Raw genomic sequence first — 130,863 nt, forward strand, 5'->3', positions numbered from 1 at the left:
TCGGGGGGGCACAATGGTTTTTCAACACAGGTTCCCTTTTATACGTTTCAGCTGGGACAGCGGCGCTGTGGCTTGCTTGGCGCTGCCCACGGTGCTGAACTAAACAGCAGAGAGGCAATTGAAAAATCAAATTTCTCTCTATCTTAAGAACTTTCACTTATACAAAAACAGACTGAACGGATATATATAACAGACCTGCTGGGGCAGCGGACTGAGAGCAGGGGACACAAACAGGCTGGATAAGATGGTCAAGAAGGCCAGTAGCGTGGTTGGGGTGGAGCTGGACTCTAGCGAGGCTGGCGGAGAGGAGGAACCTTGCTAAGCTCCAGGCCATCACGGAAAACCCCTCCCACCCACTATACACAGACTTGGCTGACAGGAGGAGCATGTTCAGTGCTAGGCTCACACTACCTAAATGCAGCACTGAACGGCACAGGAAGTCCTTCATTCCGACAGCTATCAGACTATACAACGCATCACTGTGCCTCACTGCATCACTGAGCACAGAGTGACAATTACCATCTTCCTGGACTCTTACTTTTTAAACAGCACTGTGCATTATTACACCTACTGTAGACTTCAGTATATTTTTACTGTATTTATTTACTGTATCTTTTATTCTATTTTTATTCTATTTCATTTTATTCTATTCTTAGGCCATTTGTTTTGTTATTCTTATTTGTGACTTGTTCTGTCTAAATGTTTAATGTTGAGTGATTTGCAGTGTCAAATTTCCCTCAGGATAATACATTTCTATTTTATTCTATTCTATATCTTTGAAAAGTCTGACAAACTGAACTGAACTGACAAAAATAAGGTGCATAAAAAAGCACACAAAATTCCTCCACAGGCTACTCACCATCATAAGTAGAGCGGCAAGCGGCGTTTGGGGACAGAGTGAAATCTTCTTAAAACACTGCCCCTCCACTCATTCCTGAACTTTTTTGTTAAGTCCTTCTCAAATGCCAACTGAATTAAATTGGCCTTAGTTGCGTCGATGAAGCATACTAAGGCGATGTTCTGTAAAGACGTTCTTGAGGGTAGAAAACTAATTCTCACAGAGTGCCGTGCTAGCTTCAGTAGTGTTGTTGTTGACATCAGTGCCCACTACGGCTGTCCCCGACTAAGGATTTGGATAGTTGACTTTGATTGAAAAAAATATCAAATAAAAAAAATCAAATATTTATTTATAATTTTTTACCAGGGTGGGCACAGCTGACTCAGTGGGCGGGCCCGGCTCCCTAATGCCCGCCCATGGCGCCGGGACTGGATGGATGGATTATAATCTCATCATTAACAATCATTAATGGTTTAAAGGCCCACTCAGTGATTGAAAGGTAAATAAACTAGCAGCCCCACCACCAAATATAAAAATAAATAGCAACAGACACCTGTTTTCATTCTCCAGTTAATTCTCTGAGCTCGTGATGATGAGGACTAACACTAGACAACAGGACTAACTGTGATGGATCACGGTTTATGTGGGTTTTATTTTAGTTTATTCTAAGGTGCTTTGGCTTTATTTCGTCTTTCTGTGAGGGACAGCTGTCTATTTCGTCTTTCTGTGAGGGACAGCTGTCAATCACTGGCCTCTGCAGTTAATTGCCATGCGACATGGCAGGTGTGTGGGCTTGATTGCCACCTGATTGGTGTCAGGTGTGAAGTGCCTTTAAGTAGGTTTGGTTGACTGTGTTCGGCTGCTTGTCCATTTCATGTTTTCCCTCAATAGTAGAGGAGTGTCCCAAGCTCATGCTTCTAGAGTTTTCTCTGTCTCGAGTGCTATTGTTTTTCTTGCTGTTTTCAACTGCTAGGCAGTGGTGGTTATTTTGGGATTTTTACCCAGTTATTTTATACTGGTGTTTTGTGTTTCCTACAGTTTTTATTTTTATTTATTTTATTCTTGTGTTTTGCCCCACCCTCTCTCATCGCTCAGCGATTCCAGTGGTTACCTCTGGGGTAACTTTAAGATTCCCCTTTTTGTGTTTGTCTGCATGTGTGTCCTACACCCCCCCCCCCCAATCCTGACACTAACACTAGACAACAGGACTGACACTACTACTAGACAACAGGACTAACACTAGACAACAGGACTAACACTAGAGACAACAGGACTGACACTACTACTAGACAACAGGACTAACACTAGACAACAGGACTAACACTAGAGACAACAGGACTGACACTACTACTAGACAACAGGACTAACACTAGACAACTGGACTAACATTAGAGACAACAGGACTGACACTACTACTAGACAACAGGACTAACACTAGACAACAGGACTGACACTACTACTAGACAACAGGACTAACACTAGACAACAGGACTAACACTAGACAACAGGACTGACACTAGACAACAGGACTAACACTAGACAACAGGACTAACACTAGACAACAGGACTAACACTAGACAACAGGACTAACACTAGACAACATGACTGACACTAGACAACAGGACTAACACTAGACAACATGACTAACACTAGACAACAGGACTAACACTAGACAACAGGACTAACACTAGAGACAACAGGACTGACACTAGACAACAGGACTAACACTAGACAACATGACTAACACTAGACAACAGAAATAACACTAGACAACAGGACTAACACTAGAGACAACAGGACTGACACTACTACTAGACAACAGGACTAACACTAGACAACAGGACTGACACTACTACTAGACAACAGGACTAACACTAGACAACAGGACTAACACTAGAGACAACAGGACTGACACTACTACTAGACAACAGGACTAACACTAGACAACAGGACTAACACTACTACTAGACAACAGGACTAACACTAGACAACAGGACTAACACTAGACAACAGGACTGACACTACTACTAGACAACAGGACTAACACTAGACAACAGGACTAACACTAGAGACAACAGGACTGACACTACTACTAGACAACAGGACTAACACTAGACGACAGGACTAACACTAGACAACAGGACTAATACTAGACAACAGGACTAACACTAGACAACAGGACTAACACTAGACAACAGGACTAACACTAGACAACAGGACTAACACTAGACAACAGGACTAACACTAGACAACAGGACTAACACTAGACAGCATGACTAACACTAGACAACAGGACTGACACTAGACAACAGGACTAACACTAGACAACAGGACCGACACTAGACAACAGGACTAACACTAGACAACAGGACCGACACTAGACAACAGGACTAACACTAGACAACAGGACCGACACTAGACAACAGGACTAACACTAGACAACAGGACCGACACTAGACAACAGGACTAACACTAGACAACAGGACTAACACTAGACAACAGGACCGACACTAGACAACAGGACTAACACTAGACAACAGGACTAACACTAGACAACAGGACTAACACTACTACTAGACAACAGGACCGACACTAGACAACAGGACTAACACTAGACAACAGGACTAACACTAGAGACAACATGACTGACACTAGACAACAGGACTAACACTAGACAACAGGACCGACACTAGACAACAGGACTAACACTAGACAACAGGACTAACACTAGACAACAGGACCGACACTAAACAGGACTAACACTACTACTAGACAACAGGACTAACACTAGACAACAGGACTAACACTACTACTAGACAACAGGACTAACACTAGACAACAGGACTGACACTAGACAACAGGACTAACACTAGACAACAGGACTAACACTAGACAACAGGACTAACACTAGAGACAACATGACTGACACTAGACAACAGGACTGACACTACTACTAGACAACAGGACTAACACTAGACAACATGACTAACACTAGACAACAGGACTAACACTAGACAACAGGACTGACACTAGACAACAGGACTAACAATAGACAACAGGACTGACACTAACACTAGACAACAGGACTGACACTAGACAACAGGACTGACACTAGACAACAGGACTAACACTAGAGACAACAGGACTAACACTAGACAACAGGACTAACACTAGACAACATGACTAACACTAGACAACAGGACTGACAATAGACAACAGGACTAACACTAGACAACAGGACTAACACTAGAGACAACAGGACTAACACTAGACAACAGGACTGACACTAGACAACAGGACTAACACTAGACAACAGGACTAACACTAGACAACAGGACTAACACTACTACTAGACAACAGGACTGACACTAGAGACAACAGAACTGACGGTAGACAACAGGACTAACACTAGACAACAGGACTAACACTAGACAACAGGACTAACACTAGACAACAGGACTGCCAATAGACAACAGGACTGACAATAGACAACAGGACTAACACTAGACAACAAGACTGACAATAGACAACAGGACTGACAGTAGACAACAGGACTGACAGTAAACAGGACTAACACTAGACAACAGGACTAACACTATACAACAGGACTAACACTAGACAACAGGACTAAGACTAGACAACAGGACTAACACTAATACTAGACAACAGGACTGACACTAGAGACAACATGACTGACACTAGACAACAGGACTAACACTAGACAACAGGACTAACACTACTACTAGACAACATGACTAACACTAGACAACAGGACTAACACTAGACAACAGGACTAACACTAGACAACAGGACTAACACTAGACAACAGGACTGACACTAGACAACAGGACTAACACTAGACAACAGGACTAACACTAGACAACAGGACTAACACTAGAGACAACAGGACTAACACTAGACAAACAGGACTAACACTAGAGACAACAGGACTAACACTAGACAAACAGGACTAACACTAGACAACAGGACTAACACTAGACAACAGGACTAACACTAGAGACAACAGGACTAACACTAGACAACAGGACTAACACTAGAGACAACAGGACTAACACTAGACAAACAGGACTAACACTAGACAAACAGGACTAACACTAGACAACAGGACTAACACTACTACTAGACAACAGGACTAACACTAGACAAACAGGACTGACACTAGACAACAGGACTGACAATAGACAACAGGACTAACACTAGACAACAGGACTAACACTAGACAACAGGACTAACACTAGACAACAGGACTAACACTAGACAACAGGACTAACACTAGACAACATGACTAACACTAGAGACAACAGGACTAACACTAGACAACAGGACTAACACTACTACTAGACAACAGGACTGACACTAGAGACAACAGGACTGACAGTAGACAACAGGACTGACAGTAGACAACAGGACTAACACTAGACAACAGGACTGACAATAGACAACAGGACTAACACTAGACAACAGGACTAACACTAGACAACAGGACTAACACTAGACAACATGACTGACACTAGACAACAGGACTAACACTAGACAACATGACTAACACTAGACAACAGGACTAACACTAGACAACATGACTAACACTAGACAACAGGACTGACACTAGACAACAGGACTAACACTAGACAACAGGACCGACACTAGACAACAGGACTAACACTAGACAACAGGACCGACACTAGACAACAGGACTAACACTAGACAACAGGACCGACACTAGACAACAGGACTAACACTACTACTAGACAACAGGACTAACACTAGACAACAGGACTAACACTACTACTAGACAACAGGACTAACACTAGACAACAGGACCGACACTAGACAACAGGACTAACACTAGACAACAGGACTGACACGACTACTAGACAACAGGACTAACACTAGACAACAGGACTAACACTAGACAACAGGACTAACACTAGAGACAACATGACTGACACTAGACAACAGGACTGACACTACTACTAGACAACAGGACTAACACTAGACAACATGACTAACACTAGACAACAGGACTAACACTAGAGACAACAGGACTGACACTAGACAACAGGACTAACAATAGACAACAGGACTGACACTAGACAACAGGACTGACACTAGACAACAGGACTAACACTAGAGACAACAGGACTAACACTAGACAACAGGACTAACACTAGACAACAGGACTAACACTAGACAACAGGACTGACAATAGACAACAGGACTAACACTAGACAACAGGACTAACACTAGAGACAACAGGACTAACACTAGACAACAGGACTGACACTAGACAACAGGACTAACACTAGACAACAGGACTAACACTACTACTAGACAACAGGACTGACACTAGAGACAACAGGACTGACAGTAGACAACAGGACTAACACTAGACAACAGGACTAACACTAGACAACAGGACTGCCAATAGACAACAGGACTGACAATAGACAACAGGACTAACACTAGACAACAAGACTGACAATAGACAACAGGACTGACAGTAGACAACAGGACTAACACTAATACTAGACAACAGGACTGACACTAGAGACAACATGACTGACACTAGACAACAGGACTAACACTAGACAACAGGACTAACACTAGACAACAGGACTAACACTAGACAACAGGACTGACACTAGACAACAGGACTAACACTAGACAAGAGGACTGACACTAGACAACAGGACTAACACTAGAGACAACAGGACTAACACTAGACAACAGGACTAACACTAGACAACAGGACTAACACTAGACAACAGGACTGACAATAGACAACAGGACTAACACTAGACAACAGGACTAACACTAGACAACAGGACTGACACTAGAGACAACAGGACTAACACTAGACAACATGACTGACACTAGACAACAGGACTAACACTACTACTAGACAACAGGACTGACACTAGAGACAACAGGACTGACAGTAGACAACAGGACTGACAGTAGACAACAGGACTAACACTAGACAACAGGACTGACAATAGACAACAGGACTAACACTAGACAACAGGACTGACAATAGACAACAGGACTGACAGTAAACAGGACTAACACTAGACAACAGGACTAACACTAGACAACAGGACTAACACTACTACTAGACAACAGGACTGACACTAGAGACAACATGACTGACACTAGACAACAGGACTAACACTAGACAACAGGACTAACACTAGACAACAGGACTGACACTAGACAACAGGCCTAACACTAGACAACAGGACTAACACTAGACAACAGGACTGACACTAGACAACAGGACTAACACTAGACGACAGGACTGACACTAGACAACAGGACTAACACTAGACAACAGGACTAACACTAGACAACAGGACTAACACTAGACAACAGGACTGACACTACTACTAGACAACAGGACTAACACTAGACAACAGGACTGACACTAGACAACAGGACTAACACTAGACAACAGGACTAACACTAGACAACAGGACTGACACTAGACAACAGGACTAACACTAGACAACAGGACTGACACTAGACAACAGGACTAACACTAGACAACAGGACTAACACTAGACAACAGGACTAACACTAGACAACAGGACTAACACTAGACAACAGGACTAACACTAGACAACAGGACTGACACTAGACAACAGGACTGACACTATACAACAGTACTAACACTAGACAACATGACTAACACTAGACAACAGGACTGACACTACTACCAGACAACAGGACTAACACTAGACAACAGGACTAACACTAGACAACAGGACTAACACTAGACAACAGGACTAACACTAGACAACAGGACTGACACTAGAGACAACAGGACTAACACTAGACAACAGGACTGACACTAGACAACAGGACTAACACTAGACAACAGGACTAACACTACTACTAGACAACAGGACTAACACTAGACAACAGGACTAACACTAGACAACAGGACTGCCAATAGACAACAGGACTGACAATAGACAACAGGACTAACACTAGACAACAGGACTGACAATAGACAACAGGACTGACAGTAGACAACAGGACTAACACTAGACAACAGGACTAACACTATACAACAGGACTAACACTAGACAACAGGACTAACACTAGACAACAGGACTAACACTAATACTAGACAACAGGACTAACACTAGAGACAACATGACTGACACTAGACAACAGGACTAACACTAGACAACAGGACTAACACTACTACTAGACAACAGGACTAACACTAGACAACAGGACTAACACTAGACAACAGGACTGACACTAGACAACAGGACTAACACTAGACAACAGGACTAACACTAGACAACAGGACTAACACTAGACAACAGGACTGACACTAGACAACAGGACTAACACTAGACAACAGGACTGACACTAGACAACAGGACTAACACTAGAGACAACAGGACTAACACTAGACAACAGGACTAACACTAGACAACAGGACTAACACTAGACAACAGGACTAACACTAGACAACAGGACTGACACTAGACAACAGGACTAACACTAGACAACAGGACTAACACTAGACAACAGGACTAACACTAGACAACATGACTAACACTAGACAACAGGACTAACACTAGACAACAGGACTGACACTAGAGACAACAGGACTAACACTAGACAACAGGACTGACACTAGACAACAGGACTAACACTAGACAACAGGACTAACACTACTACTAGACAACAGGACTGACACTAGAGACAACATGACTGACACTAGACAACAGGACTAACACTAGACAACAGGACTAACACTACTACTAGACAACAGGACTAACACTAGACAACAGGACTAACACTAGACAACAGGCCTAACACTAGACAACAGGACTGACACTAGACAACAGGACTAACACTAGACAACAGGACTGACACTAGACAACAGGACTAACACTAGACAACAGGACTAACACTAGACAACAGGACTGACACTAGACAACATGACTAACACTGGACAACAGGACTGACACTAGACAACAGGACTAACACTAGACAACAGGACTAACACTAGACAACAGGACTAACACTAGACAACAGGACTAACACTAGACAACAGGACTAACACTAGACAACAGGACTGACACTAGACAACAGGACTGACACTAGACAACAGGACTGACACTATACAACAGTACTAACACTAGACAACATGACTAACACTAGACAACAGGACTGACACTACTACTAGACAACAGGACTGACACTATACAACAGTACTAACACTAGACAACAGGACTAACACTAGACAACAGGACTAACACTAGACAACAGGACTAACACTAGACAACAGGACTGACACTAGAGACAACAGGACTAACACTAGACAACATGACTGACACTAGACAACAGGACTAACACTAGACAACAGGACTAACACTACTACTAGACAACAGGACTGACACTAGAGACAACAGGACTAACACTAGACAACAGGACTAACACTAGACAACAGGACTGCCAATAGACAACAGGACTGACAATAGACAACAGGACTAACACTAGACAACAGGACTGACAATAGACAACAGGACTGACAGTAGACAACAGGACTAACACTAGACAACAGGACTAACACTATACAACAGGACTAACACTAGACAACAGGACTAACACTAGACAACATGACTAACACTAATACTAGACAACAGGACTGACAGTAGAGACAACATGACTGACACTAGACAACAGGACTAACACTAGACAACAGGACTAACACTACTACTAGACAACAGGACTAACACTAAACAACAGGACTAACACTACTACTAGACAACAGGACTAACACTAGACAACAGGACTGACACTAGACAACATGACTAACACTAGACAACAGGACTAACACTAGACAACAGGACTAACACTAGACAACAGGACTGACACTAGACAACAGGACTAACACTAGACAACAGGACTGACACTAGACAACAGGACTAACACTAGAGACAACAGGACTAACATTAGACAACAGGACTAACACTAGACAACAGGACTAACACTAGACAACAGGACTAACACTAGACAACAGGACTAACACTAGACAACAGGACTAACACTAGACAACAGGACTGACAATAGACAACAGGACTAACACTAGACAACAGGACTAACACTAGACAACAGGACTAACACTAGACAACAGGACTGACACTAGAGACAACAGGACTAACACTAGACAACAGGACTGACACTAGACAACAGGACTAACACTAGACAACAGGACTAACACTACTACTAGACAACAGGACTGACACTAGAGACAACAGGACTGACAGTAGACAACAGGACTAACACTAGACAACAGGACTGACAATAGACAACAGGACTAACACTAGACAACTGGACTGACAATAGACAACAGGACTGACAGTAAACAGGACTAACACTAGACAACAGGACTAACACTAGACAACAGGACTAACACTAGACAACAGGACTAACACTACTACTAGACAACATGACTAACACTAGACAACATGACTGACACTAGACAACAGGACTAACACTAGACAACAGGACTAACACTACTACTAGACAACATGACTAACACTAGACAACATGACTGACACTAGAGACAACATGACTGACACTAGACAACAGGACTAACACTAGACAACATGACTGACACTAGACAACAGGACTAACACTAGACAACAGGACTAACACTAGACAACAGGACTGACACTAGACAACAGGACTGACACTAGACAACAGGACTAACACTAGACAACAGGACTGACACTAGACAACAGGACTAACACTAGACAACAGGACTGACACTAGACAACAGGACTAACACTAGACAACAGGACTGACACTAGACAACAGGACTAACACTAGACAACATGACTAACACTAGACAACAGGACTAACACTAGACAACAGGACTAACACTAGACAACAGGACTAACACTAGATAACAGGACTGACACTAGACAACAGGACTGACACTATACAACAGTACTAACACTAGACAACATGACTAACACTAGACAACAGAACTGACACTACTACTAGACAACAGGACTAACACTAGACAACAGGACTGACACTAGACAACAGGACTAACACTAGACAACAGGACTAACACTAGACAACAGGACTGACACTAGACAACAGGACTGACACTACTACTAGACAACAGGACTGACACTAGACAACAGGTAGATGTGTTTCTAATTGAATTCACTGTATTTTGTGGCTGTAAAGGTTTGTTTGCGTTGGGAATGGGCAGGGGAGGGGCTTTCTGGCTCCCAGCTGCTAGGAGGGGCTTTCTGGCAATATGTTTAATATATGATATGAGTTAAGCAGGTCATGTTATATGTTTTTACTTTTTAGATGTTAATTATGTTATATTATATTGTTACCATTCTTGTATTCATTGTTGTTTCTTAATTGTGCACTGTTGAGTCTGAGCTCGAAACACAAGAATTGCATTACCTGTGAAGGATATCAGTGTTTCCAGCCTCATCAACCCCTCATCTGCCATTACGTGAAGTCTGCGTTGTGTTTGTTATTTGTTGGTTGATGGCAATCTTACTGGCTGTCACACACTGTATCACCCCGTTTGATGCATCTGGGCAAAAGAATCAACTCGAAAACGTGATCTCTTTTCTTGGTGGGATGTTTATTTTCATAAACAAAAGGTCTCGTACAGAAACAAATTGAATGTCTTTAAAAGGTGAAGAAACTAGATTATAATTCTATCTCGTGGTTGTTGCGGCCTAGCTCACTACCCGAAGCCTGTCCTGGTAGCCAGTAGCTATCTGTTCTATTAGCCGAAGCTAGCTCTCCTCGTGGTCGAGGTTTTCCCTTCCCGCCTCCCAACCCTCGTCCAAGAGCTGGGAGCTCAGCTCCTGTCTCGCTTGCTATCCAACACACTTCGTCTGACTCAAACCAGAAGAACTCACAGCTATAGTCTTTTCCCTAGCAACGGCTGTTAGCCATAGCAACACTGCCCTATCTACTCTCGTCACTAAGCAACGGCGGCCGCTTGTCAAATCAAACGCTGTTATGGCTTAAAATGAACTCTCTCTCCATCTCTTGGAGTGACCTTGAGTCTCTCTCTCCCGTTTCTTATCTCTCCCACACTGTCTGTCTCTTACAGTCTCTAAGTTCAACACACACACCCAGAGGAGATTAAAGTTGAACACGTTTAAACTAATATCTATGTTATAACCAAATGAAAATCATTGATTTCCTTCACCTGCAAGGCCCATGTATTGTGTATTTGACAAATATAGAACTTGAACTAAGTAATATATTTGCTTTCATATTTTTACTAATATCTTTATTATTTATATATTACTTATGGGTATGTATGGCTATTTAATATACCTGCATACAATCCTTGTTATATATTCACTTTAACACTTTTAAACATTACACCGTACATTTTAGTTTTCTATATTGTATATTATTTGGTTTTCATAAAGCACAATCTCAGGAGGCTAATACAGAACCAAGCATTTCACTATAATGTACATGTACCTTATGTGACAAATAAAACAAAACTTGAAACTTAATTTAATTTCAAACCTTTATTTAAACTTGAAAGGCAACTGAGGTTATAGTATCGTGTAGCTCCGCTCTGCGTCATACTGTAATACTCTTCCATATCAGTATTAGCACTGAATACATTTCCACATGCACCTTTATAGTCAAGTTAGACCGCACTCTCAAATTCTGACACTGGGTGCTGTAGTCCCATAAAGTTGAGTATATCAAAAAGCAGGGTAGCCGGACCAGCACTCTCAGGTTCAATGTTTTTAATGGCAGCCTGAATAGGACAACACATGCACCTTTACACACCTCATCTGCCTGGCCACACCCCCATCCGCTCCTCTACATAAGCAGGGGTGTGGCCATACTAACAGCTCCTTCCTTGTTTTCACCACGGCAAGTGTCTGTATACACCACTTTGAGACTAGTGAAATGTTGAAGAGGAGCTACGATGAAGGAGCTGCGTTGACATTATATCTTTATTTTCTCTCTCACTATTTGAGGAAATACAGCGATAATGTCTTTGCCACCGGGGTGTCTAGAAGATGATGATCATTCTGACCTCCACCGGCATTTTCGTATTAGGGGCTCGCATCGCTGGCCTAATCCCCACCGGCATTCCTCCAGCTCTGCAGTTGGACAGGTATTACCTCCGCTCTGCAGTTGGACTTTGCTTGAGAGGCGCTCGGCTGTGTGAGGGCTAGCTGCCTCTCTGGGTGGGTGATGGTTTTGATATGCGGGCGCCAGTTGTGTTGCTATGGGGGGAATGGCTACACGACTTACGAAAGTCGGCTCCAGGCTGGTACCCTTTTTTGCTGCCTCTTAGCGGCGTGGAGAGGGTTCTGGTTTGACGCCCACGTTACATGAGCTCCTCATCGGGAGCTCTATTGCCTGGGACCGTATCCGAATCTGCGGTTCAATCCCCCGGATTTCTGGATAAACGGATACTCTCTGTCACCGTGCGGGCCCCACCTTTCAAGATGAAAGTTACCCGGCGCGAGGGAAGTGGGTTTGGTGTTTCATTATAAGAATACCTCCACGCTCAAGTCGGCTGCAGCCCATGAGGGAATTGTGCCGGCACCGCTGTGTCTGATAATCACCGTTCTGAAGACTGTGTTGACTTCTTTTCCTCTTCTCTCTTCGGATGAGGAGAGGGACAGACAGCGGCTGTCTGAAGTGTTGGCCTATATTGTGTTCTCTCGTTGTACAGTTTCGGTGATAGCTGCTTAGCTTGCGTCCTAGCTGGGTTGAGCTACCTGTTAGCCAGTTAGCTATTAGCTACGATGCTAGCTCTGTATGCTCGCTCGGCTGGGAACGTTAGCCTGATGCTACCAGTTAGCCTGGAGTTAGCTGTTAGCTTATGCTACACCGTTGAACATTAGCCGTGAGAATAGCAGGCCATAGCACTCTGACTACGACGTCATCTTTGACAGAGGATGTAGTCGGCCCTGCACCATGATCGGCTGTTGGAGGGGGGCGTCTCGCGGAGCCTCGCTCCGGCCTTAGCTTCTTTTGCCCCGCCAGCGAGGACCTTCGTCAACGTGGAGACCAGTGTTGCGGTCCTCTCAGCCTGCGTTCATTGGTGCAGGTAAGGGTCCATTGGACACTTCCCCCCTCTTCCTTCCTTCCCTTCTGAATGTTTTGTAATAACGATGTTTTTTCCAAAACGTATGTTGCTTCACTACATTTGGGGATGCGACATGTGTTGTGTGTGAATTGTCTTGATCGGCGTTGTTTTTTACGTGAGTAAAAATGAACTGGTTTTGTTGTATGATGAGAGGTTGTGTGTTCATGTAACGTTAGGCAACGTAGCTGAGCTCACAACTGGCTGGGTTAAAAACCCTGCAAAGCTATGCATAGTGGCATGTGATCGAGGGTTGAGTCCCTCTCTCAGCTTGCGATGACAATAAACAGGTGGCGAGTTTCACATATAAACAGGGCTGTACCTGTTCAAACGAGTCGTATCAGGGGTAAGGTGGTGAGGGGTGGTTTTTTTCCCCGGTTTTCCCCTGGCCCCCCCCCCCCTCCCCTCAAACATGATTTTGTTTACAATATATTGTTGTGGGGATATGGTGTAACCCCTCAGCTTCTGCTGGGGTTGTGCTCCTGCTTAGAGAGGCAATTTTTTTCTGAATATTTTTTGGTCGCTGTCATGTGGACTTAGGGCGCTTTCACATATAGTTTTGGTGGACTCTGTGCGGTTCGGGGGGTGAAGTTGCAACATTGTTGCATTCTTCATTTGGTTTGTCTGCATTCACACAGCAATTTGTCACACAACTGGGTTAGGTGTTGGCCTACAGTAGTTACATGTGTAAGCTCTTGTACCAGGGCCCTTAACACTTTGAATGCCCAGCAGGGGGCGCACATTTAGTGCTTGAATGCCCACCATCCGCTTCAATGTTAACGTTAATATCGCCTAATCTATGTTTTAAATTATGGCTATGTGTCTAATCTGCCCGTTTTATTATCAATGACCCATTTCCAGTCAACATTGTCGAAGCGGATTGTTTTTTTATCGGTTAATTTCCGTTTTATAGCATTTTGAAAAGCCCTCGTTTTCACAGAAAAAATAAGAGATTCCATGATAATCGCTCTGTACTGTAATATTCTAGAACGTTGTAATTTTTCGGCCTATTTATGAATCGTTTTAAAATAAACGCTAGATTATCGATAGTATATGTGTACGTGTGCACGCTGGTACCGCGCGCTGAAAATCGATTCTCTCAGTTCCTGATCGCTCTTACAGTCAAACAGCCATATCACATTATAGGGGAAAAGCTTATATCTCCGTGAAAACGGGTCTGATTATCCTAAAACTGGTAAAATAGATTCCTTACCTGAGATCAGATGGTATCCAAATGGATTATTCCAATTCCTGATAGCCATTCCAAAAATCTATCCTTTTATTGATCCCACGCGTATACTGTAAAACACAGTAACCACGCTGTGCTGAGGGTCCAGCATGAAGCTGATCGGCCCCGGTTACATGCGTGAGAAGTAAAATGTGGAGTCCGGGTTTTTTTAGGGGGCGCTTTTTTCACATCTGAGCGCCTGGGGTGGCTGATTTACCAACGGTATACTCGGTTGATGAAATATGAATTCAGATCGCTAATAAAAAATAAAAACGAGAAAAAAAGAATATTCTCGTTATGGGCATTCAACCCGCGGGGGGTAAACCCGAGAATATTCGTTATGGGCATTCAAAGTGTTAAAGGGGCCCTCTCTTGGTCTGTGTTTTTCTTCCTTTAGGAAAAGGTGTAAAAATTCAGGTGGCAGGTTCACGCATGAGCCTATGTGAAGCTGTTACCTTGACAGGTGTACATGCGCTTCATGTAACACGCTATGACTGGTGTCGTGGCTCTGCTTTGTCATTGCATCGTATCAGGGGTGAGGGGTCATGAGGGGGTGAACTGATAAAACCTCCCTCCCCTTTTTCTGATTGGTCAGGGGGTTGGGCCTCCTGTCCTTCGGGCTTCCTGTCACGTTGCTGGGTCAGCACGTCACAGGGTAGGGAGGGGGGGGGGGGGAGGGAGTTTCCTGGTCCCACGCCATATTGGGCGGTGCGCCACGGAATTCCCCCTGCCATAGAGTACGTCACTGGGCACGTTTCTATTGGTTGTGAGACTTTCGTGAGTTATTTTCAGGCTCCATGTTGTGGACCTCTGTTACAGGGAGTTTCAGAGCCTCCTCAGGGAGTTTCAGAGCCTCCTCTGTGAGTTTCAGAACCTCCCTCTCAGTGAGGGAGCCTCCTCAGAGTTTCAGAGCCTCCTCCTCAAATTGTCAAGATGAGTAGAACTTAAAAAGTTCTGCTCTGTTGTACGTGTATTGAGCTTGGTAGGTGATGCAATGCAGTAGAGACGATTTGTTCTTCTGCTCTGCTCCCTACTAGTAGTGTGTATATTGGGTCAGAGCCTCCTCCTCAGGGAGTTTCAGAGCCTCCTCTGTGAGTTCAGAGCCTCCCTCTCAGTGAGGGAGCCTCCTCAGAGTTTCAGAGCCTCCTCCTCAGAGAGTCCTAGTCCAATTGTTACATAGCTCAATGTTGCATATGTCTTTTCAATTTATTGCTCACGTGGGAAGTCTCTCTGGGGGTTCCCCATCCCCTCTTTTGTGGAGCAGGTTGACGGGGTGTTGTTTAGGGAGTTCCCTGACTCCTCGCCTGTAATGGTCGGTTGAGTCATGGGATTCCCCCCGTCATAGAGTACGTCACTCCCCGTCCCCTCTTTTATGGAGCAGGTTGACGGGGTGTTGTTTTCCCTCAGCCGCGTCGTATGGGACCCATGTCCGTATTTCTTTCTGTGAAAAAAGCGGCTTCTTGTAGTTCTCCCAGGCGGCTTGGAGGAACGGTATCTGGGTTCTTGTTAGAATGTCCATTGATATGTTTTGGGTCTCGACTTGTACATAGTGCTGGCCCTGGGTGCTTCTGATAGGAACCATGCATGGGCTTGCGCGCCTTGGTTGCTCATCATTGAAACAGCGTTTTTATGGGGCAACTGGGATGGAGTTTGTCTCTTCCGAGCGCCAGTGTACTAGGCTTGTCTCGACGAATTCTCGTTCATCTCTGGGGGATGTTAACAGAATAGATCAAAGCATTGGTAGATGGGTCTCACGCCCTTAGGGTGGGACACCGGGCGCGGTGCTTTGTGTTCTGACCGTCTGGGTGGCGCCCTCTATAATGTTTTGGATCGACACGCGTACCTACCCCCCTCCTGGGACTGGGGATGGCGGCATGATTAGGGCACGGGACTGGTTCTGGTCGCGCCGGACCAGGTCAGTTAACCCGTTGTCCGCCGGGGCGCAGATCTGCTGTTCTGGTACCCTGAGGGACTTGTGTTTATTCGGGGGGAAAATGCCGGGTCTGTCCGGGCGTTGCATGGTTTGACGTTATGGAGATGTTCGTGGTTATGTTACTACGTGTTATCCCTCACTGTTGCTTGGTCCATGTTGTGTTGTACCTTGCGCCGTACTGAAGGAGCCTGGTCCTTCTCCATTCTTTTTCACCCCTCTCTTCTCCTGCTTGGCGGGGCTGGGAGGGGGCTGTTGAGGTGGTTCTTGTAGAACTCCTCTGGCATCCCTGTGTACGTCCTGGTGCGCCGGGCCCGGGTTCGAAATAGTTTTCGTCAACCCGTTGGCCTGTGTTAACCCCTTCTTGAAAACTGGAACACTTGTACTGCTGTATAGCCAGTGTATACCCGCAGTTGTGTTTGAGTTTTTTCTTCTGGGGTTATAGGAACAACCGCCTCATGTTAGAACCATGGGGGTGGTTGGTTCCCTGGTGTGTTGGTAGCGGAGTCAACTCTCGGGGTAGGCCGGGTTTGGCCCCGTCTACCTGTAAGTGTGCCCCCGCACCTTTCATGACGTCTGCCAATCATGTCAGCCTTCTCTGCCTCTGCCCCTCTAGAGAGTCGAGTTTTTTTTTGTGGAGGCTGCGACATGGTGCACAGCATGCCAGCATACGCCCCTTCCGCCGGGGTGCTGTTTCAGCAGACCCCTTTGGCGCCTGTCTAGTCCGCAGTGCTCCAGGCTCAGGTCGAGTGGCCTGTTGCCTGGATTGAGGTATCAACCTCTTTTGGGGGTTGTCTCCCCAGTGCGCTGCCTGGTCCCGCTGTGGGTGTAGCCTCTTGAGTGCTTCGGGGCGGCGTGCTGTAGGGGGGAAGGGCCTGCTCTTGGATGGGCCCTGTCCGAATACGCTGGCGATGTGGGGGGTGGTGTCACTAGTGACCGCCTGGTGGGGTCTCGATGCTGCGGCGTCGTTGGCCTCACCAGGCCCCCTTTTCCGGGGGGTCCAGTCCCTTCCTGGGGCTGGGTCCTCCTTCACGCTCCGCTGCTACGGCCTTGCCACGGGGTTGGGTTTTTGCCCTTGACCCCATGATATTAGGGGTTGTAACGGGGGTTTTGTTTCTTCCCGTTCGTTCCCTAGTGGCATGTGGGTTGCGCGTTTGTGTAGTCGTGGGTTCTTCTGTGGAAGGTAAGTCCCACGGTCTGCTCACCCTGTGCGTTTGAGTTGCTAAACTCCTCTTCGCACAGTCGATCCGATACCCTCCCGTCCTCCATTAGGGGGGTCCGGGGGGCTCGGGTCTGATGGTTGTGGGGGGCCTCAGCGGGTACCTCTTGTCGAGCTTCCGCTCTGCTTAGCTCCTGTATTACAGTATGACACAGAGCGGAGCTACACGATACTATAACGTACGGTTATGTCTATAACCATAGTTATATGAGTGTAGTGACGCTCTGCGTCGGACTCACTGAGGACCCGTGGTCTTGCCTTTGTGGTGAAAGACTTGGGAAGGAGCTGTTAGTATGGCCACACCCCTGCTTATGTAGAGGAGCGGATGGGGGTGTGGCCAGGCAGATGAGGTGTGTAAAGGTGCATGTGAAAATGTATTCAGTGATAATACTGATATGGAAGAGTATTACAGTATGACGCAGAGCGTCACTACACTCGTATAACTATGGTTATAGACATAACCGTACGTTTTCCTCATTTAGTCACGTGAAACTTGATATCTGTATACATACTATATCTGTACATATCTGTAGATACTATATCTGTACATATCTGTAGATAGTACTATACCTATATCTGTACATATCCCTTACCTACTCTTACTAGTTATGCTGCTGGCCAGTATGACTTACTATGACTTATACCGGTATCACTGTATATATTAATACAACTCTGTACATACATCTGATTAGCACTATTGTATATTTATACCCAGTTTAATCACCTGTACATTGTATATTACTATTGCACTTTACAGTTACATTTGCACTCTGGTTGGATGTCAAACTTCTTTTTGTTGTACTGTACTTTTGCTGCATGATGACACTACATTTGAATTTAATCTAATAATAATCACCGCTGTGAGCGAGGTCGTATCGGTGCGTTTGACCTGTGATCTGAGCGTATCTGGTCCCCAAGTGATTGTCGTCTATTGTATACTGGTTTTATGTCTGCGCTTTATGCATAATTCTCTGCTCATTTTATGTCTATTCCTCCTGCTGTGAAGCACTTTGGGTTGCAGTTCAATCGCATGAAAGGTGCTAAACAAATAAAGTTTATCATTATTGTAATTATTATTATTATCTCATTCAAAACAAAACAGCGAGTGGAGACGGGCGTGACGTGTTTCACACTTTATTCATAGAAAAGCACTGAGATTCCAACACAAATCAATATAAAATGGTATTATTACATAAATAGTCATAAATTCTCGCTTTATAGACAGTAGCTCAAAGAGGTCGCACAAAAAATAAAATAAAATCAAAAGTGATGATGATGAGCGCTCATACTTCTGCGGTAACCAATACTGTAAATACCTTTAATATAATCAGTAGCACTAAGAGGCAACAAACACTTTCAAATGTTCCCTTCAATTAGAAATAATATAATATAATAATAATAATAATAATAATAATAATAATAATAATAATAATAATAATAATAATAATAATAATAATAATAATAATAATAATAATAAAAAATAAGGAACAAAATTTGAAACAGTAGGTGAACTAGTGAACAATCTCTACCAGCAAAATGTCTTCTGTCCTGCTAAAAAACCTAGACTGACTGGCTGATACACTCGTACACTTGTACACAGACACACAAGCACACAGAGAGAGAGAGAGAGAGAGAGAGAGAGAGAGAGAGAGAGAGAGAGAGAGAGATAAGGAGAGCTGAGCGGGGCAGAGAGAGAGAGTTGAGGGATGAAGATAATTAATGTGGAGTTCTGCCTCCACGTTGGCCGTGATGACGGTGAAAAGGTTTGTATGAATCAGTACGACGTCCAGCCAGTTTAATTCCACCACCGGCGGTTGGTGAAACAATAGATCAGTGGTTCTCAAACTATGGGTCCCGACCAAAATTGGGGTTGCGGGTAGGTGACAGGCGCATTGAAATTTTATTTTGATATTCCTTAATTCCATGTTGAAATTATGCGATGCATTAAGTGTGGGGTCCCCAAAATAAAATGAAAAAGTTTGGGAACCCCTGGAAGAATCACTAAGGGATAAGGATCTTCTAAACTGCAGTAGTACACACATTCTTGGTAGTAATGTAGTAGTATGCACACTCTTGGTAGTATTTTCATTCTGGTCTTTCTGCAGATATTCTATCAGTAGTTGTTCTAGGGCAGGGGTCAGGAACCTTTTTGACTGGGAGAGCCATAAAAGCCAAATATTTCTAAATATATTTCATTGAGAGCCATATAGTATTTTTAACGTATAATGAATTAAATATGTCTTACTTTTAATGCGACTTCTGGTGCTGCATGGTTTTGCTGATGGCCTTGTAATCTGGTTCATACGTGGTGAGGTTGAGCTTCATGCAGGCGTTGAGGCTTCCATCAGTTAAACGTGAGCGTAGGTTGGTCTTAATGTTCCTCATATGCAAGAATGACTGCCCACATGCATATGTAGAGCCAAACATGGTCAATATACGGCAATACTCACGCTGCATTGTGTGGTATGTCACAGGAAGCTCGTTCCAAGTTTTAAGAATCAGCTGGTCTTCAGGTTGAAGATTTTTTATTTCTGTCCACTTGTGTTCCCTCGCCAGCTCTGCTCGCTATATCTTCAGCTACAGATACTATTAGCTGTATCTTCAAAACTAATTTCTGTTTACTTTTAAATGACACAGTATTATTAAGAAATATCACAAGTATTAAAAGATTTTTTTTTTTTTACTCAAAGATTTCTGGGAGCCATATGCTGTCACCAGAAGAGCCATATATGGCTCGCGAGCCATAGGTTCCCGACCCCTGTTCTAGGGAGATGATGCGAACAGACTCCTGCACTCAGATGTCTCTCTCTACGCTGATGACATCACTCTGAACAGGGCTGGGGGGAAATATCAAGGGGAAGAAATCAATATAAAATGGTTTAATTTGAACGTCCCTAGTTCGTCTCGCAGTTGGGCCAAATTAAATCTTCTGACGCAGTTGGGCCAAATTAAATCTTCTGACGACAATGGCTGGTACGGCTGGTTCCCCTGAACCCAGATACCGTTTGATGTGCCCCAGAGTCAGAGTCCAACCGGTCACACTGTTGTGTAGAATCGACCAGTGGAGAAAACACTTTGGTTTTGTTTCTCAATCCCTGAGATTCAAGGTTTCCGTAAGAGTTTAGGACAGCACTGAGCGAACACGGAGATGAGTCGTTTGATCGACTGACACAACATCACTGAAGGCAGAAGTTCTCCTATATGGGGGGGGGGGGGATGAGTGAGGGAGTGAGGAAGTGAACGAGGCAACATTTAGGCCCAAAAGGAGGAATACAAAGGAGAGAGAGAGAAAGAGAGAGAGAAATAGAGAGAGAGGCAGAACTTAGCCAGCTTCATAATGGATACTAAGAGAACAAGAAACTGAACAGTCGGTTTGAAACACATGTCCTAATAGAAACAGCCGGACAGGGTTTGAAACACACAACAGGGCAACAGGATCAAACATGAGGTCGTAAGTCAACCACCTCCTGTGTTTAGAGCATGTTCTGTGTTGTCGTGGGTTGACTTCCTGACACGTGCGATAGCATTGTTCAGTCTCTCTAAAACGCTTGTCCCAGTGTCAGGACACTTGTTGTAAAACTCCAGAAGACACTAAAGGCTTGAGTCCCAATAACAATAAAAGAAAACAAAAAAACTACATTTTTTTCCTTTTTTTTTTTTTTTTACATTGATCGGTCAAAAAGGCATCTTCCACCGCTTTCTAAATGTCGGTTACGTACGCAGGAAATACAAGCATGCGGCGTCTCGTCTTAGTTTGTCCCCTCTTTAAATAGTGGTTGGGTTCCTCTCTCTCTTTAGTTCCCCCCCGCTGGGGTCTAGCGGAGGGAGTGGAGGGGTCTTTAAGAGGCATCATGACCGTCAAGTGGTTCTGCATAGTCAGGGGTTTCACTCCTTTTTACAAATGAATGCCTTTCTTTTTATTCGTCTTTTCTCAACGTCGAATAACATGCTTCCTTTTAGAAAACACACTTTTGCAAAGAACAAAAAAGTTAAATGACAAAAAAAAACAGAAGATATAATAATAGTTATAATAGCGAACAGAGAGAAATGTACACAGGAGCACCTGAGAAACGTTGTTAAGTTTTTCCTCGTAAAAAAAAAATCGTCACATTTCCCCTCCTGAAAAAACACAACCGCTTCAAGTATCCCGAACAAAACACAAAAACAAAAGAACAGACTTATTATAAATAATTATAACTTTACAATTTTCTGAAGTGACACTTTCATATTTACAATATCATTAAATGCTTAATGCTACTACTTTTTTTTGTTTCATTTCTTTAAGTGATTTCCCTGAGAACTGAGTCTAGCCTCTCTTTTCTCTTTCGTTCACCCCCCCCTCTTTTTATTCTTCTATCCATATTTTCTTCAAATCAAAAACAGGGCCCAGAGTTTGTTCTCCTGCATGAAGGTAGCTCTCTCTCCTGGGATGTACCGGCGAGGGTTTTCCAAAACAGCTTTTCTTAAAAACCCCAATGTGTCGAAAATGACTTTTCCCTCATCTATTAGTTCTACTCGTAATCTTTTTAAATACAGTACAATCCTGTTCCCCGTGCGTCTGCGAGTTCCTTCTGGAGCCACGTGGGCTGTTCTGTAAGAGGAGCATCCATAAACACATGCTGAGGGGGAGGAGGATGAAGAGGAAGAAGATGAGGAGCAGGAGGAGGAGGAGGAAGAGGAGAAGGAGGAAAGAGATGGAAGAGGAGGAGAAGAGAGAGGAGGAAGAAGAGGAGGAGATAGAGGTGGAAGATGGGTAGAAGGAGAAGGAAGAGGAGGATGGAGAGAGAGGAGAAGGAGGAAGGAGCGTTTGTCGAGGAGGTAATGTGTCTGAAGCGTACAGCAGTGACACGTTTAGTCCTAGCGCTAGAAGATTGAAGCTAGCTGTTGTTAAAACCGCGAGCCGCTGTTGAAACACGGAAGGAAGGAGGTGGAGAGAGTAAACCCTACGTCTGAGTGTCATTAAGAAACAGTCTAGTTCAAGCCTCTTCAGTATGCATGAATAATTCAACTGAGAGCTATGTTTTTTTGACAACTATGAATTCAACATTTCATAGTTGTACTGTGCATCTGTAGCATGCATGCGTGGGAGTGTGTGTCCGTGCGCGTGAGCGTGTGTCTGTGCGTGCGAGGGTGTGTCCGTACGTGTGAGCGTGTGTTCTGTACTAAGCGTGCGTGACTACGCGAGGAGTGAAGGATCGTGGGACTTTGTGAGTTCTTAATGGGACCGGCCGCATGTTCTGTCCCGCCCACGGCACCAGAACAGAAACCAGGGCAGAGGCACGGAACGTTCCCTCAGTGTGTGTGTGTACGTTCCCTCAGTGGTTTCATTTATTTCTTGGGGGAACGATGAGTCTCTCAGCTGACAGCGTTTCCTCGGCTCAAAGTAACTAAGTATCCCATAGAACAACATCATCAACAACAAAACATTTGGTTTTTAAATCCTCATGTGCAGATATTCTCTTCTGCTTTTCAATCACAATCTTCAGACCATTTCTACTAGATCCACCATCATGAGGAGGAAAAGAGGAAGACAATGAGGAATAGGAAGAGGAGGAGGAGAGGAAGAGGAGGGGCAGTAGGAGGAGAGGAAGAGAAAGAGGAGGAGCAGTAGGATGAGCAGTAGGAGGAGGAAGAGCAGTATGAGGAAGAGAGGAAGAGCAGTATGAGGAGGAGAGGAAGAGCAGTAGGAGGAGAGGAAGAGGAGGAGCAGTAGGAGGAGGAGAGGAATAGTAGGAGCAGTAGGAGGAGGAGAGGAAGAGGAGGAGCAGTAGGAGGAAGAGAGGAATAGGAGGAGGGTGCATCAAATGCTTCCTATTTATTAATTATCAAGCCCCCCTCATACTTTTTCAGTCCAAAGTAGAGCGACGTGTCGCAAACGCTTCCTGGTTCACGACTGAGAAACAAAACCGACAGACGAGACCAAAGGAAAAGACGACGCGAGAAACGAAACCGTGTGACAAAAGTAAAAGATAAAACAACTTATCGGAATAAAAAAAGAAAAGAAAAATTAAATAGAAACAAAAGAAGTCAAACTAGTTCCCTAGAAGAAGAAGAAGGTCCCTGTGCGGGGTGGGGGTCAAAGGTCCAAAGGTTCAGCCGAAGCGCTCCCTGACCAGCATCATCAGCTTCTTCTTGCCCTTGTAGATCTGCTTCAGGTTGTCTATGAACTGGGCGAACTGGATGTGTCCGTCCTGCGCCAGGAGGAAGGTCTCCCTGGCTTTGCTCAGGAACTCGATGAACTCCCCGTAGTGCCGCGGGCTGATGTGCGTCAGCCGCGAGTGCGTGGTGTTGATGTACGCCGAGACCGTGGCGTCCAGCAGCTGCCTGAGCGGCGCCTTGTCCGTCGACATCAGCTTCCCCGAGTTGCGCCTGCCGGGGATGCCGGCGAGGCCCGGCGCCGTCATGGTGCAGCGCCGCAGGATGTCCGACAGCACCGTGGCGCAGTGCACGCTCTTCACCACCAGGGGGATGATGGCCGCCAGCTCGTTCTTGCCCAGCGAGTGGCTGAGCGCGCACGCCCAGAGCACGTCGTTGATGGCCGGGTGCGTGTCCTGGTTGTACGCCAGGTTCAGGTGCGTCATGGCGAGCGACGCCAGCTTGAAGGCGCGCAGCGGGTACCCGCGGTGCTCCATGTAGCGGGCGATGGTGAACAGCTGCGAGTAGGTCATCCCTGTGGAGGCCGCGTCGATCACAATCTGGTACGCCGTCTCGAAGGCGATGTGGTCCTTCTCGCAGAGCGTGAGGGCGGACAGGGCGCAGTTCTGCGGGTCCTTCATGGCGCACTGGAGGGCGAGGGTGCGCGCGCAGCTGGCAAGCTCCTCCCTCTGGGGGTAGTCCAGGCTGAGGCGCAGGATGGTGGTGTGGGACATGACGGTCGCCGCCACGATGCTGGTGGCCTCGGTGGGCGTGAACAGGGTGTACCAGCTCTGCAGGATGCTCACCAACGCTCGCAGACCTGGGGGGAGAGGAGGAGGAGGAGCGGGAGGAGAGGAAGAGGAGGAGAGAGGAGAAGAGGGTAGAGGGGGGGATAGGGAGAGGAAGAGGAAAAGAGAGAGGAGGTGGTGAGGAGAGGGGAGAGGAGGTGGAGAGGAGAGGAGAGAGGAGGTGGAGAGGATAGGTGATAGGAGGTGGAGAGGAGAGGAGGTGGTGAGGGGAGAGGAGAGAGGAGGTGGAGAGGAGAGAGGTGGTGAGGGGAGAAGAGAGAGGAGGTGGTGAGGAGAGGAGGGAGGAGGTGGAGAAGAGAGAGGGGAAGGAAGGAGAGGAGAGAGAGAAGAATAACATGTTAACACCACATATCAGCAGGTAGAAGAGTCCATTTGAGAGATAATTAAAAGATCATTAAAAGAGTCTTTGCTACGTACCAACTTCTGTAGCGCAGGTCACCAGCCAGCGAACCATCTCCCTCCTCCTCCAGTTGAGAGTGGAAAGAGTCATCCTCATCACCTACACACAGATAAGCTAGCATAAGAAAACTGTATTTCCCAAACAGTGATGTCTGTCTTATCAAACACACTGATGTCTGTCTTATCACACAGTGATGTCCGACTTATCAAACACAGTGATGTCCGACTTATCAAACAGTGATGTCTGTCTTATCAAACACAGTGATGTCTGTCTTATCAAACACAGTGATGTCCGACTTATAGAACGCGGTGATGTCCGACTTATCGAACACGGTGATGTCTGTCTTATCCATATTTTCTTGTTATTATTTGATGGGCTGACAGACTCCTTGCTATACGTAGGTACCAGCCATTTCATGCTAGCTTAGATAACATTCAGCCACTAGATGTCGCACTAGAGCACCAGCACGTCATTATCCAATCAGGCTCATTCCACATGGGGAAATGGGAAGTAGGGAGGGGTTACATTCATTTAGAAAATGTTCAAAAAAAATTCAATGATAAATTCATTCATCAATATTTTTTTGGGGGGGGGGGGAGCAATACTTTTATTCTGCACCTTTCTAAAATGGTAAATGGTGCATTTATATAACAGCTTTTATCCAAAGCACTTTACAATTTGTTCCTCACATTTTACCCATTCACTCAGGTCATTCATTTGGTCATATTGCACAGGCACACCTGTGTTGTGATGTCATTTCCTGCCGTGTCAATTACCTGCCAGGTGTATTTAACCATCACCTTGAATGTATTTCCAGTGCTAGCCATACCACTGAAGAAGGACATTGTCCGAAACATGTCTGCTTTTTATTCAGGCTGCCATTAAAAAAACATTGAACCTGTGAGTGCTGGTCCGGCTACCCTGCTTTGATATACCCATTCACTCACACATTCACACACTGACGGCGGAGGCAACCATGCGAGGTGCCGACCTGCTCATCGGGAGCAGTTAGGGGTTAAGTGTCTTGCTCAAGGACACTTCGAAAAGCTCTGTGGATGTTTTTTAAATGTATTATATATATATATATTTTTTTTTAAATGATTACAATACATACACATTTTATCTATAGCATCTTTAAAATGATCTGTAATGTAGCAGATCCGTTATCCTGTCACCCCTCCCCCTGTCCCCCCCTGCCTACCTGCAGACCCAGCTCCAGCGCCACATTCAGCAGGGTGATGTCGGGGGGGCTGTCAGCGGGCGTGGCGATCTTGAAGGCGTCCTGGGCCAGTTTGAAGATGAGTGAGGAAGAGTGAATGTTCTTCTGGATGGCTTCTAGAACGGTCCGCAACCTCAGCATGTCTCCTGGAGCAGACCACACACACATTATAATAATAATAATAATAATAATAATAATAATAATAATAATGGATTGGATTTATATAGCGCTCTTCATGACACCCCAGTGACCCCAGAGCGCTTACAGAGTCCATTATTCGTTCATACTCCGTTTAAAACCCGAGTCTTTCTTCCTATTAGATGGTCATAAAGCACTTTAGTTTGAGGTTACTAACGAGGTCCGTTTTGATTGATTATGGTATTTTTGGAATTCTTGTATATTTCTTGTAAATAATGAGAGCGATGTATGTAGAACTTCTCCTGAGTGTGTGTTTATGTGCACAACTTTGCATAATGCATGCGTGAGAGGGAGGGAGTGTGTGCGTCTGTCTGTCTGGAGTGTGTGTACTTGTACTTTTGCATGTACATGCATGTGTATGCAGATTGAGTGGTAGTGAGTATGGTGGTGTGTGTGTGTGTGTGTGTGTGTGTGTGTGTGTGTGTGTGTGTGTGTGTGTGTGTGTGTGTGTGTGTGGCTACCTTTAGCTACAGTTAGCATGTGTGTGTGTCTGTGGCTACCTTTAGCTGCAGTTAGCATGGTGGATGTGTGTGTCTGTGGCTACCTTTAGCTGCAGTTAGCATGGTGGATGTGTGGCTACCTTTAGCTGCAGTTAGCATGGTGGATGTGTGTGTGTGGCTACCTTTAGCTGCATTTAGCATGGTGGATGTGTGGCTACCTTTAGATGCATTTAGCATGGTGGATATGTGTGTCTGTGGCTACCTTTAGCTGCAGTTAGCATGGTGGATGTGTGGCTACCTTTAGCTGCAGTTAGCATGGTGGATGTGTGTGTGTGGCTACCTTTAGCTGCAGTTAGCATGGTGGATATGTGTGTGTGTGTGTGGCTACCTTTAGCTGCAGTTAGCATGGTGGATATGTGTGTGTGTGGCTACCTTTAGCTGCAGTTAGCATGGTGGATATGTGTGTGTGTGGCTACCTTTAGCTGCATTTAGCATGGTGGATGTGTGGCTACCTTTAGCTGCAGTTAGCACGGTGGATGTGTGTGTGTGTGGCTACCTTTAGCTGCAGTTAGCATGGTGGATGTGTGGCTACCTTTAGCTGCAGTTAGCACGGTGGATGTATGTGTGTGGCTACCTTTAGCTGCAGTTAGCATGGTGGATGTGTGTGTGTGGCTACCTTTAGCTGCAGTTAGCACGGTGGATGTATGTGTGTGGCTACCTTTAGCTGCAGTTAGCATGGTGGATGTGCGTGTGTGTGGCTACCTTTAGCTGCAGTTAGCACGGTGGATGTATGTGTGTGGCTACCTTTAGCTGCAGTTAGCATGGTGGATGTGTGTGTGTGGCTACCTTTAGCTGCAGTTAGCACGGTGGATGTATGTGTGTGGCTACCTTTAGCTGCAGTTAGCATGGTGGATGTGTGTGTGTGGCTACCTTTAGCTGCAGTTAGCACGGTGGATGCGTGTGTGTGGCTACCTTTAGCTGCAGTTAGCATGGTGGATGTATGTGTGTGGCTACCTTTAGCTGCAGTTAGCATGGTGGATGTGTGTGTGTGTGGCTACCTTTAGCTGCAGTTAGCATGGTGGATGTGCGTGTGTGGCTACCTTTAGCTGCAGTTAGCATGGTGGATGTGTGTGTGTGGCTACCTTTAGCTGCAGTTAGCATGGTGGATGTGTGTGTGTGGCTACCTTTAGCTGCAGTTAGCATGGTGGATGTATGTGTGTGGCTACCTTTAGCTGCAGTTAGCACGGTGGATGTGTGTGTGTGGCTACCTTTAGCTGCAGTTAGCATGGTGGATGTATGTGTGTGGCTACCTTTAGCTGCAGTTAGCATGGTGGATGTGTGTGTGTGGCTACCTTTAGCTGCAGTTAGCATGGTGGATGTATGTGTGTGGCTACCTTTAGCTGCAGTTAGCATGGTGGATGTGTGTGTGTGGCTACCTTTAGCTGCAGTTAGCATGGTGGATGTGTGTGTGTGTGGCTACCTTTAGCTGCAGTTAGCATGGTGGATATGTGTGTGTGTGGCTACCTTTAGCTGCAGTTAGCATGGTGGATGTGTGTGTGTGGCTACCTTTAGCTGCAGTTAGCATGGTGGATATGTGTGTGTGGCTACCTTTAGCTGCAGTTAGCACGGTGGATGTGTGTGTGTGGCTACCTTTAGCTGCAGTTAGCACGGTGGATGTGTGTGTGTGGCTACCTTTAGCTGCAGTTAGCACGGTGGATGTGTGTGTGTGGCTACCTTTAGCTGCAGTTAGCATGGTGGATATGTGTGTGTGGCTACCTTTAGCTGCAGTTAGCATGGTGGATGTGTGTGTGTGGCTACCTTTAGCTGCAGTTAGCATGGTGGATATGTGTGTGTGGCTACCTTTAGCTGCAGTTAGCATGGTGGATGTGTGTGTGGCTACCTTTAGCTGCAGTTAGCACGGTGGATGTGTGTGTGTGGCTACCTTTAGCTGCAGTTAGCACGGTGGATGTGTGTGTGTGGCTACCTTTAGCTGCAGTTAGCATGGTGGATGTGTGTGTGTGGCTACCTTTAGCTGCAGTTAGCATGGTGGATGTGTGTGTGTGGCTACCTTTAGCTGCAGTTAGCACGGTGGATGTGTGTGTGTGTGGCTACCTTTAGCTGCAGTTAGCACGGTGGATGTGTGTGTCTGTGGCTACCTTTAGCTGCAGTTAGCACGGTGGATGTGTGTGTGTGTGGCTACCTTTAGCTGCAGTTAGCATGGTGGATGTGTGTGTCTGTGGCTACCTTTAGCTGCAGTTAGCATGGTGGATGCTAGCTCACACTGCTGAGACTCCAGGTGTCCCAGTGTGAACCAGCGAGGGTATCTACTGGGAACGATGGAGATTCCATGGTGAGGATGACCCACATCCCCTGAGCCTGCAGACGACTCTAACACTGGGAGCCTGAGAGAACACACACACATATATATATAAATATAAATATAATACACATATAAACATAAATATATAAATACACAATACACATACATAATATAAATATACACACATATAAACATACACAACACACATACATATACTGTATATACACATACATATACGTTTAGTTACTCTTTAAAATAATAAGAGATACAGCTTGTAGTATAATAGTATTGGTTGTAAACAGCGGGTAATGTGGTAGCAGTGAGCAGCAGCTGACCTACTTGTAGTATAATAGTATTGGTTGTAAACAGCAGGTAATGTGGTAGCAGTGAGTAGCACCTCACCTCATGGCACGCAGGGCCAGCTTGTACGCCAGGTCGGCGTCGTGGGGCAGCATGGCGGTGAACAGATACTTGGCGAAGGTGTGCATGGGAACACTCTCTCTATGGATGACCTCTCCCAGACCACTGAATGGACCAGCTGGAGAGAGAGAGGCAGAGAGAGAAAGAAAGAGGGACAGAGATAGGAGAGAGAGAGAGAGATGGAGGAGTCGATTAATTAATTTATTTTGTGTTTTTTTCAAATAAAAGTGGCATCGTCAGTGACACTGTGTATCTCATAATTCTTTGCATTTGTGCCCAACACTGTGATGTTGGACTGAGAAGTACAGAGTGTGTTGGTATCTTCTAATCTAGATTCAGAACAGTGGTTCCCAAACTGTGGTGCGCGCACCCCTTGTGGTGCGCGAGCGCCCTCTAGGTGGTGCGTGACATGAAAAGGCTAATGGTGGTAAAAAAAATAAAAAAGATATATTTTACAATAGAATTTCATAAAAATCTTAGTCAAACCTTTAGTATTATGGATATTAAACATGCTGGCAGAGTACATGCATCCATGTTGTCGTGAAAATTTTAATTAAATAAAGAAATTCCCTATCCATAGTCGCCGTGGGAAGAGATACAATAAAAAATAAAATCTGTGCACGGAGACCAGCAAAAAAAATTTCTAACAGAAACCCATTGGGGGGTGCGTCAGCTAGGTTGCGAGGTGACAGGGGGTGCACGGCCAAAAAAGTTTGGGAGCCGCTGTTCTAGAAGACTAGGTGTGTTGGTACCTTCTAGAAGACTATGTGTGTTGGTATCTAGAAGACTATGTGTGTTGGTATCGTCTAGAAGACTAGGTGTGTTGGTACCTTCTAGAAGACTATGTGTGTTGGTATCGTCTAGAAGACTAGGTGTGTTGGTATCTGTAACTGAGGGGTACAATTCCCTGACTGTATTAATAAGTATGGTATCATTAAACCACTACTGTCTTATGTACATTACTACTGGCCATACAGTACACAGGTATATGATATGAACGCCTCCACAATGACACGGTTCCACACAAATCTTGGTTAGAATAATATTTATTAGCAACGGTAGTAGTAAATTACATTACTTGGTCGCGCTTGTAAGGCGAAGAATGTGCGTGAGTAAATCAAGAGCGTAAGTCCATTAGAATAGTACGCAGGAGATAATAAATACCACCTGTATCTTAGGAATTATATCTATGGTACACTAGTGGGGCAGCGGGAGATACTAGTAGGGTCCCTCCGGTTGGAGGCCAGCAGGGGGAGGAAATGTTCGAATGCAAACTCTGGATCAACGGGGAATCAATAAGCTCCAGCTACGGGAGTCGGTACATTACTCCCTTGATCGGCAGACGAAAGCAGCAGCTGTAATCCAAGTATGCGTGCAGCATAGGTGAAAGCCGGCCAGCCTCTCCTGGAGACGGGCTCGAGTGATGTTCCTCACGGGTAAATCCCACACAGTAGTGGGGTGTAGACGATTCTCCTCCGCTCCAACAGCCACAGGACCAAAGCAATAATAATAATAATCCAGCTGGAAAAGGGCTCTGCATTCACCGGTGTAGATTCTCCGGTGCGCGGTACTTCACATTAACTAGGTCGAACTTGACGTTATTCCACTAAGCTCTGACACTTTACTGTCCTATTCGCACGCGGTTATAATTGCTCTATTTAGATGCACGGTTGCTCACTTCACTTGGTCATTGACTCGTGATGAAGGCTTTACGTTTGAGGGTAACACGTTTCTAGGTTAACTTGACTTTAGGCTAAGTGCTTCTGTATCCACCTGCGACGTATTTATACGTTAGGTGAACAAACTAGTACCAGCCTTATTCCTGTCTCGTATTCTTGCGCAGAGCCGGGCATGTCCAGGCAAGCCTTGGCGGTGACTTTGAACTAGACCTTGGGGGTATGGCAGTGGCGCCTAAGGGACCGCTGTCCAATAGGAGAACGAAATATTATGGTCTGTACTAGGTAAAGGGATATTCCGTGTATATGTACAAAGAATACACAAGGGATATCAGACGATATACAAATATTATGCAATATATATCAATTAGTAAATATATATATTCGGTTTAATCTGATCCTTCGTAACAGTATCTTCTAGAAGACTATGTGTGTTGGTATCGTCTAGAAGTCTAGGTGTGTTGGTATCTTCTAGAAGACTGTGTGTTGGTATCGTCTAGAAGACTAGGTGTGTTGGTATCTTCTAGAAGACTAGGGGTGTTGTGGTATCTTCTAGAAGACTAGGTGTGTTGGTATCTTCTAGAAGACTAGGGGTGTTGTGGTATCGACTAGAAGACTAGGTGTGTTGGTATCTTCTAGAAGACTAGGTGTGTTGGTACCTTCTAGAAGACTATGTGTGTTGGTATCGTCTAGAACAGTGGTTCCCAAAGTCGGGGTCGCGACCCAAAGGTGGGCCGCGAGCAGCCACGGGAGGGCCGCGAGATGATTTCAATTTTTTTTTTTTTATGTTTCTAGTTGTATTCTAAAATTCTATTCTATTGTATTCTAAAATGTGACTATATGGTTTTATATTAACTTAATAAATAAACAAAAACGAAAAATCGACTTCTTTCAACCAACATTTCAAACTAAATAACGGATTATGCACATAAAACGCTGAAAACAACCGAAGCAACAATAGTATTTTAATGAGGCTATTATTATTATCATTATTATTTTGCAACAAGTTAGCCCTCTCATACATAGCACATATAAATGAATAACTAACTTGAACTAACTTAATAGGATTGAAGTGATATTTGGCTTAAAAAATCGGCCGCCTGGCAAAAAAAAAAGAAAAAAAAGCCTGACTATGTGCATTGGGCTGCGGCTCTCTGACGCCTTATTTTCTGGGTCCCGGCCTGAAAAGTTTGGGAACCCCTGGTCTAGAAGACTAGGTGTGTTGGTATCTTCTAGAAGAATAGGGGTGTTGTGGTATCTTCTAGAAGACTAGGTGTGTTGGTATCTAGAAGACCAGGTGTGTTGTGGTACCTTCTAGAAGCTGGATGGCCTGCTTTCGAAGCGTCTGGACCAGAACATCATCCAGCTCCATCTCCTGTAGTTTAGCAACAATCTGCTCCTCGTTGCGACACACCTGCACAGAGGTTATGACATCATAATGATAATCAACTTTATTATTACTTTAATACAAGAATTGCAGCCCAAAGTGTTTCACAGCAGTAAAAATAGACGTAAAAATAGACAAAAAAAAGATGGCTGTTCCATAGCTTTGGTGCGTAGTTAGCAAAGGCTGCATCCCCAATTTTCTTTTGGCTGTTGCTGGGAACGTTCAATAAACCAGTAGTAGATGATCTGTGATGTCAGAGTACCTCTTTCAGACTTCGGTAGCAGCTCCAAAGAGGTACTCTGACCTCACAGATTGTGGCGGGGCAGCAGAATGACCATGGGGCGTACCTTGTCCTGAGCGTAGAGGCCCTCAGGCATCAGTCTCTGTTGGCCCATGCCCATTAGTGCCACCTCCAGGGCCAGAGCTAGGTACGACTCCCCGCCCTCCGCACTGCCCCACACCGGGACGTGGTGGTACACAGGAGGCCTGGGGTCTCCTTCTGGTAGAGGGGGAGGGAGAGAGAGAGAGAGGGGGGGGGGGGTGGAGAAAGTAGAGAGGGAATCAAAAAGAAAGAAAGACAGAAGTTAGTTGTTAGGATGTGATGTTCAGCTAGGCTAATGTCACTTTCTAGACACGATCTAGTGTGGAAAGCTAGCGAAGGCTAATGTGTCCCTTTCTAGACACTAGCTAGTGTGGACAGCTAGGCTAATATGTCCCTTTATAGACACTAGCTAGTGTGGACAGCTAGGCTAATATGTCCCTTTATAGACACTAGCTAGTGTGGACAGCTAGGCTAATATGTCCCTTTATAGACACTAGCTAGTGTGAACAGCTAGGCTAATATGTCCCTTTATAGACACTAGCTAGTGTGAACAGCTAGGCTAATATGTCCCTTTATAGACACTAGCTAGTGTGAACAGCTAGGCTAATAATAGTCCCTTTATCGACACTAGCTAGTGTGGACAGCTAGGCTAATATGTCCCTTTATAGACACTAGCTAGTGTGAACAGCTAGGCTAATATGTCCCTTTATAGACACTAGCTAGTGTGAACAGCTAGGCTAATAATAGTCCCTTTATCGACACTAGCTAGTGTGGACAGCTAGGCTAATATGTCCCTTTATAGACACTAGCTAGTGTGAACAGCTAGGCTAATATGTCCCTTTATAGACACTAGCTAGTGTGAACAGCTAGGCTAATATGTCCCTTTATAGACACTAGCTAGTGTGAACAGCTAGGCTAATATGTCCCTTTATAGACACTAGCTAGTGTGGACAGCTAGGCTAATATGTCCCTTTATAGTTTCAAGTTTCAAGTTCAAGTTTCTTTAATAGTTGTCATACAGAAGTACAGAATACTTTTATACAAAATGCTTCTTACTGTTGCGCTCTAGAGACTGTGCAAGACAAGATAAGTATGAATAAAATAACATAGTAAAATTAGAAGTAAAAAAAATGAGGTCACAGTGTTCAGTTTAGACATATGTACAATGTTCGATGCAGAATAGACGTAGTTACCATACAATATACAATACTGTGCAGTGTACTAATATACAATACTATATAGTGCAAGGCAGAAATGGAGAAATGGGACGAGGTGCAATTTAGGTACAATTCACAGTAGGTGTACGAGTTGTAGTGCAAATCCTTTATCAATAAATATAAAGTGTAAGTGTGTTTGTGTGATCTAAAGTGTGGAGAGTGGGTGCTACAGTGTGTTGTTTGTTTGAGTGAGTGTGTGCGTGTGGGTGTGTGTGCTGTGTGCATTTGATGGTTGTTGCATAGTGATTATTGTTCGTTTAGCAGCCTGATGGCCTGGGGATAGAAGCTTCTTCTGAGTCTTTCTGTGCTCGCCTTAAGACTCCGGTATCGCTTGCCTGACCGCAGCAGTTCAAAGAGGCAGTTGTTCGGGTGACTCGAGTCCTTAATAATTCTCTTAGCCTTCCCCTTGCACCGCTTGTTGTAAATAGACACTAGCTAGTGTGAACAGCTAGGCTAATATGTCCCTTTGTAGACACTGTGTCACAGCGTCCTTGTTGTCTAGAAACATAAATTGAATAACAAACCATACCACGCATTCTAATAATCATTCACTAACTTAACAACATACTTTAAGCTTCTGGTCTGTTGTTTATTTCTGTTGTCTTTATTCGGTACTGGTGTTCATTCATTCCATTCACCATCGTGTTTTATTACAGAATAGAATAGAATAGAAATCCTTTATTTATCCCGAGGGAAATTCTGCACAGGGCTTTGTTACTCAATTCTGATTTGGTCAGCGCACGCATTCTGCTGTTTCTGAATGATGACTGTTGTGTTAAAAAAAAAAAAACGATAAATAAAATGAATGAATGAGCGGCTTCTCTCTCTTTCTTTTGTTTGTTCATTCTCTCTCCTTTGCTGTTGGTGTGGGTGCCCAGCTGTTGAGGTGTACGCACGCACACACACACACACCTGTTCTGACTGAAATCCCAGTGATGGTTCACTATACTTAACCCTCACACAGAGTCAGTACTAGTCCCGCCCTGTTGCTGGTCAGTCGCAGTCCCTATTGGCTCATTTGAACAGCCCGAGTGTGATGCAGAATGGTCAACTCTGAGCCCCTCTGCTCTCTCCTCCTCCTTTATCCTCTCTACTCCTCCTCCTTTCTCCTCTCTACTCCTCCTCCTTTCTCCTTTCTCCTTTCTCCTCTCTACTCCTCCTTCCTCCTCTCCTCCCGTTCACATTTCCCCTCAGGCAAAGAGACCTGGGTGACCAGGCCGGATCACACACACACGCACATGCACACACAATCCAATCATGGTCATTAACATTAACAGCAGTGGTACCAGTGGTCAGTATTGTTCAGAGACAATGGTTCTCAGTGGCTTAGTAACAATAGGCTGAGTAGAGGCTATTCTACTACTGACCCCCCCCCCCCCCCCCCCCCCCCCACACACACACACACTTTCTATCACTCGATCTGTGTGTGTGTTTCTAACACACACACACACACGCACACGCACAGTGTCCCTTTCTCCATCACTATTATTCCATCCATCTCTTTGTCTGTCTGTCAGTCACTTTCTCTCTGACACACTCTCTATGACCTGGGAGCTCCGGTCTCATTCATTCTGGGGTAATTTATGGCTGTCAGCAGCACAATGGGACTTGGCTTGTCTATATATTGTGTGGATGAAATATATGGGTTGCTGGTTAGGCATTGTGTTGTGTGCCACTCTATCTATCTATCTATCTATCTATCTATCTATCTATCTATCTATCTATCTATACTATTACAGCTACTACAACTACTACTACTACTACCACTATTACAGTTACTACGACGACAACTACTACTACTACTACTACTACCACCATGACTACTACCACCACTACCACTACTATTACTACTACTAATAATAATAATGAGTCAGTGCTGGTACCTCCAGTATCCATGGTGCTGTCGTCCTCGACACGGCAGGTCTCAGTGAGGGTGGCGAACAGACAGCCAATAGGGTCCAGGGGATGTCCCACCCAGCCCTCCAGGTTGGTGGTGGAGGTCACGCCTCTGTGAAGCAGCTCTGAGAAACAAACAGGCTGATAAATACACTGTAGAGAGAACTGTGTGATGCTTAGAACTGTGGGACACAGTATTCATGGAGATGAAAAAGAGAGAAAAAGAGAGAGGGGGCAGAGAGAGAGAGAGGCAGTGTGTGTGTGACACGTTTGTAACTAACTGTCTCTCGACATCTGATTGCATTATTAGTGTTTATGCCCTTGGCATACTTGTATTTATGTGGACAAATAAATCATTCAAATGTGTGTGTACTGTGCGAGTACACAACATTTGTTATAACCTGCCCAGAGACTACGGATGAAAATTAGATCATTAGCTCACTAGCCAACTCCAGCTCTCTAGCTAACTCCAGTTCACTAGCTAACTCCAGCTCACTAGCTAACTCCAGCTCAAACTCCAGCTCACTAGCTAACTCCAGCTAACTCAAGCTCACTAGCTAACTACAGCTCACTAGCTAACTCCAGCTCACTAGCTAACTCCAGCTAACTCCAGCTAACTCAAGCTCACTAGCTAACTCCAGCTCACTAGCTAACTCCAGCTAACTCCAGCTCACTAGCTAACTCCAGCTCACTAGCTAACTCCAGCTCACTAGCTAACTCCAGCTAACTCCAGCTAACTCCAGCTCACTAGCTAACTCCAGCTCACTAGCTAACTCCAGCTAACTCCAGCTAACTCCAGCTAACTAGCTAACTCCAGCTAACTAGCTAACTCCAGCTCACTAGCTAACTCCAGCTCACTAGCTAACTGTGTGTGTGTGTCTATGGTACCTTTCTTCTGATGCTTGTAGATGTCCATCTGTCTCTGTTGCTGGAGGCGGAGCGTGTTGATGATGGCGACGGCCAATCGCAGCGCTTCCCGGGGGTAACCGTGGGAACGCAAGGCGTCGACCCGGGCGCACGCGGTGGGGACGTGATCTGAGGGAGGAGGGGCAAAGGAGAGGAGGCGGGGTCAGGACCGGGATGTTGACACAATGCATTCGCCTTGTGTTGCTAGGCGACAAGGTCACAACTTCCTACAAGCTTGTGACATGATCTAGACAGATATATATTATTTAGAGTGAAAAACCGTCCTGGTTCCGTTTCTTTACAGATACCTTTGTTATGAGGATAATGAGCTAAACAGCCATGTGCTTATGGATGCATTACTTATTCATTTTGAGAATATCCACATATTAACACTAGCTAGCATCTTTCAACTACAGGATACAGGATAGACACGATGGCAGAAATGGGTGGGGCTTATGAGGTAAATAGAGATAGCATGTACAATTGCTAGGATAAAGGATAATTGCATGCCAATTAAAGACCTCTGAACAGGTCCTGCATTATTATACAATAATGCTGCATACTGTATATTTATTCTTACTGTATATATATCTAGCCACATCTGTATGTACATACCTGCATATAATCCTTTTTACATACTATATCTATATCTGTACATATCTCAGTCTTACCTACTCTTACCAGTTACACTGCTGGCCAGTATGACTTACTACCATAGTGTATTTATACCTGTATCACTGTACATATTAATACCATATGTCTGTACATACATCTGATTAGCGCTATTACTCAGTAGTACTAATGTATATTTTATACCCAGTTTAATCACCTGTACATTGTATATCACTATTGTACTTTACTGCTACATTTGCACTCTGGTTAAAATACATTTGAATCTAATCTAATCAAATGTAATTTTGTGATGATTGTATCAGAAGTCTGTCTAAAGACTCACTATAATAGACTGTCTCTGCTGCTAAATGTTATGCTTTAAATACACACACACACACACACACACACACACACACACACACACACACACACACACACACACACACACAGTCTCTCCCTTTTTCTTTCTCCCTTCAAGTTCAAGTTCCTTTTATTACCACACGGCCAGGCCGGTGGAATTCAAGCACGTGCAGGTGGTAGCTGCGACAATACACCACATAAAAGACACAACGGAACAGTACAGTACAGAATACACCACCTAAAAAAATATATATATACACAACGGAACAGTACAGTACGAAAAAATAGAAACATCAGGTGTAACTAGGGATGCTCGATATTGGCTTTTTTACCGATACCGATATTCCGATATTGTCCAACTCTTAATTTCCGATACCGATATCAACCGATACAGATATATGCAGGGTTTCCCCGTCCAAAAAACTGAATAATTTCAGGTAACTAATAATTTCACTGGATATATATATATAACAAATATTGTTATTGTTTTTCTTTGTTTTTAAACCGATACCGATATTTTCCGATATCACATTTTACTGCCGATATCGGCCGATAATATCGGTCGGCCGATAATATCGGACATCCCTAGGTGTAACGTAACAAAAAACCAGAGAACATAACAAGCATGGGGTGAATATTAGGAGGAGTTGAGCAGCTGTATGGCCTTGGGGAAGAAACTGTGGTTGAACCTCACAGTTCGACTGCCCAGTGACCTGAACCTCCTACCAGAGGGGAGGCGTTGGAATAGGTGGTGAGCTGGGTGCAGGGGGTCACTGATGATTTTGTTTGCACGTGTGATGGTATGGTGTTTGTGTATGGAGTCCAGAGTGGGGAGTTTACAGTTGATGATTTTGGATGCCCTTTTTATGACCCTATCCAGTCAATGTAGTGTGTGTTTGGGTGTGTTGCCGTACCATATAGTGATGGATAAGGACAGAATGTTTTGTATTATGGCTGTGTAAATAAATATATATATATATGTACACACACGGCGGTTCGGTCTCAGCAGAATGGCAGATAGAGGCTTAAGTTGTAGAATCTGACAGATCTGAGCCCAGAAGCTGCTTACTGCAGACACTGCTATCACCGTCAGCTGACCGAGAGCGAGCGAGCTGATAGGCTGGCGATCAGTGGAATTAGAGCAGGCTCAGAGAAACTTAACACGGGCCACCAGAGGAAGCCACCAGGCTGGTCTCACTGATCCAGTCTACTGCACACTTTAATTCATCCGCTTCTCTTCTATTCAGCACCGTTCTATTTTATTTAATATATTTTGTTCTATTATATTCTACTCTATTCTATTAATTTCTATTAGGTCATATTTTATTATATTATATTCAATTACATTTTATTTGATCATGTTTTGTTCTATTCTGTTCTATTGCATTTCATTTCATCATGTTTTGTTCTATTCTACTATGAAAATTTTATTTGCAAAAACCATTTTTAGTAATTTTCACAAATCACGTGTATATGTGTGTGTGTGTATATATATATATATATATATATATATATATATATATATATATATATATATATATATATGTGTTTGTGTATATATATATATATATATATATATGTGTATATATATATATGTGTATATATGTGTGTGTTTGTGTGTGTACATATATACGTATGTGTGTATATATACACACACGTGTGTGTGTTTGTACATGTGTGTGTGTGTTGTGTGTGTGTTTGTATATGTGTGTGTATATGCGTGTGTGTGTGTATATACATGTGTGTCTATGCGTGTGTGTGTCTCACCTAGCCACAGTGGGAGGCCCTGGGGGTTGAACAGGAGGCTCTCTCCTTCTCTCTGGTAGGAGGGAGACATGTAGTAGTCACTGCTGATGATCCTCTGCAGGTGGCTGTCCTGCCAGTGCAACTCACAGGCCTCCATCGCCCTGCTGAACACCGTGCGCCTGGGTCTGGAGAGAGAGTCTGGAGAGAGAGGTGTTCTGTTATCTAGTGGGGAGAGAGAGGTGTTCTGTTATCTAGTGGGGAGAGAGAGGTGTTCTGTTATCTAGTGGGAAGAGAGAGAGAGGTGTTCTGTTATCTAGTGGAGAGAGAGAGGTGTTCTGTTATCTAGTGAGAGAGAGAGGTGTTCTGTTATCTAGTGGGGAGAGAGGTGTTCTGTTATCTAGTGGGGAGAGAGAGGTGTTCTGTTATCTAGTGGGAAGAGAGAGAGAGGTGTTCTGTTATCTAGTGGAGAGAGAGAGGTGTTCTGTTATCTAGTGAGAGAGAGAGGTGTTCTGTTATCTAGTGGGGAGAGAGGTGTTCTGTTATCTAGTGGAGAGAGAGAGGTGTTCTGTTATCTAGTGGGGAGAGAGAGAGGTGTTCTGTTATCTAGTGGGAGAGAGAGGTGTTCTGTTATCTAGTGGAGAGAGAGAGGTGTTCTGTTATCTAGTGGAGAGAGAGGTGTTCTGTTATCTAGTGGAGAGAGAGGTGTTCTGTTATCTAGTGGGAAGAGAGAGGTGTTCTGTTATCTAGTGGAGAGAGAGAGGTGTTCTGTTATCTAGTGGGAAGAGAGAGAGGTGTTCTGTTATCTAGTGGAGAGAGAGAGAGGTGTTCTGTTATCTAGTGGAGCGAGAGAGGTGTTCTGTTATCTAGTGGGGAGAGAGAGAAGTGTTCTGTTATCTAGTGGGAGAGAGAGGTGTTCTGTTATATAGTGGGAGAGAGAGGTTTTCTGTTATCTAGTGGGGAGAGAGAGAGGTGTTCTGTTATCTAGTGGAGAGAGAGGTGTTCTGTTATCTAGTGGGGAGAGAGAGGTGTTCTGTTATCTAGTGGGGAGAGAGAGAGGTGTTCTGTTATCTAGTGGGGAGAGAGGTGTTCTGTTATCTAGTGGGGAGAGAGAGGTGTTCTGTTATCTAGTGGAGAGAGAGGTGTTCTGTTATCTAGTGGGGATAGAGAGAGGTGTTCTGTTATCTAGTGGGGAGAGAGAGGTGTTCTGTTATCTAGTGGGAAGAGAGAGAGGTGTTCTGTTATCTAGTGGAGAGAGAGGTGTTCTGTTATCTAGTGGGGAGAGAGAGAGGTGTTCTGTTATCTAGTGGAGAGAGAGGTGTTCTGTTATCTAGTGGGAAGAGAGAGAGGTGTTCTGTTATCTAGTGGGGAGAGAGAGGTGTTCTGTTATCTAGTGGGAAGAGAGAGAGGTGTTCTGTTATCTAGTGGAGAGAGAGGTGTTCTGTTATCTAGTGGGAAGAGAGAGGTGTTCTGTTATCTAGTGGAGAGAGAGGTGTTCTGTTATCTAGTGGGAAGAGAGAGAGGTGTTCTGTTATCTAGTGGGGAGAGAGAGGTGTTCTGTTATCTAGTGGGAAGAGAGAGAGGTGTTCTGTTATCTAGTGGGGAGAGAGAGGTGTTCTGTTATCTAGTGGGAAGAGAGAGAGGTGTTCTGTTATCTAGTGGGAAGAGAGAGGTGTTCTGTTATCTAGTGGGGAGAGAGAGAGGTGTTCTGTTATCTAGTGGGAGAGAGAGGTGTTCTGTTATCTAGTGGAGAGAGAGAGGTGTTCTGTTATCTAGTGGAGAGAGAGGTGTTCTGTTATCTAGTGGAGAGAGAGGTGTTCTGTTATCTAGTGGGAAGAGAGAGGTGTTCTGTTATCTAGTGGAGAGAGAGAGGTGTTCTGTTATCTAGTGGGAAGAGAGAGAGGTGTTCTGTTATCTAGTGGAGAGAGAGAGAGGTGTTCTGTTATCTAGTGGAGAGAGAGAGGTGTTCTGTTATCTAGTGGGGAGAGAGAGAAGTGTTCTGTTATCTAGTGGGAGAGAGAGGTGTTCTGTTATATAGTGGGAGAGAGAGGTTTTCTGTTATCTAGTGGGGAGAGAGAGAGGTGTTCTGTTATCTAGTGGAGAGAGAGGTGTTCTGTTATCTAGTGGGGAGAGAGAGGTGTTCTGTTATCTAGTGGGGAGAGAGAGAGGTGTTCTGTTATCTAGTGGGGAGAGAGGTGTTCTGTTATCTAGTGGGGAGAGAGAGGTGTTCTGTTATCTAGTGGAGAGAGAGGTGTTCTGTTATCTAGTGGGGATAGAGAGAGGTGTTCTGTTATCTAGTGGGGAGAGAGAGGTGTTCTGTTATCTAGTGGGAAGAGAGAGAGGTGTTCTGTTATCTAGTGGAGAGAGAGGTGTTCTGTTATCTAGTGGGGAGAGAGAGAGGTGTTCTGTTATCTAGTGGAGAGAGAGGTGTTCTGTTATCTAGTGGGAAGAGAGAGAGGTGTTCTGTTATCTAGTGGGGAGAGAGAGGTGTTCTGTTATCTAGTGGGAAGAGAGAGAGGTGTTCTGTTATCTAGTGGAGAGAGAGGTGTTCTGTTATCTAGTGGGAAGAGAGAGGTGTTCTGTTATCTAGTGGAGAGAGAGGTGTTCTGTTATCTAGTGGGAAGAGAGAGAGGTGTTCTGTTATCTAGTGGGGAGAGAGAGGTGTTCTGTTATCTAGTGGGAAGAGAGAGAGGTGTTCTGTTATCTAGTGGGGAGAGAGAGGTGTTCTGTTATCTAGTGGGAAGAGAGAGAGGTGTTCTGTTATCTAGTGGGAAGAGAGAGGTGTTCTGTTATCTAGTGGGGAGAGAGAGGTGTTCTGTTATCTAGTGGGAAGAGAGAGAGGTGTTCTGTTATCTAGTGAGAGAGATAGGTGTTCTGTTATCTAGTGGGGAGAGAGAGAGGTGTTCTGTTATCTAGTGGGAGAGAGAGAGGTGTTCTGTTATCTAGTGCAGGGGTTCCCAAACTTTTCAGGCCGGGGCCCAGAAAATAAGGCGTCAGAGAGCCGCGGCCCAATGCACATCGTCTGGCTTTTTTTTTTTTTTTTTTGTCAGGCGACCGATTTTTTAAGCCAAATATCACTTCAATCCTATTAAGTTAGTTCAAGTTAGTTATTCATTTATATGTGCTATTTATGAGAGGGCTAACTTGTTGCAAAATAATAATGATAATAATAATAGCCTCATTAAAATACTATTGTTGCTTCGGTTGTTTTCAGCGTTTTATGTGCATAATCTGTTATTTAGTTTGAAATGTTCGTTGAAATAAGTAGATTTTTCGTTTTTGTTTATTTATTAAGTTAATATAAAACCATATAGTCACATTTTAGAATACAATAGAATAGAATTTTAAAATACAACTAGAAACACTGTCCTGGCTTGCTTCTAAGTTCAGTGGCCTGACAAAAAAAAAAAAAAAAAAAAAAAATATATATATATATATATATATTTTTTTTTAATCGTCTCGCGGCCCACCCGTGGCTGCTCGCGGCCCACCTTTGGGTCGCGACCCCGACTTTGGGAACCACTGATCTAGTGGAGAGAGAGGTGTTCTGTTATCTAGTGGGAAGAGAGAGAGGTGTTCTGTTATCTAGTGGGGAGAGAGAGAGGTGTTCTGTTATCTAGTGGGGAGAGAGAGAGGTGTTCTGTTATCTAGTGGAGAGAGAGGTGTTCTGTTATCTAGTGGGGAGAGAGAGAGGTGTTCTGTTATCTAGTGGGAAGAGAGAGAGGTGTTCTGTTATCTAGTGGGAGAGAGAGAGAGGTGTTCTGTTATCTAGTGGAGAGAGAGAGGTGTTCTGTTATCTAGTGGGGAGAGAGAGGTGTTCTGTTATCTAGTGGAGAGAGAGGTGTTCTGTTATCTAGTGGGGATAGAGAGAGGTGTTCTGTTATCTAGTGGGGAGAGAGAGGTGTTCTGTTATCTAGTGGGAAGAGAGAGAGGTGTTCTGTTATCTAGTGGGAAGAGAGAGGTGTTCTGTTATCTAGTGGGGAGAGAGAGAGGTGTTCTGTTATCTAGTGGGAAGAGAGAGAGGTGTTCGGTTATCTAGTGGGGAGAGAGAGGTGTTCTGTTATCTAGTGGAGAGAGAGAGGTGTTCTGTTATCTAGTGGAGAGAGAGAGAGGTGTTCTGTTATCTAGTGGAGAGAGAGGTGTTCTGTTATCTAGTGGGAGAGAGAGGTGTTCTGTTATCTAGTGGAGAGAGAGAGGTGTTCTGTTATCTAGTGGAGAGAGGTGTTCTGTTATCTAGTGGGAAGAGAGAGAGGTGTTCTGTTATCTAGTGGGAAGAGAGAGAGGTGTTCTGTTATCTAGTGGGGAGAGAGAGAGGTGTTCTGTTATCTAGTGGGGAGAGAGAGAGGTGTTCTGTTATCTAGTGGAGAGAGAGGTGTTCTGTTATCTAGTGGGGAGAGAGAGAGGTGTTCTGTTATCTAGTGGGAAGAGAGAGAGGTGTTCTGTTATCTAGTGGGAGAGAGAGAGGTGTTCTGTTATCTAGTGGAGAGAGAGAGGTGTTCTGTTATCTAGTGGGGAGAGAGAGGTGTTCTGTTATCTAGTGGAGAGAGAGGTGTTCTGTTATCTAGTGGGGATAGAGAGAGGTGTTCTGTTATCTAGTGGGGAGAGAGAGGTGTTCTGTTATCTAGTGGGAAGAGAGAGAGGTGTTCTGTTATCTAGTGGGAAGAGAGAGGTGTTCTGTTATCTAGTGGGGAGAGAGAGAGGTGTTCTGTTATCTAGTGGGAAGAGAGAGAGGTGTTCGGTTATCTAGTGGGGAGAGAGAGGTGTTCTGTTATCTAGTGGAGAGAGAGAGGTGTTCTGTTATCTAGTGGAGAGAGAGAGAGGTGTTCTGTTATCTAGTGGAGAGAGAGGTGTTCTGTTATCTAGTGGGAGAGAGAGGTGTTCTGTTATCTAGTGGAGAGAGAGAGGTGTTCTGTTATCTAGTGGAGAGAGGTGTTCTGTTATCTAGTGGGAAGAGAGAGAGGTGTTCTGTTATCTAGTGGGAAGAGAGAGAGGTGTTCTGTTATCTAGTGGAGAGAGAGAGGTGTTCTGTTATCTAGTGGGAAGAGAGAGGTGTTCTGTTATCTAGTGGAGAGAGAGAGGTGTTCTGTTATCTAGTGGGAAGAGAGAGAGGTGTTCTGTTATCTAGTGGGGAGAGAGAGGTGTTCTGTTATCTAGTGGGAAGAGAGAGAGGTGTTCTGTTATCTAGTGGAGAGAGAGAGGTGTTCTGTTATCTAGTGGAGAGAGAGAGGTGTTCTGTTATCTAGTGGGGAGAGAGAGAGGTGTTCTGTTATCTAGCGGGAGAGAGGAGACACCCTCTGAGACACTTGTTCTCCACTTCCCACAGAGGGCAGAGGAGAGAGGGTCCGAGCTCCACCTCGCACGAGAAGGCTGTACCCCCCAAATAAGACCACACCCCCTTTTCAGATTTTCTTCTAGGATGTGTGTGACTGTGTGTGTACTGACCCTGTCCCAGGTTGCTTTGTGGCAGGGCGTTGGTGATGTTGTGTGACTGTGTGTACTGACCCTGTCCCAGGCTGCTCTGTGGCAGGGCGTTGGTGATGTTGTGTGACTGTGTGTGTACTGACCCTGTCCCAGGCTGCTCTGTGGCAGGGTGTTGGTGATGTTGTGTGACTGTGTGTACTGACCCTGTCCCAGGCTGCTCTGTGGCAGGGCGTTGGTGATGTTGTGTGACTGTGTGTGTACTGACCCTGTCCCAGGCTGCTTTGTGGCAGGGCGTTGGTGATGTTGTGTGACTGTGTGTGTACTGACCCTGTCCCAGGCTGCTCTGTGGCAGGGCGTTGGTGATGTTGTGTGACTGTGTGTGTACTGACCCTGTCCCAGGCTGCTTTGTGGCAGGGCGTTGGTGATGTTGGACAACTCGCTGCCATAGTTCCCGTCCTCTAGTGGACAGACGTCCATGTCCCCCCACTTCTTCAACTGCTTCAGCCAGCCGCTCTTCTCCTCGCTCTTACAGTGGGGGTTCAGCACCACACACACCCACAATGCACCTGGAGAGGTTAAAGGTCACCGGTCAGTGGGTAGGTTTGTATAAAAATCAGATCTGGTGTGATGCCTAGCTAGCCTAGCTTTGCACAGATGAATGGAGGCGGATATGGACCCACTAACCTAGCTGTTGAAACACCCTTCCCAGAGTTTTAAGCTATAGGCTAGTGGTTCAGACTGAATTTTCTAACGTATTTTTCAGGTGTGTGTCAGGTTTTAAATAGTGTGGGTATCAAACAGGAAGAATGGCTGTCAGGTTCTAAACTGTGTGGGTATCAAACAGGAAGAACAGCTGTCAGGTTCTAAACTGTATGAGTCAATAGTCAATAGTCAATTTATACCTGCATTACTTTTACCCTTTTTCTTATTCACTGCACTGTCTATTTTATGCTCGTATGTTTATTTCACTGTGGTGAGGCACATTGAGCTGCAATTCTTGTATGAAAGGTGCAATACAAATAAAGTGTATTATTATATCATGATATTAAAACGCTCATATCCTTACCCAGCTCGTCCCAGAGCTGCCTACACTTGTCCGTCATCCCCGTGCCCTGTTGTCGCCATAGCGATAGGCGCGGGTCGGCCATGAACTGCTCTGTGATCAGAGTCAGCATCCTGGCCCCATTGGAGTCACGCATCCGGAGCATCTCCCTGACCTGGTGACAGACGGCATTAAGATGAGGTAAGACATTCCTACACATGAATATAGGCAAAACAATGAAATATAAATAAAAAAATACGGAAAGATTGTGTAAACAATATTATTAAATCGGCATAAGAATATGAGAAAAAGAAACGGTGTGAACAATGAAATTAAATTGGCATATAAAACATATGAGGAAAATAAACCGTGTAAACAATTAGATTAAATCTGAATATAACGTTTTTCAATGATAAATTCATGAATCAATATTTTCTTGGGGGGGAGGGGGGGGGGGGGGGGTAATAATCTTATTCCGCACCTGATGATGATGATGATGATGAATAGTTTATTTTCTGTCTTTGTTTACAGATCAATCGAAAACACACTTGTGTGGACTTTCAAAAGAAAGAAATTATAATAATAATAACAAATAATCACAAATGTACATAATTATTCAAAGTAAGCTCACACACAAAATCCAAACTCAATGACCGAAAAAAGGAATAGGCTGCACATGCTTATTTTTGCCTATCCTTTACAATTCTTAAAAACGAAATATACTTTAATATAAGAAAGAAAAACTTAAAATATGCTGCAAGATATACATTCCCTTTTAATTTTTTTTAAAGATTTTAACTTTTTTTTTTATGTTTTACTCAAAACTGTACTGAATTATTTGATCCTTTAGCGCCTTTTTAAATCTCCCCTGAGAAGTACACAACTTCAACCCATCACAAGGCTATTCCACAATTGAACTCCCAAAATTGAAACACATCTAGCTTTTACATTTACATTACATTAGATTAGTTTTACACACCTTTCTAAAAGCTCTGTGAATGTATTATTTATAAAAAAAAAATTACGAAGAAAGATGACATAAAAATTATCTATAGCAGCTTTAAGTTGTGTTTCGTTGAGACACTTCATACCTTGGCGAACATGGAGTTGAGCTGCTTCCCGGAGCCGTAGTAGCCTCCCTGAGACAGGAACTGCTTCACCTGCTCCCTGACCTGGTCCTCGTCCAGGTGCCAGCAGTTATCATCATCGATGCTGGCGCCTGCCGTCGGGTCTGGGGCGCCTGGGAGCAACACACGCACACACACACAGATGTGTTAGATCAGAAACACAGACAGAAATAGGTGTGTTCTATCAGAAACACACTCATGCACATACACACACACAGATATGTGTTATATATCAGAAACACACACTGATAGATGCGTTATATCTGAAACACAACACACTGATAGATGTGTTATATCAGAAACACACACTGATAGATGTGTTATATCAGAAACACACACTGATAGATGTGTTATATCAGAAACACACACTGATAGATGTGTTATATCAGAAAGACACACTGATAGATGTGTTATATCAGAAACACACACTGATAGATGTGTTATATCAGAAACACACACTGATAGATGTGTTATATATCAGAAACACACACTGATAGATGTGTTATATCAGAAACACACACTGATAGATGTGTTATATATCAGAAACACACACTGATAGATGTGTTATATATCAGAAACACACACTGATAGATGTGTTATATCTGAAACACAACACACACTGATAGATGTGTTATATCAGAAACACACACGATAGATGTGTTATTATATCTGAAACACAACACACACTGATAGATGTGTTATATATCTGAAACACACACTGATAGATGCGTTATTATATCTGAAACACAACACGCACTGATAGATGTGTTATATATCAGAAACACACACTGATAGATGTGTTATATATCAGAAACACACACTGATATATGTGTTATATATCAGAAACACACACTGATATATGTGTTATATCAGAAACACACACTGATAGATGTGCTATATCAGAAACACACACTGATAGATGTGCTATATCAGAAACACACACTGATAGATGTGCTATATCAGAAACACACACTGATAGATGTGTTATATCAGAAACACACACTGATAGATGTGCTATATCAGAAACACACACTGATAGATGTGTTATATCAGAAACACACACTGATAGATGTGCTATATCAGAAACACACACTGATAGATGTGCTATATCAGAAACACACACTGATAGATGTGTTATATCAGAAACACACACTGATAGATGTGCTATATCAGAAACACACACTGATAGATGTGTTATATCAGAAACACACACAGATACCACATGATGCGTTGTCCTTGAACCCTCGCAGGACATCACACACGCGTGCGCGGCGCATGTACACATTGGACTGAGCCTGAACGCAGAACTCATAACTCCGATATAACAACATAATAATATAATCAACATACAGTAACAATTCCCATCTCGCATCAACATCCTTCCATCCACATCAAAGCTGGTGTAAACAACACAGAGTCCGCTCCTTCCCTGAACCGAGCCGCCACCTAAAGAACACATAACCAGCCCAGTCGACCTGGGAACCCAAGACCTTCTGTAGCTGGTGACCCTGGGAGGGTTTACTAGAGTTATTTATAGGCAGCACCTCGACCACAGAGGCTCCATCCAGGACACACCGGACCAAACGCACCACAGATCCAGCACGGGATCACACCGGACCAAACGCACCACAGATCCAGGACGGGACCACACCGGACCAAACGCACCACAGATCCAGGACGGGACCACACCGGACCAAACGCACCACAGATCCAGGACGGGACCACACCTGACCAAACGCACCACAGATCCAGGACGGGACCACACCTGACCAAACGCACCACAGATCCAGGACGGGACCACACCTGACCAAACGCACCACAGATCCAGGACGGGACCACACCGGACCAAACGCACCACAGATCCAGCACGGGACCACACCTGACCAAACGCACCACAGATCTAGGACGGGATCACACCGGACCAAACGCACCACAGATCCAGGACGGGATCACACCGGACCAAACGCACCACAGATCCAGGACGGGATCACACCTGACCAAACGCACCACAGATCCAGGACGGGACCACACCGGACCAAACGCACCACAGATCCAGGACGGGATCACATCGGACCAAACGCACCACAGATCCAGGACGGGATCACATCGGACCAAACGCACCACAGATCCAGGACGGGACCACACCGGACCAAACGCACCACAGATCCAGGACGGGATCACACCTGACCAAACGCACCACAGATCCAGGACGGGATCACACCTGACCAAACGCACGCGTCTTTCAATTCCTGGGTCGCCCCCTTCCTTATTCCTCCCAAGATGTACAATGATCGTGACATTTTAGTCAGACGTGGTGGTGATTTCCGTGGGTTTATGTGGCGTCTGTGACACACTTTCAGATACAACGGAATCGGTGAATCGGTAGAAAATAAAACGTCCACATCTTTTCAGTAACGGTAAAAGATAATGCTAATGTGTTGTATGAAGGCTAGGGAGGGGCGTTAGTAATCCATCACTCCAGTACTCATCGTTTCAATTGAACTCTTCAACTGGATTTCTTTTTTATTCGGTTAACACCAAATACGTCGTCCATCAAAAGTGCCTGTTTGGGCCACTGAGACAGAAATCTCGCTCTGAAATCCCGGGAGGCGCGAGTTGTTGCAGGAAGACAACACTGGCACACTGGTAGCTGTGGAGCATGAGAGTGTAGCGCCAAGGTTTGTTGTGTTGGAATAAGGAATAAGTGTTAAAACAGAGGTTCTTGTTTGTGCATTTCCAAATGATACCAACAACATGTCTCCCACTTTGTGTAGCGTTCATAGACTATTGATACAGACATGCTGTTCCATGAGTGGAGAGACCTGCTGCAGACAGAGTGGAGGTAATGTAATTGTTACAAATGGTAACTGACTGTTTTGACTGACAATACGCATTAAGCATCTGGTATATTGCTGCGCATTGTTATGGCCGCGGAGCGAGACATAATAAAAATCGGTAGCATCCGTGTGTGTATGTGTGTGTGTGTGTGTGTGTGTGTGTGTGTGTGACGCAAGAACTCAAGGCAAGAATGACTTGGGACGACATGTCAAAAAGACTGGAATGGTAAATTAACATATCACCATTATCAGTTGTACATAGTTACCAAAAATATCCAACCAATATCACCCATTATAAAACAATAGTACAACGATATCACTCAATGCATTCTCAAAAGTTCTCAGGCTAAACTAAATAATCAGAACCTCTCTGGAAAGCTCTCTGGCTGTCAATCTCAGAGGAGGTACTTCCCCCATAATCTGACATTTTGGAGATACGTGTTTTTCTTCCTTATCAGAGTCTTGCTTCTGTTCTGCACAGACGTCTATAAGGAGGCCAGAGGGGGCAGCGCTGCTTTCATCTGCACAGGAAGTCAACTACAGAGGAAGAGACCACAGAACCTCTGCCAGCTGGCTGGCTATGAGACCAGAAACACACACACACACACACACACACACACACACACACACACACTCCTGCATCAACAGACGAGACTCCTGGACCTGTGAGGAGGGGCCTTTTGAACTTCAACCCCCATGATCCTCCTTGGCAAACAACAGACAGGAAACCTAGCGCTGGACTTCCTGTCTGAACAGGAGGGCTGATGAAGGTCAAAGGAAGGGAGAGCGTGATGATGGACAGAGAGAGAGATTGTTCCCCTCAAGGAAAGAGCAGGAGGATTATGTCTTCCGTCTTTGTTCTCTCTTTCTGTCCCGTTATCTTTCTCCTCTCTCCTATCTTGCTCCTCTCTTCCTCCTCTCCTCTCCCACCTTGCTCCTCTCCTCCTCCGCACCTCTCTCCCTCCATTCCTATTTTGCTCCTCTCCTCCCTTGCTCCTCTCTCCCTCCATTCCTCCTCTCATCTTTCCCTCCTTTCTCATCTCTCCCCTCAACTCTCCAAGGGTATATTAATAGTATTGATCTATCGATCTGTCTATACATATATCTATCTTCTCACATCCTCTCCTCCTCCCTTCGGCATCTCCCCCCTCCTTTGTGTCTCTCCTCTATTCTCTTAATTCTGCCACTCCTGAAATAGCCTGAAAACATTCACGTCTCTTTCACGCAATAAAGACTATTATTTCAAAATGTGTCCAGAATTCAAAAACCACGGCTGCGTATCATTACACCTCTATGATCAGGTCTGTGACGTCAGGTCTGTGACGTCAGGTCTGTGACACCAGGTCTGTGACACCAGGTCTGTGACACCAGGTCTGTGGCACCAGGTCTGTGACACCAGGTCTGTGACGTCAGGTCTGTGACACCAGGTCTGTGACGTCAGGTCTGTGGCACCAGGTCTGTGGCACCAGGTCTGTGACACCAGGTCTGTGGCACCAGGTCTGTGACGTCAGGTCTGTGACGTCAGGTCTGTGGCACCAGGTCTGTGGCACCAGGTCTGTGACGTCAGGTCTGTGACGTCAGGTCTGTGGCACCAGGTCTGTGACGTCAGGTCTGTGGCACCAGGTCTGTGGCACCAGGTCTGTGGCACCAGGTCTGTGACACCAGGTCTGTGACGTCAGGTCTGTGACGTCAGGTCTGTGGCACCAGGTCTGTGACGTCAGGTCTGTGGCACCAGGTCTGTGGCACCAGGTCTGTGACACCAGGTCTGTGACGTCAGGTCTGTGGCACCAGGTCTGTGACACCAGGTCTGTGACGTCAGGTCTGTGACGTCAGGTCTGTGACGTCAGGTCTGTGACACCAGGTCTGTGGCACCAGGTCTGTGACACCAGGTCTGTGACGTCAGGTCTGTGACACCAGGTCTGTGACACCAGGTCTGTGACACCAGGTCTGTGACACCAGGTCTGTGACACCAGGTCTGTGACGTCAGGTCTGTGGCACCAGGTCTGTGACGTCAGGTCTGTGACGTCAGGTCTGTGGCACCAGGTCTGTGACACCAGGTCTGTGACGTCAGGTCTGTGGCACCAGGTCTGTGACGTCAGGTCTGTGACGTCAGGTCTGTGGCACCAGGTCTGTGACGTCAGGTCTGTGACGTCAGGTCTGTGGCACCAGGTCTGTGACGTCAGGTCTGTGGCACCAGGTCTGTGACGTCAGGTCTGTGACGTCAGGTCTGTGGCACCAGAGGTCCGCTCACCGTGGACCTGGTTGATCTGGGAGTTGGAGGACAGGATCTCGTCTGCGAGCTTCTGGGCGGTGGGCAGCACCTCGGTGTGGTGCGCCGTGATCAGGTACTGGACCAGCTTCTGCAACTGGTCCCGGTTCATCTGGAACAAGGTCTCCGAGATGGGCAGCCGCAGCTTCACCTGGCGGAGGAGAGGAGAACACGGTGGGTTAGATTAGAGCCCAGTGGTTCTCAAACTACGGGCCGCGACCCAAATTGGGGTCACGGGTAGGTGACAGTATTTCACATTGGCAAGTAAATTCTTTTTTATAATACATATTTTCTTAATGTTCTGGCAACATATTCTGGCTAAATATGCCTTGTTTTATAAATGTGTATTGATAACATAGTGCTGTAATTACATGTTCTAATAAATATGCATGATCAAGTTCAACAAGGCATGCTTTTATTTTGATATTCCTTAATTCCACGTTGAAATTACGCGATAGATTAAGTGTGGGGTCCCCAAAAAGAATCCTAAATAAAATGGGGTCACGGTATGAAAAAGTTTGAGAACCCCTGGATTAGACCACGGTAGATTAGATGATAGATTATCACTACTAAAGAATACCCTTCCATTTGATACAACACTGCATCGGAAACCAAGTGGTAATGTTAGATTAAAATGTATCGTCATCATGCAGCACAAGTACAGTACAACAACAACAAGTTTGTCATTCAACCAGAGTGCATGTAACAGTAAAGTGCAATAGTAATGTACAATGTACACATGATTAAACTGGGTATAGAATATATAAATTAGTACTACTGAGTAATAGTGCTAATAAGATGTATGTACATGGTTGTAGTATTAATATGTACAGTGATACAGGTATAAAGACACTATGGTAGTAAGTCATACTGGCCAGCAGCGTAACTAGTAAGAGTAGGTAAGGGATATGTACAAATATAGATATGTAGAAAGGATTATATGCAGGTATGTACAGACATATGTGGAGGATAGATATATATACAGTAAGAACAGATATTTGCTATCACACAGAGTTATATGGGTTATATCCAGATCTATTCAGAGCCCAGGCTGTTAGCAACTAGCATGCTATGTATCTTGGCTTTGCCAACTACAGTCAAATGGGTGTGTTTCACTAGCATGCTAGTGGCTAGTGGTTCTAGTAACGTTACAATCACAAAGAGGATCTATGACTTCTCTATGATTACCTGCCAACCACCCCCACCTGTGTATGATTTTTATTAAAATGTTTATAGAAATAAAACCCATTTAGTTAATTTTCACATATCAGCTCCCACGTTCATCAAATAAAAACCTCTAATTTGTAAAATACTAAATCTATATCTGTGCTATCAATACTTAGTCAGACGAAATTATATACTGAAAGTGTCAGTGTGGACAGCAGAGCTTGGGTCTGTGCAGCAGAGTCGCAGTACAGAGCAGCTTAAGTTTCACTTTCACTTCTAGAGTGGATTTGACCTCACGTGAAGCAGAGAAACACAAAAAACACATCGTTACACAATGGCAATATTTCAGATATAAACCCTGCAGCAGCTCGACTGGAGAGAAGCTCAGAGGGCCAGCCCAGACAAGGAAAGGAATGTTTGCGTGATGCGCTAAATAACAGCTACATTCCCGGTGGCACCGGTAATACCGGTGTTGTCATGAGTTTATTAGTCATGGGGAAATTGCCACACTAGCTTCCCACTGACCTGTTCAGGCTTCCGTATGCGGTAGAGGGACAGCGCCACCACGTGGGCGCAGTAGAAGATGTCTCTGTTGCCGCAGCCGCACGTGACGGACGTGATCTTGCAGCGGTCGAAGCTGATGGCCACTCTGTGGGTCACCTCGGGGTCGGAGGCCGTGGACTTCTCTGTTACCGTGCCGCTGAGATGGAACCCTGGAGGACAGACGGAGAGAGAGAGAGAGAGTTTTAACATCCTTCTGTTATAGTAGTGTCTTCGGGGCAGAGCAGTCGTCTGGAAATCCAGAGGTTCCCGGTTTGATTCCCGCCCCTCCCGGGGCAGTGTGTCGAAGTGTCCTTGAGCAAGACACTTAACCCCCTAACTGCTCCTGATGAGCAGGTCGGCGCCTTGCATGGTCGCCTCCGCCGTCGGTGTGTGAATGTCTGAGTGAATGGGTAAAAAAAAATGTCAGGAACAAATTGTAAAGCGCTTTGGATAAAAGCGGTTATATAAATGCAGCCATTTACCATTTATATAGTATTTCTATTGTGAATCACAATACACTGCAAACATGTGTATGAAATACTGTAGTGTACACTATACACAATTATCATGTATCTGCTACTATTGATGGCTTGACTGATTAATTGGTTGATCGGTTGAAGGACTGTCCTTGACTAGAGAAAAGATTGGTCGTGTTTCGGCTGTCCCAACTGTCCTACATGTGATCATACAGAGGACATCTTTAAATGTAGTGCAAAACTATATTTCCATATACTATATACATGATGTTTCTATATGATACGAGTCTTGCTGGGCAGAGTCTCTACACAGAGAATGAACCTCCACTACAAATACACACACCTGGTGATGAGTCTTCATCAGATACACACTGCGTTACACCATGGCTGTGACAGTGACACACACACACCACACACACACGACAGTATAGTCTATGCCTGGGTGACCTTTGAGCCCCGTCTGTAATGTATGGATGACCTTTATCCTCTAGGCACCCTCCAGAGTACAGAACAACACACAGAGAGAGACACAGAGAGAGAGTAGTGCAGGACAGCAGCTCTAGGGACTGTAGACGGACGTATCAGATGGCTGTAGGCCACGTCTCATTGTCTCATTGTCCTCATAAGAGCCTCGGCCTGAAGACCATTGAAAGCAGCCGTTCTAAACGACAGTTTATAACCCTCTTCTGTATTGTCCCTCTTCACTCCGTCCTATCTGACCATCTCTGTCCCCCGACACACAGTCCACACGCCACGTCTATTGTCCACATGTCCCTGTACACCATGTCCTCAGTACAATGGTGTTTAGATACTCTTTGGGTCTATGAGTAGTACTGACTGCAGTAGCAATGTGTTACATATACTCTGTAGGCTCTATGAGTAGTACTGACTGTAGTAGCAATGTGTTACATATACTCTGTAGGCTCTATGAGTAGTACTGACTGTAGTAGCAATGTGTTACATATACTCTGTAGGTTGAGGCTCTATGAGTAGTACTGACTGCAGTAGCAATGTGTTACATATACTCTGTAGGCTCTATGAGTAGTACTGACTGTAGTAGCAATGTGTTACATATACTCTGTAGGCTCTATGAGTAGTACTGACTGCAGTAGCAATGTGTTACATATACTCTGTAGGCTGAGGCTCTATGAGTAGTACTGACTGTAGTAGTAATGTGTTACATATACTCTGTAGGCTGAGGCTCTATGAGTAGTACTGACTGTAGTAGTAATGTGTTACATATACTCTGTAGGCTGAGGCTCTATGAGTAGTACTGACTGCAGTAGCAATGTGTTACATATACTCTGTAGGCTCTATGAGTAGTACTGACTGTAGTAGTAATGTGTTACATATACTCTGTAGGCTGAGGCTCTATGAGTAGTACTGACTGCAGTAGCAATGTGTTACATATACTCTGTAGGCTCTATGAGTAGTACTGACTGTAGTAGTAATGTGTTACATATACTCTGTAGGCTGAGGCTCTATGAGTAGTACTGACTGCAGTAGCAATGTGTTACATATACTCTGTAGGCTCTATGAGTAGTACTGACTGCAGTAGCAATGTGTTACATATACTCTGTAGGCTGAGGCTCTATGAGTAGTACTGACTGCAGTAGCAATGTGTTACATATACTCTGTAGGTTATGAGTAGTACTGACTGCAGTAGCAATGTGTTACATATACCCTGTAGGCTCTATGAGTAGTACTGACTGTAGTAGTAATGTGTTACATATACTCTGTAGGCTCTATGAGTAGTACTGACTGTAGTAGCAATGTGTTACATATACTCTGTAGGTTATGAGTAGTGACAATAGAAAAGATAGATACAGACAGACATCTGAATGTGAGAGGAATGTGAGAAGAGAAAATAGAGAGAAGAGAGGAGTGGAGAGAGAATAGAGGAGAAAAGATGAGAACAGGAGAGAAGAGGGGTGTAGAGAGAGAGAGAGAGAGAGAGAGAGAGAGAGAGAGAGAGAGAGAAAGAGAGGAGAGAGAGATTATCTGCTAAAAGGTCTGACCTGCCATCTCACCATGAAGGGTCAATTATTTATGAGAGGTGTGTGTGTGTGTGTGTGTGTGTGTGTGTGTGTGTGTGTGTGTGTGTGTGTGTGTGTGAGTGTGAGAGTAAACATGAAATTACTGTACAAAACCCAACCACAGCATTCCCATTCAGAGAGAGAGAGAGAGAGAGAGAGAGAGAGAGAGAGAGAGAGAGAGAGAGAGAGAGAGAGAGAGAGAGAGAGAGAGAGAGAGAGAGAGAGAGAGAGAGAGAGAGAGCGAAGACAATAGCCATGGTGGTTTGGTGTGAAAATAAAAGGTCATAAGCATAACCAGTAGTGAACCATGCAAGGCTCTCAAACCCTCCCCTGATGCACATTATTAAACTGAGTGACGGGATGCAGGTCTAATGAGAAGAGTCAAAACAGTAACTGACAGACAGAGAGAGTTAATTAAACTGACAGACAGACAGGCACACACAGATGTACAGAGGAAGAGGGAAGGAGGGAGGAAGAGAGAGAGAGAGAGAGCAAAAGACAAAGAGAGCGAGGGAAATAGAGTGAGAAAGAAGGGGGAACATTACAATGAATTTCCTGAGAGCAGTTACACATGTAAGTCAGTGAGTGAATTTGTGCGTCAGAGAGACAAAGGGAACTCTGGATTCTGTCGACTAAATTAATATTCTTATTTAAACCTCAGATCTGTAAAAAGTGTAAAATAGTATTTACACACCACAGTCCTTGTGTAAATGAGCCTTAAATCTAGAACTCACTGAAGACCAAAGCACATTATAGTGATGTTAATATTATTTTATATAACATTTTCTTAAAAAAAGCAATAAACAATTGACTTATCGGCTAAGAAAGAGTTAGTTGACTGAACCTGACGACAGGTCAGTTCATTAGACGACAGATAGGGGGCAGCACCTTCTCTTCCCCCTGGACATCTCTCTCTCTCTACTGTTGATGCTCTTTTCACTTTCAATTTAGTCACATTTCACCATCTCTCTCTTTCTCATCTGTCTGTCTGTCTGTGTGTGTGTGTGTCTGTGTGAGTGTGTGTCTGTCTGTCTGTGTCTGTGTATGTGTGTCTGTATGTGTGTGTGTGTGTGTGTGTGTGTGTGTATGTGTGTGTCTGTGTGCGTGTCTGTCTGTGTGTCTGTGAGAGTGTGTCTGTCTGTCTGTGTGTGTGTGTGTGTGTGCATGTGTGTGTGTGCGTGTGTGTCTGTCTGTGGTCTGTGTGGGTGTGTGTCTGTCTGTCTGTGTGTGACTGTGTAGGGCTGAGAGAGACAGAATGTCTTAAGCAGATGGGGATAATGTGACACTCCAATGACACTTCAGACAGAACACACACGCACACACACACACACACACACAAAGAACGATGCTGCAACAGACGGGACACACAAGTCTACATGCACACACATCACAACCCAACACACACGCATGTGGGGGGATGGGGGAGAAATTGGTAAACATATGAATTTCTAACAAAGGTGAATTAGGCCTGTGTGTGTATGCGAGACTGGGAGTACTGCCAAGTCCAATCATCTGGTTTGATCCCCAGTAAAAAGCACATGGCCTTCTCTCCCTCGCTCTCTCCCTCTCCCTCCCTCTCTCTCTCTACAGTGACAGCACTGCAGTGTCTGTGTTTCAGGTGGGCGTATGTGTGCATATACATCCATCTATCTATCTATCCATCCATCCATCCATCCATCCATCCATCCATCCCCTCCTCCCCTCTCTTTCATCCCGCCTCTCTGTGCCATCTGTCACTCGGCGGTGGCCAGACAACCAATCAGCACCCAGAGAACCTCCCAGGAGGTGGGAAGAGTACAAGACTATTCTAGCCAAGTAAGAGTACTGTTACTCTGATTACATTTTACTTGAGTAAAAGTAAAACTACAGCTGTAAAAATCGAATTGAAAAAAAAAAAAAAATTATTAAATAAAGTAACTCAAGAGTAAAAGTTCAACGGTTGTGATGTGGCTGATGAACGTTCTACGCGCTGCTTGCTGTCAGACTTTGGTGTCAGTTCTATTGAAGCCTGTATAAAAATTCTAAATATACCAGCTATCTGAGGAAATATACACCAACCAATATATCAAACGTTAGCTAGTTAACAAAGCAACACATTGCAGATGATTCTGACATCGGTAGTAACCCGTTTAAATGACGGGTCATAAACCAGGAGACTGCTGATCCCATTCAACTCAATGTCGGCCGAACTGAAAGTTCCCCACACTTGCCACCAACGTGCTACACAGTGACGTGGCGACCCTTCCTTCTTTTATAACGTCCTTGCCTGTGTCAAGCTCGGTTGCCGTTGGGAACGCTTATTCCAAGGAATAGCCCACATAATACAAGACGTAGGCAAATTCAATAACTTTGCGAGCTCACTATCCGGCAGACTAGCAAACAAGCTCATTATCACAGTTCAGTGTGAGCTAGCGAGACGACCAGGCTAACGCCAACCATTACTGAGATGGATGATAGCTTCTTGGCTAACGGATACGCTCAGGTCACCTCGTTCATGCGCTGCAGTGCAAATTTAAAGACTGGCGCGTAACAAAAAACGACTCACTTACAACAAGAGTAAATGTAATGAGTTACTTTCCACCCTCGCCCCGTAGACCATTAACCCCTAATAAGCCGGGGGAAGGAGAGCTGGGCACTGAGCCAACACACACACAGCGTCAGTCTACCAAAGTGCCCCCGTCTTCTCACTTGCAGGAACTGTGCCAATACATCAAATTACACACACAAACGTGCACACACACACACCAATGCTTCAACAAATACTGCGCTAAAGCTTGAACGTATCCCAGAGATCATAAAGGTGGGCAAAGTGCCAGAACACACACACACACACACACACACACACACACACACACACACACACACACACACACACACACACACACACACACACACACACACACACACACACACACACACACACACACACACACACACACACACACACACACACACACACACACACACACACACACACACACACACACACACACACACACACACACACCTCTCGTATTAACTCCTCTCTGTCTCAGACGTATTAACTCCTCTCTGTCTCAGACGTATTAACTCCTCTCTGTCTCAGACGTATTAACTCCTCTCTGTCTCAGACGTATTAACTCCTCTCTGTCTCAGACGTATTAACTCCTCTCTGTCTCAGACGTATTAACTCCTCTCTGTCTCAGACGTATTAACTCCTCTCTGTCTCAGACGTATTAACTCCTCTCTGTCTCAGACGTATATCTCTCTGTGGTCCTGATTGCAGAGAAAATACTCAAATGTATTAAAATATATACATATATTAAAGAATAATGTCATCCGTACAGGTGGACAGGGACCACTGGTCACGACATGAGCGTTTTCACCTGCCCAGGTGTATTCAGAGACCTCCACCTGCCCAGGTGTATTCAGAGACCTCCACCTGCCCAGGTGTATTCAGAGACCTGCACCTGCCCAGGTGTATTCAGAGACCTGCACCTGCCCAGGTGTATTCAGAGACCTGCACCCTGGAAGGTGTTTTCAAAATAGCTCCATTTTAAAACTCTGTTTTAGCACAATGTAGGTAACAAGCACATTAACCCCATTTGGAATGAGGGTACCCGCCAACACACACACAGCCTAGAATTCAATCAGCCATCAATCTCTGAACAATAGACATGCGTTTACACAGACATACTGCATCAACCACACCCCTTCTCCCAATCCATCCATTTTGTCCCTCCATCCATCCATCACCCATCATCCATCCATCCGTCATCCATCCATCCATCCATCCATCATCCATTCTGTTGTCCCTGTTTGCAGATCTGATCACATATTGATTGATTCATCTGTGATTTCCCAGCAGCACGTTAGGTTACATGCACACACACACACACGACTATGTGTACAGATAGATACAACATGTACACACAGGTACAGACGCACACAACCAGGAATCATTTGTCATGATCACAAAATTGATTCCTTGATTCACTCTATTCTGTAGAGATGGAGAGAGAGAGACACACAGAGAGATAGAGATGGAGAGAGAGAGAGAGAGAGAGAGACAGAGGGAGAGAGAGAAAGGTTCAATCAAGCTTCCTTTCAGTCGGCATGCCACTGTAACACAAACACACTCACACTCAGACAGACAGACAGACAGACACAGACAGACACACAGACAGACACACACAGGTAATGCAAGCGACATGAAGAGGATGATGAATCAACAGATAAAATAGAAACACAGGAGGGAGGGATGAGAAGAGAGGAGAGGAAGAGAAAGAAATCTCAATCACATCATTGTGTATGGAAAGGGGGGAAGAGAGAGAGAGGTCAATTGAATAAAAGGAGAGGAAGGATGACAAATGTGGCACAGAAGAGAGGGATGGAGAAGGATAATTAGTCTGTACTCACATTAGTCTCACACACACATGCAAATGCACGCACGCACACACACACACAAACGCACACACTGCTTGAGATACAGTGCTTCAACAGAAGAGAAAGGAGAGGAGTGAGAGAAAGAAGGATGGATGGATGGAAGGTACACACTAGGGCTGCTCAATTAGGGCAAAAATCATAATCACGACTATATTGATTTGATATTGAAATCACGATTATTAAACACGATCATTCGCTGGTTTGAGATCATCATATGGCGACGACTGAATATATTTGACCTTTCTTCTCGACCAAAGGCTGCCTTTCTGTCACCTTCCACAACGTACAACGTTACAGAATGAGTCGAATGTGCAGCGCTGTGAAGGAAGGGTGTGCTGCGTTTACAACACAAGAATAAAAGAGATCGACGTGGCGTGCGGCACAATAATCATTTTATCTCCATTGTCTTGTTTTCATGATTGTGAGAAGACATTTTTTATCGTAATTCAACCTCGATTAATTAGCGTGCAGCCCTAATGCAGGGAACAAACTTAACTTTTTAACTTACCAGCCATTTGGCTGGTAGATTTTTAAAAGTACCAGCCGGGCAGATTTTTTACTAGCCAAAAATTATAAATAGCTTTTTAGTATATCACCATGTGTTATTATTACATATAATACTCTCATATGCTATTTTCAATTAATATCATAAACAACATAAGGAATATTAGCATAATTTTGAGTGGACTGAAGGAATGAGTCAGCGTTAATAGTTTTAAATGCAAATAATTTATTGAAACATAGAAGTGGGGTCGGGACACACACACAGTGTTTCAACTCACCACCCCTGCATCATATTGTAGTCCGTCTTCAAACTTCCATTCCTCTCGAAACTTTTATATTTGAATATCAACATTATCTGTCCATCCTCAGTAATCCTCAGTTTACTATAATATACTCCTGTCCTGAGTCCTGACTAGTGACTCCGTCGTCTTTCCAAACGCACGCACACACACACAGGGAAGGGGAGAGTGCCCCCCCCCCCCCCCCCCATTTCCCTTTCCTCAGTGCAGTTCACTGTGGCTCTGCCTCGTCTATCATCAGGATTAGCTTGTTAGCTTACGTTAACGGTGTAGTGATTGGTACATAAACGTTAATTTCGGGCGATGTGGGCATAAAGGAATGGCGACGGTGCAAAGCATGTAGCTGCATTGGACTCGTGAGAAGAAAAAAAACATCACAGACTTATTTCGCGTCTGTAGGCGCACTGCTGTGTTAACGCTGCTGTCTTTAACGCTGCTGCTCTGTTTTCAAGAAACAACACGGAGTGGGCGGATATCATATGACTCGCGGAGTTGCTAGAGGGTTTTTCAAAATCAGAGTATCATATGAACCTGAACGTTGCTAGCTGCCGGAGCCCAGATATTATGACAGGAGCTGCGCTTGGCGCGGCAATGAGACCCGCACAGGATTTTCAAAATAAGAGTATCGATATGAACTACACGCCAGCTGGCGAGCAGACTATTATTTTTAGACGCCAGGTGGTAAATCTACACGCATTTGGCGAATGGCATCTAGTTATTTTGTTCCCTGCCTAATCAAGTTTCAAGTTCAAGTTTCTTTAATAGTTGTCATACAGAAGAAGTACAGAATACTTTTATACAAAATGCTTCTTACTGTTTCGCTCCAGAGACTGTGTTAGACAAGATAGTATGAAATAAAATAGTATAGCATGTAAAATAGAAGTAAAAATAGAGGTCACAGTGTTCAGTATAGACATATGTACAATGTTCGATGCAGAATAGAAGTAACTGAGTTACCATACAATATACAATATACTATGCAATGTAGTGTTGTCACGATACTGGAATTTCGACTTCGATACGATACCTTGAAAAGTATCGATACTTCGATACCATTTCGATACCAAAAAAAAAAATAAAATAAAAAAAAAAAAAATATATATATATATATATATATATATATATATTTTTTTTTTAACAAATTTAGCTTTTGTTGCTGGTTGATTCTCCTCAGCTTCGAGTCTGGTACTATAAGAGAAGATAAATATAACACTTTTAAAACCCTTTGTTTATCTTTAGATCACATCTTTGTCAACGACACCCCAAAACATCAGGGAAGCCAATTCGCTAAATATCTTCAAAAGACAGCTTAAAACCCATCTCTTTGCTCAGGTATTTAAATGAAACATCAGGGAGACTTGATATCTTGTTGCCTGCACTATTCTTATTCTGCCTACTTTTATGCACTTCCTGTCAAATTCATGTGTCAGTTTTATGCTTACTACCTCTTATGCAGTATAATTTTGTAAAGAAACTCAAAGTGTTAAGAGTGATGATTATTGTGGGGCGACTACGTGGCGTAGTGGGCAAGGCGCTCACCACGAAATCTGGAGACGCTGGGCTTGCCTGTTCGAGCCCAGCGCTCCACATTTGCTTTCAGTTTAGCTGGTCGTCCGTACTAATACACATTGGCCGTATTAGGGGGTGGGAAACTGATGGGTGGGGATCGGGCGTTGTGGACAGCGACTCCTACAGGTCGGTTGGTGCGCCTGCGCAGTAGAATCAGAAAGTGTCGGGGGCAGCGTGAGCCTCCCACGCGTTACTCCTCGCCACTGAGAGATCGAGCTGCGCAGGTGAAAAGATGCGACTGCTGTTACCTCAAGTACCGGAGGGGACTTGTGCTATGTATGACTTAGTCCACATTGCAGCCGGCTTGTGGGAGGCAAGAAACAGCGTTCGTGACAGGGGAGGGTTGAATTGGATGTTACGAAATTGGGATGGGAGAAAAATATAGAAAATGGGAGAAAAAGTGGATCAAAACAAAAAAGAAATAGTGATGATTATTGTATTGTAAACGAAGGCTATTTTATTGTATTTAACTATTTTATCGCACTGCAGTACTGCATCATTTGACTGTCTATTCTATTTTATTATTACTGCCTATTTTCAAATGGAATCAAACCATAAACAGAGAGGCCTATTGGGATGTTAGATCCTAATGTGAAAAACTGTGATTTGCCTTACCTTGCTGCTATATTTGTTATGCTAGTTGTACAGTGCTAGGCTCACACTACCCAAATGCAGCACTGAACGGCACAGGAAGTCCTTCATTCCAACAGCCATCAGACTATATAATGCATCACTGTGCCTCACTGCATCACTGAGCACAGAGCGGCAGCTCAATAGCGACTAGCGGCCTCCAGGCTCCACAACAGGGGGCAGCGACGGCTGCCAGACATTGATCTAAGTCTTATTGGAACCCAAGGAGGTCAATACACTACCTAAAGTATACTGCACCTAGTTACACTGAATACTGGAATATATATTTCATATTTCATTTAGTTAGATTTAGATTTAAATTATAATTATAACCAAATTGTTTACCCCATGCTCAGTATGCTCAGTATATTCTTACTGTATTTATTTCTGTATATATCATTTCATTTCATCCTATTTTATTTTACTCTACTCTTATCCTAGGCAACTTGATTTGATTTGTGTTATTATTCTAATTTGTGACCTGTCCTGTCTAAATGTTTAAATGTTGAGCGATTTGCAGTGTCTAATTTCCCACGGGATAATAAAAGTATTTCTATTCTATTCTATTCTATTCTACATGTCTGTAACCAATGATGTGTTATACAGTATGTCTGCACTTTAAGCTCATTTTATGCCTTTTATTTAAATGTTTGTACTGCTGTGACTCACTTTGAGCTACGATTTCTGTATGAAAGGTGATATACAAATAAAGTTATTATTATTAGTAGTAGTGGTATTATTATTATTATTAGTAGTAGTATTAGCAGCAGCATGACGATGTGTGTGTGTGTGCATGTGTATATGTGTGTGTGTGTGTGTATATGTGTGTGTATATGTGTGTGTGTGTGTGTATATGTGTGTGTGTGTGTATATGTGTGTGTATACGTGTGTGTATATGTGTGTGTGTGTATATGTGTGTGTGTGTGCACGGTAAGATAAGTCTGAAACTAAGAGGCTTATATTTCATGTGAACCACCACAACAAAATGTCCGCCATCGAAGAGACACAAAGAATAGCAAGGAAGTGGTGAGAGAAAAAAAGGCTTGTTCTAATTTTACAAACACACAGACACACCACACACCTGAGTCTAGTGATGTGTCCTACAGTCACGAGGCCGTCTCTGGTGGAAGACAGTGAACGGTCTCTCCACAGCAGACGAAGTGGACCTGCCGTCCTCGCAGCGCGTCTTCAATTATGAACAAAACGAAGACATCAATCCATCTAACGTTACTTTAATCAGGTTTCATAGCGACTGGAAGCCTCCACCTGCACCTCTTCTGAAACCAAACACACCGGCCTATTGCCCGAGCGTCAAAGTGGCAGCCGGACCAACATGTGACCGGACGCCAGGCAGAAGAGAGCCAGGGCAGCAGGACCAACATGTGACCGGACGCCAGGCAGAAGAGAGCCAGGGCAGCAGGACCAACATGTGACCGGACGCCAGGCAGAAGAGAGCCAGGGCAGCAGGAGCAACATGTGACCGGACGCCAGGCAGAAGAGAGCCAGGGCAGCCGGACCAACATGTGACCGGACGCCAGGCAGAAGAGAGCCAGGGCAGCAGGAGCAACATGTGACCGGACGCCAGGCAGAAGAGAGCCAGGGCAGCAGGAGCAACATGTGACCGGACGCCAGGCAGAAGAGAGCCAGGGCAGCAGGAGCAACATGTGACCGGACGCCAGGCAGAAGAGAGCCAGGGCAGCAGGAGCAACATGTGACCGGACGCCAGGCAGAAGAGAGCCAGGGCAGCAGGAGCAACATGTGACCGGACGCCAGGCAGAAGAGAGCCAGGGCAGCAGGAGCACGTCTGTACTGGCGGTCAGAGAAGGGTCAAGGGTCAAGAACATCTTTACTGTTAGGACACGTAGCCTTCAATACACTGATGATCAACAAGATGGTCGATAAGTGTCTGTGGAAGTGGTTTATTAGATTAGATTCAAATGTATCGTCATCATGCAGCACAAGTACAGCACAACGAAAAGAGGTTTGGCATCCAACCAAGTGCAAATGTAACAGTAAAGTGCAAGTCATTTACAATTTACAGGTTATTAAACTGGGTATGTAATATATACATTAGTACTACAGAGTAATAGTGCTAATCAGATGTATGGACAGAGTTATAGTATTAATATGAACAGTGATACAGGTATAAAGACACTATGGAGTCATACTGGCCAGCAGTGCAACTAGTGAGAGTAGGTAAGGGATATGTACAGATAAATATAGTATACTATCTACAGATATGCATTAATTATTATATGTAGAGGTGTGTATAGATATATACGGTAAGAATAAATATATATAGATAGTTGTGATTACTATGAAAACGCATTAGTATAAACGCAGTCTCGGAGACGCCCCCCCCCCCCCCCACACACACACAAACTATCACACATAAACATGAATAATGAAACAGCTTGCAAGCCAATCTACAGCTGACCATGCACACATGTTTGTGTGTGTATGGGGGGGGGTATGATTGTGAACACACAAAAGATAGACATATAGAGAAGATCTCGACTGATGACAGTCTCATTTATCCATTAGCTGAAATGCAATCGCAGATTTCCAAAAGAGCGCGCGCACACACACACACACTAAGGGGGCTTCTGGTTGACTTCATCAAGCCCTCATCAAGCCAAGCCACCATATGGGAAAGGGGCCCAAACCAGAGGGAAACGTGGTGGTGTGTGTGTGTGTGTGTGTGTGTGTGTGTGTGTGTGTGTGTGTGAACCCCCCTCCAACACAACACCAACACAAAGGAAGCATGCATCACCAAACCAGCTTTGTCTTGCATTATGACGCTATCGCTGCATGCAGGCACACACACACACACACACACTCCCTGAAGGTGTGTACACCTCGGATCAGCTGAAGCGAAGCAGCGATGGGGACAGAAGCCAAAAGCTCTGATTACCAACTCCTCACACAGAGACAGACACACAGACAGACACACAGAGACAGACATACAGACAGACACAATCCCCCCATCCTCCATCCATTGTCTGTTTTTCTCTCTCTCTCTCTTTCCTTCCTTCCTCCTGAGCTGGCACCCCAAACACACACACACACACACACACATTGAAAGCTTGCTGACAAACACACTCTGACGCAGTACAGCGTACATGGAGGTTTAATCTGGGCGTGACCTGGTTTGTCTCGTACTCCTCCCCCCTACACAGTACACACACACACACACACACACTGCCCAACAGAGCCCGCCTTTCACACAGCCAGCCCCCATCGCCTTGCCCCCCCCCCCCCCCCCCACACACACACACACACACACACCACCCACGGACCCAAAGCTACTGTGGGCCGGGCCTCCAGGCCATGCAGGGGACTTGCCTGCCATTGTTAGCCCATAAAGGGCCATGGGCGGCTGGCAGCTTGGGAGACTGGGAGGAGCCGGGACTGGAGCCAGGGAGAATATACAGGAGAGGAGAGGAGAGGAGAGGAGAGGAGAGGAGAGGAGAGGAGAGGAGAGGAGAGGAGAGGAGAGGAGAGGAGAGGAGAGGAGAGGAGAGGAGAGGAGAGGAGAGGAGAGGAGAGGAGAGGAGAAGACAAACACACAAGTAGCCCTAGATAGTTGGCTAATAATTGCTAGGGCATTATGTGGCTTAATGTGTCATGAACTCTTAAATCTCTGTTGCCATGTGGTTCAAAATGGCAACAACACCACCACCACCAACAACAACAATAACACCAGCGACCAGGAGGACTTGAATTTATAGCCAGCAGATTACTAGTGGATTTGGTTTAACGTGGCTTGTTTGATTCCACGGCACAAGACAGAATAACCTCACTAACCCAAAGTAAGGGATGAGGCTAGCACACACACACAGTAATAGCAGTAGCTATCCGATAAGCAAAACAAATGTCAACAGTCACACACACACATCCATTAATGTCAACTGTCACATATATGTATGCCTGCACACACACACGTATCCAATAATGTCAACTGCCACACACAAATGCTGACACAAACGCAAGCACACACACGTAAACGCAGACAGTAGCATTCATCCGATAATGTCAACTGTCACACATGCGCACGCACATAGACATCAGCACCCATCCAATAATGTCACTTGTCACACACACACGCGCACACACACACACACACACACACACACACACACACACACACACACACACACACACACACACACACACAAGAATAAAGGTGGCAGGCTGTGTAAACAATGCAGCACAATGCTCTGTGGCTGTGCCTGTGTTTAGAGAAGAATAGCCTCCTCTAGCTAGACAGCCATTCATTCATTCATTGCCATACATACACACACACACACACATGGCTGAGATAACTCTGAACATAGCAATGGCAATGCGTGTGTGTGCGTGTGTGTCATTGATTTTGACAAGTGAACAGCCCAGATATACAGGCAGACACAGGTCTCTACGGCAGGGGATGAGGGTCATACAGGCAGACACAGGTCTCTATGGCAGGGGCTGTTCCTCTCCGTCTCCCTCCCTCCCTCCCTCCCTCCCTCCCTCCCTCCCTCCCTCCCTCCCTCCCTCCCTCTCTCTATCTCTCTCACACAATGAAAGGCTGATTAATAAGTGCATCTCTTGTGGAAGAGGAGTGAGCAGGAAAGGCCATTTGAAAGGCACTTCAACACAAATTATGTAGATTTAAAATGCTGCCTTTGGCCACATGGGGCGTAATGGACACGGCTATGAATATTCATGAACAGGTTGTGAGGTCACCACAGGGGACCAATGGGCCAATCAAGTTTTTAACACCAAGGTTTTACCCTCATTTACAGCAACGACGAGCTTACAAAACAAGACAGTTTATCAGTAGATCCATACAGATAGGCACAATACAAAATCAGCTAAGACAGTTACAAGTCGACACAGTGGTCAGAGATCATACCTCTAAAAACAGCAAGAGAAGGAAGAACCTTCAGCTTCAGAGTCAGTTGGAGGACATTCCAGGGGCTCATACAGAACCAAGCATTTCACCGTAAAGTACGTGTATTTTATTGTGATAATTAATAAACAAACTTGAACTTGAACTTGGAAGCATCAAAGGAAAAGGCAGTTTTACTTAGTTCAGAGCAAACTGGAGGAACCATAAGAACCAGCCACACGAGAGCAATGCTGTCCCCACATATCAAGATGAATACACCACTCAAAGCAAGTGGCCCAGCCACACCGCCTGCAGTGGTGCACCAACCTATGCACAGGTACATTTCTGGAGAGATGCATGTTGGTGCAATCGGTAGGCTCCTTGACCAACGCCGGGACCAAAGACACCATCAGTTGGCTCCTTGACCAACGCCGGGACCAAAGACACCATCAGTTGGCTCCTTGACCAACGCCGGGACCAAAGACACCATCAGTTGGCTCCTTGACCAACGCCGGGACCAAAGACACCATCAGTTGGCTCCTTGACCAACGCCGGGACCAAAGACACCATCAGTTGGCTCCTTGACCAACGCCGGGACCAAAGACACCATCAGTTGGCTCCTTGACCAACGCCGGGACCAAAGACACCATCAGTTGGCTCCTTGACCAACGCCGGGACCAAAGACACCATCAGTTGGCTCCTTGACCAACGCCAGGACCAAAGACACCATCAGTTGGCTCCTTGACCAACGCCGGGACCAAAGACACCATCAGTTGGCTCCTTGACCAACGCCGGGACCAAAGACACCATCAGTTGGCTCCTTGACCAACGCCAGGACCAAAGACACCATCAGTTGGCTCCTTGACCAACGCCAGGACCAAAGACACCATCAGTTGGCTCCTTGACCAACGCCAGGACCAAAGACACCATCAGTTGGCTCCTTGACCAACGCCGGGACCAAAGACACCATCAGTTGGCTCCTTGACCAACGCCAGGACCAAAGACACCATCAGTTGGCTCCTTGACCAACGCCGGGACCAAAGACACCATCAGTTGGCTCCTTGACCAACGCCGGGACCAAAGACACCATCAGTTGGCTCCTTGACCAACGCCGGGACCAAAGACACCATCAGTTGGCTCCTTGACCAACGCCGGGACCAAAGACACCATCAGTTGGCTCCTTGACCAACGCCGGGACCAAAGACACCATCAGTTGGCTCCTTGACCAACGCCGGGACCAAAGACACCATCAGTTGGCTCCTTGACCAACGCCGGGACCAAAGACACCATCAGTTGGCTCCTTGACCAACGCCAGGACCAAAGACACCATCAGTTGGCTCCTTGGCCAATGCCAGGACCAAAGACACATTCCGCAGAGCTCTGGCAACAGTTTTACGCAGAACCATAGTTTTAGCGGCACCCCCCATGTAACGCACCACACCATGCATCAAGGATAAGACTCAAAACGAGCTAATGTTAGTGTGGTGGAAAATCAAACCATAAACAGTTATGAAACATGCTTATGAATAATAGATACACGAATACCCTGGTTTAAAAGATAACGATGCAAGTCCACGTGTCATTTGTAGGCTTGAAAACCGTGTTCATTTGGTGACACCTGCTAGGACTAGAATGACCCCAGTTTGAATAAGAACTACAGAGCTGGACTTTAATTAGATTGTTGTATACTTTTAATACAATGTAACCGGGCGCGGTTATACTGTATATTGTTATGGAAGTATCAGAAATAACCCATGCAATGCAAACCATCTCACATCCCTGAGACTTACGTCATCTATTGAAATGAGAATCTAGCCTCGAGAGTGCTTCATTTTGTCGGGCGACACCTCGGTTGGGCTCCGGCGTTCTAACCAACGGTGTCTAAATTAAACCCAATTCAACCGCTTAATAGAAATTAATATTCACTCTCGCTCATCTGACAATAGATGGAGAGGCGTACACAGTAAGTATAGCGCGTTTGTGCTTTGAATACTAATGACAACAGGACAGATAAAACTGACTTCACCTCTCTCTCTGTGTCTCCTTTCCTCTGTATCTCTCTCTCTCTCTCTCTCTCTCTCTATGTATGTCTTTATCTATGCATATCTCTCTCATGTCTCTCTCTCTCTCTGCATATCTCTCTCATGTCTCTCTCTCTCTCTGCATATCTCTCTCATGTCTCTCTCTCTCTCTGCATCTCTCTCTCATGTCTCGGTCTCTCTGCATCTCTCTCTCATGTCTCTCTCTCTGTATCTCTCTACGTATTTCTTTCTCTCTTGTCTCTCTCTCTGCATCTCTCTCATCCCCAGCTCTTTCTCCACACATCAAGGTCATTGCAATAACAAAAATATCGCAAACACACACAGACTACAAGCAGCCCTTGACACCAATGTATTGTACACACACACACACACACACACACTGAAAGGCTCTCTTCAACAGTGTGTTGTGGGTTGAATACAGCGAGCAGGGAAACAAAAGCAGGAGCCGGAGCCAGCTGGCTCTCCGTGGCACAGGGCATGCCCACTCGTCCTTGGCATGGTACACACACACACACACACACACACACACACACACACACACACACACACCAGGGTTTCCGTTAGAAGAAATTGTTGCCGGCCTCAGTGTCCGGTAAATTTCAATCTACCGGTCAAATGAGAGAAATTCCGTTCAGAGTTTATTGAGCTTAAAAACAATTGATAGGCAAAAGAATGACAACAAAACAAAAGAATGACATCATCAAGGCATGTAGATTTATAATATTTTTACTTAAAACTAGGCTACTTTTGCGTATAAAGTCATTATATTCCAAATAAAATAAGTCCCGAGACTCGTGCTGCTGCCGACTTTAAATCAAATAGGTGTCTGTGGGCAGTCGCCCGACATTAATAAACAACAGTCTGTTATAATCACATTTTTATGAGCTAACGAATTCCGTTATATTGGACATTTGTATTACTTATATCAAGCGAAGAACTGAGAAATTTGGCAGAGAGAGACGGCAACATTATCGTGGGTTTGCGTGACGACTCTCTCTCTCTCCACCTCCCAATGACTTATTTGCGAGAGTATGTCGATGCAGAGCAGCAGATTCAGCTGTTATTGGCTCTTTTCTGGGGACCGCACAGCAGCGCCCCCGACCCAACATTGAATTGAAAATGGCTGAATTGGAGTACTGCTGGAGTACTGCATTGTGCTGCTGCTGCTCCGGCTCTGCAGCTTCACAAAAGTTCGCACACCCAGCACTAAGCTCTCGCTGACAACGTCGTTGTCATTATTAGAAGCAACGATGAAACAAATGTAATGATTGTTTCGTTCATCGCATAGGCTATTTAATTTTAGCCTATTTTAATACAATTCAAATAATCAAATTGTGCTTAGACTCAGGGAATTATTTTCACCGGACATTAAGACCGGAGAGATTAAATATGTCGGACTTCAACAGATTTTGCCGGTCAAATACCGGTAATTACCGGCTAACGGAAACGCTGACACACACACGCACACACACACACACACACACACACACACGTATAAAGATAAGCAGGGTTGTGGGGAGGTGCAAACACACACACTCGCATGCTCTCTCTCTCTCTCTCTCTCTCTCTGAAGACAAGCGAGATTGTGGAGAGGCACACATCACACACACACTCTTTGTATAAAGAGAGCCTCGGGCAGAGAGGCCGACACTCCAACCTCAAGTTGTCTTTATTTGGGGGCGGGATGAAAAGGTGAGCGACAGGAGGGACGCCTTTTCATCTTCAAACACATTGAACAGAAACCAGAGAGAGAAACTTGAACTAGAGAGGCTGGCATAGACACTGCACTAAAAGAGGGAGGGAGAGAGGGGGGTAGAAAGAGAGAGGGAGATAGGGGGAGACAAGGATGGCTTGTGATGCGCGCATGTGTGTGTGTGTGTGTGTTAGTTAGCCATCTAAAGCTTCCATACGGTCACCAGAACATTATTTAATAATAATAATAATAATAATAAATCAAATTTATATATCGCCTTTCATAGAACCCAAGGTCGCTTCACAATCAGGAAAAAAAATAGGGCTAGGGAAATAGGGGGGAAAAAAGGGGATGAGGGAAGGTAAGGGATAATGGATAATGGACCTAATCTAATCTAAACTAACTGATGGGGAAAAGCCTTGGTGAAGAGGTGTGTTTTTAGAGCAGTTTTGAAGGTGTCCAGGGTTGGGGCGTTGCGGATTTCGGGGGGGGAGAGAGTTCCAGAGGGTAGGGGACGCCACGCTGAAGGCTCTGTCCCCAAAAGTCTGTAACCTGGTGCGAGGGATGGAGAGACCTAGATCAGAGGATCGTAGGTTCCGGGATGGAGTGCGCTGGTGGAGGAGATCAGACAGGTATCGGGGGGCGAGGGCATGGAGGGACTTGTGGAGTCCAGGTTACGGACTTCGAGAGACGTGGGAGATGGAACAGCCGTCAACGTGGAGGAGGAGATCTCCAACCTTCCTGAGCAGTGCCTTGGGGGCCACAACCATGAGCTCTGTCTTTTTGCTGTTCAGTTTCAGTAATTTAGCTAGCTAAGGCTTCCACACTGTCACCAGAACATTAAGTTAGCTAAGGCGTCCATACTGTCACCAGAATATTAGTTAGCTAGCTAAGGCATCCATACTGTCACCAGAACATTAGTTAGCTAGCTATGGCTTCCATACTGTCACCAGAATATTAGTTCAGCTTCCACTGTTATGATACTCCAAAGTCAGGCAATTTTTTTTTAAATGCAGGGCCAATGGGTCCCTTGACCTCTGACCTCAGGATATCTGAATGACAACGAGTCTCTCTACAGACATACCATATTTTTGCTAATCCCATGTAGTTTGGGGGCAAAACCAAGCCGTTTATTGTATGTAGTACAAATGTATTACTTTCGCCCATTTTAAATAATGGTCCTGTATTCATGTGTGATGATGTTGGTCACCATAGTAGTCACTTCAATGTAGTGTGCCCCCCCCCCCCCCCCCCCCCCCCCCCCCCACACACACATACTTTTCAGGGTCTAGTGACATAACCACACGTAAACAGTCATTATCCATACAGCCCAGAGAACAGCAGTCATTGTATGGTTACTGTAAGAAAACAGCTTAACACTTGTGCAAGGTGTCATTCAATGTATGCATCGCTTACTCAACTGTGTGTGTGTGTGTGTGTGTGTGTGTGTGTGTGTGTGTGTGTGTGCATGTGTGTGTGCACGTATGTCTACAAGCAGGGGCATTGCTAGAATGTATAAACCACAATGTAGCCTACATATCACTTACACAACAATATACCAGCTTAGTGTGTGTGTGTGTCTGGGCAGAGGCAGTGTTCGACTAGTCTAACCCAGGCAGAAGAATAGCTGACGCTGTACTCAGGAATGTACCGTTTGAATGCATGAGGGTTGAGAAATCCCCCGATGCACAAGAAACATGTTAAGTCTCCTACCCTGCCCTGTGTAACTCTACCTGCCTCTTTCACAGGCTCTATCTGTTCTATAGAGAGAGAGAGAGAGAGAGAGAGATAGAGATAGAGAGACACAGAGACAGAGAGACACAGAGAGAGAGAGATAGATAGATGGTTGTCATACAATAAGAGAACAAGCCCTGTAAATGTATCTGAGTGGCCACACTTGAAAAATGACTACCCGATCAAGTGACTATTTTGTAAATTAATATGTTTCTTGTTGATTGTCCTTACTGTTATTACTAATGTTATGATATTTTATTGCTTAATATATAAGTTATTGTTTGTATGTTGAACTTGCTTTGGCAATAAGTATGTTAATATTTCATGCCAATAAAGCCTATTTGAATTGAAACATTTAATTGACAGAGAGAGAGGATGAATGACAGCCCAGAGAGCGTTTCATACAATGCACTCTGACTTGAGTGAGTGAGTCCACAGGACAACAGAGACAAGATAGACCTAGAAAGAAAGAGGATGTGTGTGCAGCTGTGTGTGTGTGTGTATGTGTGTATGTGTGCGTGCCGCCGTGTTAGCGTGTGTGTGTATGTGCGTGCATGAATGTGCTTGTGTGTGTGTATATGTGTGTATGTATGTGTGCGACTGTGCGTGTGTGCAATGTATTGTGAAATCACTGAGCAGGTAGACGCCATATATCTGAGTCAGTGTGGCTTGTAGGAAACCTGGTCTATAGCTGAGGGCTACAGCGGCAGCAGGTCCAGGAAGCCACACCTCGCCTTGTTAAGAGGTGGAGACACATACTGCCAGGGGCTGGAGAGGATCTGACTCATCCTGCCTGATGAATGGACTCTTAACACTTTCAATGCCAACAATGCGATATGTCGTTTGTTCATGCCGACCGTTCATTGCCAACGACGCGATATGTCGTTTGTTTTTTTATTAGCGATTTGAATTCATATTTCATCAATCTAGTCTCACGTTAGTGCTGCAAACTCTCTCTGAGCTCCATTGGGAAAATACAGCCCCCTATCGTCTCCCTGTGGTACTGCACCCCTTTGGAATGGATTGCATGAAAACACATGGGGGGGGGGATCCAGCTTCCTCGTGTTACTTCTCGGGCAAGCCACCCGAGAGGATCCAAGTCATTTCCGAGCCCCAAAAACAGCGTGGAATACATATTTCCAGTACCCAGCATTGGATCAATAAACGCGATTGATATTTGGAATGGCGATCACGAATTGGAATAATCTTTTTGGAGAACATCTGATCTGAGGTAAGGAATCTATTTGACCAGTCTTAGGATAATCAGAGCTTTTTTCACAGAGATATCAGTGTGTGCCCTATGTGTGTGTGTGTGTGTGTGTGTGTGTGTGTGCGATCAGGAAATAAGAGATTCGATTTTTCAGCTTGCGTATATAGCGTGCATAAGTACACATATACTATAGATAATCTAGCGTTTATTTGAAAACGATTCATAAATAGGCCGAAAAATTACAACGTTTTTTGTGTATTCCAGAATATTCCAGTAAAGGGCGTTTATCACAGAATCTTTATATTTTCCTGAAACTTTCAAAAAACGAGTTTTTCAAAATGGTATAAAACGGAAATGAACAGATTAAAAAACAATCCGTTTCGACAATGTTGACTGCAAACAAGTCATTGATAAGCGACGGCCAGATTAGACACAGTCATAATTTAAGACATAGTTTATGCGTTTGCAAATATGAGAGCTCTATCATTGAAGTGGGTGGTGGCAAGGAAGCACTAAAGCTCGCACCGAGCTCCGGCATTGAAAGTGTTAAAGGCCCAATCCGTGATCCAAATGTAAACAACAGGGTGTGTTTTTATTCTCTAGTTCTGACTTGATACGAGGACTAACACTAGACAACATGCTGTCATTATCTAGTTGACTGACTGAGCTCCGTCTAGATAACAAGGACTAACACCAGACAACATGCTGTCATTCTCTAGTTGACTGACTGAGCTCTAGATCAGTGCTTCCCAATCCTCTCCTCGAAGCACCCGAGCCGTTCCATGTATTTTATCAATTCCACAACCAGCACACCCGATTCAACTTAACAAGCCCTTTATTCGTTGAATCAGGTGTGCTGGTGGTGGAATTTAACAAATACATGGAACGGCTGGGGTGCCTCGAGGAGAGGTTTGAGAACCACTGCTCTTGATACAAAGACTAACACCAGACAACATGCTGTCATTATCTAGTTCAGTGGTTCCCAAAGTCGGGGTCGGGACCCAAAGGTGGGCCGCGAGCAGCCACGGGAGGGCCGCGAGATGATTTAAAATAAAAATAAAAAAATACAATTTTTTTTTTGTCAGGCCACTGAACTTAGAAGCAGGCCAGGACAGTGTTTCTAGTTGTATTCTAAAATTCTATTCCATTGTATTCTAAAATGTGACTATATGGTTTTATATTAACACTTTGACTGCCTAAAAACGCTTTACAGCGTCATTGCTGGCCATGCTAAAGTTGCCGGGGGACGCTGTACAGCGTCCTTATATCAATATTTCAAAAATCTGGAATCGGATTCATATTCCCCCTCCGCTGGCCTGAGATCCATCAGCAGGACCCACTGAGCTCTCTGGCGGTTCACGAGCGCCATCTGGTGGCCGATCGGCGCAACTGCTTAACAGGAAGCGCAGTAGAGGTTTTGCTGGTCGGCCCTATTACTTCCGGACACTCGGTATAGCTTCCGGCACTCTAGCTCGTCACTCTACATAGCGATCGATTGCCAATAACTCGATAAACAACATGATTTGGACGTATATACCATTATACAAGCTGGAGATGGACCGGGTAATAATATATCCCATAATGATAAAATTTCTACTCTACGATGATCGCCCAACGGCGCGCGGAGACTGGGGTGAGTTTCAGCGTGTAACGTTACCATCTTCGATACTAACTGCTTTTATCAACATTTGACCCACATTAGATGATTGATATAACGCTGCCCACGGAATTATAAACGCCCCCTCGCCCATCCGGTCAACATCAGATGACGTGTAGTAACTTCTAGAAGTACGTCTAGTTGGAATTTTTTATATCGCGCTGATTGCCATCAAACTGTATTTCATCAAACTGTATTTCATCATCAATATAATGCATTTGGGGCTATATATCACGTTCTGGAGAAAGTTGCAGAAAGAGATGAAAACATACTTATACATTAGACCATACTTTACTATGAATATGTGAATGAAAAAGTTTAACGTTGCTACACAATGAACAATACATATAGGACTTTGAATGGGCCCTAATAATGGCAATGTAGCAATAGAATTTAAAAAGTTATAGCCCTGCAAAGAAGGGGACTTTCTCCATAGACAAATAGCGCTGGCAATCTATGGTATATCATTAATTTAACCCAAGGCAACCAAAGTGTTAACTTAATAAATAAACAAAAACTAAAAATCTACTTATTTCAACGAACATTTCAAACTAAATAACAGATTATGCACATAAAACGCTGAAAACAACAATAGTATTTTAATGAGGCTATTATTATTATCATTATTATTTTGCAACAAGTTAGCCCTCTCATAAATAGCACATATAAATTAATAACTAACTTGAACTAACTTAATAGGATTGAAGTGATATTTGGCTTAAAAAATCGGTCGCCTGGCAATCTTTTTTATAAAAAAAAGCCTGACGATGTGCATTGGGCCGCGGCTCTCTGACGCCTTATTTTCTGGGTCCCGGCCTGAAAAGTTTGGGAACCCCTGATCTAGTTGACTGACTGAGCTCTATATAACAAGGACTAACACTAGACAACATGCTGTCATTATCTAGTTGACTGACTGAGCTCTTGATACAAAGACTAACACCAGACAACATGCTGTCATTCTAGTTGACTGACTGAGCTCTAGATAACAAGGACTAACACTAGACAGTGGATAATAGGAGTCTTTATTTGTATTTGATGTAATTTGGTTACATCGGTCATGTTTGTAAACACTGGAGTGAGTTCAATATTATGATTTAATTATCAATTGATTTATAATTTATAAGTTACAAAAGGCTTATTTTCCATCAAGAGATCAAACTCTTAAAGGGGAGATATTGTTATTTTCTGCAGTAGTTCAGCAGTGACAAGAACCCTCCCTCTTGAAACCAGCCATTCAGAATGGCAGCCACAGTCACCATAGTTTATCAAATGCACATGTACAAGATGGCGGCTTGCGTGTAAAAATCTTCTCTTTTCTACCTAAAGTTGAACCTAAAAATATGTTTCTGACAACAAGATCACTACGCTATTGTTGGAGAGAGAAAGACTGAGATAGACCCAGAAAAAAGAGGATGAAACAGGGAGAGACAGATATAGGCAAGAGAAACAGAGAAACAGAGAAAGATAGAGACAGGGGAAGAGAGAGAGAGAGAGAGACGGAGAGAGAGAAAGAGAGACAGAGACAGAGACACAGAGGGAGAGGGAGAGACAGAGACAGAGACAGAGACAGAGACAGAGACAGAGACAGAGAGAGAGAGAGAGAGAGGAGAGAGACAGAGGGCCTCCTTACTCAGCAGGAGTTGTCTGCCAAGGCAGGAGTCAGGCAGGGGGTGAACGTGTGTGTGTGCGTGTGCGTGTGTGTGTGTGCCGGCGGTGGCCACGCGCCAAATACAATGACCCGCTGAGCTGCCAGGGCACCGGGTGGTTGTGTGTGTGTGTGTGTGTGTGTGTGTAGGAATGTGTGTCTCTACATTCTTGGGACGCATGCTGCCTGCTTCACCACGGCAACAGAGGCAGGAGGGTCAGGACTCCTTCACAGCATACGGAGAGAGCGAGGGATGAGAGAAGGAGAGAGAGAGAGGGGGGGGGGGGGGCAATGGATGAGCCAAACCTCCAGTATCACAATACAGAGACAGACAGGGAGGGAGGGAGAAATAAATAAAGCGGGAGAGAGAGAGAGGCTGAGATAAACTCACTTTCAGTAAATTCTCTTTCCAATTCAAATATTGAAGAATGTTTGGTACAGTAGTAGTAGTAATAGTAGTAGTAGTAGTAGTAGTAGTAGTATACCCTGCCATATTAATTTGTGCATAAAGTATTTCTAAAATGCAAGGGAAGTACAAATGAGTCTGTTCCAAGTCTCTTCTAGAATTTGGCTGTTTGGCTTTAATTTGGGCTTGGTGTCCAAAAGAGTATGGCGTTTCGCCAAGCGCCTTGGCCTGTTTGGATTGCTGGCACGGCGTTTCAGATCCTTCCAATGTCTTAAAGTTAGTGAAATATTGATAAATTAGTCTTTATGTTGGAAGGAAGGAAAGGAGAGTCTCAGCATCAGAGAAGGTAGAGAAGAGGATGACTGGACACAAACCAGGAAGGAAAGGAGAGTCTCAGCATCAGAGAAGGTAGAGAAGAGGATGACTGGACACAAACCAGGAAGGAAAGGAGAGTCTGTGCATCAGAGAAGGTAGAGAAGAGGATGACTGGACACAAACCAGGAAGGAAAGGAGAGTCTCAGCATCAGAGAAGGTAGAGAAGAGGATGACTGGACACAAACCAGGAAGGAAAGGAGAGTCTCAGCATCAGAGAAGGTAGGGAAGAGGACGACTGGACCAGTGGCGATTATTCATGAAGGCCAACGGAAACCCAAAAATGTGACTGGTAAAAATAATTTAATAAGAAAATCTGAATTTTTCATCTCTGTGTTATAATAATTTTCCAATAACAGTGCGTGGCTGGCTGAATCTATCTCCCTTCCTGGAGAAATTTACCGAGCGAGCGAAACTGCGCCCCCTCTCTATAACTTGCAGGCATGTACGCCTCTCCCGTAGCATTTGATTGATTGAAGCCAACTCGACTTTGGCTTCCCTCGACAAAAAATTGTCAAATAATTTGATTTGAGCGTAACTCAATTGTGGATGGTCTTTGTGGCTTTCAGCCAACTTCGCAACATCTGGAAGTCTAAACAATATAGCCATAAAACCAAACTCAGGCTCTACAACAGCAATGTTAAGTCTGTCCTGCTATATGGCTCTGAGTGCTGGAGAGTAACAAAACAGGATATGAGAAAGGTTGACGTCTTCCACAATAGCTGCTTACGTAGGATCTGCAACATCTTTTGGCCAAATAGAATCTCGAATGAGGAACTTCATAAGAAGACAGGCAGCTTGCATATGTCCCTTGAGATAAGGAGACGGAGGTTAAGATGGCTCGGTCATGTATTGAGGATGCCCAATGAAAGGTTACCCAAAGTTGCCTTGAGATGGACCCCAGTTGGGAAGAGAAAGAGGGGTAGACCAAATAACACCTGGCGAAGGACAGTGATGATGGAGCTGAAGGAGATGGGTCTTTCCTGGGACGAAGCGCAGGCCAAAGCACGAGACAGGATTCAGTGGCAGTGTATGATTGCGGCCTTATGCCCCAACCGGGACGAAGAGGATAAGTAAGTAAGTTTGCACATCAAAACGCCCCAATGTGTTCATCTGTGCCACAAGGCAGGTGTCCTAAACAACCCCTGGACCACCTGCTTGAACTAAAGGCTCGCAAAAGAGAGAGGGAAAGAGAGAGAGGGGAGGAAGAGAGTGAACGCAGGAGAAATGTGGAGAGACTGAGAATGAGAGAGGGAAAAAGAAAGAAAGAGAAACAGACAGGTCTTGGTCAGTGAGAAGCTAACAGCATGTCTTTTATGGAGGAATTTAATATGTTTTTTTCTTTCATTCTTTTTGATCCAGTCTTCAAGGAAAGACACGTGCACACACACACACAGGGCCTCAAGGTGAATTCCTGGGTGCAGTGCAGCATAGCAGCCAGTGACCCAGAGAACTAAACCTGTATGTGTGAATGTGTATGTGTGTGCATGCCTTTTTAATGTCACACACACTGTTACTGTTATACCGTGTTTGTGATATTGTGTGATCCATCTATGTGTGTGTGTGTGTGTGTGTGTGTCTAGATGTTTCCAGCTGATAGGACTTCCATCATGTTTCATTATAAAGGCTGGTGAGTGTGTCTATAACAGGACGGTAGAGCTGCTCTCTCAGGCAGGAGGGAGAACACGCACTTTGAAGTGGAGAGAAGGGCAACAATAGACTCTTCTAGCTTTACAGGCTGGGGGCGAGGGAGGGGGGGAGATAAGAGAGAAAGAGGGAGAGAGAGAAAGAGAAAGAGAAAGAGAGAGAGAGAGAGAGAGAGAGAGAGAGAGAGAGAGAGAGAGAGGGGGGGGAAGCGGAAGAGAGAGAGAGAGGGATGGCGGGAGGGAGAGAGAGAGACAGAGAGAGATGGAGGGAGAGAGAGAGGGAGTGGAAGAGAGAGAGAAATAGAGTGGAATAGAGATAAGAGAGAGAGAGAGTAAAGAGTAAAAGAAAGAGAGAGAGACACACAGAGAGAGGGAGGGTGAGATAGAGAGTAAAAGAGAGAGAGGGAGAAAGAGATATAAAAAGTAAAAGTTAGAGATGGGAGAGAGAATGATAGAGACAGACAGACAGGGAGATCCAATAGCCTCCTCCTTGTGTCATAAACACTGCCCCTTTGAACTCCATATAAGCGTCAGTCTAGTTACACCCCCCCCCCCCCCACACAGACATTTATGACAAAAGAGGGTATTTGTTCCCATCTGAGGACCTAAAGGAGGATAGTCTTCTGACAGGAGGGGAAAACCCCACTAACTTCACAGACAGTATTGACACAATATACCTGAGAGAGAGAGATAGAAAGAAGTAAAAGAAAATGAACAAAAGCAAAAAGAAAGTGAGAGAACAAAGGTAGGAAGAAAGAGTGAGAGAAAGAGTGAGAGAGGTAGAATTGTCCTGTTTTTTCACCCTCTGTTCACCTCACGTTCCTCACTAACAAGGACGCAGCTCGGCGGCGTTAGGATCCCTCTCGCCGTGTGTTCGTGTGACACAGTATTTACAGAGAGAGGCTCTGGCCTACGAGGCCCGGTCGGTTCTGCCTGAAGAACGCAGAGAGACGCTTGTTCTTCCGTCACAGTGATCTTTGAGCAGAACGAGCGGAGCAGCACTGTCCTTGTAGACGCTGCTGTTTGTTTGGTTTGGGGAATATCTCAATACCACAGAAACTGCTAACTGACTCGGGTTGTTGGCTTGGTGTCAACCACAGGGCCAAACTGAGAGAGAGAGAGTGAGTGAGTGAGTGAGTGAGTGAGTGAGTGAGTGAGTGAGTGAGTGAGTGAGTGAGTGAGTGAGTGAGTGAGTGAGTGAGTGAGTGAGTGAGTGAGTGAGTGAGTGAGTGAGTGAGTGAGTGAGTGAGTGAGTGAGTGAGTGAGTGAGAGAGAGAGAGAGAGAGAGAGAGCAGGGGAGAGAAGAGGAGAGAGAGAGAGAGAGAGAGGAGAGAGAGAGAGAGAGAGAGCAGGGGAGAGAAGAGGAGGGAGCAGGAAAGAGCAGGGGAGAGAAGAGGAGGGAGCAGGAAAGAGCAGGGGAGAGGAAAAGAGTAGTAGAAGGGATGAGAGATACCAGACAAATAAAAGGAGGCGCACTCACACACCCTGGGCCCCTATAACCACCGACTGCTTTGTGAGTTGAAAGGTGTGCCGATCTAAGCTATAGACCCCTGCAACAAAAGCTGTGTTTAAATAGCATGGGAATCCCCCCGGGGGGCAGCCAAGGGTCAGTGTGTGTGTGTGTGTGTGTGTGTGTGTGTGTGTGTGTGTGTGTGTGTGTGTGTGTGTGTGTGTGTGTGTGTGTGTGGGAAGGGCACGAGTAATGTTTTCCAAGATGGAGTACTCGCATGAATTATTAGTAGTGCTGGAGTAATTGTTTAGGGAAATATGTTTTTAGAACCATAAATCTTAAAGCGCATGGCAGCAGCAATAACCAGATATTGCACAGAGTCTCACACACAACCGATTTTATTATGTCTCGCTCCGTGGACATAACGATGCACAGTCATAAACCCGATGCGTAGCGTCAGTCAAAACAGTCCGCTATCATTTGTAATAATTACATTACCTCCACTCTGTTTGCAGCAGGTCTCTCTGCTCATGGAACGGCATGTCCGTGTCAATAGTCTATGAACGGGGCGACATGTTGTTGGCACAATTTGGAAACGCACAAACAAGAACGAAGGTTATCCTGCTATAACCCTAGTTATATGAATATGGCGAGCGCTCTGCTCTATTGGAACTGTCCCTTTAATCATATGCCATCATGAAAACTTTCAACCACGTGCACGCACCTACACCTGCCTGACCACGCCCACATCCGCTCACATATAAGCGGGGTCATGGCCATACTACCAGTTCCTTCCCCAGTCTTTCACCGCCGAAACGGAAGACACATGGGGTTCTCAGTGAGTCAGGCAGTCGCCATATTCATATAACTAGGGTTATAGGATAACCTTCGTTATATTTCATATGGCTTTACGCTCTGCTCTATTGGAACACAAGAGCGGAGCAGAGCGGAGAGCCCGACAGGTCCCCTACAACCATCAGAATACCGGGGAGGATCCGGGCCCCCCCGCCCCCCCTAGTGAGACCGGACCTGACTGTGCGAAGAGGGAACAGTACCTCAACGCACAGGGTGAGCAGACCGCGGGACTCACCTTTGTTTAGAAGGGCCCGCGACTACTCGGTCGCGCATCCCGCACGCCACCAGGGAACGGACGTGAAGCAAAAAACCCACGTCACAGCCCCCGACATCGCGGGGTCGGAGTAAGGCAAGGCCATAGCAGCGGGGCGCGGAGGAGGCCCCAGCCCACATCCCGGGGGCCAGGACCCCCTGAAAAGTATCCAATAGTATCCAGCTGCACAGCCGGAGAGCAATGCTGGCGGGGGAACTGCCCAGCGACGCGCACTCCCCTCCGGGCGCCGCTGAGGCTCACCTGCTTGCCACAAACGTGGAGCAGGAAAGCCCCACTACGCCCCGAGGAAGCCCGAATGTGAAGCGCCGGTGGAGGTCAGAATAATCCTCTAGAGTCTAGACTCTCCAGTGGTGACGACATTATTCTTTCTTTCTCCCGTAAATTAGTGAGAGAGGGAAAAACAAAAGACAATGTCAACACAGCTCCTATAACTAACTAACTACTTCAGCACTGAACTTGAAGAGGTGCACTGCAGCACGGTGGTGAAAGTAGGGAAGGAGCTGGTAGTATGGCCATGACCCCGCTTATATGTGAGCGGATGTGGGCGTGGTCAGGCAGGTGTAGGTGCGTGCACGTGGTTGAACGTTTTCATGATAGCATATGATTAAAGGGACAGTTCCAATAGAGCAGAGCATAAAGCCATATGAAATATAACCTCTGTTTTTATCTTTTAGAATAGATAACCCTAAGCTAACAAACTTTAGCGCGGTAACATTAAGTTTACTCTCCATGCTCCACAGCTTCCTGCTTCCTGCAACATTTTACAAATGTAGCAGGAATGTGTGTGTGTGTGTTACCAAGACCAAGTCAAACACACAGGGGAACTCAGTACCAGTCAGGTGCAGTAGGAGCAGTAATGTGTACTTACTAGGGATGTTCGATATTGGCTTTTTTACAGATATCCGATATTGTACAACTCTTAATTTCCGATACCGATATCAACCGATACCGATATATGCAGGGTTTCCCCGCCAAAAAAACTGAATAATTTCAGGTAATTAACATTACATATCTCTTGTCGTGGAATTAACACAACATTATGCATACTTTTGACAATAAATAAAATAAGAATTTGTTCTTACTTGCTTGCCTGGGTAATTAATTAAATAAATGTAAAAAAAAAGAAAAAGAAAAAAAAATTGAAAACTGATACTGATCATTTCAGATATTACATTTAAATGCCAATATCGGCCGATAATATCGGACATCCCTTTTACACACACACACACACATACTACTCCTGACACACACACAACCACACACCACTCTTGACAGACACACAACCACACACCACTCCCGACAGTCTCCGAGACTATTTGCATGTTAATCTGCGTTTGTAACCCAGTTCAGACGTGGTGTTTTCCTAACCTCACTTCTTGACAGCCGTTGCTAGGCAACAGTAAAGTGTACGGCAATACCGCGGCCAACGGTCCTCTGATGAGGAGATCAAACAACCACAGCCGGCCGGCCGTCGCTGCAGTGTTTCCAGGCAGTCCGGGCGTCTCGCTGAGCGGAGGTGCAGGTTACACCGTGAGAGCCAATCAAAACTCTCACTTCAATTGAATCTGAAAAACACACACTTTGACCCCCAAACTGCTAATCGAATGGAGAAATAAATGAGAACAACATTATTGATATGAGGTGAACTGAAAACACAGCTGTTTCGTGTCCCTTTTCTGTGACACACACACACGCATGCACTAATGTCACATACAGCCCTGTGTAGAGAGAAAGAGAGAGTAGGCCTAGTAGTAGAGAGAGATAGTAGGCCTAGTAGGAGAGAGAGAGAGAGAGAGAGAGATAGTAGGCCTAGTAGTAGAGAGAGAGATAGTAGGCCAGAGAGAGAGAGAGAGAGAGAGAGAGAGTAGGCCTAATAGTAGAGAGAGATAGTAGGCCTAGAGAGAAAGAAAGAGAGGAAAGAGAGAGAGACAGAGAAAAGAAGAAAGAGAGGAGAGAGAGACAGAGAGAGAAAAAATAAGAAAGAGAGAGAGGAGAGAGAGACAGAGAAAGGAAGAAAATGGAACCCAAAGACTCAAATCAAACAGAATTATCTAGAAAAAGGCTTCTTCAATCATACTCTGATTTACCCTGCTGACAACCCCCCCCCCAATCTAATCCCGCCCCCATCAGTCCACTTCCCCCTCAATCTACCCTCCCCCTCTTTCAATCCACCCCCCCCCCCCCTCAATCTACCCCCTCTCTCTCCCAGAACAGTGAGATGAAAGATGATGAAAGGTAATGACTGTAAGAGGAGGGACGGATAGATAGAGAAATGGATGGATGGATGGATGGATGGATGGATGGATGGTGGGTAGATGATGATGCATGAAAAGATGGGATGAGTAGGATAACAAAAGGAGGCTAGCGCTGTGCTAGAGTGAGATGAAAACCTCACACCAACTTCACTGGAATGGAACAATGGCCTCCCTATAGGAACTCATTGATTTCTCATTGAAGTGTCATGGAGCCCTGAGTCCCAAGAGCACTCACAGAACCACAGAACCTCATTGAATCAAGACGGAAACCAAACCAACCAACGTCGGAATGACCCGACAGCCGACCAATCACAGGCCTGGACCCGAAGACCATCCACCAATCACCACGGTCTGACGAGAGACCAGGGGAGACTCTCGGGAGGAGGAGAAGGGGGAGGGGGAGAGGAGGAAGAGAAGGAGAACGAGGAGGAGGAGGAAGAGAAGGAGAATGAGGAGGAGGAGGAAGAGAGAAGGAGGAGGAAGAAGAGGACGACGAGAGGAGGAAGAGGAGATGAGGAGGAAGAAGAGATGAGGAGGAAGAAGAGTAGGAAGAGGGGGAGGAAGAGGAGGAGGAATGTGAGGGGGAGAGGAGGAGGAGAAGGAGAATAAGGAGGAGAGGAGAAGAGGAAGAGGAGAGTACAAGAGGAGGAAGAGGATGACGATAAGAGGAGGATGAGTGGGAGGAGAGGAAGGAGAACTTGAGAAATATGAAAGTGATGCAGCCTGGTGTTGAAGCAGGACTGATAAGATAGTGTTTAATTTGCTCCTTTCATCCTCAACTCTTTAATCTCATTGTTCCAGAAAACTGTTTCATCCTGCTGATAACACAACACTGCTTTACACACACACACACACACACACACACACACACACACGGGTACATGCACAGGCACACACACGGGTACATGCACAGGCACACATACACAGCTGCTTTCCCGCTGTGATGGCAGAAAAAGTGCTTGTCACGCCCCTCTCTCTCTCCCCATGGTATAAACCAGCCCCTCTCTCTCTCCCTCATGGTAAGGCCTAACAAAAATAATGGTTTGGTTCCGGTTGCCGACCGACCCTGCCGATTTAGGTGCGACCCAATTTATTTTATGAATAAAAAAATATATATATTAAAAATACAAAAAATAAAAAAAATGTTTTACAATAAAGTTTCATAAAAATCTTAGTCAAACCTTTAGTATTATGGATATTAAACATGCTGGCACTAGATGCTGCGGGAGAACTGCTACCATTCTGAGAGCTTAACGTTAGCACTAGATGCTGCGGGCGTCCTACATGCATCCATGTTGTCGTGAACATTTTAATTAAATAAAGAAATTCCCTATCCATAGTCGCCGTGGGAAGAGATAAAATAAAAAAATAAAAGAAAATAAATTCCCTACCTACTCATGGCCTTAACTGACAACCAACAGGAACCAAACAATCATTTTTGTATGCCTAACCAGCCTCTCTATCCCTCATGGTAACCATCCCCTTTCTCTCTCCCTCATGGTATAAACCAGCCCCTCTCTCTCTCCCTCATGGTAACTAGCCCCTCTCTCTCTCTCTCCCTCATGGTAACCAGCCCCTCTCTCCCTCATGGTAACTAGCCCCATTTCATCATCTATTACCTCTTTTCCATTGCATAGTACCTACTCGACTCTACTCAAGTTCAAGTTCTTTAATAGTTGTCATACAGAAGTACAGAATACTTTCATACAAAATGCTTCTTACTGTTACGCTCCAGAGACTGTGCTAGACAAGATAGTATCAAATAACATAATAACATAATATAGCATGAATTTAGAAGAAGAAATGAGGTCACAGTGTTCGGTATAGACATATGTACAATGTTCTGAGTTACCATATAATATACAATACACAATACTATGCAGTGTACTAATGTACAGTACTATCTAGTGCAAAGCAGAAATGGGATGAGGTACAATTTTAGGTACAATTTACAGTAAGGTGTACGAGTTGTAGTGCAATCCTTCATCCATAAATATAAAGTGTGGGGAGTGGGTGCTACAGTGTGTTTGTTTAAAGTGGGTGTGTGCTATAAGTGTGTGGAGTGGGTGCTACAGTGTGTTTGTTTAAAGTGAGTGTGTGCGTGTGGATGTGTGTGCTATGTGCGTTTGGTGGTTGTTGTTGTGTAGTGTTCATTCATTGTTCGTTTAGCAGCCTGATGGCCTGGGGATAGAAGCTTCTTCTGAGTCTTTCTGTGCTCGCTTTTGGTACCTGGTACTTCGTTCGTTTTCCACTGCAAGTAGTACTCGGTAGGCTTGGGCGGTATGACGGTATTACGGTATACCGGGGTATTTCGAAATACCGACGGTATTGAAAATCAATACAGTCTAAACAGAGTTTTGTTGTAGTGCACACATGTGCCAGCAGAGGGCGAGACTAGTCCTCACTAGTGGGGCGAGCCATGCAGAGCTGGTTGTCTACACACAGGAGGAGGAGGAGGAGGAGGAGGGGAACCCCGCTTCAGTGAGTGAAATTAAATGAGACACGCTTACCGTTGCTGGTGCTGCGGGCTAACTGGCTTTTCTGAGAGCTAACTGTAGTGTTGTGTATGATCACAACGGTGTTCACGCTTTACGGTAATGTTGCGACAGTGCTGTGAAAATACCGTAAAGCGTTGTGGTAACGAGAGTGTGTGTTGTTGTTGTGTGTAGGATGCTGCGGGCGAACTGCTACCATTCTGAGAGCTTAACGTTAGCACTAGATGCTGCGGGCTAACTGCTACCATTCTGAGAGCTTAACGTTAGCACTAGATGCTGCAGGCGAACTGCTACCATTCTGAGAGCTTAACGTTAGCACTAGATGCTGCGGGAGGACTATTCTGAGAGCTTAACGTCAGCACTAGATGCTGCGGGAGAACTGCTACCATTCTGAGAGCTTAACGTTAGCACTAGATGCTGCGGGCGAACTGGCCATCTCCGTGATTTGTTTACTTGGTAACACGGGTTCTACTAACGTTAACATTAGGTAATAACCGGTTTAAAATGGATGATGATGATTACCTCACGTTGTGTCTATTCTACTAGCATTAACGTTACTACTTACTAGTACAAACAATCAATAGCGAGCGATATTGATCTTTGCACGGTATGTACGCTAGCCGCAATGCTAACTATTATAATGGTAAAACCCAATCACATTAGCACGTAAGCTAACAAAATCAGCAATCTTTTTGTGAGACTAAACTCTCCGCTCTTGGTGGTAAATTGTGTTGATGTTGGTTTTGTTTCATCAATAAATGAGGCAGAATACACAGTGAATGTATCCTTTTTTGTTTATTGCACTTTGTTCCTGCTGCAAACAAATAATGAATGCTACGCGAGGCTAAATAAAGATGGCAGTGTTGTGTTTTGTGCAGGACGTCTCCCTTGTAGCGCAATGATAACGTAGTGACGATTCTCTCTTCTGACCAATCAGTGGTCTGCAGTGTTTCACGTCACTTTTCTGGTATCACTTTTCTACTCGCTTGGAACCTCGACAAAGCAGGTACTAAAAAGTACCCGGTACTATCCGCTAATTTTGGCAATGGAAAACCGAAAAGGGCGAGTAGAGTAGAGTAGAGTCGAGTAGGTACCATGCAGTGGAAAAGGGGCATATGGTAGGGGTGGACGGTATGGTCTAAAATTTATATCACGGTATAATTTGAAGCATAGACGGTAACGGTATATATCACGGTATCATCGTTTTTGATAAAAAATTTTTTTTTATTTTATATTATTTTTTATTTTTTTATAAAATATATATATTATATAATTAGACTTGTACTTGTATTATCTGCGAGACATCGCCACCACGCAACAAGCTCCACTGTCTGTGTGTACTCTAGTAGCCTCCAGCTACGGCCAGGATTCCCCGGTGCTGCACCTGGACCTATACTCGAGTAGCCTCGAGCAGAGCTACGGCCAGGATTCTCCGGCGCTGCACCTGGACCCTATTATAACGTTAGCAAGCCCTCAGCTCGAATACGCATCGAATCAGTGTTATAAGACATTGATATCAGGAGCTATCCGGCTAAGCCGGATATATAACGTTAATACAACGCCTCAGTGAATTATTTAGTTCAATGGGACATTTCGTTTTGAACGGTGAACTAACTTGCGTTAACGTGAGCTAACGGCTAACAGGTAGCACACACACGTCTCTCTCTACTAGACTTTGTGGAGCGTTTGTTGATGTCAGGAGCTATCGGTAGCTGGCCGACTAGATACCGTTCGGTTAGACAATGCCTCATCATGTATTAAACTAAAAGTGAATAGTTGACTGGGTCATTTTGTAACGGTAGCTAAGCTAACGTTAGCTCAGGGAGACGCCGCCGACAGCTGAGCTCCCGTCCCACTAGACTACTAGATCCGTGTTTACATGCGTGCGGTAGGGGCTGGCGCGCCCACTGCGCGAAGCCTCCTAAATAACTGTTTCCAGTTCGCACATATCTATTATCTATGACTAATTCTATCTATTTTTAGGGGCAAATGCGAGTGAAATAGTCGCGTTGTGGTTACATGACGTCATTGGTATTTTAGAGCTGCACTACCGGTTTAGACGGTATAGTCAAAATCCATACCGTAGAGCAAATTCATACCGTTTATACCGTTTATACCGTCCACCCCTAGCATATGGTATCCATCTTCTTGTCTGACTCTGCAGAAGACGGTAAGATAATTTCCCATAATGTTGGCCTGTTCCTTTAGACTCAGTGTGAACGCTTTCAACACGTTTGACTGTAAGGCAGGTAAATGATTGACCAACAGCATTGACCTTTTGGCCATGACCCTTTGAAGCTCTGTGTTCGACAGAGCTGCTTCATCACTCTCTCACACACACACACACACACACACACACACACACACACACACACACACACACACACACACACACACACACACACACACACACACACACACACACACACACACACACACACACACACACACACACACACACACACACACACACACACACACACACACACACACACACACACACACACACACACACACACACACACACACACACACACACACACACACACACACACACACACACACACACACACACACACACACACACACACACACACACACACACACACACACACACAGTATGGTCTAAAATGTATATCACGGTATAATTTTAAGCATAGACGGTAACGGTATATATCACGGTATATTAATTTATCTTAAAATGTCTATATAAATTAGAGGTGGGCATAGATATTTTTTTTAATCTAGATTAATCTATCTGCAATCCTGGATTTAATCTAGATTAATCTAGATTAAAATGGCTCAATTTTTTTTTTAATCTGCTGAAGGCATTCAAAATATGTGTTCTACCCAAATAATGACCAGAAGTAAGTCCTTACTTTTTCTTTCCTCCTTATGTTTCTCAGGCCAGGTGGCCCATTACACCATGAGCCCATCTCCCGTTTCCAAAATGCATTACAGACTGTTTGAAAAAGCTGTTTTGCTATGATAATTGGTAATGAAATATCAAAATAATATTCAATAAGATGTACTTGTGTTTAATAAGTTGTTTTATTCAGAAGTTAACACAAATAAATAATATTACCAGTACAGTACAGTATCTAGCACACTCTCAGGAGCAAAACAGAAAGAAGCATTTCAAACTTGAACTATGTGACATGGCTTGACTCAATCAGTCCAATCTCTATTTGTCCTTCTTCCACCAGTCACTCAGGCAGACCAGCTTGTTTTATGTAGCGGTGTCTACTTATAGTGCCTATAATATTTTTCCCGTTGGGTGCCAGACAGGGCCAAACCCTGCCAATGCAAATCAACTGCTCCAGTGGAGTTGCTCAGTGGCCAATGGTGTCAACTGTGGTTGTACTGGGCAGCTCCCAGGTGTGAATGGAACTGTGTGAATGTGAAGCAGGGCGTTACTGAAAAAGAGCATCTGTGCTCAGCGAACCTACCCTGGGTAAATAAAAGTTAAAAAAATTTTTTTTTTTAATTAACTGCATCAATTATATTATCGCGCGATACTAGTATCGCGTTAACGCAGCACGTTAACGCCGTTAACGGCCCAGCTCTAATATAAATGCTTCTGAAGGGGTAAAACTGGTGCCGCGGAGTCAAGTTAGAACGTTAACTTAGCGGCTAACGTTAGCCCGTTGCTGCACTAAAGCAAGTCTCCTCTCAGCCTCCTTAGCCAAATTGAAATGCCCAAACTATATGGCAAGGTCCGTGAGCAAGTGGAGAAAAACTCAGTACAATTAAACACTATGCAACGACCACTGCAAACGTTGAGTGAATCATCAAGTAACATTCACGTCATTGCTACTCCTGTGATTAGCTGCTCTAGTGACTACCGGTCACAAGGTATGAAGCTATAGTCAAAATCCATACCGTAGCGCAAATTCATACCGTTTATACGGTCCACCCCTAACCACACACACCACACACACAAAAGCTGAATGTGAATATACGTTCTGTAGATGCTGACACACACACACATATATATATACACACACGCCTACAATGGCTGTGTGCTGAGAGGGCGTATAATCCTATTACAGCATGACAACTATCACAATTCCTTTATTCACTGACACACAAGCACACACACACACACAAAAGAACAGGCAAAGGAAGTTATGTCATTTTAACAACACCTTGCCCATAGCTATTGCCTAGCAACATGCTAGTAGTAGTATGATACCAGTTATAACATCTACATTGCTCACATTCCTGTGAAGTTAGGTGTAAGTTATTCTCTTGAATTTACCCAAGGGGATCAATAAAGGAATATCTCATCTTATCTTATCTTCTATCCAGTCATGTTCTATTCTACTCTATCCTGTTCTATTCTATTCAGTTATATCCTATTATATTCTGCTCTACTCTATTCTATCCCATTCTATTCTACTCTACTCTGTGTTATATTCTATTCTACTCTATTCCACCCGGTTCTGTTCTACTCTATTCTGTTCTATCCCGTTCTATTCTGAGAGTTGTGGGGTCTTCTTAATAGACGGGTCGTTGAGTTCAATCACCTTTCTGTCTGAGAATTTTCAATTTGTCATGACATTTGTGACATACACGACATACAGATGTACAGTACTACTGTTGCATCCAGACATTTATGACATACAAGATATACAAATATACAGTACTGTCTATTTACAGGCAGAGATTCTAAAAGAGAATATATACATTTGAGGGCGAGGGTAATCGTACTGTCATGCACTTGTCCTAATAAACTAACCTACACTGTAGCACTCAACACTTTGATGAACATTGTTGCTCAGCTGATAGAGTTGTGCCCTTCCTGATGGCTTGTCGTACAGAACTTGTAAGTCGCTTTGGATAAAAGCGTCAGCTAAATGACTAAATGTAAATGTAAATGTAAATGAGAGTGAGCTGCTGAAAGCAGCCATCTTGAATGTCAAGTCAAGTCAAGAGTTTTATTTGTCACGGCATACAAGCATACAGTGAAATGCGGGGGGTAATAAGACAGGAATGAGAATAGGACATTTGTGCAATAATACAATGTCTTTTAGCACATCCTGCCAACACCAACCCTGGTCCACCATGTACTACTTTATCCTTATTACACCTGGGACACACAGAGAGCCAGTACATATATAATATATCAGCTGAATACTGGGTCAGAGCAGCATTCAGACCTTTTGTTTGGATAGGATTGTTGTGGAAGGGGAGGAGCTAGGGTAGGGGCTAGGGGAGGGGCCATGGGAGGATCTAGGGGAGGTGCCAGGGGGGCGTTTGGAGTGGAGAGAGAGGAGGAGGGGAGAGTGTGTGACAGAGGGTAAGAGGTCTTGGTCAGACCTAGCCTCACAGCTTACATTAATCATGGTGTACAGGGACTCAGGGGGAGTGTGTGTGTGTGTGTGTGTGTGTGTGTGTGTGTGTGTGTGTGTGTGTGTGTTGCACTTGACTGGCCCTATCAATTCAATTACTTTCCTCCCTTCAGTTTCCAATGTTAGACCCCTCCACCATTTACCACCATCCTCAGATACTCGTGTATACTCAGTGTATCAGTCTGTCTCTCCGTCTGTCTGTCTCTCTTTCCGTCTGTCTGTCTGTCTGTCTCTCTGTCCGTCAGTCTGTCTCTCTGTCTGTCAGTCTGTCTCTTAGTCTGTCTCTCTCTGTCTTAATGGGAGAAGCTAGAGGCTAATGTTCCATAGCAGGACATCCAGCACCCAGACACACATACTGCCCTGTTATTAGGAGCCAGAGAGATGGAGAGAGATAGAGAGACAGACAGATAGAAAGAGAGATAGGGGGTAGAGGCCTAGAAGGGGGAGGGAGGGAGAGAGAGAGAGAATGGGAGCTATTGATATGTATATTGTACTTCACTTAACACTGAGTGAGGCGTTTAACGCACCATACAAATACAAGTATACCTTCTTTCTTCAAGACAGAGAGAGAGAGAGAGAGAGAGAGAGAGAGAGAGAGAGAGAGAGAGAGAGAGAGAGAGAGAGAGAGAGAGAGAGAGAGAGAGAGAATGAACAAAGGGCAGTAGAAGGTGAGGGAGAACACATTGTATAAATGATCCTGGCTGTAAAGGAGCAACATGTGTGATTCCATTGAGCCCATTTTCATTCAGATATCCTGAGGTCAGAGGTCAAGGGACCTCTTTGATGATCTCGTTTTTATTTACTAGGGCTGGGTTGCTAGCAACGGCCCACATGTAGGCCCTCTTGAGGACGATTTACCCACCGGCACTTTGGCGACCTCTAGCGGCTCGGTGTGCATATCTTTTAATACAATATATATAGAATTAAAGCCCTATTTGTTGCCCGTCGATAGCCCTTTCAGGTGACAAAACTCGCTCAGTGGTTCTCGGGTTACATGCCGATATGTGAGGTGTGTGCCGAAGTACACTGCATACTTTTTATTTTTTCAAATATCACTCCCACCTCTCGAGCCTCTACCTCCGTCAATCATTTGGCAATCTCTCAAATCTCAAATGATTGGAGAGGGTTGTAACCAATGAGTAGGGCTTTCCAATGGTACCCCACCTGTGAATGAGCGAATCAGGGATCTAGGTGAAAAGTCACGGGCCTAAACAGGAAGAGAATTCTCCGTCGAATGCATTGAAGTCTATGAGAAAATCGTTTTCGGAGCTCTCTCACTTTTTTACCAAAACCGCTAGGCTTGGGCGGTATGACGGTATACCAGGGTATTTAGAAATCCCGACGGTATTGAAAACCAATACTGTCAAAATCACAGATCCATTTCAGTTTATATTACAATGAAACGGAGTTTTAACAGTGGTTGGTTGTAGTGCACTGCACACACGCGCCAGCAGAGGGCGAGACCAGTCCTCACTAGTTGAGCGAGGCAGCGAGCCGCAGAGCTGGTTGTCTACACACAGGAGGAGGAGGGGAAACCCCGCTTCACTGGAAATTAAATGAGAGTCGAGACACGCTTACCGTTGCTGCCTGGTGCTGCGGGCTAACTGGCTGTTCTGAGAGCTAACTGGTGTGTATGTGTATCACAACGGTGGTCACGCTTTACGGTAATGTTGCGACAGTGCTGTGAAAATACCGTAAAGCGATGTGGTAACGAGAGTGTGTGTTGTTGTGGACTGGTGGAGCAAGCAAATGAACGGTAAAACGTTACGTCGCAGTCCGGTGCGTTTTTGAATACACAATACTAACTAGGGTGCTGCGGGGCTCCTGGCTACCATTCTGAGAGTTAACGTTAGTATTACTAGGATTAGAGCTGCCGCGGTATTGATGTTTTCCTTACCGCACACATTTGCGAAATATTTCCTACCGCTGCGGTTATTACCACACACAAAAAAAAAAGTTTGAATGCATTTTTTTTTGTAGTCTACTCTTTATAGCATATAGCCTGCCTCTAGTCTAAATGTCTATAGTTTAGAGGATGACTTTGCAGCATGAATATTGTTTGGGATTCGGCAAGCACGCATTCGTTAAAAGTGAAACACGGATTCGAAGTATCCCCTCTGTGTCGCGACCCTTTCTTCTTCTTATTATTATTATAACGTTACTACTTATGATTATAAAGGCATTCGTTTTGTGGCATTACGTTATATAGTTACACGTTCGTATTTACCGGACCATAGCAAGGCAAGCGTTACTCAATTCATATCTCAGTTCCTTTCTTTGCTCAGAGCGTGCAGAGTTGTACCCATTCTGCGGTCTGTTAATAAAGTTTTCAATCAGACAAGTGTATAGAACGAAGGGCTTTTATTATAACATTTCGTTGCAGTAAAATCATTATGCCTCGTTCCCTGAGGAGCGACGGTACGTCGGTAATCCACTCCAGTCTCCGGTGGGAGCTAACGTATATTAGCCGTGTTGTGACTGAGCTCTGATCAATGGCTGAGATTCAGGAAGTAAAAGCACTGCAAGACGATCCATCGTGTGACGCGTCTCTCTTCTGACCAATCAGTGGTCTGCAATGTTTCACATGACTTTTCTGGTACCCAATAGGGTCGCTTGGAACCTCGATAGAGTAGGGTATATCTGCAGAGCCGCAAGCCCAACGAGAGAAGGGTGCTTTATTATTATAAAAAAAAAAACAGCGGTGACGCGGTATTCAGCCTACTCTTGCGGTGGGCGTGATGTAACAGCGATACCGCGGTAATGCGGTAATCGCGGCAGCTCTAACTAGGATGTTACGGGCTTCTGGCTAGTGGCTACCATTCTGAGAGCTAATGATAGTAGCACTCGGATGCTGCGGGCTAACTGGCCATCTCGGCGATTTGTCTACTTGGTAACACGGGTTCCCCCCCCCGCTGAAAATGAAAGTCATACCGTTCAATACAGTACACCGGGGTATTAGGGCATCTAGGTATGACGGTGTGAAATAAATGATGCCGCCCAGGCCTAAAAACCGCTTCTAAAATCGGTCTTCATTAAAAATGTTAATGCTATATCATGTGGACTCTGGTGTTTGGCCTGTCGTGATAATTACATGATCTGACCTGGATATTCCCCCCCATTCTGTTTACAAGCGTGTTTGTTTACAGTTTACATAAGAATCACAAAGTCACAATTCTATCCAGTCATGCTGACTTGTCCTCTCTCTTTGTGTCAGAGGCAGGACACACACACACACACACACGGTTTCAGAGCCGCATTCCACGGCTCTGGTGGGGGAACAGTTTGGGTTTAAGCCGAATGAGAGAGGAGAGGGGAGCCCATTAACGCCAGCGGGCCGGGATTTCCACTGGATGACCGCTTCATTCTTCTCCGTTGAGTGGATATCTTCATCCAAGGGCTGAAAAACCGCCAGGAGAGGCTCAGGGCGGTGATTGATTGAAAATGTTATCAACAGATTGCAGAATGGGTACAATACCGTACGGCTCAATACACACAATTGTTAAGGGGATGCAGACCAGAGAAAGACTTTCATCTTGTTTACATCAGGGTCCCCCATTTAAGTAAGGGTGCAATTAGCACCGTGCAATCCATTCTTTGTCGATCCCGCCCCTCAGTGTTTAAGGTCTTCAGACTGGAGGAGAGGCTCAGGCCCCGTCCACACGAACGCTGGGTTTAATGTAACCGTGATTGTATGTGCGCAGTTGCACTGTTCGGCCACACACAACCGGGGATTTGCTACACTGCAACCGCGGTCTTTTGAAACCGGTGGCCAGGGTGGAGTTGTGCGGTTTTGCAGTTGCGTGTGGGCATAGCAACCGAGGTTATTCCCAGTGTTTACAGCAGAGCTGTCGCAATTATTCCCCATGTTCACGGCAGACCGCGGGGTAGAGAGATTAGAGCAGAGCCAACTACACCAGTGTTTACAGCAGAGCTGTCCCAAGTAGCGTTATATGAAAATGATTGTAACAAACTTTTGTTCAAAACGTATCGTCTGTGTTGAAGAGTGTTGTGATCGACTGATGTCTGTTGACGCTCAGAGTAAACATGTAGCTGCAGCTAAACTAAACTCATGTGTTGTCAAGTTATTGTTATAACTTATAAGGAACCCAGTCCAGACTGCATCCCCTTAACAATTGTTTGTATTGAGCCGTATTGTATTGTACCCATTCTGCAATCTGTTAAATAACGTTTACATCCATTTCATATCGGTAACGTTACTTCTTCTTCTTCAGTTAATTAATGGCAGATCGCGACCCAACAGGAAGTTTAGTGAGCGTTCAGTCTTTTCTGATTGGTTGAAATGGCCTTCATGTCTGAACAACATCGCCGCCTACTGCTTTGGCATTGTATTACATTGTACTAAATGTATCGGTTGCTGGGTTCCAGCTCTGCCCGTGAGTACGCAGTTATACACGGTTGTCCACCTGTGTTCACCGTGTGGACGGAGTTTTATTTTTTCAAACTTCGGTCATATTAAATCCAAACTCTCGTGTGGACAGGGCCTCAGTGTTTTAAGGTCTTCAGACTGGAGGACACAGGAGTAAAACGTGTCTCATTATCCACGTCTCTCTCCTCTCCCCCTATGTTGCTTTTTAAAATAATCAGCTGCAGACTGTAGCTTAACTGATCACTTGAATGGGTTGAGTAAGTAGTCAAGACAAGGCCACAGTCTTCACAGCGATCCGCACCGCTTCCTCGACTGAGTAGTCTAAAAAAGTTATCCTCAAAGTCACAAAGTCACATTAAGCCTATTCCACCCCATGCTTGCAATCCAGAGCCCCGGAATGTCACCTTTGGTTGTGGCAAAACAGAGTCAGGTGCTCAGGTTAGATCGGTGGCATAAAATGGTCTTAAAATTACAATAATTATTAATTAACTATTTTACAATAATTATTTGGCTTAATCAAATAAAAGGTACATTAATGTAACTGCTTTTTGGTCAATTCTTAATGTAAACATTCATACTTTTAATAATAAACCAGGTTAGAGGGTTCCTTGCACAATTTACAGCATCTCTAAATATCCAAGCAAAATTGGTATTGTAACTGAAATATCTGCAAACAAATTGATCAAATCGGGACCTTGTAAAGGGAAATCAGTGGTGATACCCAGCTCTAAAATCTACCTGCTTTGCCAGTGAGCTAGCATGACATGGCTGGTATATTTACTGGTGAGTTAGCATGACATGGCTGGTATCTTTACTGATGAGCTTTAATGAGCTTTAATGATTTAATGATTTAATGATTTAATGATTTAAGTCAAGGATGAGGGACATCCACTAGTTGCAGAACTTTTACAGACGATGGCGCCATTGCTCTCATGAAGCAGCAGGTTGGAGGCGGAGTTTTTAGATTACTCCGGTTGCAATGCCTCGCTTGAATGAAGTTAACTTTTCACCTGGATAACGTCAACATTCAGGGTGAATGTAATGTGAGAAATTGGGATGGGAGAAAAAAATATATATATATTTTTTTATTACATTTTTTTTTATCGGATCGGGAAAGATCGGTATTGGTAGATACTCAAAATCACATGATCGGGATCGGATCGGGAGCAAAATAATGTGATCGGGACATCCCTAGTTGGTATCTTTACAGATGAGCTAGCATGACATGGTTGGTATCTTTACCGATGAGCTAGCATGGCATGGTTGGTATCTTTACCGATGAGCTAGCATGGCATGGCTGGTATCTTTACTGGTGAGCTAGCATGACATGGCTGGTATCTTTACCGATGAGCTAGCATGGCATGGCTGGTATCTTTACTGGTGAGCTAGCATGACATGGCTGGTATCTAATAAGTCAATATTGGCCAATAATATTGTCTACCCCTGGCAGTGTTAGTGCATTGCTCTACCCATTGAGCTATGCAGGGAATGGAACCCCTAACCCTAGCAGTGTTAAGAGTCATTACTTTGCACAATGGAGGGAGATTCACAGATTATTCCAAGCAGCCAGAATTCATCTCTCGTACTTCATGACAGGAACAATAACTACTGGTTCTCTAAGTGACATAATGCTGGTCGTTTTATCCTTAAGTGCTTCCCTTAAAACCGCACACTTATACATATAGACAGAGAGAGGGAGAGGGCGAAAGAGAGCGAGAGAGGGAAAGAGAGGAAGAGAGAAGGAGAGAGAGAGAGGGAAGGAGAGGAAGAGAGAAGGAGAGAGAACAAGGGGCAGAGGGAGAGAGAGGGGTAGATAGAGGGAAGGAGGAGAGAAAGAGAGGGTGGAAGGGATGGAGGGAGGGAGAAAGAGAGAGGAAGAAAGAAAGAAAGTGAGAGAGAAAAAGAGAGAAAGAGAGAGCGGTAATAAGAGAGACGGCAGGATAGTCACACCTCTGATCTCTTAACAGCGAGTGGAGGCTACACTTAAAGTGAATCACCGCTCATCAGATAATCTGCACTCACGAACAAGAAACAAAACCGGTCCGGGAGACATAAATATGGAAACAGCTGACATTTGTGATCTGAGCAGCGGTGGAATATCTGTGTCGTGTCGAGAGAGACCAGTGAGAGACTAGGGGTGGGAATCACCAGTTTCATCACAATACGATACGATATCGATTCTTTGGACAACGATACGATATTTTCCGATATCACAAAGTCTGCCACGATACGATACGATTCGATTCAGGTGCCTGCGATCGATATGAGACGATATTATATGCCCATTTAACACAATCAATAACATTTAAATCAACAACAAAAAAGGCAATGGAAATATCATTTGACATTTTTATTTTTGATCTCTTCCAGACATTTAAATGAAAAACAATCTTGTTTTTAATACAAATAGACCTCCTGTTCACTGTTTTTGTTTTTTCTTCTTCTTTTTTTTCCTCGATATTAATATCCTATCACAGCGCTGTATTTTGGCTGGAAAAGGCATATTGGGAGTCAGAAGGTGAAGTACCGGCCAGATCCTGTTAGTGGGGCTATCTCGAGAATGCAGTCTCTCTATGGCTCTATCAGCTTAGCTTAGTTAGCTCACGCTAACGCAACGTTAATTTCGGTATTTAACGCGACGTGGGCATAAAGGAATGGCGAGGATGGAAAGCATGTTAGATGCATTTGACCCCTTGTGGGGAAAAAAAACAACAGGCACTTATTTCGGGCAAAATAGGCGGACTCTGAAGCAATGCTGTCTAACGTCTACACACGCTGAGCTGCGCTGAGCTACTGTTGTTGTTTTTGCAGCCGGGCGGATATGCTCACGAGGGGATTTTCAAAATAAGAGTATCGCAATATGAATCGATCTTTTTACGTTGCATCGATCCTATTTGATCATTGATAATAGATCGATATATCGATCTGGATCGATGTATCGTCATCACCAGTTTCATCATGATACGATACGATATCGATTCTTTGGACAACGATACGATATTTGCCGATATCACAAAGTCTCTCACGATACAATACGATACGATTAGATTCAGGTGCCTGCGATCGATATGAGATGATATCATATGCCCATTTAACACAATCAGTTATGAGACTCGCCACAGGATTTTCAAAATAAGAGTATCGATATGAATCGATCTTATTACATCGCATCGATCCGATTCGATCGTTGATAATTACATCGATGTATCGATCTGGATCGATGTATCGTCCCACCCCTATGAGAGACCAGTGAGACCAACGAGAGACCAGTGAGACCAACGAGACCAACAAGAGACCAGTGAGAGACCAACGAGAGACCAGTGAAAGACCAGTGAGAGACCAGTGAGACCAACGAGACCAGTGAGAGACCAGTGAGACCAGTGAGAGACCAACGAGAGACCAGTGAGACCAACGAGAGACCAGTGAGACCAACGAGAGACCAGTGAGACCAACGAGAGACCAGTGAGACCAACGAGAGACCAACGAGACCAGTGAGAGACCAACGAGAGACCAGTGAAAGACCAGTGAGAGACCAGTGAGACCAACGAGACCAGTGAGAGAGCAGTGAGACCAACGAGAGACCAGTGAGACCAACGAGACCAGTGAGAGACCAGTGAGACCAACGAGACCAGTGAGACCAACGAGACCAGTGAGAGACCAGTGAGACCAACGAGAGACCAGTGAGACCAACGAGAGACCAGTGAGACCAACGAGAGACCAGTGAGACCAACGAGAGACCAACGAGACCAATGAGAGACCAACGAGACCAGTGAGAGACCAACGAGACCAGTGAGAGACGAACGAGAGATCAACGAGACCAGTGAGAGACCAACGAGAGACCAGTGAGAGACCAACGACAGACCAGTGAGAGACCAACGACAGACCAGTGAGAGACCAATGCAAATTCACACAGCTTGACTCTATCAGCGCCCCGACCAAATGCATGGAAATGTCCTTCTGGGGGGACATACATAATGTCCTTCTGGGGGGACATACATAATGTCCTTCTGGGGGGACATACATAATGTCCTTCTGGGGTACATACATAATGTCCTTCTGGGGGGACATACATAATGTCCTTCTGGGGGGACATACATAATGTCCTTCTGGGGGGACATACATAATGTCCTTCTGGGGGTACATACATAATGTCCTTCTGGGGGGACATACATAATGTCCTTCTGGGGGGACATACATAATGTCCTTCTGGGGGGACATACATAATGTCCTTCTGGGGGGACATACATAATGTCCTTCTGGGGGGACATACATAATGTCCTTCTGGGGGTACATACATAATGTCCTTCTGGGGGTACATACATAATGTCCTTCTGGGGGGACATACATAATGTCCTTCTGGGGTACATACATAATGTCCTTCTGGGGGGACATACATAATGTCCTTCTGGGGGTACATACATAATATCCTTCTGGGGGTACATACATAATATCCTTCTGGGGGGACATACATAATGTCCTTCTGGGGGGACATACATAATGTCCTTCTGGGGGGGACACATACATAATGTCCTTCTGGGGGTACATACATAATGTCCTTCTGGGGGGACATACATAATGTATGTCTCCTCCACAACAATAGTCCTCTATGGGCCCCCGCTCGGGGCCCTTGTTGATTGTAATGGCAGGGCTATTGTCAGGGATCTCTCCTGAGTGTCGGGTGGAAAAGCACATAGGATACGGCCACTCAGCGTGACATGGCTGTGTGTTTCACAACAGCAGGGCAGACACAGCGAGCCTCGCTGCCTGCTTTGTTTTAGGGATAACCCATATGACTCTGTATGATAGCATGTACAATAATGCTGTATATATATATATATATATATATATATATATATATATATATAATATTCTACGTAGCTCACATAAACACACAGACATAGCAGCACACAGACGTAGTCAGTATTGAAGTCAATGGAAGAACCACAACAACCACAGCAGCAGTGGGCATCAACGGAGATCATCTTAAGAATGAATGATTGCTGTTTGAGAACCCAGGTTTAGGCAATCATTGTCTGATCTATTGTCCGTTGGAATCAAAACAGCTTTAGACCTTAGTTGAATGTGTGTGTGTGTGTGTGTGTGTGTGTGTGTGTGTGTGTGTGTGTGTGTGTGTGTGTGTGTGTGTGTGTGTGTGTGTGTGTGTGTGTGTGACTGTGTGTGTGTGTGTGTGTGTATACAGTATTCTCAGTGCGTCTGGTGATGTTGGCATTTGCTGTCTGTGACACACAGGCCACAAGTGATGTTCTGCTCTGTGTAAAATGTCAAAGCTGATTGGCTGCAAAACCTTGATCTGCCGTCTGTCTGTCTGTCTCTGAATCTGTCTGTCTCTGAATCTGTCTGTCTGTCTCTGAGTCCGTCTGTCTGTCTGTCTCTGAATCTGTCCGTCTCTGAATCTGTCTGTCTGTCTCTGAGTCTGTCTGTCTGTCTCCGAGTCTGTCTGTCTGTCTGTCTGTCTCTGAATCTGTCTGTCTGTCTCTGAGTCTGTCTGTCTGTCTCTGAATCTGTCTGTCTGTCTGTCTCTGAATCTGTCTGTCTGTCTCTGAATCTGTCTGTCTGTCTCTGAATCTGTCTGTCTGTCTGTCTGTCTGTCTGTCTCTGGATCTCTCCGTCTGTCTGTCTCTGAATCTGTCTGTCTGTCTGTGATCTGTCTGTCTGTCTGTCTGTGAATCTGTCTGTCTCTGATCTGTCTGTCTCTGAATCTGTCTGTCTGTCTGTCTGTCTGTGAATCTCTCTGTCTGTCTCTGAATCTGTCTGTCTGTCTGTAAATCTCTCCGTCTGTCTCTCAAACACTCAGGAGGCCAAAGACTCCTCTCAGCGACGTCACTAACAAACACCCGGGAGAGCCCCACGACCTCACATACGTGAGATTAGAATCCTGAGGAGTGAGGACTTCTAACGACGTGGTCACAGCGAGTACTGGCCGTCAGAAGCGCCTGGCGGCAGAATTCTAAAGATAGAAAAAAATTCCAAAGAAAGGGTTAAATGTCTGGAGCCTCGGGGAAGGTTTCCTTCCTCCTATAGTGGCTAGGGAGGTTGACTGTTGTAGGCCAGTGGCCGCGACTAGGGATGTCCGATATTATCGGCCTACCGATATTATAGGCCGATATTGGCATTAAAATGTGATATCGGAAAATATCGGTATCGGTTTTCAAAAAGAAAAAAAGATTTAATTTTTTTACATTTCTATAACCTTTAATTTACCCAGACAAGCAAGTAAGAACAAATTCTGATTTTATGTATTGTCAAAAGTATGCATAATGTTGTTTTAATTCCACAACAAGAGATATGTAATGTTAATTACCTGAAATTATTCGTTTTTTTGGGGGGGGGGAACCCTGCATATATCGGTATCGGTTGATATCGGTATCGGAAATTAAGAGTTGGACAATATCGGTATCGGTAAAAAAGCCAATATCGAGCATCCCTCTTAGGCATGCGGTAGCTTAACCAATGGCACACTAGCGGTAAGTGTGCAAGAGAGGAATTATTTTGGAAATGCTGAAGTGCTCTCTCATCCACATGCCAAATGACCATTATTCACGGTAGTTTGATTTATATATAAAATAAATATATAGAGTGCAAATGTATATGTATATATGGGTATAGTATGTATGTGTACCTAGTCTGGTACAGTGATATTTAATTCATGTGTGAATGTATGTCAAGTGAGGCCCAGTCTCAGTCTGCTCAATTGCTGTTTAATGGCAATAAAGTAAAAAAATAAATTATATATTTAAATGACACTTAATATGAGAAAGGTTGCCTGTTGTAGTATGACATTTTGAGCCATGAAATAATAATAATAATAATAATAATAATAATAATAATAATAATAATAATAATAATAATAATAATAATAATAATAATACACTTTACTTATAGCACATATATTGCACAAGAATTGCAGCCCAAAGTGCTTCACAGCAGTAAAGTAGACATAAATGGACATAAAATAGACAGGCATAAAATGAGGGTACAATTTACTAAATAAAAACAATGCATAAAGTGTGCAGACATAAAACTAGCATAATTAATTTATCCATCCAACTATCATTCTAGCCTTGATCAAATGTGTAAAGATGAGATGTAAAATGAGATTGATCATGAGATGAGATAACTTATTAAACAGGACAGTTTGTCGACCCTATGATAGGTAGCCTGACTGTAGGATAGGTAGCCTGACTGTAGGATAGGTAGCCTGACTGTAAGATAGGGAGCCTGACTGTAGGATAGGTAGCCTGACTGTAAGATAGGTAGCCTGACTGTAGGATAGGCCAGTGGTTCCCAAAGTCGGGGTCGCGACCCAAAGGTGGGCCGCGAGCAGCCACGGGTGGGCCGCGAGATGATAAAAAAAAAAATATATATATATATATATATATATATTTTTTTTTATTATTATTTTTTTTGTCAGGCCACTGAACTTAGAAGCAGGCCAGGACAGTGTTTCTAGTTGTATTCAAAAATTCTATTCTATTGTATTCTAAAATGTGACTATATGGTTTTATATTAACTTAATAAATAAACAAAAACGTAAAATCTACTTATTTCAACGAACATTTCAAACTAAATAACAGATTATGCACATAAAACGCTGAAAACAACCGAAGCAACAATAGTATTTTAATGAGGCTATTATTATTATCATTATTATTTTGCAACAAGTTAGCCCTCTCATAAATAGCACATATAAATGAATAACTAACTTGAACTAACTTAATAGGATTGAAATGATATTTGGCTTAAAAAATCGGTCGCCTGGCAAAAAAAAAAAAAAAAAAAAGCCTGACGATGTGCATTGGGCCGCGGCTCTCTGACGCCTTATTTTCTGGGCCCTGGCCTGAAAAGTTTGGGAACCCCTGGGATAGGCTACCTGACTGTAGGATAGGTAGCCTGACTGTAGGATAGGTAGCCTGACTGTAGGATAGGTAGCCTGACTGTAGGATAGGTAGCCTGACTGTAAGATAGGTAGCCTGACTGTAGGATAGGCTACCTGACTGTAGGATAGGTAGCCTGACTGTAGGATAAGTAGCCTGACTGTAGGATAGGTAGCCTGACTGTAGGATAGGCAGCCTGACTGTAGGATAGGTAGCCTGACTGTAAGATAGGTAGCCTGACTGTAGGATAGGTAGCCTGACTGTAGGATAGGTAGCCTGACTGTAAGATAGGTAGCCTGACTGTAGGATAGGCTACCTGACTGTAGGATAGGTAGCCTGACTGTAGGATAAGTAGCCTGACTGTAGGATAGGTAGCCTGACCGTAGGATAGGCAGCCTGACTGTAGGATAGGTAGCCTGACTGTAGGATAGGCAGCCTGACTGTAGGATAGGTAGCCTGACTGTAAGATAGGTAGCCTGACTGTAGGATAGGCAGCCTGACTGTAGGATAGGTAGCCTGTATAACAGGCTAATAATACTATAGGATTGTCCAGGGTAGAACACTGCTATCAACAGGTTAACAATACTGTAGGATTGTCCAGGGCAGAACACTGCTAACACTACATACGATGAGCTTGTGTGAACTCTTATCAACAGTAAAACAGAGACAATGAGCAGTTATCTTTCATCATAGTACAGTATTTGCACGCGCACACACACACACACACACACACACACACACACACTCCAGTCAGCAGTGAGGAAATAGATGAAAGCAGCAGCAGTAGTACTCAGGAGAGAGAGAAACAGTGTGAGAGAGAAACAAAGAGAAACAGTGAGAGAAACAGAGGAGAGAGAGAGAGAAACAGAGGAGAGAGAGAGAGAGAGAGAGAGAGAGAGAGAGAGAGAGAGAGAGAGAGAGAGAGAGAGAGAGAGAGAGGGAGAGAGAGAGTGTGTGTTCAGCATGTGTGCAGGAAGTGAGTGTAGGAAGTAGGGACTGTTGAAAACAGCAGAACAACAGAACAGGCTGGATGTGCAGGTTGGTTTAGTTGTGAGAATTTAGTGTCAGTAACCAGAAGGACATGATGACGGTTTCCTGGCTGGATGTTATAATGGAGCTATATATATATATATATATATATATATATATATATATGTATATATATATACACACACACACACACATCAAAACCTAGCCTACATACACAGTATCAATGTCAGGGCACATTATCCTGTGTATTTTCAAATTTTGTTACGTGCCATTTATGTTCATTTGAAAGAAACCAAACCAATCTGGTTCTCATACCCAGGAGGTTCAGACGGTTGTTAAAATGTAAAGGAGAGGTTTCATTAAAGTGAGAATGTGTGATTTCAGGCAGAACCACAGGATAAACATGGCTACCTTGCTGTGTCCACTGACACTTTTAAACAACACCCTCACATTATAGCTCCTTATATAATTATCACCTCTCTCCATCTCTCTCTCTCTCTCTCCCCTCTCTCTCCCTGACACTCCAAAACACACACCACTCAAGCGGCAAAACCAAATTCATTACACATGCGCACACATGCACATGCAAACAAAGTTTCAACATAATGCACACACACACACAACTCCAAACTCAAACACACACACTAGCGCATGAGCACACACGCACATTCATCTGTTCCCTTTGATGAGAGAGAGAGAGGAGAGGGGGGGGGAACTGGAATTAATTACGTTGATTAAATATAGTCTACTATGTGGAGATGGAAGATGAATCTGTGTGTGTGTGTCCATATGCTTTTAAACATGCGGGTGTATGTGTGTGTGTCTGGTCTAGGGGAGCTGTGTGGAGTCAGAAGATAATCTGGTCTGACTGTCAACTCTGATACAAGAGCATGACATCACACCTACTATGTCATCCTTCAGTTACAGAGAGACAGAAAGAGATAGAATGAAAGAGAGACAGAAAGAGAGAGAAAGAAAAAAAAGAAAGAAAGAAAGAAAGAAAGAAAGAAAGAAAGAAAGAAAGAAAGAAAGAAAGAAAGAAAGAAAGAAAGAAAGAAAGAAAGAAAGAAAGAAAGAAAGAAAGAAAGAAAGAAAGAAAGAAAGAAAAAAAGAAAGAAAGAAACATGAACAGATCCTGGGTCTGTGTTTGACTCCACTATGAGGAATAATCTGTCCTTTTACACTTTTAAAAAGGGAACAACAACTAAGTCACGGTCAGATTAATTAACCATCTACTAACCATCTACAAACTCACCATCTACTAACCATCTACAAACTCACCATCTACAAACTCACCATATACTAACAATCTACTAACTCACCATATACTAACAATCTACTAACTCACCATATACTAACCACCTACTAACCGGGCCTATAGTTCCATTCTAACAAGGGGGCTAAACGTATGGGGCGACAGTGGATCAGGAGGTAGAGCGCTCGTCTGGTAATCGGAAGGTCCCCGGTTCAATTCCCACTCCTCCCGGGCAGCGTGTCGAAGTGTCCTTGAGCAAGACACTTAACCCCTAATTGCTCCCGATGAGCAGGTAGGCACCTTGCATGGTTGCCTCCGCCGTCGGTGTGTGAATGAATGGGTAAAAATGTGAAAAACAAATATTGTAAAGCGCTTTGGATAAAGGCGCTATATAAATGCACCATTTACGTATGAACAGAGAGGGGAGGGGCGCAAGGGGCCAGGCTGTGACACCAGGGTGTTCTGGGAGTCTAGTGTGACATCATCAAGAGAGGACGGGGAGAGGAGAGGATGAGGGAGGGAGTCAGGATGAGCTCATCCTCGCCTTGATCGGAAACCTGGTGAGTAACCAAAAGGCTCCGTTACACCAGGGGGGGGGGCGCTATCAAGCACTCAACCACTGCAGAGGAACTTCAGAAACACATGGTGCCAGACAGCCATGATCTTACTCATAGGATATTATGTTCACATTCTAATTCTTTATTGCCTATACTTATTGTAACGTGTACTATAACTGATAGGGCATACAGACCCTCATATGCACCTTTGTTTCTCGTATGTTCATATTCAGAGTTAATAATATATTGTTTACACTGTTTATTTTTCCTCATATTTCTATATTCAGATCAAATTTGATAGACAGAAATATTTCTGTCTTTCTACTATTACCCTGCACATACCTGTACCTCCCCTCCCCCATGCTGCTTTGACGCCCCGAATTTCCCCCAAGGGGATGGAATAGCTGATCTTCGAAGACACCCGCTGTAGTCCAACAAGGACTCTCCAGACTGGCAGCTCCCGGGTCCCGTGTGTGTTTTTAAAACGTCTTCACGCCAAGGACAGTAAAGTAACGCCCACAAATTAATCCTGCACCTGAGAGGAAACGATTGCATCAGGGCAACCAGTTCAGAAAACACTCACTCGAGGCGGCTTCACTTCTTTTTTTTTGCCGATAAGAGTTGTGTAATTTCTCTACACGTTTGGCAGGGAGTTAGTAACCTGTGATCAAAAATAAAATCAGGTTTTAACCCTTTCACTGCAGCACTACCAAATGGTTAACCCTTTCACTGCGACAATACACAGAAGGTTAACCCTTTCACTGCCACACAACAGCTGACCGTCGGTTGTGTGATAGTAATGGGTTAACCTTCTGTCGTGTGGCAGTGAAAAGGTTAAAAACATGCTTCCGTTGTGCTTCCTTCAATTGAAACGGAGTGAAATTAGGTATTTGGGTTGTAGGGGACCCCCCTGGGGCACGTACAAGGACCCCTGAGGTTCAGCACACCGCAAGTTGAGAACCCCACTGCGTCGGGTGGGATGAGAGGAAAAACAGCACCGTCATCCTAGAGAGAAGCACGGTGTGTGTGTGTGTGTGTGTGTGTGTGTGTATGTGTTCAGGCGACTGGCTGGCTGTCCCATACAGCAGTAATCCTGTAGCGTCTCTTCTTTGCTGGAGTCACTGAAGCTTCAAAGACGTAGGGGAGCCATTACGGCTCAATGTAACACTTTGAGAGAGAACACACACACACACCCAGTAGATAGAAAGGCATCTTCTAACTCACTCACACACACAGAGGATACAAGTGAAAATATACACAGGTACAGTTTATAGAGAGATATACTTGTAACACACACTCAGATACGCAGACCCGTATATACAACATACATAATGCATACATACACACAGAGGACAGTGTGGATAGAGGACAGACACACATGGACGCACACACAGAGGACAGTGTGGATAGAAGACAGACACACATGGACGCACACACAGAGGACAGTGTGGATAGAAGACAGACACACACAGAGGACAGTGTGGATAGAGGACAGACACACATGGACACACACACACAGAGGACAGTGTGGATAGAAGACAGACACACACAGAGGACAGTGTGGATAGAAGACAGACACACATGGACGCACACACAGAGGACAGTGTGGATAGAAGACAGACACACATGGACGCACACACAGAGGACAGTGTGGATAGAAGACAGACACACATGGACGCACACACAGAGGACAGTGTGGATAGAAGACAGACACACATGGACGCACACACAGAGGACAGTGTGGATAGAAGACAGACACACATGGACGCACACACAGAGGACAGTGTGGATAGAAGACAGACACACATGGACGCACACACAGAAGACAGTGTGGATAGAAGACAGACACACACAGAGGACAGTGTGGATAGAGGACAGACACACATGGACACACACACAGAGGACAATGTGGATAGAAGACAGACACACACAGAGGACAGTGTGGATAGAGGACAGACACACACAGAGGACAGTGTGGATAGAGGACAGACACACACAAAGGACAGTGTGGATAGAGGACAGACACACACAGAGGACAGTGTGGATAGAGGACAGACACACATGGACACACACACACACAGAGGACAGTGTAGATAGAAGACAGACACACACAGAGGACAGTGTAGATAGAGGACAGACACACATGGACACACACACACACAGAGGACAGTGTGGATAGAGGACAGACACACATGGAAACACACACAGAAGACATACTTGTAACACACAGTCACACACATACAGACACATTCACTCAGACCAGGTCTCCTCTCTCCCTGTGAACCAGGGTTCTTTCTACAGCTGGGTAACAAAGCATGATCCAGTATAATCCTCAAGCCCGACTCAAAGCTCCAGAAACCCCCTATCCTCCCCTCCCTTCTTGCCTCCTCCCCTCCCAGGACTTCATATGTTTCTGGCAAGGGGGCTTCTGGTCATGTGTGTGTGTGTGTGTGTGTATATGGGGGGATGGGAGTGGATTACACACACACACACACTTAGCTTTGATTATTCTAATTATGACTGGGGGGAAGGAGCTGATGGTTATGAACACATGCTGCCTGGTTGATGAGTCCATGTTAGTCAAGTCTGACAACATTCCCCCATCAGTCATATCTACTGTACTACAGGAATAATGCACTATACAGTATAATATATAATATCTACTACATCAGTCATATCTACTGTACTATAGGAATAATGCAGTATACAGTATAATATCTACTACATCAGTCACAGTGCTGTAATAATCCAGTACAGTATACTATCTTGTCATGCACAGTCTCTGGAGCGCAACAGTAAGAAGCATTTTGTACAAAAGTATTCTGTACTTCTGTATGACAACTATTAAAGAAACTTGAACTTGAAACTATATAATATCTATTATCTACTGTACTATAGGAATAATGCAGTATACACACACAGGAGTATACTATATAATATCTACTGTGCTGTAGGAATAATGCAGTATAGATCATATGTACTGCATCATTTGAATGATACTATAGTATAACATGTCTGTTAGCTACCAGGAAAAATATGGCACATTAATACTGACAGAACAGTGGACAATATGCAGTTAGACCTGGACCGTCATTCTGGGGTCATTGGACAAGAATGATTGAGATATACAACCATTCATTGTATCTTCAATGTTGAATATGAATCATTCAATACAACCATTCGTTGTATCTTCAATGTTGAATATGAATCAATACAACCATTCATCTTCTTTCTATTTGAATTGCATTACTAATTACATTCTGTATTTGTATTCCGTTGTGTCATTTTCTTATGGAGGACCCAAGGAAGGTCATCGTCGGTCATTAATTTGACAGCTAATAGGGATGTGTTTCTTGGTATCAGATTTATTTTAGTATCAGGGACGTTTTTCTGATACCAATATTCTATTTTATCCTGGTGTCCGACCGATATCCGATGCCAGTATCGGTGCATCCCTATTTCAAATGGAGGATTTTGGCGTCACATGGTCAATTGTTTAAGACCTGTTACTGCCTTTTACGATAACCAATAAAACACCAAGCAGCTGTTGTATCTTCCAACATGGAGGACAAATGCTCTAAAGTAAATGCTCCGCGAAAGACCTCTACTCTTCAACTGACTGGGAACTGCATTTAGAAAAGACCCCCCCTGGTAGCAAAACCCCAAAGCACACATTAAAATGGAATTAAATTAGATTAGATTAGATAAAAAATGTGTCATCATGCAGCACAAGTACAGCACAACAAAAAGAAGTTTGGCATCCAACCAGAGTGCAAATGTAACAGTAAAGTGCAATAGTAATATACAATGTATTAGGTGAATAAACTGGGTATAACATTATATAAACTAGTACTACTGAGTAATAGTGCTAATCAGATGTATGTACAGAGTTGTAGTATTAATATGTACAGTGATACAGGTATAAAGACACTATGGTAAGTCACACTGGCCAGCAGCGTAACTAGGAAGAGTAGGTAAGGGATATGTACAGATATAGTATCTAGATATGCAACAAGGGTTATGAACACTTTGATGAACATTGTTACGCAGCTAATACGAGTTGTGCCCTCATGCTGACTTGTCGTACAAAACTTGTAAGTCGCTTTGGATAAAAGCGTCAGCTAAAATGACCAAATGTAAATATACACAGATGTGGATAGATATATATATATGGTAAGAATAAATACATGAACACAATATATGAACTTCAAATGACGTGTTGTCGTGTCACGTTATGCCATACTGTCAATTCTAGTTGTATTACACAAATGTGAATGACGTATATCACAAGAGGTAAGGCTTTTTATACAGAAATAAAACCAGCTTTCCTTTGTTTTGTAGGAAGATTCTTTTTTAATCAATGTTCCCATCAAGTCTGCATTATGGGATTGTAATTTACAGACATGCTGCTGCCTCCACACTTGACTATTATAATGATCATGTATAAAGTGTTTCAATGAAGGGTGACATGGAGAGAGAGAGAGAGAGAGAGAGAGAGGGGGGGGAGAAAGAGAGAGACACATAAGGAGGGATGATGTAGACTGAGCATTGGTTGGTCATAAACAGGATTCAACGTCATAATGTCTCAATACGTATCAAAGACTACAAATGCTCATCCATAAGCAATGAGCACGCACGCACAGGCGCACGCTTGCATAACTTCTCAGAGCAGGCTCGCAGAGAGAGACAGACCGACCACTTAAAAGTTCTCTTCAACGACCACAGATTGTAAAACGATCGCAATCAATAAACACATTAGAGGCAATATCGATATAGGTATCAATATCACCTCCTGAAAGATACGGACCAGAGGGGCCACCTGGACAGTTAGGCTAGTGGAGACTGTGTGTTCGGGGGGAAGGGGGGAGAGGGTCCCGTGTTGACTTGAGGTGTCTGAACACCTAAGAAATATGACCCGTTAACTGTTAAACGCAGGTAAAACCGAGGACAAACACACACACACCCTGTCTGAACAAACCACAGGATGTAACACTTTAAATGGCCACATTGTCTTCGTATCTCTCACGAAGCAACCATATAATATAACAAGCTCCACGGCACGGTGGCTCACAAAACACATGGAAAACAAAACATTACAAGGCACCAGAAAGGATTCCACGTTGGATACTACTAGTAGTAACTAATGGCTTCGCTCTATAATAAACACGACGCAACTTTGAGTTTGGTGGAACAACAGACACGACCCGCTCGCAGTTCCAGCCTCGGAAGAGAGACGGAGGAGTTTCGGGCCCTTTGTTTGAAAACAGCCACATTGGAGCAGAAACGAGCCGCGTATCGATCATGAACTGGATGGTATTGTGTTGCAACAAGGCGACACGGGGAGCTATACTCTCACCGACAGAGAAATAACTATCAAATAATAATAATAAAAGGAAACGGGTGAAGCTGTACTTTTTAAAAGGGGGGGAACGCGTATTTAACGCCATAGCTTCAACGTGTGTTCACCGACAGACAGATCGGCTCCAGCCCGGTGCTCCGGGTTCTCTTTGTCCTGTCTGTCCGAGTAGTGCAGCAAATAAACACAACAAGCTACGGGGTTTTGGGATCAAGGGGGATTATTAAACCGTTGGCTTAATCACAATAAGAGACCCAATAACCCGCCTTTGTTCCTCGCCTCTAAGCCGCTCTATCGATAATGAGTTCATAAAAACCACTTCTGCGACGAGGAATTCGCAGAAAACTGACGCTATACTAGTGTTGTGTCTATAATGTATCCGCGTCTGTCACCCTCCCTCCCCCTCTTCCGCGCACTGAGAGAGACCTCAGCCTCTATAGAGAGACCCCAGCCTGTATAGAGACTTCAGCCTGTATAGAGAGACCCCAGCCTGTATAGAGACTTCAGCCTCTATAGAGAGACCTCAGTCTGTATAGAGAGACCCCAGCCTGTATAGACTTCAGCCTGTATAGAGACCCCAGCCTGTATAGAGAGACCCCAGCCTGTATAGAGACTTCAGCCTGTATAGAGAGACCCCAGCCTGTATAGAGAGACCCCAGCCTATATAGAGACTTCAGCCTATATAGAGACTTCAGCCTGTATGCACTAACCCAGAGTCCTATATGGACTAACCCGCAGAGTACTATATGGACTAACCCACAGAGTCCTATATGGACTAACTGGAGGGAGTCCTAAATGGACTAACTCAGGTGAGTCCTAAATGGACTAACCCAGAGTCCTATGGACTAACTCGGGTGAGTCCTAAATGGACTAACTCAAGAGTCCACGGAATTATGGAATAGTCCTAAATGGACTAACCCAGAGTCCTGTATGGACAAACCCAGAGTCCTGTATGCAAAGAGCCTTTTCAACTCAGTGGAAGAAAACCTCAACATTCCGTGCGTAAAGGCGCAACATCTCGGAAGAGCTCCAAGTGTAATGAATAGCTAAGGTTCAAATCCAGCTCCCTGGCCTTTAATGTTTAAACAGCAGCTGGGACCAAGGGGTATAGCTCTTACACTCGCTTCCCTTTTCAGGGAGTTGTGCTACAAAAACGACTTAATCAAAACCACAAGGCGTCGATCCATTATTTTGTTCCAAATCAGAACATTTGTATGTAGGCATATATTCCCATTTGATCCCCCAAAAAACCAGCGCTTACACACTTTTCACGCCGAGCGAAAACTTCAATCATCCTGTTCCGGAGGATCGGCGGGTTCGATCAGAAGAAGCGAAGCGAGAGCAAAGCGACGTGTTTTCTCTCCATATTCGTCGGCAACTTACCGACTTGTAACACGTTCTCCACGCAGCCGGTCTCCAGCAGCCTGATCCCGCGGCGGAAAGGCAGTCCGTCTCCCGTCCCCGCCGGCGCTGTCCCCGCGGTAGCCGCCGTAGCGGCGTTAGATCCTCCGGTTGCCCCACCAGCGGCCCCAGCCGCCCCGGACCCCGTCGCCGTCCCCGAAGAGCCGCTCTCCTCCCCGGCGACGCGGCACTGGAACGAGGAGTACATGCAGATCTCCCTCTCGTTGCGGGGGAACGACCAGTACACGATGCGCCGCTGCACGGGCTCCGGTATCCTCTCGAAGCGCTCCTCCACCCGCTCGAAGGCCCATTTCTCCGCCACCGCTTTCGCGGCGCAGTCCAGGAGCGACTCCGGCGAGCGCTGGTGCCGGGAGTTCTGGTGTCCGCCGGACCCCGGGCCGGGCCCTCGAGGAGCCGGGCGCAGGCAGGGCCGCTTGCTGGCCGGGGGAGAGGAGAGGTGGTGCGGCGGTGGCTCTCTGCGTCCGTCGGCCATGGCGAGGAGATCAACACTGAAGAGAGAGAGGAGCGAAGCGACACGCACACGCACGCACGCACACACACATACACACGCGCGCACACACAACGATCGAAACAAACTGCACAAACGAAGCGCACACACACGCACACACACACACACGGCGAAACGCAAAGAGGGGAGGGAAGGGGAGGGGCTGAAGGGCGGGGGGAGGCGGGGCTGGGAGATTGGAGGGGGGATGTGCCTACGTCACTAAACCACACAATAACAAAACGCTCCCCGCTCGCATGGAAGCAGCTCCTTGTTATACCTAATAAGTTTGGGTTGGTTTGATTTGATTTAAACGATTGGCATTACCACCCCATCCCCTTCTCCCTCTCTCTTTCCCCCTCTCTCTCTCTCTCCCTCTCCCCCCCCCCTCTCTCTCTCTCTCTCTCTCTCTCTCTCTCTCTCTCTCTCTCTCTCTCTCTCTCTCTCTCTCTCTCTCTCTCTCTCTCAGTGTAAAATAAACGATTTGGTTTATTTGCGCCAAAGGGGGAAAACAAATATATATATATAAGGCATAATAAATACATTCCAATGTAATTTCAGGTTTAAAGTACAATTTGAATAATAACAAAGTTACTGTTTAATATTTCATTAGAATATTTAGAATTCCTCAAACTAGGCTATAAACGGATGGTTCTTTATATATACATCTTTCTATTTGATACAGCCAGGATCATATCAAATAGAAAGATGTGGGGTTTTTACGCTTCACACGCAGCTAATGACCCAATGGCTCATATTGAATAACAAAACCGCGGATTTGCTAATTAAATTCACACCATTATGTCCCCGATGCATATCAATGACTTCAAGTCAGTAAATACACATCTGAATGGACCGACCCGCTGCCCGGTAGACTTTAAAGAGTTCTGCAAGTTAGCCTACAGTCAGTAGTAGCGAACTGCATTCAAGAGATTCATCCGGTTACAAAATATAGGTACAATTTCCCAGTAACTACGTCAATGAATCAATTTTTTATTCTAATTCGGTAACATTGATATAATTGTTTGGCATCACCTTGCTTTTACAAACTAAATATGAAGTGAAATGTATGTTAGGCCTACTTGCTTTTACAATCTGAATAAAGTTAAATGTATGTTAGGCCTACTTGCTTTTACAATCTGAAGAAAGTTAAATGTATGTTAGGCTACTTGCTTTTACAATCTGAAGAAAGTTAAATGTATGTTAGGCCTACTTGCTTTTACAATCTGAAGAAAGTTAAATCTATGTTAGGCCTACTTGCTTTTACAATCTGAATAAAGTTAAATGTATGTTAGGCCTACTTGCTTTTACAATCTGAAGAAAGTTAAATGTATGTTAGGTCTACTTGCTTTTACAATCTGAATAAAGTTAAATGTATGTTAGGCCTACTTGCTTTTACAATCTGAGGTCATCATTATCTATCTATTCTACAGTCATGACTTGGCCACTGACCAAAACCAAGTTCAGAAATTAGATGATTACATTACATTAAATTACATTAGATTATTACATTAGATTATTACATTAGATTAGATCCGATTTATCGTCATTATACAGCAACGTACAGTACAATGAAAATAAGGCATCCAACCATAGTGCAAATGAACCGTAAAGTGCAACAGTAATATAGAATGTACATTTGATTAAACTGGGTATAAAATATATAAATGAGTACTACTGAGTAATAGTGCTAATCAGATGTATGTACAGAGTTGTAGTATTAATATGTACAGGTAAAAAGACACTTTAAAGGTGTTTCTGGTCAATAATGGTCAATAATGGTAATTTTTTTACTTCTTACTGATGCACTGCTCTGTTGTATGTTAAATACCCTGTTGTATGTCCGTTCTATTTTATAATTTTTAGACAATTTTTAAACCGAATCATTTTAAACTTTTTATTATTTGTATTACTGAATGAAACTGTAAACAGAGAACCTATTGGGATGCTAGATCTTAATGTGAAACACTGTGATTTACCTTACCTTCAGGGGCGTATCTAGACCCAGCACTTCAGTAGGGCACAGAAGGGCACCAAAAACTATGAAGCGGGAGCGCGTAGCGCGACCGCGAAAAAGATTTGGCCGGTTTGTGGGCGAAAATGGGTGGATTTTGTAACTATGCTTTTTTAACTTTATTTCGGTTTTAGGGTTAGGTTAGGGTTATGTTATTTAATTATTTTGGGGAGCCAGCCCCCCAAACTCCTGAAATGCATAATAATAATAATAATAATAATAATAATAACTTTATTTGTATAGAAATCTATGAAATAAATAAAACAATCTGACATTTATATTAAAAAGAGCTAGCCACCCAAACCCCTAAAATACATAGAAATCTATGCATTTTGGAACAGTTACTATATATATAGTCAAGAAAGTCCCCTCCAAACTCATAGCCAAGCTCAGGGACCTGGGCTTGAACTATGACCTGTGCCAGTGGGTCTTGGACTTCCTGACGGGCAGACCCCAGGTGGTAAGAGCCGGCAACTGCACCTCCTCATCCATCACGCTCAACATAGGGGCCCCCCAGGGCTGTGTTCTGAGCCCCCTCCTCTACTCCCTGTACACACATGACTGCGTAGCACAGCGGAACAACAACACCATCATCAAATTTGCTGATGACACAGTAGTGGTGGGCCTGATCTCTGCCAACGACGAAAGGGCCTACCTGGAAGAGGTAGAGAACCTGTCACAGTGGTGTCAGGAGAACTGCCTCTCCCTGAACGTCAGCAAAACAAAAGAGATGATTGTGGACTTCAGGAGGTCGGGGGTCAAGGACTACAGCCCCCTCAGCATCGACGGGGCACCGGTTGAGAGAGTGAACAGTTTCAAGTACCTCGGAGCCCACATATCCGAGGACTTGACATGGACCACACACATTGACAGTGTTGTGAAGAAGGCACGACAACGCCTCTACTTCCTCAGGCGCCTAAGGAAGTTCCAAGTCAGTCAGAAGATCCTTAGGAACTTCTACTCATGTACAATAGAGAGCATCCTGACCGGCAACATCACCTCCTGGTTTGGGAATAGCACTGCACAAGACCGTAGCAGACTACAAAGAGTGACACGTTCAGCCGAACGCACAATTGGAGGGGGGCTTCCCACCCTCCAGAACATTTACAACAAGCGGTGCAAGGGGAAGGCTAAGAGAATTATTAAGGACTCGAGCCACCCGAACAACTGCCTCTTTGAACTGCTGCGGTCAGGCAAGCGATACCGGAGTCTTAAGGCGAGCACAGAAAGACTCAGAAGAAGCTTCTATCCCCAGGCCATCAGGCTGCTAAACGAACAATAATCGCTAAACGAACAATAATCACTATGCAACAACCATCAAATGCACACAGCACACACACCCACACGCACACACTCACTCAAACAAACAACACACTGCAGCACCCACTCTCCACACTTTAGATCACACAAACACACTTACACTTTATATTTATTGATAAAGGATTTGCACTACAACTCGTACACCTACTGTGAATTGTACCTAAATTGCACCTCGTCCCATTTCTCCATTTCTGCCTTGCACTATATAGTATTGTATATTAGTACACTGCACAGTATTGTATATTGTATGGTAACTACGTCTATTCTGCATCGAACATTGTACATATGTCTAAACTGAACACTGTGACCTCTTTTTTTTACTTCTAATTTTACTATGTTTTTATTTCATACTTATCTTGTCTTGCACAGTCTCTGGAGCGCAACAGTAAGAAGCATTTTGTACAAAAGTATTCTGTACTTCTGTATGACAACTATTAAAGAAACTTGAGAAACTTGAGAAACTTGAGAAGAAAGCATTTAGTCATACTTAAAGTTTAAAGTGCTTTACTTGCATTGAACATTGCATTGAACATTGAACATTGAGGAGACATCATTAGAAAGCACAATGTATGTTTCCATAGTTACGCAGATGACACACAATTGTACATCTCCGCTGAACCAAATGATCACACAGCTATAAACTCCATTTCCGCCTGTCTCTTAGCAATAAACAAATGGATGACAAACAACTTCCTAAAATTAAATGAGGGCAAAACTGAAATCCTACTAGTCGGTCCTATAACAAAAAGAGAAATGTTACAGAGCAATATGGGGCAACTTACTCCTTGGATCAAACCCGAAGTTACAAGTAAGTAACCTACACTGGCTTCTGGTAACATTTAGAATTGATTTCAAGGTCCTCCTCCTTATATACAAAGTATAAACATTGCGATCATCTACTACTGGTCTATTGAAGGTTCCAAGCCACAGTCTAAAGAAAATCAGGGATGCAGCCTTTGCTAACTATGCACCAAAGTTATGGAACACACTACCTATGGACATTAGGGAAGCTAGATCTCTTAATATTTTCAGAAATAAGCTAAAAACGTACCTCTTCACCATAGCCTTCTAATACACCCCGCTGTTGATTGTACTGTAGCACTATTTTACTCTGGCCATTCTATTGCATAATTTTACTATCTATTCTACTATTCTATTATTGCACTGTATTATTGGTGTGCAAACCAGTCAACTTACAAAAAAGAGCCTGTTGGAGGATTTCAACAAGATAAATGCAGTGCAAAATATTTCACTATAATATTTCAAAGCGAAGTAAAAAATATTATAATAATTATTTGATCATGTTAAATGATCATTTGATCATGTTAAAAAAGGGAAAATAAAAAACATTTGTTAAATTTTTTTTTTTTTTTTTTAATCAGTGGGGCACAGATGATCATCAGTAGGGCACGTGCCCTACTGATAGTGGTCTAAATACGCCGATGCTTGCTACCTCTCTATCCTTTTTATGCTTATGCCTGTACTTTTTACTGTTGTGAAGCACTTTGAACTGCAACTTCTGTATGAAAAGTGCTATACAAATAAAGTTATTATTATAATAAAGGCGGGTTATCACCTGACCTCCAAGTACTTTTGAAAAACAGGTGATTATTCGTTGAATTGTTCAGGAAATGAAGAAAGAGAAACAGACATTTTGACTAAATATGGAACATCGTGGTGGCTCCTTCCTTCCTCCTCTCTATCCTCTTCCTCCTCCCCCACAGCCCCCCCCCCTCTCTCCATGGTGGTAATGTGTTGCATTGTGATACAATCTAATAAAGTGTTTGAAAGACTTGCTGCTGAGAAGAGAGACAAGAGCATTGAAGGAAGGACATGCCTTTTACACAGACAGACACACACACACACACTCTCTCACACACTCCCCCCCTCTCTCTCTCTCTTTCTCTCTCTCTCTCTCTCTCTCTCTCTCTCTCTCTCTCTCTCTCTCTCTCTCTCTCTCTCTCTCTCTCTCTCTCACACACACACAGACACACAAAGAGTAGGTGAATACTATTGAATCGTCTCTGTTTCTTGGCCTCTCACCACTTCCCCGGAGGTCACTGCTGTCTCATGCCATTCCTCTCTATGCCTCTTTCTATCTCTCTCTCTATACCTCTTCTATGCCTCTCTCTCTCTCTCTCTCTCTCTCTCTCTCTCTCTCTCTCTCTCTCTCTCTCTCTCTCTCTCTCTCTCTCTCTCTCTCTCTCTCGCTCTCTCTCTCTATGCCTCTTTCTCTCTCTCTCTCTCCCATGTTGTCCTACAGTGTCAAATAATCAATAAGGTGTTGTGTTTCCTCAAAGGGTTGTGTGTGAAGCTGGGGGCGATGTTCTGTGTGGAGAGTTTCATCCTCGGCCATACATATTCATTACGTAATAAGGCTGTGAGTGTTTTACTGAACTTTATATATGGGCAGGCTAACGCCATGGTTACACTGGTGAAAACAGCAACGTTTTTGTTGCTGAATGATTACGTTTGCATGTCCAAGTTAAAAAGAAACGCCGTTTTGGCAGGAAAACGCGTTGTCCTAGTGGCAACGCTGAAAAGGTATTTTCGTTTTGGAAACTCGCCGACAATGGTGCCATGTAATGCACGAGCCGGATACGGAGCCGTTCTGCCCAATGCCCATGCGCAGTAGAGACCGACGCCAAATTATCCCCCTCCCAGACCCACCCATGTCATGTCAACAAACCCTTACCACGCAAGAGTCGACTGCATGAGCAGCTCAGAGCTCCTCTTTCAACATAACAAGCATTAAACAAAATGGCCCAGTCATCTATTCACTTTTGTTTAATACATGAGGCGTTGTCTAATGTTATCTAGCTACTGATAGCTCCTGATATCAACGTCTGATATCATCAGTTTGGTGCTGGCTGGCTAGCGTCGCTCGTGAGCTAACGTTAGCTACCTAGCTAACGTTACTTTCAGACCCCTGTTAGTCAAGTTGAACTATCGCTCTGGGGATGCTGATTAATATAACAAGCTACAACAGTCTGCATTCCCTTAACAATTGTTTGTATTGAGCCGTATTGTATTGTACCCATTCTGCAATCTGTTAAATAAATAACGTTCATTCTGCTAGCATTAACGTTAACGTTACTTTGCTGCTAGCCACAATGCTATACTGTTATACTGGCATATCCCAATCACGTTAGCACGTAAGCTAACGAAATTGGCGATCTTTTTGTGAGACTAAAACTCCGCTCTTGGTGGTCAATTGTGTTGATGTTAGTTTTGTTTCATCAACAAATCATCAACAAATGAGGCAGAACACACAGTGAATGTATCCGTTTTTGTTTATTGCACTTTATTTCTTGCTGAAAAATAAATGCTATGTGGCTAAATGGCTAATGCGAGGTATAAAGATGGTGGCTTTTGAGATTTTGAGCAGGATGTGGAGTGTCTCATTCAACCTTTCTGATTGGTTGAAAATGGCCTTCATGTTTGAACTACATCGCCGCCTACTGCTTTGGCATTGTACTACATGTATATAGTAGACAAGACAAAACGACGTCTAACTTGACTCTTACTTGCCTGCCAATACGCAGCGTTCTGAAAAGCGAATGAAACTAAACGAAAATGGCCCTAGTGTAACCGCAGCCTAAGTTAGCCATTTGGTATGATCTCTGCACGCCTTGGGTTAGAGTTCATGTCTTTTTCACTGAGACATGATGTTGGTGCGTTCATGAATGCCTGGGGACTGGGGAATGCAATATGTACTGTGGGGGAGGAGGGGCTGCGCATATGCATTTGACTGTCAAGTGTGTTTATGTGTGCTGAAGAAAAATGTTGGGATTTATTGGGGTGTGTGTGTGTGTGTGTGTGTGTGTCTGTGTGTGTGTGTGTGTGTGTGTGTGTGTGTGTGTGTGTGTGTGTGTGTGTGTGTGTAGGTGTGTGTGTGCGTGTGTGTGCATGTGTGTGTGTGTGTGTATGTGTGTGTGCAAGTGAGCAAGCGTGTGTGAGTGTGTGTGTTGGTTTTATGAAGATGCTGTGAGTTTTTTTGTCTCTACTGACTGTTTTTAGTTGAGATGTTTTAATAAAGAATATCAAAAGTCTCTCCCTCTACGTTAATGAACATCCTTGTGTATGGAACATGGTTAGTCTACGTTAATGAACATCATTGTGTATGTAACATGGTTAGTCTACGTTAATGAACATCATTGTGTATGTAACATGGTTAGTCTACGTTAAAGAACATCGTTGTGTATGGAACATGGTTAGTCTATATATTTTTTTTATTGATCTTTTTCCCCCTCCTTTTTTTTCCCTCCAATTTTCTCCCATCCCAATGTTAGTCGTTATGCCAATTCCCAATCCCCTTCCTGGTCGCTGCGCACTTACCCCCAAGGTTAGTCTATCTTAATGAACATCGTTGTGTATGGAACATGGTTAGTCTACGTTAAAGAACATCGTTGTGTATGGAACATGGTTATTCTATCTTAATGAACATCGTTGTGTATGGAACATGGTTAGTCTATCTTAATGAACATCGTTGTGTATGGAACATGGTTAGTCTACGTTTAATGAACATCGTTGTGTATGGAACATGGTTAGTCTATGTTTAATGAACATCGTTGTGTATGGAACATGGTTAGTCTATGTTTAATGAACATCGTTGTGTATGGAACATGGTTAGTCTACTTTAATAAACATCGTTGTGTATGGAACATGGTTAGTCTACTTTAATAAACATCGTTGTGTATGGAACATGGTTAGTCTACGTTTAATGAACATCGTTGTGTATGGAACATGGTTAGTCTACGTTAATGAACATCGTTGTATATGGAACATGGTTAGTCTACTTTAATAAACATCGTTGTATATGGAACATGGTTAGTCTACTTTAATAAACATCATTGTGTATGGAACATGGTTAGTCTACTTTAATAAACATCGTTGTGTATGGAACATGGTTAGTCTACTTTAATAAACATTGTTGTATATGGAACATGGTTAGTCTACTTTAATAAACATCGTTGTGTATGGAACATGGTTAGTCTACGTTAATAAACATCGTTGTGTATGGAACATGGTTAGTCTACGTTAATAAACATCGTTGTGTATGGAACATGGTTAGTCTACGTTAATAAACATTGTTGTGTATGGAACATGGTTAGTCTACGTTAATAAATATCGTTGTGTATGGAACAAGTCTACGTTAATAAACATTGTTGTGTATGGAACATGGTTAGTCTACGTTAATAAACATCGTTGTGTATGGAACAAGTCTACGTTAATGAACATCGTTGTATATGGAACAAGTCTACGTTAATGAACATCGTTGTATATGGAACAAGTCTACGTTAATGAACATCGTTGTGTATGGAACAAGTCTACGTTAATGAACATCGTTGTATATGGAACAAGTCTACGTTAATGAACATCGTTGTATATGGAACAAGTCTACGTTAATGAACATCGTTGTATATGGAACAAGTCTACGTTAATGAACATCGTTGTGTATGGAACAAGTCTACTTTAATAAACATCGTTGTGTATGGAACATGGTTAGTCTACTTTAATAAACATCGTTGTATATGGAACAAGTCTACTTTAATAAACATCGTTGTGTATGGAACAAGTCTACGTTAATGAACACGCCCACTCGCTTGCTGTGTGAATTCTGGCAACAATGACCTGCTTGTGTTCACACTCACACATGGGCTCGGTTGGTCAACATGCAGATTGAGGCCTCGGGTGCTGGGAGGGTGAACTCAAGGCCGAATACGTTGAAGGTTTACAGTCGAGGTCAGGAGTCCAGTGAGGAAGGGGCTATGGCACCAGAGGCAGTGTGTGAGGGGTCTGGTAACATGGACCAAGCCACCCCAGGGTGATTTATTAGGAACCACTAAGTGTGACTCGAAACCACCAAACGTGCATCAGGCCAGTTAGGGTACCTTGTGTATACGGCACCTTGTGTATACTGTTTACTTTCTTACTCATAGTATATATTCGGATTCAAATTATTTATTGCCTATATTTATTAACATAATATATAACCTGGCGGCTGGGTGGCGCAGCGGACTAAGCGCTCGTCACCAACGCGAGAGACACTGGTATCGAATCCGGCTGTCAGCGTTGCCTCCGGCTTGGCCGGCCGTCATACTGGCTCAATTGACAGAGTCAGCGGGAGGGAAGCCGGTGGGTGGTAATCTGGTCATTGTAAACAGCGACTCCTACAGGTCGGTCAGGGCGCCTGCACAGCGAGGAAGGGAGATGGTGAGGGTAGTGTGAGCTCACCAATGAGAGTCTGCGCTGGCAGGTGAAAAGAAGTGGCTGGCTGACTCCGCATGTATCGGAGGGGACATGTGATAGTATCTATCAACCCTCCCTAGATCGACCAGTGGGGGGCACATGCAAGCAATGACCAGGAAGGGGAGGGGGGAATTGGCATGACGACTAAATTTGGATGGGAGAAAAACACAGAAAAAACAGGAGGAGAAAAAGTGGATAAAAAAAATAAACATATATATAACCTGATATATACAGTATATAACCCTCATCTGCACCTTTCTTTACACAGTTTTATTTTCTCATATTTTTATATTCAAATAAAATTGTATTGCCTGTCATCCTATTATCCTATCATATCCTATCTTATCGTATCGTATCGTATCTTGTCTCTCTCCGTCTCTCTCTCTCTCTCTCGCTCTCTCTCTCTTCTCTCTCTCTCTCTCTCTCTCTCTCTCTCTCTCTCTCTCTCTCTCTCTCTGTCTCTGTCTCTCTCTGTCTCTCTGTCTATCTCTCTGTCCTTCTTTCTCTATCTCCCTCTGTCCTTCTTTCTCTCTATCCTGACCAACCGTTTGTTTGTGTGTGTGTGTGTGTGTGTGTGTGTGTGTGTGTGTGTGTGTGTGTGTGTGTGTGTGTGTGTGTGTGTGCGCGCGCATGTGTGTGGACATGTGCTGACCACAGGTGTTGATTTGATTTGATTTGATTTGATTAGGAACATTACAAGTATCATACATAGCAATCAGCATCATGACCCTGTATTCCAGAGGATTGCACAGAAATATGACTTAAAACACTTATTCCAAAGTGGTCCTAGATGGAAAACATAAAAACACAATAAAGACACAATACAACAAGACATAAAAACACTTTGTACCCTGCACTACACTAAGAGAAACTGGAACATTTGAATAATCTCCAATCCTACACTTCTTCCCAAAGAAGCGCCTTTACTTTGTTTTAAAAACTGGCTTTGCTTGATGTTCATAGGCGGTTGTTGATTCATCAAGGTGCTGCTGCAAGCCTGACACCAGAACAACAATACCCTCGTTCTCCTCAGAGCTTCTATAAGAACAGAGTGAAGAACACTGCAGAACAACAAGACCCTCAGAGCGACTATAAGAACAGAGTGAAGAACACTGCAGAACAACAAGACCCTCAGAGCTTCTATAGGAACAGAGTGCAGAACACTGCAGAACAACAAGACCCTCAGAGCTTCTATAAGAACAGAGTGAAGAACACTGCAGAACAACAAGACCCTCAGAGCTTCTATAGGAACAGAGTGAAGAACACTGCAGAACAAACAAGACCCTCAGAGCTTCTATAAGAACAGAGTGAGAAACTGCAGAACAACAAGACCCTCAGAGCTTCTATAGGAACAGAGTGCAGAACACTGCAGAACAACAAGACCCTCAGAGCTTCTAAGAACAGAGTGCAGAACACTGCAGAACAACAAGACCCTCAGAGCTTCTATAAGAACAGAGTGAAGAACACTGCAGAACAACAAGACCTCAGAGCTTCTATAAGAACAGAGTGCAGAACACTGCAGAACAACAAGACCCTCAGAGCTTCTATAAGAACAGAGTGAAGAACACTGCAGAACAACAAGACCCTCAGAGCGTCTATAGAACAGAGTGAAGAACACTGCAGAACAACAAGACCCTCAGAGCTTCTATAAGAACAGAGTGCAGAACACTGCAGAACAACCAAGACCATCAGAGCTTCTATAAGAACAGAGTGAAGAACACAGCAGAACAACAAGACCCTCAGAGCTTCTATAGGAACAGAGTGAAGAACACTGCAGAACACAAGACCCTCAGAGCTTTCTATAAGAACAGAGTGAAGAACACTGCAGAACAACAAGACCCTCAGAGCTTCTATAGGACAGAGTGAAGAACACTGCAGAACAACAAGACCCTCAGAGCTTCTATAAGAACAGAGTGCAGAACACTGCAGAACAACAAGACCCTCAGAGCTTCTATAGGAACAGAGTGAAGAACACTGCAGAACAACAAGACCCTCAGAGCTTCTATAGGAACAGAGTGCAGAACACTGCAGAACAACAGGACCCTCAGAGCTTCTATAAGAACAGAGTGAAGAACACTGCAGAACAACAAGACCCTCAGAGCTTCTATAAGAACAGAGTGAAGAACACTGCAGAACAACAGGACCCTCAGAGCTTCTATAAGAACAGAGTGAAGAACACTGCAGAACAACAAGACCCTCAGAGCTTCTATAGGAACAGAGTGCAGAACACTGCAGAACAACAAGACCCTCAGAGCTTCTATAGGAACAGAGTGAAGAACACTGCAGAACAACAAGACCCTCAGAGCTTCTATAAGAACAGAGTGAAGAACACTGCAGAACAACAAGACCCTCAGAGCTTCTATAAGAACAGAGTGAAGAACACTGCAGAACAACAAGACCCTCAGAGCTTCTATAAGAACAGAGTGAAGAACACTGCAGAACAACAAGACCCTCAGAGCTTCTATAAGAACAGAGTGAAGAACACTGCAGAACAACAAGACCCTCAGAGCTTCTATAAGAACAGAGTGAAGAACACTGCAGAACAACAAGACCCTCAGAGCTTCTATAAGAACAGAGTGAAGAACACTGCAGAACAACAAGACCCTCAGAGCGTCTATAAGAACAGAGTGAAGAACACTGCAGAACAACAAGACCCTCAGAGCTTCTATAGGAACAGAGTGAAGAACACTGCAGAACAACAAGACCCTCAGAGCTTCTATAAGAACAGAGTGAAGAACACTGCAGAACAACAAGACCCTCAGAGCTTCTATAGGAACAGAGTGCAGAACACTGCAGAACAACAGGACCCTCAGAGCTTCTATAAGAACAGAGTGCAGAACACTGCAGAACAACAAGACCCTCAGAGCTTCTATAAGAACAGAGTGAAGAACACTGCAGAACAACAAGACCCTCAGAGCTTCTATAGGAACAGAGTGAAGAACACTGCAGAACAACAAGACCCTCAGAGCGTCTATAAGAACAGAGTGAAGAACACTGCAGAACAACAAGACCCTCAGAGCTTCTATAAGAACAGAGTGAAGAACACTGCAGAACAACAAGACCCTCAGAGCTTCTATAGGAACAGAGTGAAGAACACTGCAGAACAACAAGACCCTCAGAGCTTCTATAGGAACAGAGTGCAGAACACTGCAGAACAACAAGACCCTCAGAGCGTCTATAAGAACAGAGTGAAGAACACTGCAGAACAACAAGACCCTCAGAGCTTCTATAGGAACAGAGTGAAGAACACTGCAGAACAACAAGACCCTCAGAGCTTCTATAAGAACAGAGTGCAGAACACTGCAGAACAACAAGACCCTCAGAGCTTCTATAGGAACAGAGTGAAGAACACTGCAGAACAACAAGACCCTCAGAGCTTCTATAGGAACAGAGTGCAGAACACTGCAGAACAACAAGACCCTCAGAGCTTCTATAGGAACAGAGTGAAGAACACTGCAGAACAACAAGACCCTCAGAGCTTCTATAAGAACAGAGTGAAGAACACTGCAGAACAACAAGACCCTCGGAGCGTCTATAAGAACAGAGTGAAGAACACTGCAGAACAACAAGACCCTCAGAGCTTCTATAGGAACAGAGTGCAGAACACTGCAGAACAACAAGACCGTCAGAGCTTCTATAAGAACAGAGTGAAGAACACTGCAGAACAACAAGACCCTCAGAGCTTCTATAAGAACAGAGTGAAGAACACTGCAGAACAACAAGACCCTCAGAGCTTCTATAGGAACAGAGTGAAGAACACTGCAGAACAACAAGACCCTCAGAGCTTCTATAGGAACAGAGTGCAGAACACTGCAGAACAACAAGACCCTCAGAGCTTCTATAAGAACAGAGTGAAGAACACTGCAGAACAACAAGACCCTCAGAGCTTCTATAAGAACAGAGTGAAGAACACTGCAGAACAACAAGACCCTCAGAGCTTCTATAGGAACAGAGTGCAGAACACTGCAGAACAACAAGACCCTCAGAGCTTCTATAAGAACAGAGTGCAGAACACTGCAGAACAACAAGACCCTCAGAGCTTCTATAGGAACAGAGTGCAGAACACTGCAGAACAACAAGACCCTCAGAGCTTCTATAAGAACAGAGTGAAGAACACTGCAGAACAACAAGACCCTCAGAGCTTCTATAAGAACAGAGTGAAGAACACTGCAGAACAACAAGACC

The 130,863-nt window shown here is 44.4% G+C and overlaps 1 protein-coding gene across 1 annotated transcript; it reads right to left on the minus strand.

Moving 5' to 3' along the window:
* Positions 1 to 21,319: 21,319 nt before the first annotated feature.
* On the minus strand, positions 21,320 to 117,083 carry zswim5 (zinc finger, SWIM-type containing 5). Its single transcript, XM_084327924.1, has 16 exons — positions 116,570 to 117,083; positions 54,829 to 55,016; positions 53,119 to 53,287; positions 47,995 to 48,143; positions 46,928 to 47,078; positions 46,251 to 46,427; positions 40,465 to 40,641; positions 37,708 to 37,854; positions 36,807 to 36,944; positions 33,732 to 33,883; positions 33,309 to 33,411; positions 30,304 to 30,439; positions 29,826 to 29,983; positions 26,926 to 27,089; positions 25,742 to 25,823; positions 21,320 to 25,335 (listed from the first exon to the last, which is right to left on the minus strand). Exons 1-16 carry the CDS (start codon positions 117,078 to 117,080, stop codon positions 24,473 to 24,475), a joined length of 3,465 nt encoding a protein of 1,154 aa, XP_084184050.1. The 5' UTR covers positions 117,081 to 117,083; the 3' UTR covers positions 21,320 to 24,472.
* Positions 117,084 to 130,863: the final 13,780 nt, after the last annotated feature.

The sequence above is a fragment of the Notolepis coatsorum genome (genome assembly GCF_963971535.1).
Source record: "Notolepis coatsorum genome assembly, chromosome: 13".
Classification (NCBI taxonomy): Eukaryota; Metazoa; Chordata; class Actinopteri; order Aulopiformes; family Paralepididae; genus Notolepis; species Notolepis coatsorum.

What these genes read in the sequence shown, in the direction of transcription:
- zswim5 (XM_084327924.1), bottom strand. Translation starts at nt 117,080, where the DNA reads ATGGCCGACGGACGCAGAGAGCCACCGCCGCACCACCTCTCCTCTCCC. An exon ending in GGAGAACGTGTTACAAGTCG is followed by an intron (nt 55,017 to 116,569) that starts GTAAGTTGCCGA and finishes TCTGTCCTCCAG; the next exon opens with GGTTCCATCTCAGCGGCACG. An exon ending in CATGCTAACTGCAGCTAAAG is followed by an intron (nt 27,090 to 29,825) that starts GTAGCCACAGAC and finishes GGTCTGCTCCAG; the next exon opens with GAGACATGCTGAGGTTGCGG.